This window comes from Corvus kubaryi, unplaced genomic scaffold (genome assembly GCF_017639235.1).
Source record: "Corvus kubaryi isolate FWS band 111438036 unplaced genomic scaffold, C.kubaryi_AGA036_p1.0 37397, whole genome shotgun sequence".
NCBI lineage: Eukaryota > Metazoa > Chordata > Aves > Passeriformes > Corvidae > Corvus > Corvus kubaryi.
In genome coordinates this window covers 19,638,450-19,770,959 of record NW_024581136.1, presented here as the reverse complement: position 1 = coordinate 19,770,959, position 132,510 = coordinate 19,638,450, and the positions used below count along the sequence as shown (strand labels likewise).

The following is a 132,510-nucleotide window of genomic DNA, read 5'->3' as shown; positions in this document are numbered from 1 at the left end:
CGGGCGGGAGCGGGGCCCGGAGCGGGGCGCGGAGCGGGGCGGTTCGCAGCGGGCCGGGGCCGGTGCCGGCGGCCCGAACGCGCCGGTGCCGCCGAGCGGGGGAAGGGACGGGGCGAGCGAGAGAGGGAGGGGGAAACAGGGGCAGCCTCGCTCTGGGCGCCGCCGCCTATTGGCTGCGCCGCGCGCGCCCGGCGGCCAATGGCAGCGGGGAAGGAGAGGGAGGGAGCGGTGACGCAGCGCGGGAAGGGGGAGGGAAGGAGGGGCCGCCTCAGCCCCGCCGCCATCTTGGGTGGCGGGGGCTGAGGGGAGGGGCGGCGGGACGGGCGCTCCCCGCGCCTGCGCCGCCGCCGTCCCGGCCGGGAGGGAGCGGTTTAATCCCGTCTGTACTCGGCTTTGGAGGCGAAAGTTACCATTTTAATCCCTCCCCCCACTACACTTTCCCTTGGCTCCCCGACGGAGCCGACAGTTAACAGTATAATCCTTCCGCTTGCTACACTTGGCATTCACTCCCGTCATGGAGCCGAAAGTTAGCACTTCAATCACTCTCCCCACTACACTGTCCATCCAGATCCTTCATACCGCCCAAAGTTAACAGTTTAACGCTTCTCCTCGTTGCACTTTGTATTCACTCCCTTCATGGAGCTGAATAACATTTTAATCTTTCCTCTCATTAAAGTTTGCATTTACCCCCATCATGGAGTCAAAAATTAAGTTTAATCCTTCCCCTCACTACACTTCGCATTAATTCCCATCATGGAGCCGAAAATTAACACTTTAATCTTTCCCCTCACTACACTTTGCATTTACTCAGAATAATCCCTGCTCCTCCCAGTCTTCCAGAGTTTTAGGGAAAAAAAAGAAAAGCTGCTATAGAAACTTTTTCATTTTTATTGAAATAAGATAAAGAGTATTGAAAGCAATAGGGAGATACACTTGCAGAGCAGAGGGGATGGTAAATTTGTTCCTACTTCTGAAATTTTACCCAGAAAAGAATACCTCTGTGCATAACTGGAAGCACACTCTGGAATGCATGTATATATATATATATCTATACAAACACAGTGCCCTGATCCTGCATGTAGTCTCTACTCATTTTTAATGATTGGAAATTAACTCTGTTAATTCTTGCACGTTGACAGAGCTCTTGTTATAATTTTCCATGATACTTGTTGAGAAAATTCAAAGCTCTGACAGGAGATGCAGCTTCCCAAGTGTGAAAATGAAGTCACCAAGTCCCTCAGAGACTGAGGGACATCAGGAAAGAGAACTTGGTTTAGCTTCTTGGGAAAGCACAAAGACAATGATTTTTCAGACTATGAGGAACTGTGTGTTTTATCTCTGGACACTTTGCAGAGGATGAGGCTTGGCTCTAGATAGTTCTCAAAAAAACCTCCAAAAGTGACAGGAGCTGAGTCACCACAACCCCATCTGTTACATAAATGTAGCAGTGATGTCACAGCAATATGAGGTGGGTAATTTAGTCAGGGCTAATTAGTGCTGGTGATATTCCATATAGGCATGGCTGCTTGTCTAACAGTATGTAAAGCATTTTGTCCCAACCCAGTGTAGGGACAGCAGCCCTTTCACATCCCAGTCTGGATGGACAAAAAGGACATTTTCTTGATACAGCTATTGACAATTTTAAAAGTAAAAAGACTACATAGAGATAAAATTAAAAGGTAATCCCTTTAGATAGTGCTCTGTTTCATTTACAGTCTGAGATTTAGGATTGTTCGGCCTAGAAGAGAAGGCTCTGTAGAAACCTTAGAGCCCCTTCCAGTGCCTAAAGGGGCTCCAGGAAAGCTGGAGAGGGACTTTGGACAAGGGCCTGGAATGACAGGACAAGGGGGAATGGCTTTAAACTGAAAGGGTGTAGGTTTAGATTAGATATTAGGCAGAAATTCTATGATGAATAATGAAATTGGACTCTGGTACTACGTTTCCATTCCTGCCCAGTCTTCAGAACTAGTCAGAATACGATGGTAAAAAATACACGGTGTGTAAGACCCAGCCTGGAATTTTATGAAAGGAAAGAAAACCCTTTTCTTTCATCACTGCCCTTTTCATCACCAGCTTTTCCACACCTTTGTTACCCCAGCCATGCTCATCCCACCTCTACCACCCCCAGTGTCACCTCCCTTAGCGCTGACCGACCACTTGGTGTGGTCTGGAAAGGATGGAATTGGAAAGCCAGCACATCCTGGGCTGACTCAGTGCCCTAACCAGTGACAGTGACCTTGCAGGGAAATCATCCCTCTGCTGACCTTCCCTCTGTGCTCTTGGAAAAAGACTGCCCGAGTCAAGGGGCTGAGCAACGACCGTGTTCTTTTATGAGTAACCATTTGAAAATAACCGAGAATCACCCTGGGGAATCTCCCTTCAAATCCAGAGCTGTGTGAAAATCGCACTGCTGCACCAGCAGCTCTAACACCCCGTTTCTTCCGTGTAACTCCATATGATGCACAGAACACGCTCTGCCCTTGCGAAATTATGTGTGTTCTGAGGAAGACAATCCTTCGGTGGTCTTTGAGCTGTATTTTTGATCTGATATCATCCAAAGAATAATTTATATCGTGACTTCATTGAAGACATAATCAGAGATGAATCAAGTGCATTTTTTGCGTGACTGTAATCTAATTAAGCTGCTTGGCTCTCAGAGGAACAATTACCATGTTATTTTTGTTTGGTTTTACCTCAGGTCCACAGTGCAAAAACACTCAGAAGACCAATTTTGATGGATAGACCAGCTCCCCTCTGAATCCTTGATCCAGTGTCACTGGGCTGTCTTTAAAAAAACCCCAAACAATTGGATATTTTGATTCTAAATGAGGGGTTTTTTTTAAATGTATGCCTACAACATTATAAATTATGCATATAACACAAATCCTCTTGCTATGATGCTGTTCAAACTTCATGTGATGCTATAGAACAAAGCTCTGCTTCTTTGATATTTTTTGCATCTTTTTTAGCTTGGAAAACAATAATGCAAATGTAAAGGTGGGAATTAGGCTCTGCTCACCTTCCTACCCTTCAAGCAACAGATAGATTTGTTTTACAAAGAGTTTACATTTTGTTTGCAATTCATAATTTGTGAATTTTGCACCTCATTATGCAATTAGAAAATGTCTAATTCTCAGCTTATCTTAAACACCTCTTTCGAGTAATAATGTGAATTGATCTGAATGCTTTTTCTAATATATTAGTAAAAAATATATAAATATATACTATATATTTACTAAATGTACACTTAGGTGAAAGGAGCTCCTGCGAATGGCTTTTCATAGCCCTATCTCCCTCGTATAAGAAACACAATGTTATGTAAAGCTGCAAAGATTTGTGTTGCACACAGAAAAATGCCCATTAATCCTGGGGTTTATACAAATGGCATAGCTGGCATTAACAAAAAAGCAGCCCAGTGCTGGGAGGATAGTTTATGATAATCTTGCAGCTGGTGTACAAACACACTCTTCTGCAGAAGACAGGTTTGAAGGGGATTTTTGAGGAGAGTTGGCTGAAGCGCTTTGGCTGAGAGTAGGAATCAAAGATCTGGCCCACGGACATCTGAACAGCTCTGCTGTCTTGTGGCTGTGCTCACACTCACTCATGGCTTGTTCCCTTGTGTAGGGAACATTTTTATTCAAAAGCTGTAGTGCTCCTGTGCATGTTTCCCCTTGGGTTTGTTCATACAGAACCACTGGTTACGCTGTATTTTGCATTTTTTTCCTACTTAGAAAAAAAGAAGTAGTTATACTTCGAGAAAAGTGCTCTGCAGTTGGGGTGGTACTTAAAACCTCACTTTTTAAAATCTTAAAGTGATGAACTGCACAGGCTGGAGAAAGACAAAAGCTTCAAATGTTCCCCATATGACAGGATTCAAAGCCTTTCCATTTATAACCCTTTAATCACGTTGTGTGGGGCACTAAAACTCCTGGAGCTGCTCTGGCTCCTGGTGCTGGCCCCTATCAGATGTTAACGCAGCCAAGGGCCTGCTGATGTCACTGATTTCGTTTGGGATCTCTCCCTCATTCCCACTGTCCCTGGGCTCTGCTGTGTCCCTTACGGCCTGAACATTCCAGCTGCCTCGGGCAGGGATCTCCTCCCACAAGGCCTCTCTGAATGTGAAACAGCCCATAATGAGCACTTTTTTTTTTAGTTAAAGACCTCTAGATATTTTTATTCTCATCTTTTTGGAAGCTACGGTGTGATTAGTTCTGAGATAACACCCAATATTCTGTGTCTTCCAAAGGAGAGGCTGCAGCACAGCTCCCAGAGCGAGCAAATTGGAGGGAGTTCTTCTGGCTCCAGTGGCCCTTTGCTGGTTCACATCAGCTCAACATCTGCTCCTGTGATCAGAAAATCAGCCCAGGGCTCCCACATGACACCAAGCAGGAGGCAGGCAGCTTCAAATGTATGAGCAGAGCTCCAGAGCTGCCTCTCTGAGCTCTGATCTCAGCCACTCTGCTTGCTATCACTTTTTATTTCATACAACATTCGTTTAGGCATCCTGGCCTGCATTAGGAACTGTGTGGCCGGCAGGAGCAGGGAGGTCATTCTTCCCCCGTACTTGGTGCTGGTGAGGCCACACCTCGAGTGCTGTGTCCAGTTCTGGGCCCCTCAGCTCAGGAAGGACATTGAGATGCTTGAGCGTGTCCAGAGGAGGGCAACAAGGTTGGTGAGGGGCTTGGAACACAAGCCCTGTGAGGAACAACTGAGGGAGCTGGGGTTGTTTAGCCTGGAGAAAAGGACACTTAGAGGTGACCTTATCGCTGTCTACAACTTCCTGAAAGGAGGCTGCAGACAGGGTTGGTCTCTTCCACCAGGCAGCAACTGACAGAACAAGAGGACACTGTCTCAGCTGCGTCAAGGAAGGCATAGGCTGGATATTAGGAAAAAGTTTTTCGTGGAAAGAATAATGAAGTACTGGAATGGTCTGCCCAGAGAGGTGGTAGAATCACCATCTCTGGATGTGTTTAAAAAAGGACATGGCACTTGGTGTGCCAGTTGAGGTGTTAGGACATGGGTTGGACTCAATGATCTTGGAGGTCACTTCCAACCTTGTTATTCTGTGATTCTGTAATTCTGATTTGGGGATTGCTTTTAATTTACATTGGTACATTTGCTACAATCCAGCCCGTAAATGTTCCCTTTTTAATGCACTAAATCAGAGCTTTTGCAGACAAATTTACAGGTCATGACACAACCATTGGCAAAAATGTTCCTTGGTACTAGAGCTGGAGCAGATCCCAAAAATCCATCAGCTGCAAATAGCCCAAGAAGAAGAGGAATCAATCCTCAGTCAGCAGACTGTGGAGTTGCACTTCCCTGCTGGTGTCCCAGCTGCTTTGCCTTTGCAACACAACAATCTCCTAGTAAAGGAAAAGGAAAAAAAATCATTTGATATAAAAAGTGAAGAATTGGTTAGTGAAATGAGCCATTTCAGTGTGCCCTGCAAGATGCAGGGATATGATTTTTCCATATTAAAACAAATCCTTGTAGCACCACTGATGGTGGGACAGTGACAAAAACCACTTCTGTCTCAGCTGCTGTTTTGGGGTGAGCTCAACAATATTCCTAAAAGGAAAGGAAAACTTATTATCTGCTGGCAGGTCTGGGAACTCCAATATCCTGGATCCTGCTCCACTTGACTGCAGGAAGGGAAATTGCTTTTACATCCTTAATTCCTCTGGTTTCCAAAGGGAAGGCTGATCATTGGAGCTGTATTTGAAAAATTAAACTACACAATACGCTCAGATAATTAAATGGTGTGAGGCGTTAGGTGATGTGTTTCATGTTGTACACAGAAACACTGATGGGATCATGAAACCAGAGACATTTTTGGGAGCGTCTCAAATTTAAACTCTTGTTTCTGCCTGTTAACACTTACAGGGAGCAGAGTTTAGCACATAAAACAGCATCAAACCCAATATGCAACAAAAATGTAAATGTCCAGATGCAGATTGCTATTGTCAGTGCTGTGTCTGAGGCTCATTTTGAAAGGAAACTCGAATACATGACTGAATAAGGAATTTTGAAAGGCTCAGGGCTTGATATTGAGCAGAGAAATGAAAATAGTCGAAGTTTGCATCTCTCTTTGTTCTGCTGTAATGGAGAAAATGAGTGCTCTGAGCAGCAGCACTAACGAGGCCCATTCTCACAAGGCTCAGGACTGAGCTTTCCTTGATTTTCTGATGTCTGATAAATGGTAATATTTCTGTTCAGCTTTTCTTTTGAGGGGGAATAAAGGGCACATAATTTTCCTGAAATACGCAGCATTTCAGCAGCTTCAGGAATCCACGCCTCTGTCAGATCACCGAGATCAAGCCTTTCTTTAATGCTCATTACTCCTCTTTATATTCAAATCTCACTTTACTTATGAACTGGTATCCAGGGCTCTTCTAAATCACAGCCAGCTGAACGTGGAAAAAAACATAGCAGCAATGGGAATTCCAGTTTAGGAATCTGCTTGTTTGGGCAGTTTGGACACCACTCATTGTTACGAATTTTCAGTGCCACAAAGTGAAACTTCATCTTAATGCACGACGAAAACAAATGTGGACTTTACCTAAAGAGCAGACATTTATATTTATATTTAACAAATTGAAGATAAACTCTGAAAAGAAGCGCATCACTGCTGTAACGAGGCAGTTTTTGTTTGAAAAAGCGATTTTTCGCTGTGTGGTTTAAGCCTCCCCAGAGCGTTCTCGAGCTCCTCTTGTCTCTCCGTTTGAGTTTGCAACCCGATAGTTTCGTTTTGACGAGCTGCAGGAAGCCTCACACACCACAAGATGTCTCAGCGACGAAACACCACATTTTATACACGTATTTTAAAATAACGTAACTCAATTTTTTGGTGTCTGCCTTGGGTTTTCCTTAGTGCCTGACAGGGGCTTTTCAGCAGCACATGGGGAAGCAAAGCCTGTACAAATTTACCCGTTAGCGTGGGCAATAAATGGGTATTTTAAATAATCGATGATCCAAATGACTCAGTGGAAAACCTTAAGCTTCAAAAAGGGAAGGCTCAGTGTAGGTGACAGCTAAGAAATACGAAAGCTTTCCTGTGTAGGTTAAAGGGAAGAGTTATTTGAAACTATAATTAATTTCCACAACGTTTGATTTTAATAAGATGTTAAGTATTTTTAACTATTCATACTCAGGATTAATATTGTTTAGAGTTACTTCGAGGAGACAGTTCTTTGCAGAATATTTTCTCCACGGTTACATTTTCTTTGGGGCCTGACGTTATTTTATCTATGAAACCGTTGCCTTCAGCGTGTAAGGTTAAGAGAGAGCACAGGGAAGTTCCCCCTGTGAGCACCAGGAGGGTTTGCACACATGAAATGTTGACTTTAGAAAAAGAGAAGTTTCAGCTTTTGAACCAGAGTGTAAAGTTTTTTTGCTTTCTGTTGCTTTGTGTGTCTACAACACTCAGCACTTTTGCCTGAGAATTTTCTCATTTTTCTTTTTGCTTCCCTTTTCCATTGTATTGCTGTAGTTTACCTTCCCCCACTGCCCCTCCAGATGAACTCCTTTAATTCTTTTTCTGTAATTCTTTCTTGTTTCACCTTTTCAGAGTAATTCAAGCTGTGTAAATAACTGATGGACACACAATAATTGTGTGATGACCTATAGACATTTTAGGTAGATCAAATCTTTAAGTCTTCAACAAAGGAAAATCCATGTGAATTCAGTCCAAAATTATTCCCTTGTGCTGGGAAGAGCTGATGGCACCAGCTGTGAGCATGAGACCCACTCCATGAAGAGACACATTAATTTATCATCTATTAATTAAGCTGTTTGCAGAATGCCTTTATGTTTTGTGAATACCCAAATGATACGAGGGATTTTCACAGGGATCTGGGATGGCCCTATAAGAAATAGAACTTCTCTGACTTTTTAAGGGAAGCTTGAGAGACTCACATTGTTCAGTGATTAATGTGTGTGCTTTAGATAAAGTAACAGAAAACTATTGATTAAGGCACAGTTACCCTTTAACAGCCAAGCAGAATTTCAAAGGAGATTGGCCTTTGTCTGGATCAATAAAATTGTTGCTGCAGTTCCCAACTGTAGTTGCTAAAACCAAACAATACACATGGCTCAGGTTTCAGAGCCAGGTGGTTTATTAAACTCACAAAATTACTTATTTTAGCAGAGATTTCTCCAAAATCAGGGTACTTATAGCAGTAATATAAGGCCTAGAAACTTCTCATTGGTCAGGCAAATCAAAAGGGTAAAAACAAAGTAAAAACAAGTCAACAAAAGGTTAAAAAAAGAGTAAAAACACAGAACAAAAAGGTGATCTTTGCACCAAAGAAAGCACCTTGTAAGACTAAGAGGGGGCAGATGAATAAACATGGGCAGAACAAGGAAATAATAAAAAATACTCGTCAAAAGCTATGGCTCATAAAGCATTGTCAGGAGGTTTGCACACATCATGGGAAAGCAGTGCTTTGAGGAAGGACCTGACAGAAAACAATGAAATGGGGCTGTAAATGTCTGTAGGTCATTCCAAGCACGAGGAGTGGCATGAGAGCAAACCCAAAAACCCAAGGGAAATCTGGTAACAAGACCACGAGAGCTGGCACTGCCAGTGGGACTCCTGGGGAAGGACAAGGACAGGGAGAAAGCCCTGCTGTGTAAATGTGGGGAGGGGACACAGAGGTGACAGAGCTGAGGGGAGGTGTCTCTTGGTACAGGTACCACAAACACATTGTGGATGAGCAGGAGCGGCACAGCAGCACCGAGCACAGCTATGGAACACAACACTGGAGCAACTGAAACACAAGGAATGCTCAATTTGCTAAAATCCCCCGTCTTCAGAATGTGTCTGGATTTGTTACTGTCCATGAATTTACATTTGCAAATGGTCCCTGCAGTGTGGTGTGTGCTCAGCAGGGCCTCCACCCTGAGAGTTTACATCCCAAATTACAGAGAGTTGGCTGATCCAGGCTGTGAGATCTAAGGAGATGGATGTCCAGAATCCAAACAGGATATCTGAGCTAATTAAACTGGAAGAAGCCTAATTGTAGCAGCACAGAACCCAGCATGGCCCATTTACTTTGGGGAAAAAAGCTGTTTGAGGTGCACACAGCACTTCAAAGTGGTGTTGCCTCCCTTCACAGCAGACTTGGAACTTGTTTGACACAGCAAAGTCTTTCCTTTGGTTCAGTTACCTGTCAGAAATGAGATGGCACCGAGGCATTTTGAGTGACACCAGTTACCCGATACTGGAAAAGCCTTGGCCTGCATTCCTTAGACACTACACTTCCCCTGGATTCTCAGTTATTGGGACAGTTGTCTCCCAGGCAAAGCAGGAGGGAGTGCTACTATCCAAATTTGCAATGGTTTCTTCTGCTGCTCCACACCTTCCCTTAAAATGGCATTTCACCCCACTGGACCCACGTTCAATGAGCTCCATGAGTAATTGCTAAACTCAGAAAGCCCTTTGTGACTTTAAACCACAAGGATCTTATCAAGGAATGGCCAGCAGGACAGCTCCCCATCCTCTGGGTCTGTCAGCTTTTAAACGGTCTCATCCAAACACATCTTGAGAGGGCACGGGGTCCTGCAGGCCTTGGGGTTCACAGATCCTTCTTCCCTTTGTGATTCCCGATCTCAGGTGTGTTCCGCTCATTTTATCATGTGTGACTCTTCTGGCAGCACAAAGGAACAGGTGCAGCAAACTGTGTAAGGAATATGAGCAGACACTGAAGGATTTGAGCCCTTTAACTACAAAACACCTGCAAGGCTTCTGCACGAGACTGCCAGAATGCAGCAATTAAAAAATGCAAAACAGCAGGGTGAGCTGATGAAAAAAGTCCCAAACCTGAAACAAAATAAACAGCTGACCCCAACTCTTCAAGGCCTTTCATCCCATGAAAAGCTTTCAGCTCCACTGCCTTGGGGCTCTTCAGATTCCCATTTCTCACCATCTCAAAGCATCCCAAATCCTTCAAAAATCCTAAAAGTTTTTCAGTGAGTAATCTGTAAAAATTCTAACTAATAAACCAATACTTATCCAGGAACAAATTATCATGGTGCTGTGGGTTGGATTTTAGCACCAGTAGGATTCCTGAAACACCACGATGATTCTGCTCACTGTGTTCAGCCAAGCAGTCCAAGCTCTCCCCAGCAGGATGGAGCTGGAAAACACCTTTGGAACTCCCTGGCTATTGATTTCACCATGGAACACGTGATGGGATCGGATATCCAACAGTTCCCAGTCTTCCACTGGGAGTCACACAGCGCCTGTGCTCTGCTCCGTGCAGAGCTGGGCCACAATTCAATTCCGCTTCCTCGGCACCTTCCTGCCCAGGCAACTTCCCAAACACCCTTCTCAAAAGCTGATGAGGGTCAGGGAGGCTCTTTGCTCCAGGTCGTTTGGAGCAGTGCATTCCATCTCTGTCTCCTCATCCTGAGGAAACCCCCGAGTGCTCTGCTGATCCAAGCAGGATGGAAAAGCCCAAGCAGCTCCTGGAGCAGAGGAACTCATTAAACCCTGGCACTGGATTGATGTCCTTTGTCGGCTCCAATGGAACATTTATCTCCGTGGGGATCAGTCCTTTGTACCTTATCAGCCTTGCCTTCAAGGGGGCACTGGTGTGGCCACTTTTCTGTGTCTCAGTGATTTTTTAAATTAAACTTTCAGGCATCTAATTCCTCTGAGAAGCTGTGCCTCCAGCCAGCTTGACTGATATTTATTTTAAAGCTTTAAAATTATTCCAAAAGGTTGGGGTCTCCTTGGGCAGATATAACGGGCCTGGAAAACCAAGCTCTTAGAAAATTCAATTTTTAAATACTTGATATTCTATAAAGTGAATGGAATTGAGTTTATTCCTTTCTTTTGAAGCATAATGTAAAATATTTCTTCAAGTTGATGTGTCATTTAGCCTAATTTGATAACCTGCAGCAGGGCCTGTGTGCCTGAGAGCTCATTCTCATTTTTAGCTGTATGAGCTGGTCTATTTTACAACTTCATTTCTCCCTTCAGAACTTGCTTCTTGGCTAATTAGAGACCCTGGTGCACCCTCGTTAAATCTCTCAGGAGTGTTTCTCCCTGAGGAAGTCCTGAGGCCACAGAACGGAATTCTGCTTTATAACAGACACATGATTTGATTAAGAGAATTCACTCTATACCAGCCACATGCAAACGTTTGTAAATGTATTGATATGAATATCACATTTTTAAACATTGACGTGCTGGGTTTAGAAAGCCAGCATTAATGACTTTTAAAGATCTTTTTAGATGGTATTTTCTATTGAGTCTAAATCATCAGACCAGGCAATGAGAAATCCAGACACCTGCTCTGCTTTTAGCAATGGAGTCTCAGCATGAGTCAGGATTTAGCCCCTGGTAATTAATTAGTCTCAGTATTAATAACAGCTGCTATTGAGAAACTTCCCTTTGTTTACTATTTCAGCAAATCCACCTGATGATTTTTTTGGTCTTTGAATAATCTGTGCATGAGACAACAGGTTATGTCTGGGTGATTTTGTTGCTGCTTCACCCTTTTATAACTTGACATTCCTGTCTGTTTATTAGTAAGCATGAAACGTAAAGTTCCTAATTCCCACCTACTTCCTTGGTGTAATCCTGCCACAAAAAACCAGGAGCACAAGAGGACCCCTGCCACAACTCTTCCAGAGCCCACCACTGGGAAGTCACTACAAAACCAATGGGATTCAGCTCTTCCCTGACCGATCCTGTGCTGGCCTCCCTCTCCTTCCTCTAAGGAAGGCAATCCAGCAGTGCAGGAACAAGGGAAGCAGCACGTGGATATCTGGGACAACGGGACGTCAGAGCTGCACCTTGGAGACAGCGCTGCAGCCAGGCTCTGTCTGGGGCTGGGCGAGGAGCACGTCCTGCTCGTCACAACCTCTCTGCAGTAATTGTTTCTAGAATGCAGAAACAGCCAACAAGTTCTCCGAGAGCTGAAGCTCTAACCCCACTCTATTTTCAAATGAGAAACACATCCATGGAGCATTTATTACAAAACAGCATTTGATCATTGCTGACCAAATGACTCGGCTGGTTTACATCTTGAGAAAAATTCATTTGAATCTTCATTGGAATTAAGCAACTTAAACACTGCTCACCTATTTCCATGTGCTCAACTGCCCCTTTCTCATCATTCAACTTGAACTGAACAACCCCAAGTAAATAAAAAAATAATAATAAAATGCTACAGAGTCCTATCTCAGGTATGAGATATCCTACCAGGTATATCAAGTATCTGCAGGTATAACAGTAGAATTTAATATGGTCAAAGTTCTTCATAAATATTTACAAAGTCCTTCATAAATATTTATGTATAAAAGTTCTTCAGAATCCAGTATTTCCAGACTTATTCTGTCCAATAAAATATGTTACCAGTCACCAGAACTGGATGATGGAAGTTCTTAGAGGGTATTGAATTCCTTCAGGGTGGTGAAAGTCTCCTTTGACTTGCAGTACTGCTTGGCAAACGTGGCCACTCTCTGGAGAGCTTCTGCCAGCCCTTCTCCTGTGATGGCACAGCAGGGCTGCACATACCAGTTCCTGTCACTGCAGTACTTTTTCATCTTCAACCTCCTGGTGATCTCCTCAGCGTTCAGAGCTCCAGGCAAATCCTGCTTGTTTGCCAGCACGACCACCGGGATGTTTTTTATGGATTCATTCTTTAAAATGAGTTCAAATTCTCTCCTGGATTCCTCCAGCCGGCGCTTGTCAGAGCTGTCCACCACGTACAGCAGCCCGTCGGTGTCTTCCAGGAAATTGCTCCAGAGCTCTCTCATTTTCTTCTGTCCTCCAACATCCCAAAATGTCAGTGTAAAATCCTTCCCTGCTTCAATCATATCCACATTAAAGCCAATTGTTGGCATTGTTAGAAAAGCATCTTTATACCTGAACTTGTAGAGCAGCGTGGATTTCCCCGCAGAATCCAGCCCTAGCATCAGGATACTGGCCCGCTTCACTCGGGAGGGTTTGGCGTTCAGGAGGCCCATTTATCCCGGGGAGTTCTCTATTCCAGCCTCAGGCTGGGATATTCCCCCTCTTCCGTGGGGCCGATTTGGGTCACTGCCTTTCCCCCTCCTGAGGTGAAGCACAAGAGAGGGAGAAGAGGCAGCTCTGAAGCAGTCAAACCTCTGTCCAAACACGCTGCTTTTATCGACTTGATAAGGAGCCAGGAGGCTTCGGAAGGTGCAGAGCTCCGTGCCAAGCCTGTGGGTGGGACGGGCATGAGTAACACCGGCCCCAGTGGCACAGGCACAAAGGTTACAGGCTGCCAGCATGTTTGAACAGCCACGGTCCCAGCGCCCGCAGCCTGATCCATGCACTCCCTGATCCGGCCAGGGAAACAGCTGCCCTGTCTCAGGGAGAATCTCCCTGTGCCTCCACAGCCCTCTGGGAAAACAATGGGATAGGAACATGAGTGGTGAGGAGGGGAGATTTAAGGTTTGTCCATGCTTAGCAAGCCACACAGTGACCAGGTAGCTGATTTATCGGTGCATCTCATCTCCCAGCAAACTGGTCTCAAGGGGTCTCTAATGTGAGTTCCAGGCTCATGGACTCGATCAAAGCCTGAGAGATCCACTAAAACTGGGCTTTGCTCTAAGCAGCTGCCTCAGTGACTCCTCCTGCCAGAGCTGTCAACTGGGGAGTTTGTTTGTGTTGTTTGTGAACGAGTTTAACTGCACCTTGTAAGGTGGAGACTAAATGCAGAGCTTATGGGCTGGTCATCACTGAGGTTCCGCTGCCTCCAATTAAAAATTCCTGTTACCTTCCTTTTGCTCTACTCTGTGCTCGCCCAATGAAGATTTCCTTCAGGAAAGGGACAAGAACCAAGGAAATAACTGAGTCTTGATAATTTTTTTTGCCACCATTCCAAGTAGCAGAATAAAACAAGAGGAGATAGAAAATTTAGTCAGCTATTAATGAATTTCTATTGACTTTCTATTGTTCTGGTAGTGGGTGCACATTGGGCTGCTCTGACACATCTTGAGTACTGCAGGAGTTGCACTTACACCCCGGAAACCATTTCTCTTTGCTTCAGAAAGTCCAGAATCAGCAAAAAGATGTAAAGGTCTTGTGGTCAAAAAAAGCTGCTGACTGATAGGACAATCATTTCGATAATTACGACACTGGTTGCGTAAAATCCACCTCAGCCCTGACAAACGAGTTATAATCTGGTTTCTCTTGAAGCTAAAAGGGTTAGACCAGGACTAATTGGGGGCAACAAGAGATGACAGTGACGTACTCACTGCTGTACATTTTTCATAGTTAATAACACCGATGGATTATGTGTAGGGTTTTTTCAGAAGCCGGTCTTGATGTATTAAACCAGGGAAGAAAGCATTTGCATTTCTTTATAAATAAATGGACATGAATGAATGGAAAGATGGGGAGGCAGCAAACTGTAAAACCAGTGTTAAAACATCAAATGGATCACAATTCCCTGATGCAATTCCAATAAAATATGGGTATCTTGAGCAAGGCAGGGATGGCTGGTCTGTCCTCAGCTGATTTGAAGATCACTCAGAGTTCTTTGCTCTGTGTTTGCTCCACCTGTACTGGGTGTTTATGGTCACAAGTGCTTTTTCCTCCATCAGCCGTCACTTCAAACAGGGATCAAGCAGAGCCTGACTTTTTACGAGGTAAATCATGCGCTGGCCCGGCCAGGCCATCTGGGCCTCTGCAGGTGCTGGGGTTTGGCAGCTTCTGCCTGTGCCGGAATCCAGAGCGAGATCTTGTGATCCAGAGCTGCTTCCAGTAAGGCTTCCCCTGAGTTGCTCCGGAGATCAAACCACAGGAAAGAGCACAGGATGGCCCCTTCTGCCGTCTGGTTCTGACCCCACACTGCACCTGAGCACTGGGAAGGAACCTCCACCTTTGCTTTGTCCAAAGGTGTGTTTGCTCTGCCAGGCTGCGACTGTCTCGTCTGTGTTGAGTTTGCCTTTTAGTTCACCTGCAAACCCCAGAGTAATAAACCGGGACAGTTGATTTAGCACCCACTAATCTAAGCTCCAGCTCTGCACAGTAACCCCTTTGTAAACTGGGCAGCTTCACGTAAACCGTGCGCATTCCCAAGTTGTCCAGGCGGGACATTCCAGCGCGTGCTTGATTGATTACCGGGCGTGATGGATGTTACTACTCAAGGCAGTGAATCCTCACCGGAGGCACTTCCAGCGGCCGGGACAGGAAGGACAAGGAGCTCCGCTCTCTCTTCGCGGCCTTTGCCCTCGATCGCTGCCGGAGGGAAGCCGGAGGAGCGGGGGCCGCTCGCTGCGGGGGCTCGGGGAGACGGCAGAGGAGGAGGCTCCTTCCCTCGGCCCGGCCCGGAGCGCCCCGACAGGTAACGGGGATGGGGATGGAGATGGAGATGATGGAGATGGGGATGAGAAAAGGGAGCGGGGAGGCGGCCCTCGGGCACCTCAGGGTGGGGTGAGATGGATGCGGGGGGTACCGCGGGTGTGAGCGAGCCCCGAGCGCTGCTCCGGGGCTTGATTTGACAGAAAGCAGAGAAATGGCTTGAAGTGGGTCCCTGGACTGGGCAGAGGGCGGCACATCCCCTCGCAGCCATCTCTTCCTGCTCGGCCGGGACCTCGCGGGTGATCCCCGCGCTGGGAAAAGTGCCTGGGACAGAGAACAGGGATGGCTTGGGCAGGCGGGAGTGAGAGCAAGGCGTTGGTAAAGGTCCTTTAAATGAAAAGCTTAAAGTTTTGTTACATTAGAGCATCGTATCCCGGGATCTTGCAAAATTGCCTCTAGTTTCGATTGGTTTTAAGTTTGAAAACGTTGAATCACTGGCTGGTTTGGGCTGGAAGGACGTTAAATAGTATCTCGTTCCCTTCCTGCCATGTGCAGGGACACCTTCCATAGACCAGGCTGCTCCAGGCCCCGTCCAACCCAGCCTTAAAGCCAAGTTTAAATAACATTTTTCCAAATTATTTCTGGTGGTAGCTTTAAAAGGGATTCATTTTTCTATACATCTATCATTATGGCATTTTAAAGTCTTTATATTGGAGATTATAGTTAGCAATCTTTAATGAATATGAGAATTTCCCACCGTTTTCCTGCCAATCACGTCCCCATGCCATAATTCCCTACCTGTGTGGGAGATGGATCTAAAATCCCTGTGGAGCATTCTGAGCCTGTGTTGCCTCATATTTGCTTCAAAGTTCACCAGTTTCAGCTGTTGGCACAACCTCAGCTTGGAGGAAAATGAAAGGAATGCCCTGGAAGGAGCAGTTCCTGCTGCAGTTGCCGTCCACAACTGGAAGGGAAAAGCTGCCAGCAAAAAGTCTGGAAGTGCTGGAGGAGCTGGAAGGGCTGCGCCTGCACCATGACTGAGCAGAAGCGCTCAGACCTCGCTGCTTCAGCCCCCTCACTTTGGCTTAAGCATAGGAGAAGGTGGGGATTTATTTCCCTGTGTGGTTGCTGTTTCCCCCGGATGTGCTGTTTTCTCGCTGTGTTTGAAGGGGTTAATCCTGGCTCTGCCCTGCCTGCCGATGTGCAGCACTTCCATAAGGATCCAGCACCCTTAAGGCTGTGTTTTGCATAGTGGGGGTAAAGAACCTGAACTGATGTTTATTTTCCCAGATTTTTCATTATGTAGCAGATGAGGAATTGTCTCAAATTTTATTGCTCGGAATGTCGTGAAATTGGGCTTTTCTGCCTGCAAAGAATCTAAACATTTATAATATTTTTTCCCATTAGGCAGCCAAGAACTGATCAAACTGAACAGTTTTCAGCGATATGCTTTTAAGTTGATCATCAAAATAAATGTTATTGATCTGAACTCAATTAATAAGCATTGATATATAACACATTTTCTTCCTGTGTGTATTTTCCTACTGTCCACTGAAAGTCAGGTTGATGCATAAAAAGAGAAAATTCCTATTAGTTAATCACTGATTTTGAGAGGAATCAGTCCAAAATTCTTCAATTTAAATACTTATTTATATAAAATTGCTTTAATCCATTTTAAAGCCATCATTAGTGAAATGTTCTCCAAATTCTTCCTTTAAAGGATGATTAATTTCAAATCAGATCCTACACAGAAACACGAGGCAGGTGGGCAAATCAAATTCCCTTGGATTCCTGAGTGCTGTGCTGGGGGTTGGATTTATTTCTCAAATATAAAACATTTATGAGTCCTGTGGTGATATTTTTGAAGATAAAGAGTAACTAATTGTGCTGTGAAATTGAACCTTCCATCATCCCAACTGTGTCTTTGTGTGTACTTGTGCAGGATAAATATTATTACTGCAAACATCAGAAACCATTTGGAATTCCCACAGTTAAGCACTGGAATTATTTTGGCTTAAAGATGTCTAAAATATACAATAGAGCATATGCAGTTTTAGGGAAATACAGTGAAGGCAAACACTGGAGGGGACAGGACTGGGGGTCTGGTTTTAACTGGGTTTTGTGAAGATTTATCCATTGGAATCTCTACTCCTAACCCTGCAGCAGCAGCTTCAGCACGGATTCCACAGGAGCTTGGAAGGACCTGCTCTGGAGCTTGAGCTGCAGGCCGAGCTGTGTGCCTCAAATCCAAAAATGTCCTGGCTAAAGGTAAAAATGGTCATGATTTTGGTCAAAAACGGCTTTATTACATCACTTGATTTAAGGAAGTTGATTTTTACCTTCCCTCCCCTCCCCAAGCAGCTGCTCAAGCCTTGAATGAGGATAAAATCCTTGCTTGTACTTCTACTTTCTTGTCCCATTTGCTCCAGCTCATGCAAATCAGTCGGACTTCCTGTCCTTCACAGAAGTAACAAATTTTTGAGGCCTCTGAGCATCCATTTGCCAAGCATTTGTTGGATTTGGTGCACGGTGTTCTGTCCTCGGGGTGGAATTGAGTCAGAGGCGTTGTGCTGAGATCCCTGGGATCACAGCCCTTGGAGTGGGATCCTGGGTGGAGATCAGCTCCCTGCAGGGGAGATTGCCAAGGTGAAAGCCACGAGGTTTCAATGCAAACCCTGCTCGGCAGTGGCTCCATGTCCTGCCGTGATGTGTGGGATGAGGGGTGTGACAGGATCAGGAGTGCTTGGATTGGCTGATAACACAGGTAATTCCAGCTGGCACTTCAGACAACACAAGGAAAAGGTAATATTTGAACAACAGCACTCTGAATGCCACTTTCCCCTTTCTTTTTCAGCAAGGAAAATGCTCCAGGACTCTGAGGGGCACCAATAGATCCCAACCATGACACTGGTTCCAGTCAAAGCCTTGTACATGAGACCCTTGAAGTGGATTTTTCTGTTCCTGATGGTGTTTTCCCTGATAACCATGTGGTACACAACCTTCTCCTTCAACACTGGCCCGGAGAACATGGACCTGCTGCACTTCTACGAGTACGAGCCCGTGTACCGGCCACAGCGCCTCTTCACGCTGCGCGAGCACCTCAACTGCGCCGACATCAACCCCTTCCTGGTCATCCTGCTGGCTTCCAGCCCCAGGGACGTGAAGGCCAGGCAGGCCATCAGGATCATGTGGGGCTCCCGGGATTCCTGGTGGGGCCAGCGCGTCCTGACCCTGTTCCTGCTGGGGCAGGACACGCACAGGGAGGACAAGGCGGCGGCGCTGTCGGTGGAGGACGAGAGCATCCTCTACGGGGACATCATCCGCCAGGATTTCATGGACACCTACGAAAACCTCACCCTGAAGACCATCATGGCATTCCAGTGGTTCTCCGAGTTCTGCTCCAGCGCCAGGTTCTTCATGCAGACCGATGCCGATGTCTTCATCAACACTCCCAACCTGGTGAAATTCCTGCTGCAGCTGAATTCCTCGGAGAACGTTTTCACTGGGTATCCCTTCATCGATAACTTCGCCATCCGAGGCTTTGACAAAAAAAGATACATCTCCTATGAGGAATATCCCTTCAAGCTGTATCCTCCCTACTGCAGCGGGTTGGGATACATACTGGATGGGAAACTGGCTCTGAGGGCTTATGAGCTGATGAGCCACATCAAACCTCTGAAATTTGAGGATGTTTATGTGGGAATTTGCTTAAACATACTCAAAGTCAACGTCACTATTCCAGAAGATACAGAACAATTCTTTCTCTATAAAATCCAATTTGATACCTGTAAGTACAGACATTTAACTGCAGCTCATGACCTTACACCAAGTGAACTGATCCAGGTTTGGCAGGATTTGTCAGCCAACACTTCAGAAACTTGCCTTTGATTCTGGGTTCATTTAGAAACTTAAATTTGGTGTAAGAGTGGGTTCTAGAGATGACATTGACTGCTAGGGCAGCGTTTCTCCAGGGCATCCCAATGCTGTTAAATAAAAATAGCAGGGATTCACAGAGCACTTTTCCATGTGTGTATCCCACACCCAGAGGGTACTTTGGAATGCTCTGTCCCGTCTGCCTCTGCTGCCTTTCCCTGTGCACGGAACAACCCTGGGATTTCTCCCTGAATCTTCTGGAATGTACGGAGTGTCACTGAGGAAAGATGTTTCTGCCAAGAAACCAGCTTTGAGGATGCTTCCCAAATTCCTGCCTGGATTGTTTTTATTGTTTTATTGCCACTCTCCATTATTTGTTCTCTGCCCAGTACAAAATTAACCCAACCTCTTTTTTTCTACGTAACCCTCCCGAGAGTGTCACACCTTGGTGTTTGAATGTGTCACCTCCACAGCGCTTCCAGGAGTGTTCCCAGCCCGGGGATCCTGGGGGATCTGCAGGAGCTGATGAGAAATGCCGGGAATGTGGTGCACTGTGTCTCTGTCCATATGAAATGGAAGGGCTTTGGTGTCTCTGCTGTGTTCCCAGACCAGGGAGATGCAGTGGAGCTCATGAGCAGTTTGGACATCCCAAAAACATTGGGATAATCAACCCCCCCACACCTGTGTGGGTGATGCATCCCAGGAGTTTTGGAACCCTGCAGGGCAGATGAAAAACCATTTCTGTTGTGATTTATATCTGCCTCCAAATGAGTTTTTTTGTTCCAATTTTAAAATGCAAAAAAGGAAGAAATTCCCCCTTTAATACTTTCAAGAAGACCAACTCTGCCCTGTGTGTAAAGACCGGTTTTTAATCACTTTATTCATATCAGCAAGGCCCAGTTTTCAGTAGTTTACACTTCTAATGGACAACGATACAGAATTTGCAATTGCATGAACATAATTAACCTGGACACATCCACTACACGGGGGAGAGACTACGGAGACATCCTGGCCACGCTCCCAGGGATTCCTGCTTGGCTGGCACGATCCCACAGCCCCATTGTCTCTTAGAGACAAAGCACGAGGGCTGCCCAGACCTCCAGGAGCACGGCTGAGGTGTCCCCAGTGCCTCCAGCACGCTGGGCTTCATGGGCAGTGCTGGGTGTTGCTCTGCTCAACAACTGCACGCAGGGTTTGGGTGGAATTCGGGGATGGGGTTGTGTTTTTTAGGGATAAAAGGTCTTGGGGACAACACTCTCCAGACAAGGATTTTCAGATGTCAGTGTTCTAAGGATGGATGGTAAGGAGGTCAAAGCTTTTAAAAAATAAAGGCTTTTTTTTTTTTTTTTTTGGAAAATACAGTATTGCATAACTGAGGGAACAATGCTCTTGTATTCCTAGATCCAGGTAAAATTCCAGCTGTGCCGTGGGTTTAGGAGCTGGGATTTGATTGTTCTCTGAGCAGATCCTGGGAGAACTGCCTTGTTCTGTGATTGTTTACACATCTTAAACCCCAAACCCCTCAGTCTTTCTCTGAGCCTGCCATGTGAAATGCTTAGAAATAAATTATTTGCCACAAGAACACTGATCCTACAGCACAGTTTGTATTGCTTTTTCCAAAAAAAGAATGGAATTATGACTCTGCTGCCTTCAGAAAACGGATAAAGCAGAGAGTGCTCGGGGTGAGGGAGGAATGAGAGTCATGGGGAGGTGAGGATGGCCAGAAATTCTCCTGTCACCTGCAGGAATTTGGGGGTTTGTGCCCCAAATACTGACACTCTCACAGGTTACAAGGCTTGGGTTTACACACAGTGATCTCTTTGTGCCACCTGAAATTAACTGTCACCTACAGTGACAGCAACATTGGAAAAAGATCCATCCTGCTCCTGGTTTTCCTAAAAACCCCTCATTTCCAAATCTGGTTTGTATTTGATTCTGTCGTTATTATTGCTTAAAAGGCTGTAAAATTCCTAACGGAGCTCCTGTTTCTGCTCAAAGCCACTCTCAGGGAAGTTTTTAGTGTGAGCAGCCAGGCAAAAGGTGAAAAACCTTAAAAGCATGAAATAATCTGGGCATTGAAATTGGGAGGGGGGGGGGGAATTTTATTGCACCTGCCTAGAATATTGTACTAAAAACAAAGTGTGTAAAACATAGGGTAAAAGTTTCCCAAATCAGAAGTTTTCTTTCTCATGCAGCTGTATTAAATCAGAATTCCAAATATTTGTGATTTTGATAGGAAAACTGTGGGGTTTTCTGACCTGAAAAGCCTAATAATAATAATAATAATAATAATAATAATAATTCATTGGGCAAAGGTGTTTGGAAATTGCTGTTGGGTGGGGAGCAAAAGTGGGTTCCAGTGTGAAATTCCCAGTCTGGATGTTATTTCAGAGGAGTCAAAATGCTGCAATGCTTTGTGTGCACTCTGGAACAAACAAATTCCAATAAACCATGCAGGATACGTAGGGGCAGCATTCCCTGTGGTCAGTATAACCGGGATGTTTGGGATATATCCTGAAATTTTGCCTCACATTTATGGATGGTTGGTGACAGAGCAGGCTGGAAAAGGGAGAGGCTGCCTGTGTCCATGGAAGTACTGATCCAAGTCCACAGGCTTCAAAAAAATGCAGGATTGGCCATTAAATATTCAGGGAAAAAAGTGCTGGAGTTCCCTGTTGCTCAGATAATTCCCAGAATCCCAGACTCGTTTGGGTTGGAAGGGACCTTCAAAACCACCTCATTCCAACTTAGGACTGAGCACAGCAGACACAGGAGCTGCCCTAATCCATGAAATCCATGAAGTCTTCCCTCAAGAATTGCCCTCAAACCTCTGTTTGAGGCTTCAGCTGCATCCACCAGGTTTTGCTTACTGGGGCACCCAGATTATCCTCCAGCACTGGACACAGCTGATCCCTGGAATTTTAAGTTACCTAAGGAAAAACCATTTTTATAAAACACCTGCTCCCCTAAAGCCTCGTCCAGTCAGCGTGAAAAATAAAAGCAATGGAACTCCAGCTCATCATTAACTGTACAGATCGCTTTATGCTGGGAGTCCTCAGCTTTAGAAAGGCTGTTTATGAATATCTTGGGCACACCAAGGGCCAGCAGCAGCTCTGGGCTCTGCAGGGGCCAAATTCCAGCAGAACATTTTCAGCTGTAAACCTGGAATTTTGTACAGGGGCCTAAAATCCTACTTTGGGTGATGAAAGGCTGGTGAGGTGTTTTTTTCTGTGGTATAATCACTTATTAAATGCTTTTCTGTGTAAAACAAGTATCAGCTACATTAGCAATAATCCATATTATTTAAAGCAGGGCTGTCATATATCCTGAGACACAAAATTCCCTTTTTTTTTTGTTTTTTAGGCTGTGGTGTTGGTGTTTCTGCAGCCAACACTGCTCAAGCTGATGCAGCACTTTAATTCTGACTTCTGGAGTCTAAAATCGTCCCGATATTTTAATTTCACCTCTGTGAATGGTTTAACCCTGCGACAACAGCAGCAGCCGGCTGAGTCCTGGGAGCTGAAATCATTTATCCCCGGAGCTGCTGTGGGATTTGGGGGAATGCTGCTGGATCCGTGCTCGGGGCAGGCTCAGGCCACTAGAAGGAGCCACGGTGCCACCAACCCGGCTGTCCCCAGCTCCAAGGGACAGGCTGGGAAAGGCACAGCCCTGCCAGGAATTCTAGGAACGATCAGAGTGCAGAGGAATGAACTCCACGGCAATCCGTGCTCCAGGCTGAGAGAATCATTAAAATCCCCCACGTGAGTGACCTGGGAGCTCGGATATCCCTGGGAACAGCCCGAATTCCCGGAGCGCTGGCTCGGCTGAGAGATTCAAGGTACATTTTGTCATGTTGGACCATACGGAAGATGCTCTTTGGCAGCGACTGCACACATCAGTTCCGTGCCCCGAGGCTCCCGCCGGGGGAACAGATGTCCCCGAGGGGATCCAGGCACAAAACTTCCCTGGATGAGCAGGCAGGAGGAGCTCCCAGCTGTGCCAGCCGCTCCCACCCAAAGGCAGCTCCCTGTTTCTGGAGAGGAGCCCGGGCAGGAGAGCAGCAGGAAGGCCGGAGTGCCGGAGCCCTTCTGCCACAGCCAGCGGGGGATTCCCGGCTCCGGCACCTGGCAACCCTTTCCAGATAGAGGATGGAGCGTTAAGGCAGCGGGAGAACCCTGGATTGGTCAGGTTGCATAAGCAATATGGACATGGATTCATCTTGTCAGCCCCCAGCTGTGTCACGACAGAGTTTGGCACAAATCAGCACGACTGGAAAGTTGTAAATGCCTTGATTGGGATGAAAAAACTTCCAACCTTCCAGCAGGGAGCACAGGTAGGCACTGCACATGGGTGTGGGAGACCACACGGAGCCTCTCACCTCCATCAGTCCTTCCTCTTTAAACCCGAAGCAGCTGAAACTCCTTTTTTTAAAGCAATCAAAGCAAAAATCCCCAGGTTAAGCAGAGATCGTTGGCGTGGATAGCTTTGGCCAGGACAGCGCTGCCGGGGAGAGGCAGCTGAAGGTGCTAAACCAGCTCCTGCTGCAGCTGTAGCCACTTGGAGGTTGAACAGGGCTGACTGGGAGCTGCCTGGAGGGGCTGGGAGTGACAGGGAATGGTCCTGGAATGCTCCAGGCCAGGCTGCAAACCACTTCTGCCCTGCCCTGCCCTGCCGTGTTTGCCTCAATCCTGTGAGCGTGGCTCCCTTCCAGCGTGAGCTGCTCTCCCTCTGCTTTCTCCCGGCTGGGAATTCCTGCCAGCTCATTCTCCTGGCTATCCCAGTGCTGGAGGGACAGCCAGCGAGCCGTGCTCCAGAGGTCATGGATCCCTCAGGAATGCTCAGTGACCTTGGGATGCTCCGTGCAGCCAGGAGCTCTCATCCCAGTGCTGTCGATCTATACTGGGAATTCCCATTTTTCTGGGAATGACCATCATTCCAGCTTCTCCAGAGCCTGTGATGGATGAGTGGGGATGCCCCTGCTACACAGAGCTGTGGGTGGAATTCCCCTTTTCCCAGGGCAGCTGTACCCGGGCTGTGCCCCCCAAAGGAAAGGCACAACGGGAACATCTCCAGCGAAGGAGACAGGGAAGGCAAACTCTACGCACCGAGCTGGAGCACAGCTCCACCACAGCTGCTGTGCCATTCCCAGCCCAGCATCCAGCACTCGCGTGGAATTCACGCCCCAGGGCTGCACTTGGCAGCGCCCTGCCCTCAGGTGCCTTTTCACACAGGACAGAAGCGCTCTGCAATTATTGCCGTTTCCCGGTAGCTGCTCCATGGAGCTGCCGGGCTGCGCTGCACATCCACTGAGTGCAAAGGACTAAGAACGGCAGGAACCTCCCATCCTCGGGGAGAGGAGCACTGCAGGCCGGCTGCCTGCTGCTCCAGAGCATGCTGGACACTTCTCAGGGGCTCTCTCCGGAGCTCAGGATGAGCAGAGGCTGCCACGGGATGCAGGCACATTTTGCACAGCACCGGGAATTCCAATTAAGGGCTGTGATTATCCCCAAACAAATTAAAGGAGGGAAGTTTGTTGAGGGAGAGGTGACCTAGGGACAAAACTGAACAGACAAAGATGGGGATTCCTTCTCGAGCAGGAATTTGTGCTCTTTGATTTTTGCCTTGAGAGACCCTGACCCCCTCAGCACCTCCCCAGCACAGCTCAGCCTCACCCAAAGCCCTGCAGGAGAGTGCTGGTAAATGAGGAATACTGTACTTTCCCAAGGAACAGGCAATGCCAGGGAATCCATCACATCCCTGACCCACCTCCAGACTCAGACACGGGCAGCCTCCATCACCCTGAAGGCTTAAGCAGATTGCCCAGGACCACATTTTGGGGGAGATCCCCAGGATTTTTGTAAGGCAGGATGAGGATAAACGAGCCATCCAAAATCCTGCCTGTCCTGTCCCTCTGCCATGACACAGCTGCTACCAGAGGTGCAGCACGCTCAGCCTGTCCTTATTCCAACTTACAGCATTCACAGATTCCAAAATACAATTAAATACTGAAGGTTAGACCTAAACATACTTTTAAAACCTAGATTTAACACAACCTTTCGTCTCTACAGTGCACTGATGCTGCCTGGCATTTGCATGTCATCCCCAAACCCGGCTCCAGAGGGGTCTGCCCCGGGATTAACACCACAAATCCATCTGCAGTGGTACAAGGAAGTCTTTCACAGGCTTGACTTCCAGCTCTGAGGAACGCCCTGCTTGGATGAGCTTCCCAACAGTCACTCATGGAATTCTTTTTCTCTTGCATCACTTTCCAAGTCCGTGCCACAGAAATAAGGTCAGGGTGATTCTCGGTGAATGACAGACATTCTGCTACCACAACTGAGCTCTCTTCTGATCCAGGATGTTCAGAACTCCCGGGATTTTGCTGAAGTTCACCATTAGTTGGTTTGGATACAATATGGCCTAGAAGAACTGTTTTAGAGTAATGCACAGCCTGAATAAACGTGGTAATTCAGGAGCTCTACCTACTCACATGCTTGGCAGGGTTTATTTCGGGGGGAGGTTAAACAAAGCGAGAGCCAGCAGTGGCAGCAGGCTGAAAGTTGGCTCCTCTTCCTCCTTCAGACCACAAACCCTTCTCCTATCCACCCTGATCACTGCAGGTCACAGAGATGAGGAACATGAGAGCAGCTTCTGAGCAGTGACACCCACGAGGGGAAAGCAGCAGCACCGCCCTGACCCTGCCGTGCCCCCGCGCCCGCCTTGGGCTGGCACACGGGAAGGGAGGAATCAAACCAAAATCTACACAGGGTTCATAAAGAAAAGTGAGAAACGGGAGGTTCCAGTCGGTTCCTAAGGAGCAGCAAGGGCACAGGAGGCAGGGACACGGGGACAAACTGGATTCTTGTTGTCGCTCAGCATGGATTTGTTGTATTGCTCCTTTGTCAAGCCAAGAGCAGAGCCCCGAGGGCTCCGCTCCTCCCGGAGAACCCGAACGGCGTTGTAGAGCTTCCTACTGTGGTTAAAATGTGCGAGTCTGTTCCGAGTCCCGAGCGAGCCCGGGGCTCCCTCACAGCTGTTCCTCTGCTTTGCTGCTATTCCTGAACTTCACCACCATGACTGTGATGTTGTCGGGGCAGCCCCTGTAGAAGGACTGCAGCACGATGCTCTTGGCCCCGAAGTGCGGCTCGTCCAGGCGCTCCTTGATGAACCGCACGGCCTCCTCGTTGCTGAAGGCATCCCACAGCCCATCCGAGGCCAGGATCATGAACTCTGGCTGCAGTTTGTCCAGGTCAAAGCTCAGGATGTCAGGGTCAGGGATCACAACGTTCAGGTTCTTCAGGGGGTAATCGCCCAGCGAGCGCGACATGGCCAGGATGCCCTGCACGCGCCACGAGCCGTTGAAGCTGATGAATCCACCTGGGGAGAAACAGCAACGCTCAAAGCAGCTCTCTGGAACATCAAAGCAGCTCTCTGCTTCCTGCCAGACCCCCCCCAAATTCATCCTGAGGGGTTACAGAGCTCAAAATGCAGGAGGTGCCTTTGGCAGATCTCGGAGTGCTGCGGGGAAGAGCTGGATTGCAACAACTCAATCAGGAGTGGCTCTGCCTTCCCCAGGAGTGGCTCTGCCATCCCCAGAGTGGCTCTGCTTTCCCCAGGAGTGGCTCTGCCTTCCCCAGGAGTGGCTCTGCCTTCCCCAGGAGTGGCTCTGGTTTTCCCTAGGAGTGGCTCTGCTTTCCCCAGGAGTGGCTCTGCTTTCCCCAGGAGTGGCTCTGCCTTCCCCAGGAGTGGCTCTGCTTTTCCCCAGGAGTGGCTCTGCTTTTCCCCAGGAGTGGCTCTGGTTTTCCCTAGGAGTGGCTCTGCCTTCCCCCAGAGAAACCCCCAGCTTCTGGAACAGCACAGGAATTCCTGCTCCACACAATTCCTCAGGGAACCTCTGGCAATGAGCAGAAGAAAACAGTGAGGGCAGATCTTGCCATCCCTGAGTTTGTGAGGACAGGTATTTATGAGATGTAGGGACAGGTATTTATGCTGGTGGGAGCACACTGATAACCTGAGGGCTTAAAAAATGTTTTATATTCATGGAAAAAGTTGTTATTCCCATTTTGGAGGGGAGAGAGGCCCGGCACTGCTGGGGCAACACTCAGTGCAGGGTTAACATAAACCACAGGAACTTCTTTCCTCCATCAAAGAATTTGCTGCTGCTGTGGGAGCCAAACCAGGAATGGATTCCAAAAAGACTTGGACAAATCCAAGGAGAATTGGCTGTTAAACCTGATGATCCCAATGTAAATTCCAGCCCAGGAGGTGGCAAAGGTGACAAGTGATGAAAGCAAGGAAGATTTACTGCGGGAAGGTTTCTTTCCCTCTACTCCTGCCACGATTTCCATGTTTGTGCTCGTTATATGGGAATAAAAACCAGCTTGGATGAAGTAGATTCATGCTCTGCTGATTTCAGCACCAAACCTCCCTCAGGCTCAGACCAGGCCTCTCAAAACCAGGCTTTGGGCAGGGCTGGGGCTGAAGCTCCTGGGATGCTCCTGGTTGTCCATTTGCTCCCTGGGGAGATCCCAAGGAGTGCTCACTGGGCTGTTGAAGGCTGCTCTCCTACCCCAACCAGCTCATTTAGGGGTGGACCATCTGCTGCCACCTCTGCCCTGTGACATCCCCCGGAATTCTGTCTGGAAAACGGGAGACTTGTTCTGCTGAGGCCTCCGTCGGGCACTCCCCACCCTCTCCCGGGGGAAATGTCAATTTTAGTGCCACATAAAAGATGAACCTCCCGACAACTCACCGGCTCTCTTAATCCTCTTCCTCTCCTTCAGCTGGTAGGGCTTGTGGTCGTGGGACAGGGGGATGGCGTTGCCGTCCTTGTCACACAGGACGCCCCGGGAGTCGCCCACGTTGGCCACGGTCAGCTCCTTGTCGGACAGCAGCGCGATCAGACACGTGGTGCCTGCAGGAACACGAGGGAGGGAGGCCCACACACACAGGGGGTGTAAATACAGGAATGATCAGCAGGAAAACGTTCTTCCTCTTACAGAGCCCCAGGATCGTTGAGTTGGGAAGGACTTCCAGGATGGTGGAGTCCAGCCTGTGGCTGATCCCCTCCAAGCCCACGTTAACGGTGGCAGAGAGGCTGAAAGGGGAGGGATTGTTGCCATCTCCATTCCAGTTCCCATCTTCCCGTTGCAGTTCCATCAGAACTGGCTTTTCCCAGTGGCCAAGGGAAGCAATGAAAGCCCAAAGGAGCCCTGGAGCCCCCAGGAACTGAACCTGCAGCACTGGATGGGGATGGGGTACCCCGGAGCTCTCTCCCCTCAGCCCTGCCAGAACTGAGGTCACTTCTTGATGTTTTTATTGAAAAAAGGTAAAGATTGGACATTTCAATTACTTTCACCTTTAAATGCACAGAAAATGAGATTAGGCATCGACCATTGCATCAAAAGGTGACAAGTGAGGTTTTGCAGACACACTGACACAGATTAAAAGGGAATTTCAGCACTGATTGTTCCCAAAGGCACTCTGGTATCCCTCAGTAAAATTAAAGCCACACCCTTCTCCTTTTAGGCAGAGAAGCCTCATAGGCTGAGTTTTCACTTTTGTTGTTAATTTACATCTGATTATTCATTAATAAAAGGATTTACCCCCAGCTGGGGCGCTCTGGGAGAAGCACTTGGGCCATGAAGGTCTTGGGGATGAAACTCAGCCCCCAGAAGAGGTCCAGAGCAGGGCTCCAGTCTGAGCTCCGTGGCCCTAAACCCAAACTCTGGGTGGTGCCATCCCTGTCCAGACCAGAGGGACCAACTCTGGCTGTTCCCATGGCAAACATCCCGTGAGAGGTATAAATAAACCAGCCAGGCATAAACAAATTGGGTCCCAAAGGTTCATTTTTGCCTTCCTGGATGCCTGATCCCACGGGAGAGGAGAGGCCTGAGGTACCCTCTGGACAAGGATCCATCTGGAGTGACCCCAGAGCAAGAAACCCCAAAATTCCTGGCCTGGATTGATTAAACCCCAAACAAACCCAACTCATCAACCCCATCCCTATGTCCTCCCAACAGAGCTCAAGCTTCAGTTCACACAATAATTAAGCAAGAATTATTATTTTTGAGCTTCAGTAACGCCCAGAAGGGATCAGAGTTATTCAGAACAGGGCAGAAAGCAGGATAACCCAAAATACAGGTTTATATTTGGGTTTATTCTCCACCAACCTGCAACTTGCACCACATGGAGCTTTCATCTACAGACCGCACATTCCCACTTGCCTTCCAGGGACTTTAAATCCCAAACAATAGGACTGCTGGAGTTTCCAGGGCAGCAATGTGATGTTTTTATGGTTCACCTCGTTGTCCTCTGGGCCCATCTGCCTCAGCCCCTCCTGTGTCTCCTGCATTTCTCTTTGACATGCTCAGAAATCCAAATAAAACTGGGATTATTGCCCACAGAATAGGCAGGAGTGAGAAAAATCTGGATAAAAAGTGGTGGGAGACCATCAAGATCACGGAGCTCCACCTCCACGTGCCCTCCAAGTGAGCCAGCAACTCTAATCCAAGAAAAATAATCTAATCCAGAGAAATAAATCTGATTCTCCAGGGGTAAAAATATAAAATAATATAAAAATATAAAATCAGGAATGATACAAGCAGGAGCAGACATTCACTTTTTGTTTATGCTCCAGCAGGGAGGGAACCTGCAGGAATTGTGGGGACAAAGCAGGGACTTCATTCCTTCCCTCCTTTCTAGGTTCCTGGAATATTTAAATAATAATAATTTCTTGCAGCAGAAGCTACAGAGATTGGAGAGAATGTTGTTAAAATCTCCAAAATACACAGTTTTGCCAAATGCCTGGGCTTACTGCCTGTGAATGAAATAAATTGCAAACAAACTTTCAAAAACGTGGACTTTTAAAGCACCCGCCTCCCTTTCCTCAAGGTGTGTGGGACCAGAGAGCCAGCACATCATCCAGGCACTGATCCCAAACCCCTCAGTGCTGCTCTTTCCTACAATGCCCTGCACCTCCTGCTTCTCTCAGCAAAACTCTCCCGAATAATCCATTCTGTAAAGCCTGAACCTAAAAACAACCATTCTGAAAGCTCAAGGTCTCAGCATTCCATCATATCTCAACATAATGTGCTTTTCCCCCTGAAATTAGAAGAACTCTCTTCTTTCACAAGAGATTAAAAGAAGCAGCAGGTTCATAGAAATACAGAGAATGACTTCAGATCTCTGAGACTGGAGCTTAAATTCCACCACAGAAGAATTCCCACGTGGCTGTACCCAGTGGGTTTGTATTTGAAACAGAGAATCATTTTATTTCCAATTAGATCTGGGACTCATGGAATGATTTGGGATGAGAGGGACCTTAAATCCCATCCACTCCCACCCCCACAGACACCTCCCACTGTCCCAGGCTGCTCCAACCTGGCCTCGGGCACTGCCAGGGATCCAGGGGCAGCCACAGCTGCTCTGGGACTTCCATCCCAGCCCCTCCCCACCCTCACAGGGAGGAATTCCTTCCCAAAATCCCATCCAAACTCACACAATTAATCCTCCTCACCATCAATCATCTGATATTCACCAGATTTGGGGGGCACTCCCAGACTGATGGATTCTGGAGGTGTTTCAACACCCTAGAAGTGTTTTCCAGGTGGGAAAACAAGAGAGCTGGAAGGGAATTTTGTGCATCAGGAAGCAAAATTTAATTACTGGGAAATGGAAACCCTTTTGGGCAGCCTCTCCATCTTCCAGGCTGCTCTGACAGGGACCATCAGTAGCTCCAAGCTCCACGTGATTCCTCCCTTGTCCAGATGAAAAATCATCCCAGTACAGAGGGAATTCCATTTCAGCTCCCAGGCTGATTTCCTGGCATCATTCCCGTGTTTAATTTCACCTGAGCATCCCCCTCAGCAGCAACACGTTGGAAATGGTTTAAATAAGTTGAAAATCACTGGGGTTTTTTTTTCCCTGGTGAGGGGTTTGTGTGTGTCACCAGGACAGCTCAACAGCAGGAGGCCACAAGTGCAATTTCCTCTGGAATTGCTCCCGAATTCTGGGATCTCTGAGGAACACCTCAGGATCCATTAGAAATCTCCACAGCTTTGCAGCTCCCATTATGGAATATTCAAATCCACGTAAAACACCATCTGCAGAACTGATTTGGCAAAAATAAAAAGGGGGGAAAAAAAAAAAGGGATTTCAACATCTTGGCAATTCCAGGCAAATCCACCCCTCCACAATCACGGTGCCAAAGATATTAAAGATTTTATGTTTATGGGATTAGCTGGCCTTGAGGGAGTCCAATCCCTCAGGATCCATCCTGCATTTTAAGCCAGGCAGAAGTTTGCTGGGACAGCTGAGGCTCAGTGATTTTATGGGTGACATCCATAAACAAGGTGACATCCTGTAACAAGGATGGTGATCCCACGGGAAAAGAAGGAGCAAAATGAAAATCCCACGTGGGGAAAATAAAACCCAAACCACCAAAATAATTTTCCCCTCTTTCCTCTGGCTCTTCTCCTCCTCCTTTCCAGCTCTCCTGATTTTGTTCCTGCACATTCTGTGCAGCCCCATTGCCTTTGGAAGAGTTGTTTTTATCACCTTTAATGGATGATTTTATCTCCTGCTCTTTAAATCCCTCCTAAAATACTTCCAGAAAGCTTCCCAGCCACTTTGCAGCCTCAGGCCATTGCACTCCCAGCAGCATTCCCACGTTCCTGCAGGATCATGATCCCTGGGTAATTGTGGGATTCCAGGTGCCTGCTCTCCCCAGTGCTCCCAGCACTCACTGCTCATGGCTCCAGCCAAGGCTGGAAGAGAAATATTCCCAAAATTCCTTGTCAGGACAAGGATTTCAACTCCTGGCAAGTCACCCCTGGTGGAAGTGTGTTCCCATTTTTCCAAGCCCTCTGTGAACAGGACGAAGCACAGCCCCAAAGCACAGCCCAAGGAGGAAGGTGCATTACAAGACAGGACTTCTCTTAAAGAAAATCAATCCAACAGATCTTCCTGCATTTTTAGTGGATTACCTTGGGATAAACATCCCAGCAAGGACAACTGATTCTATTGTGATCGTTTTATTTATCATTTTATTTATAATGATATCACTTATTTATCATTTTATTGTGATGGAGCACAATGATGACTTCACCTTGGCAGGCTCTTTGCAGAAGGAAAAAACCCCATTTTTCCCCCAACAAAGCATTTATTATGCCCATTATTTATGATTCCTATTGCAATTTCCGGCTTTAATTTTCTCATTTTCTCCTGGTAATCACCTTCCCTGGGGGAAAACACCTGCCTGCAGTTCCAGGAAGGGAGCAGAGTACCTGGAAAAGGGGCGTCCTTGGCCTGTTGGTCGTTAAAATCAACTTCTCCCAGCTCCAGCCAGGACATTTGTGGGAAGCAGATGGATCTGCCACCTCTTGGCTGAAGTTTCATCTTGGATATTTTGGCTTTTTGCACTTCCAGCAATGGGAAACACTCACAGGACTGGACTGGGGGCTGCAGTCCTGGAGTTGGGATGAAGGGCAGAGCCTTGGATTTATGCTCAGAGCAGCTTTCCACAGCTGGAACCAGAGCCAGGATTCCAGGGAGCACAGAAACCCTGGATATGAGGAATTTCAGCAATTCAGTATCTATTAAATCCTGCTGGGAGGGAGGAGTGGAGGATGAGGGATCCCTGGCTCTGGGATTCCCTGGACATGGCGAGGGAAGGCCGAGCCCAACCCATCCCCCCCTCACCCCAAACCAGCTGGACCCCAGCAAATACCAGCTAAGAAAAGCCATTTTGGGGCTGACACCTGGCTCTGGATGCAATTCCTAAATACCAGTATCTTCCAGGACTGCTTGACAGCAGGGAAAAATGAATTCCATCTCTTTTTGTTGTGTAATAATGGAACTCAATTTCGCCAGGACTCCTGGGGAAGAGGGGCCATCCATTAAGGAAAAAACCACATGGTCTGCAGGATGAAACCACCTCCAGAACCTCCCAGCAGGCTGGAATTCCCTGGAACACCAGAGTTAAATGCCTAAGTGCCTTTAAATAACCTAAATTTGCCACAGATCAGGCACTGACCACCTCGGATGTTTAGGGATGCTGTAAATGAAAGGAATGGGATTAAGAACCAACAAAGCTTTGTTGGGAGAAAATATTCTTGCACAAAATTACCCCAGCCTCAGCTAGTCAAGAATGCCACTTTTTAAACTAAAGGATTTAGGGATTAGGAGAGGATTTGGACCCATCTGTCACTTTTGGCCTCCTTTCATTTTTTAAAGCTTCCTTACTCAAACCTCACGAAAAATCTTGCCAACATTTGACTATTTCCAGACAAACTCATTCGATTTGTAGCTCTGATGTGTTGATTTCCTAAAGGGAAAGATGCACAAAAAGAGGGAAAGATTCACACTGGGATGTCGAGTCCATCAAGGCTGCACTTTATGAACACTGGATGTTGCCAGAAAGGCCAAATTAACACCCCAAATTGTGCCAAACCCAGAGCATTTGGGCTTCATTCCCGCAAAGGGATGCAGCTGAACTCGACCCACTTTTGGGAAGCATCCCTGGGGAGAAAGGAGTTCCTGGGGGTGCAAAATGCTCCTTCCAAGAGGGATGGGAAAGGTTTCCTGGCTGGAAAAGGTGTGGAAGTGCTTCCCTGTCCAGCACACCCTGCTACAATCAGTGACTGAGCCCTTGGAGCCCCTCAAACCTTTCCCTGTCCAGCTTCCCTGGCTGGCACCTGCTGGAATCCCACCTGCAGGAACCAAACCCTTGGCAGTGCTCCAGGATGGGTTTGGGTGATCCCTCACACAATTGCCTGCCACACAAAATTCTGTTTTCTCCCCTTTCAGCACCATCACTTTTATTTTGCCAATTTTCAAAGATTCTTTCCCTCATTTTTTACGCCCCACCAGCAGCTCGAGTTCCTCGTTGAGTTGATTTTGGGGTGGAAAAAAGCCAAAAAAAAAAAAAAAAGGAAAATGCCACCACCAAGGGCTGGAGTGGTTGGAGCACCCAGGCTCACCAGCAGCTGCTGTAATTATATTTAACTGCCCATTTTCTGTGCTTTGCTCCCAATCAGCTCTCACTTCAAGAGCAGGTAGAGCCATTTCTGCCTTTATCATAAATAAGGGACACAATCAGGAGGATGAGGTGGCTCCACTGCTGTGTTTTCATCTCTGGAGGTGCCTCCACCTGCTCAGGGAGCTGGAATTTTGGGGGTTCATTTGCAGCTGTGCTGTCTCTCTGCTCTGAATGTGTGCTGGGAGTTTTCTCAAGCAGTTATTATGGAGCTTCTCATTTCCACATGATTGTTGCTGGACGAGATAAATCCCCAAATATGTGCTTCAAGCAGTTTTAATCTTTATTTTTGCTGTACAAACACAGAGATTTCCATAAAGGAAAAAGCTTTTCTTTGCCTTCTGACAGGAATCAGTCATTTCCCTGCATTTTCTCCTCCCTAATAAACTCCTATAAATCAAAATATAAAGGAGCTGGAGTGACCAAACGGAGGGGAAAAAATTCACAGGATTCATTGGAGTGGGAAATTCTGTGTGAGAAAAGATCACCAGAGGTGAGAGAAAACAACAACTTCTGAAGCTTATCTTTGATGCATCATTAAAAGCAGGCCAGATGTGATGAAGGAAATATTCTGCACCCTCATTTTACCTCTGCTGGCCTTTGAGAACCCACAATCCAAGCTCCTTGCGTGAGGTGTATTCTGCAAAATGCAGCTCAGGAGGCTCCAGAGTGCTCCAGATCCCAGCAGCTCAGAGAACCAGGTAATTTATTGGGTTAATGAGTGGCTTTAATTGATAAAGCAACAGAGCTTTGTCATTGTTTGCCATTCCCAGAGCACTGAGAGCAGCCAGAGTGTGCAGTCTGTAAATGGCATTTACATCTGAGATCAAAGCAGCTGCAAGAGAATCTCTGCTCAGGAGTGGGAGCGTGAGGAAGAGTCTGAGCAAAGTGGGTAAGAAGCTGGAGCATTTAAAGTTGGAATATTTGTAGCTGGACCATTTCAAGTACTTCAGGACATGTGAGGAAATGCCAGAAGAAAATCCCAGCCCTCTGGCAGAGCTGGAAGTGCTGAGGAGCTCCAGTGGTGGCACTTTTATCATGGTGACAGTAACCAAAGCAAGGAGTGACCTGTGGGGCTGCTGCCTGGCAAATCCACCAGAACAGGAGGAAAAACCTAATGACAGCAGGAAAAACCCAATGACAGCAGGAAAAACCCAATTACAAGTTCCAGGCTTCTGCCTAAAGCAGCTGGAGGAAGACTCAGAGCTGAGCTCAGCACCCAAGGGCACCGCGGTGCCAAAGACCAGGGAAGCTCCAGAGGAAAAGCCACCAGGGATTAAGGGAAACAGCAAAATGAGGATCTAGGGAGTGTAAACCCTCTTTTTGTACTCCAAGGAAGAGCTGGATGGCAGGGATGAGGCTGGAAGCTGCTGGGAAGGATGGTGGGCTCCAGCTCAGCCACGAGTGTTTGAAGAGGAGAACAAAGAGCAGCACCCAGAGCTCAGCTCGCAGCTCCATCCATGCCCTGCTGGGAATAAGTCAGCTCTAAATAATGAACTGTCCTCTCTGTTTGAGCCTTTCTTTACCAGATGGCCAGGTGATTTTAATCTAAACACCAAGAAACTTTGGTAAGACTCAGGGCAAATAGAACACACCGGGGGTTATTTTGGACAATCACTGAAAAACATCAAGAGTGTGTCTTCGTTGCTGTGTAACTGGAAATTTCCTGCATCAGGAGAACCCTGTGAAGGATCTAAAAGCTGGAAGGCATTTCTAACTGCCAGAAAACCAAATGCTAGAAAATGTAAATACCAAACCTGGAAACTGGAACTTCACTGTTAAAATGCCTCCAAAATTGCCTGGGTTTGGCTGCCCATGGCCTCACGTCATGTTTAAAATCAGGTTCTGTGCCTGCCCCAGCCACTCTCAGCTGGGAAAGCCCAAAAATCAGTTATTTGTGAAGGAGAAAAGAGCAGAAAGCAGGTGGTACCAGGGACAGTGCAGAGACACAGGGAGATCAATCAACATCGGTGCTCAGAGCACAAAGTGCTGGGAGAAACAGAAGCGTCCTCTCAGCTCCCTGGCATCCCATCACTCATGAGGAACATCTTCCACCCCAGCCTGACTTCAGGAGGCAAAAAAATGTCACAAAAATGAGGACAAAAGTTCAACCCGCACAAGGTGTTTGGGGAAACATCGAAAGTGAGCCCTTTTTTTGGCAGTAAAATGGAAATTATAAAGAACCACAGCCATACCTGCTTCATCATAGGTCACAGTCAGCTTCTCCAGCATTTCCCTGTCGATGGATAGGATCTGCTGCTCCAGGATGGTCTGGTAGGACAGGACACTGTTCTCCTTGTCCTTCTCATAGTCTTGGAGATGCTGTTTGAGCACTTCGGGCAGCCGGGACTTCACGTACTCTGCTGCTGACTGTGGAGCAAAGAGGAGTGTAATTAATCCATTTGTGTTAATTGGAGTTGGGGTATCATGGAGCAAACCCCCCCTGAGCTGAGGCACCACCCGGCCTCCCCCAGGGAATTCCTACACACGCCCAGTACAACAGCACAGCTTCATCAGAGCTAATGCCTCTTGAAAACACAACAACCAAATCTCATGTCTTTATTCCAAATTCTAAAGCACAGAGTGGAATCAGATTTCATGTGTTTATTCTACATTTTAAAGCACAAAGTGGCAGAGTGGAATCAAATTTAATGTGTTTTCCCTACATTTTAAAGCACAGAGTGGAATCGCTTCACCCGCTCTCGATACACGGCCAGGGCCATTAATATTCCTATACACACGAACACAGAGAAAATTCCTTTAATTCCTTCCTCCCGCCGCTCAGGGGCCCAAAGGAGAGGGAATTAACACAAGGGGGCATGGTTGGACTGATGTTGGGAGCCGCGTGTAAAAATGTAGTAACGGGGGAGTAACCACTGAGAGCAGCTGGCCGGGATCCCTGGCACCCTCCACACCTGGAGAGACCCAAACCCAGCCTGGATTCCCGATTTGCAGCACCACCATCCCTCCCCTGGGACTATCATGCTCCCACTCTGACAGGGAATAGAAATTCCCTTTTTCTGGCACAGCTTTGGGTTGGGTTTTTTCAGCTGCCCATCTCTGACAGAGCAGCAAGGGCTCCGTGCTCCTTTTCCTGCCCATCTCAAGGCAAAAAAAAGGAAAATAAATGACAACAAAGTTGTTTTATTCCAGGCCTGGGAGTGACCAGGAGTCACCCCTGTTCTGTTCCAGGCTCTTCCTGGGGTTATATTTAGTTTTCCAAAGTCAACCAGTGATTAAATTGCAATCTTAAAATACCCCTGAAGTTGTGCTCCGTGTTCCTGCACTCTGAGCCGTGTGACACCAAGGGAATTACTCGGGAAAACCAAAGGAACTGCCCACATGAGCACAGAATAATGAATATTTTAACAGTTGCTTTTCCACAGGAAGGCCAAAAGGCACATTGTACACGGATTATTTCAGCCCAAGTTCAGGAATTTGTGTTCAATGTTTCCTTTGGGAACAGATTTGTTCTCTTTGATCCCTGGGGGGGATTTTTGTGCTCCTGGGAAACACCTGAGCTCAGGGATTCGATCTGCTGGTCAGTCTTCCTCCTCCTCATCCCTGTGGGAAAGCAATTCCATGGCCACTCTTCTAAAACTGAAACTCCAGCATCCCCTGGGAATCTGCTTCCAGTCCGAAGCAAATTAAATAAAGGATTGACTTTAATACCTTAATTGACTTTAGGGTATTTCGTCCTACCATGGAAAATTAATATTTCATATGGAGAGAACACATTTTAAAAGATCTACGATGAAATCTACTCGCAGAGCTCATTCACCACAAAAATCCCATTTTTCTAAACCTCCCCCCTCTTTGGACATAAAAATCCCATCAGGAATTGCTGAAATCCCTCATTCTGCAGCAACCTGAACCCAAACGCAGCCAGTGGCCTCCTGTCACTACCAAACCTGCCCACATTTTTTAATTGATGGCAAAGACACATCCAAAGCAAATTTTCCTTCTATAAATGATGCTGAAATTTGCTCCCTGAAGTGGCTCCTTCTGGGACCTGCTTTGTACGTGGGGGAGGAAAGGTCTAAAATGCTCATTAAGGGCTTCATTATGAAGCTACTTCAAAAATCAAGTGGTGCCTGGACGAAGCAGCTCCTCAGTCAGTGATTTGGGGAATTTTGGGAAAGTTTGGAACACACAGGAGGGTTTTGGTGGGTGGAAGCCCAGCAGGGCCAGCTGCATCCTTCCTCATCCTCAGCACATTCCACAGGCTCACCACATCCCACAGCCTGACTCCCCCAACCCACCCAACCTTTAAAATCCATGTTTTCCCCCCAAATTGCATGTTTCTGGCCTTGAAACACTCCAGCAAGCTTTAATTAATTGTGTTATAAACGCTGCTCAGTGGGAATCCCTCTCCAAGAGGCAAAGCCCTGGGAATGCTGCTCATCCTGTGGTGGGGAGGAGGAGGAGCGAGGCAGAGCACCCCGAATTCCCTGGTTTTCCACCCAAATGGAGGAGCTCCCCCTGTGTGGGCACACATGAGGACAAGGAGTGACCCGAGCGCGCCGTGACCAAACTCAGTTAATTTAATTAAGACACTGAGTGTTAAACGGCTCCACGGCCCCGTGAAAAGCCAGGGTGGAAAACAAGAGCCATGGGAAGGTCAGGACATGGCCTGGGAAGCTCTGAGGGATCCAATTAGCTGGAGCAGCCATTATTTATCAACACTTCCAATTAACACACCGACCGCAGAGACTTCACTGCCTCAGCCCCACCCACGGCACCGAGCCCCTGATTTACAGGGACAGGAGGGACACCACAAATTTCTGATATTCATGTCCTTGGGAGAATTCATTCTGCCTTCCCAGCTGCTGCAGGCGTTCAGGGAGCAGGGGAAATGCAGGATCCAGGGCAGAGTGTGGCATTCCTGGCGTAGGCCCTAAACCAGTGATGGATTTCAAGACACACCAAGACCCCGCTGCCCCTCCTTTCCACAGGTTTCCTGTGGATCACCACAAGTTCCCTCCTTCAGAGATGATGCCCCATCCCTGGAAATGTTCAGATCCAGGCTGGATGGGGCTTGGAGCAAGCTGGGATAGTGGAAGGTGTCCCTGCCCATGGCAGGGGGTGGAATCAGATGATCTTTAAAGTCAAAGGAAGGACACAAAGATTTCTGAGGCCTGACGGTGCAAAAGGTCCAAAGCTGCAAGTCAAAGAAGGTTTTGGGAGGAAACTTTAGGGAAGTGTGAGTGAAAACTGTCCTGGCGCAGAAAAAGCCCAGGATTTACCTGGTAAAGCCCTGAGCTGCTCCTTGATCTCAGACTCAAGGGCACATCTACACAGTCACAACATACTCAAGAATGAATGAACGCAGAAACAAAGGGAAACTGAAGGAAAAAATTACTTGGAGAAAAGGCAGTGAGAAAAGGTTCCACAAACCCATGTGGAACAAGGAAAACCCAGGGAAAACATTGCTGCACTGCTGAGCAGAGGAGCTATTGACAGGTGATGGCCTAAATGCTCCAGGATTTAATGTCTCTCTGTACTAAACTGCTCATTTCCCTTCCCTTGAGTACCACCTGTCCCCTGCTGCCTTCACTGGCAGCTAAATCCCAGGCAAAGAACCAAAATCTCCAGGCAGAACAGGGCAGGAGCAGGTTGGGAAGCGCTTGTAAAGATGAGCTATTTTCCAGCTGGCTGGGGCAGCTGAAATCCACCCAGGAACGCAGGTAACGGGCTGAAAAAAATCTCCTTAAGGACCTCTGTGTTTGGGAATTCCCAGGGGATGGGGAGATGCTGCTTGGGAAGGGCACTTTTAACACGATCTGAAGGGAGAGGGAGAGAGGTGGAGCTACAGAGCAGTCGGTGTAACTGCGGTGCCTGGAAACCGGGATGTGGGATCGGATGATTCCTACGCCCAGGAAAAACCCGAGGTTTGGAAGGCACAGGGAGCAAAGTGGTTCCTCAGGGTGTTGGCGGAGCTGCTGATCCCATTCCTGCCCTCTGCAGCCTCAGGAGCAAATTCTGTGCTCATCCCAATAAAAACCCTGCGCTGGAACCCCTCAGTTCCACAAATCCTTCCCCGTGGTTCTCCTGAGCCTCAGGATCCCCGGGAAAGCCTTCCATGGAAATCAGGGTGCTGAATCCCAGCAGATGTCAGAGAATCTTCAGGGATTAAGACCCATCTCCAAGGCCCCCTGGACCCAAAGGTGTTCCCAGGGTGGGGGTGACTGTCACTGTCACCATCCCACCCACACCCACCCAATCCTTCATCAAAAAGATGGAAAATCGTGGGAAAGATTCCAGCCTGAGGTGCTGTTTGAAATCCATGATGATCCCATTTGGAATTTCACAGCCCACATCCCAGACCAGCACTCCTTAGCAGAAATACTTTCAAATACAGGTTTTTGGACTTGCATCTTTTTATTAAAAAAAAAAAAAGCCCAAATCCACCCACACAATTCATTATTCTAAGAAAAGTGCACTTAACTTATTAAACGTCTCTCTCTGGGAAAGTAAAAACCATGGAATAATGAGGCTGTGGACAAGAAATGTATTCCAGGAAGCCCATCAGTGAATTTTCGTAGAAATTCCCTAAGGCTTTCCTGTTCACTTCCAAAAAGGACAGTGCAGGAATATCCCTACATTGCCATAAACACATAAATTGAGATTCCGAGGTTAAAAAAATCCCATCCCAGATTAAATAAAAGACCTGGAAGTGCACCTTTCCCTGATCCAGTCATCCTGGCAGAGATGTTCCAGCTGAACCAGGACAACCTGATGAGCACATCCCCCTGCTCAAACACAGCGAGGATTTGTTCCCATTTTACTGCCATTCCAAGAGTTGTTCCCTGACGCTCTGGAAGTGGCTAAAGAATATTCCTTGGATTCCTTTCTCTCTGGGAGCCAAACTTATGGCAGACAGATCACCTCCTCAAGCTTTTCACACAGGAAGGGCTGGAGGGGGATGGAATCAGATCCCAAAATTGTGCTGATTCCAGGGAAATTCACGCTCCTCTCCTATCCCACCCTTGGTATTTGGGATCAGCTGCCTGTCCTTCACCAGCAGGAACAGCTCCCCTGAAGCCAGTGGGATTTTGCTGAGGCAAACCTCTTGGAATAAGGACATGGAGCTATGAATAGTCATTCCAAGGGAAAACATATGAGAGCAAAACATAATCTGCTCTTCAGGGGATAATGCAAGACCCACAAATGGCACCAGGACAAACAGTTTGCCCTCTAAAGCAAGGAACTATTTAAGGACAAACATGCCAACAGAATTTTTGTCCTTTAATCCCAAATTTTCATGCATTTAGCCTATTATTTTTATTTAAAAGTATCTTTTTCCCTCTATGATAAACATTAATTGATCAATACGTATCCCAGGAAAGCCCAGCTCCCAATTTAAAATGAAGTTACGAGCTGAAAATGTTTGAGGAGCTCAGAAATTCTCTGCTGGGACTTTCAGCAACACTGGACACCAAAACCACCACTATTATTTTGCAGTCCACGCACTGTTATTTCCATAGCAGGCCAAGCATCAGCTCACAAACATCTTCACTTCATCAGACGCTCTGTAATAACGAGGAAATTAACCTGATTCCAAGGAGATGGCTAAAGTTCAAATTAGTATTCACGCTGGATTGTCAGAGATATATTAAATCCATAATTACAGTAATCCACAGCTGCTTCAGCTGTGGAAAATAATGAATTGCCCAGTGAGGACTGGGCTCCCTGAAATGGGAAGGAAAAGCCATCTGGAATTTGGGCTTTGCTCGGAGCACACGGAGCTCGATCTCCGTTGGCACAGCCTGTGTGTGGATTCCTGGCTCCCAGCAAGGCTGAGAACCACGTCCCCACATGGGTAAAAATAAAAATAGGATGATTTATGGCTCCAAAGTACACGTTTTAGTCCAGCCCTTTAAACAGCCCCTGTCACTCGCTGCTTGAAGAGAATTATTGAAGTGTCCTGGAACGAGGAGCATGGAAATCAGCGGGATTTGGGCTGGAAAATGGCACGTCCCGTTCTGCCTGTGCCCAGCAGTCTCAGGGTGACACCGCAGGGACACACGTGTGACCCTCCTGCAGCCGGGCACGGAGCAGCACAGGTGACAATCAGTGAAAACCCAATTAATTGCCATTTTCCAGTGAGGGACTGGTTCACGAAACACTCGTACGAGCCGTGTTTTTAATGGCTGCTTTTAATTAACGAATGGAAACGAACCAAGCCGTGCTCTGTGTGGTGGAGCCAAGCTGCAGGTGAGGGAGGACAAGGCACGGACACGGATCTGTCCCCACTGCTTTGGCTGAGCCACGAGGAACGTTCTGGAACATTCTGGGGGTCCAATTAAAAGGTTAATTGCATCAAGGCAAGGGGCATCGTTCTAATGAGCTCGTCTGGCATCTCCACTCGGGACCACAGCACCTCCCTGCCTCACTCTCTGAATGAGGAAGTCGTTTTGAAAAATGGGAGAATATTCCCAGACAGAATCTTCCCCAGCCCTTGGAAGTTCATTATCCGTGCTGCGAGAGGATGGATTCCCGTCCCACAGGGAACATTCCCCTCATCCCCAGCCCGAACCCGCTGTTATCTGCGACTTCCAGCGCAATCTCTCTCACCTCCATTTCCCTTTCTCATGTAAATCCATGGATCCAACCACCCCATTATCCCGTCGCTGAGGAGCAGAGCAGCTGGAATTCCCTCCATCAGTCCCTGACACATCTCCCTGCTCCCTCTGGAATCCCGCCAGCCGCTCACGGGCTTCTCCTTGGAACACTCCCGTTTGCCAGCCTGGATCTTTAGGGGGAAGCATCGCAGCAAGGAGGTGGAGGAAGATTTATTAACACGCAAACTATTTATTAACACCCGAACTAGTAATTAACACCAGAACCAGTAATTAACACCAAAACCACCTCCTTACTTCTATTAATTCTGTCCATTTTGGGCTCACCACTGCCCTGGGAGCTCATGGACAGCTCATGGAGCCCCTAAATCGTCTTTTAGGACCACACTGTGCAGTATCAGATACCCAGATTTGTGCTTGGGTTTATTAATTGCAACTTATTTACATGTGCTCCCACAGCAAATGAGTGCAATTCCTCGGGATTTATCAATTATTTACCGATAATCCCATCAAAGATTGGGAGGAGTCACAGGACAATTTTCCACGTGAACACACCAAGTCAACAATTTCTGTTTCTCGTTATCCTCAATGGGCACAGACTGAAATGCAGGAAATGCCATTGAAACTTAAATTAAAGCTTTTTTCCTGGTCAAACACAGGGTGCCCCAAGAGGCTGGGGAGTCACCATCCGTGGAAACATCAAATCCCAACTGGGCTGGCTTACTCCACCCTGAATATTTGGTCTGACAACCACATATATACCCCCAAAATTAAGAATATTAGGAACAATGAGAGTAAAGGAACTATTCCTGGAGCTAAAAGAAAAGCATCAGCACTAAAATTGCACACGCACAGACACAAACTCTGAATCTTAATTAGAAAGTCAATTATTATCCATGCCTCTTTTAGGAGAAAAATTAAGATTAGTGGGGGAATTAAAGTGAAAATGAGGCACGAAGCAGTCATTTGATAAAATTCCTGTTAGCTCTGGCAAACAGGGAGCTGGAGCTGGTTTAAAGGTGATGGATTCCATAAATCCTGGAAGATGCATGAGCACAGACACACAAGAGCAGCAATAATTCTGACAAACACCCACATGGCCATAGGGAAAGGACATTAATGTTTGACTAATATTTGAGTTTACCAAAGGGCACGATTTAGTCAATGACACAATGCAAAATATGTGTGATTGAAGTGCTGAAAAAAAATAGGGATGTCAAGATTTCACCTGATTTTGATGCTAATTGGGTGGAACTATTAACAGAGATGAGCTGAATATGAAATGAAGGCCTGTAAAAAAAGGGTTTTAAAATGCCTGAAAAGACTTGCCCATTACCAGGTAACAATGCAGAAAAATCCGGGTCCCAAATTACCATTTATTTACTAAATACCAAGGTGTACAGAGCAGGGATTGCATTTGGAGACCTGCCAGGAACATTTCACCCAACCAGGAGGAACTGAAATGTTCCCTTACGTCCCTGTAATCAAATCTAAGCAAAGGGGATCCTTTTTCATATTGGCATAAACAAGCAGGAGTGAGAGAAAGAGCAAGAACCCTAAAAATAATGGGCAGAGTGTCATAAACCCGCTGAACTCACACAGGTGCTGATTTTGGGAGCCTGTTTTGATACAGCAAAATACTGCATTTTGGATTTTACTGAGCTCACCAAGTTCAACATGGAAGGTAAAAAAATAAAAGAGGTTTGCAAAATGACTCGACTTTAAATGACATTTCCACCTCCGTGCCTGTAACCCTGCATCAGTGCAGCCCCTGAACTGAAAGCTTTCATTAGGAATTAAAATGCCTTAAAACTACTCCAGGGGATTGCCACAGGTGTCTCTGTGCAGAAGCTTTCCCAAAGAGCAGGGCTTCTTTTAGTGAAAAACCAGTTTTACCAGAAGCCTTTCATTCTGCTCCTGGAATTGAGGGAAAAAATGTATTTATAGCCTATTAGACTCAATTAAATAGCAAGAAGCATTCATCTTTCTTTGCCATTGTTCTCTCCCTCCAAGCACTGAGGGAGAGGAGTGGAATTATTTTAGTCTAAATGGTCTCTCCTGATTCAGAGACATTGCTTTGTGCCAAGCAGGAATCAAGAACTGGAAAGATCCAGTCTGGGTGAGTTACACAGGAGACCAAAAAAAAAAATCTCTATTTTCACCTGCTTAGAATTTCACCAATGTTCAACCATCTGGTCACAAACCTGTCTCCCGCTCTTCCTAGCACTCCTAAATGGAATATTTCTGTGATTCCATCCAGTGCAAGTCCAAAGCTCAGCAAGTAGGAAACACATAGGGATTTTCAAGTAACAGCAGAGTGCCAATGTATAAAATATTATCACTTTGCCTTTGTCAGCCATAAATCCCCTGAGGGAACCAGGCAAGCTCCTGGAGCAGGAGCTGTGGCCAGATGTTGTCCCCTGGAGCCAAGTCCTGTCCTGATAAGGCTTTTCCTAAATGGGATACCTCTAATGCTGGAAACAATCCTTAAGCTGCCGTTTAAGTCTGACCTTAAAAAATTCTCTATTAAGAAATCCCGTTAATAATTACCCTTGTGTTACATCCAAAGCTGTGAGGAGAAGGAGGTGAGATGGAGATAAAACCTTCCAGGGTGACAAAGAGGAGCTGTGGAGCCTCAGGGTTCATCCCAGCAGCTCTTCCAGAGGGATCCAGGAATGGAGACACAACTGAGACTTGTCCCAGCTGGATTCTCCTCCGTCCATCCCAGAGCTGGGACAAATCCTGCACACAAAGAGTTAACAGGGAAAAGGGGCCCGCTGACATTTTCCTTCAGAAACTACAGTTTCTGAGGGGAACAACTTGAACGTTCAGTGAGCTCTGGTTCAATGTAATAATGGTTATTTCCTTAGATCCTCTCCTCCTTTTGGGTTTGAAAAATCCACTGTATTGACCCAAATAATGAGCTGGAGCCAGCCAGGAAAGCGCCGCATTCCCGGTCCCTGGAAAACTAATCCGGAATAAATCGAACTTTTGTCTCCTCTCCGTGTGCTCCTGGAACACCATGCTGCCAGGAAAAGAGATTTTTGTGATCATGTGGGTGATAAGCAGCTGAAACCTGAGATTGTGGCACAACTTAGTGCTTAAAAAGGCTCCTGGAATCCTGGGATGTATAAATAGTGGGGTAATAATGACTGGTTGTGGTGAGGTTATTAGGGAATTGTTAATGGAAAACCCTGTCTGGTTGTTATACATGGAATCTGAGAATCAAGAGAATATCTGAGGGCTAAAGAAAACAGTAACGAAAAGGGAGAATTATTTTTAAAGGGTTTTTTTCCAGAGAAGGAAACTTGCCCTCAGAGGAGTTACCGGGTCAGAGAGGTGAGGATGTGAAGGCTCTGAGAGAAGAGATGCTGTGCTTGTAGTGACACAGCCTGGATCACAGCTCTTCTTCCTAAACACAGCAGGAATCCGAGAACATTTAGGGACATCAGTGACTGAGGGAAAAAAGGATGGCCAGAGCAGGATCTCAGCCACTGAGCTCAGCCCACCCTGCTACAGAGCGACTGCCTTGGAATTCATCTGCAGTTTCTTCTCCCGAGCTGAAGGACCCAGAGACTCCCATCAAATAAAACACCTCCTTCAGGAAGAAGAGACAAACCTTCCAGAGTGGACAGAATTGATGTCAGAGAGTAATTATATAAACCACTTAATTAAATGGCACAGGCTCAGAGACAGGGACTTCATTAAATAGAAAAGCAGCCAATTCGAATCCATAAATAGTTCCCAAAGCCTGTTCATTTTCTAGAGCCATTTCACTACATAAACACGGAGAGCTGTACCCTTGAGAGAAGGAGAGGCATAAATCAGGCCCCACTTAGGACAAACACCAATGCCTGGATGTTATTCCTTCTTCCCTCTAAAAATGTCCATGTGACAGAATGAAAAAAGGATTTCTCCTGCCTGTGTGATCAGCACATCTCTGGTTATTGAGCCCAAAGGCACGTGGGGAGCAGGCTTGGAGGTGTTTTTGTTCACGAATTGAAAAAGACGGGAAAACAAGGAGGAAGGAGGCAGATGTAGGAAAAAAGAAAGGAGAGACTCAGGAAAGGGAGAAGAGTGAGTGAAGTGGAGTAGCCAGAAAAAGGAAAGATGAAACCAATTGCATTCAAAGAACACCTGGAAGTGGCACTCAGTGCTCTGGGCTGGTGACAAGGTGGGGATGGGGATCGGGAACAGGTTGGACTTGATGGTCTTGGAAGTCTCTTCCAGCCTCAGTGATTCAATTCCAGGGAAATGTAGGTGGCTATTTAAAGGCCATTTTCCTGAAACACAGTTTAATGAAATAAGATGGTACATAGTCACTTTGTTTCTCTAGCTCGTTAGGACATGGGTTGCTAATTGCACTTAGTAACAAGCCAGAAGGTCAAGGAGGTTTCCAGCTATTTTCATGGAGAATGGGGGCCTGAGCAGGGAATTTTCCAGCTGAGGGGGGAAAAGTAACTTCAGGACAGGCTGATTTACAGAGGGGAATAAGCAGAGACTGCCTCAAGCTGAGACCTGACCACAGACACTCTGGGTGACATTAGAGAGTGTTGTAGTTATCATTTAGCAGATTTTACATCTTTATACCTTCATTTCATGTCTTTAAACATCACCAGGCTGTGCTGCACCCAAACAGGGCCATCCCAGCAGCACCACACTCCAAGTGACAGCCGTGACCAGGTTTCCTCTCACTGGGACAGCACCAGCCTCTCTATCAAGTGAGGCTGATTAAATGTTCAAGCAGTTTCTTTCCCTTTACTGCTTCACTCTGCAATTTCCTCCTATTTTTAAGAGCAGCCCCAGCACGGATTAAAGGTCTATGATAGCACACTATAAAAACTTCAAAGCAGCAACTGGGAAGTGATTCTGCTTCTGCATTAGAAGCTCCTTGAAAAAGCTCCTGCTCCGAAGAGATAACAGCACAGCTTTGATTTTAAGGCTTTTGTATTGCTTGGAGTGTTTGTATATTAAAGTGACACAGCCTGGAGTTTTCAGATTTCATGGCAAGCCTTGAGACAACAAAAAGCAAATACCTTTTATTGGGAGCGTGGAGAGAAGCAACTTACGCAGCGGAGCTTAATATTTTGGCAATGTTCCCAAAAATATTCAACCTTTCACTTCCAGGAGCTTAAACAGAAATTTAAGCAAACCTGAGCCAACGTTTCTGAAGAAAAACAGATTTGAAATTCAGAGAAACCCAAGATATCCCAGGGGCTGGCTGGGCTTTCATCCCATGGTGGTGAACTAATGCTGGCAGTGCCCTGGGAGCTGGAATGCTGCTCCAACCCCCTGATCCCAGGCACTTGGACCCTTTTCCCTGTGAACCACATTAACAGGGCTAACAAACTGCTCCCCTCACAGCCTTCGCTTCCCAAATCCCACTGAAACACCTTCCCTCTTGGGAATGAATTCCTCAGGTTTTTCTAAGCCAGTTCTCTGTCAGCCTGTGAAGTGTAGAGCTGGAAGCTGGGGAGATCAAGTGATCAAGTTTATTTCTCAGCAAAACAGGGCTGGCACCAAATCAATGTTTTGCTGTCACTCAGGTATTGATTTATTATTTCCCAAAATCATTAATATTTTCCCCCAAAGTCTCTGGCACCCGGGCCCTTTGGTGCCGTGCTCTGTCCCTCACCCTGGTGCTGTTCCCTCACTCTGGTGTTACCCCTCAGGATGGATGAACTCTGAGGGGATTTTTCCCCCTGCTGCTCATAATTCCACTCGGATCGTTCTCACAGACCTATTCCCACTCCACCTGTTATTTTCCAGAGTGTTTCCTAACAGCTGTCCAAGGCAAGGATCAGGGCTGAGTCCCACTCCCAGGAATCAGCTGATGACTTCCCAATCTTGACTCTCCAGAGCTTTCTGGACTCCAACCCAAGGCAGGCAGCTCTGGGGACATCCCCACAGTGCTGCAGGATGAAGCAGTGGGAGCATCGCTCTTAATCCTCTCATCCCAGAGAGCTCCAGGATTACTCTCAGAACGATGATTCCAAGGTGTTATCTCCGCCTGAGCTCTGTGTACTACCCCTGATCACTAAACCATGTCTAAACCTCCCTGTCTAAACATCATCTCCAGGTGCAGCTGCTTTTAAATCCACCTACACAACCCATTCCCTCCAGGCACTGCATGATCCCAGCTGCTGCTCACCCTTCCCGCTGTCATCCACATTTATTCCCAGCTTCTCTGGCAACACTTTGAGCAGTAAACTCTAAAGGGATGACCTGTGGTGAAACCAAAGGAGCAGAGCAGAATGGAAAAATCTCAACAGCTTGAAGTGTCTCGAAAGATTGGGACAAAAACATGTGAGAAAATCATTTCGGGCAGGAAACTGTGGAATCACAGCTTTCCACCCCAAAAAAGTGGGTTTGTTTCCTGACGACCGACGGCGGAACACAAACAGGGAACGAGAAAACAACATCTGAGAGAATCGTAAGGTTCAAAGAAATGCTGCCAACACCGAGCAAAAAAAGGGGTAAAAACAGGATTTGGGAATGTTGTGGGTGTGACAGAAACTCAGCTAAATAGAGACAAATAAAATACCAGCAGGAAACGTTGAGGGGGAAAAAACCTGGTGTGCAGAAGAGTGAGAAACTTATTTTGGAGCCAACGTGGTGGTACAGCCAAATAATGGCATTTCTCAGGGAGAAAGTCTGTGGAAGAAGGAAAAGGGACAAAAGGGAAGGCTGGCCACCAAGGAGCTGGTTAAAGCAAAGGCAATTTTGGGAGAGACCTTTAAGAGCTTTGCAAAGAGGCCAAAAGAAGGGAGAGGTGCTCGAGGGGCTAAGCATGGCCAGCCTCCCTTCAGAGCGTCATCCACGGCGGTGCCTTTTGGAGTGTCCAAATCCATGCACCGGCCTCCAGCTCCGTAAAAAAACATTCCCATTTTCCCAAGGAGAAGGAAAATCATGGCTGAGAAGTTCCTACAGCAGCTCCAGCATCAGCAGCAGCTCCTGGGAGGATTCTGCTGGCAGATCCCAGGCCCTGGCACCGCTCGATGCCCTGACAGGAATTAAATCCCTGCACGGAGCCTGTCATTCCCTGTTTTTGGAGAGAGGCCTCTGGGGTTGGGATGAGTGCTGGTAAGAGCACTAAGCTGGACTCAGGAAGGAACTTGGAGTTCCAGGTGGCTTTTCCAGCTGCAAAGCCCCAGGAATAGCCCGGAGCCCATCCCTGCCCGGGAGCTGGTGCCAGCTCAGCAGCTCAGAACCAGATTACATTGCCTTGCTTGGCCTTGGGGTTGAATCCTGGCTATTTTTATTCCATCCCGTTCTAGGAAGGAGAAAATCCCCTGCAAAATAAACACTGAGAGCGAGCCTCACCTTAAGGAGCTACTGATACTCCTGTATCAACCCAAAAGTATCCCGGGAGAGAAATCTGGGAGCAAATGAATGGGATGAGCTAAACCAAATGCATGGGCTGCTCTGGGAGGTGGAAACGCTGCTTTAAAGAAACATTTCCTTTCATTTCCCACCTAAGAGGCTCCACCAGAACAAAACACGTGAGCGAAAAGCCCAGGAAAATTGAATCAGGGCTATTTCTGAACTCCTTATCTCAATTTTGGAGCCCATAAACTCCCTTTCCCCCTCACGTGGATGCAGTATTTCCATAAAGTGGATTTTAGCGAGGTGGGAAATCAAATTTGCAAGAGCAATGACTGCAGGAAATCACGATGAAATGCTTGATGTTCCCTGACACTTAAAATTATATTCTAATCTGGTTTTCTAAAGCTTTGCAATAAACTCTGCTGCCTGGAAATCAGGTGGAAATCAGGGGCTGAATGAATCCAAACACAAAATTACGCAATGAATGTTTTCACTGGACACAATTAGGGGATATTCTATTTTTAAAGAACCGCAGCTTAAACTACCTGAAAAAATGAAATATTTAACACCAGCAATCCCAGTGAGAAATAAAAGGGAGTTTATCTTGGTTTTATGGGTAAAAAGCTGTTTACCACAAGATGCTTCCTCACTGCCATCCGTACACGGTGTTCTGGAGAGCTGCTGGGGAAACATCCTGGATTTCTTTTCCATGGAGGTTATTTTGGTCACTAGTCGAGTTTCACATGCACACGAGGAGCTACAGGCTATTTTTTGGTACCAGAATGATCTTTATCGTGCTATTTTTACTTCTCATTGCTGTGCTTTTGCCCTTGGCCTCTCTGCACAGCTTTCCCACTCCCATTTCTCCCCCAATCCCAGCTCTTTGGCATCCTTTCCTTGAGCATCCCCTTTTATTCTCCTTAAAAACTCTGAATTTAAGGCCTCAACTTTCCAGCAGGGCCCACACACTGTTACCCAACCTCGTGTTCTCACTGTGGTTTTTTTCTGCATAACGAGACACTTAGAACATTAATTTTATTTTATAAAATTTTATAGGATTTTAGATGCATTATAAATATTTCTATAGAAATAGATATATTTATAAATGTAGAAATAGATAAAAATAATATACAAATATATATAGAAGGATGAAACAGAAAATATATATAATATATAATATATAATATATAATATATAATATAAAAGATATAATACAATACATTATATATTATAAAAGATATAATACAATACATTATATATTATATATTATATTAGATAATATATTATATTATATATTATATATTTTATGTTATATATTATATATTATATACAAATGTATATAGGTATATATATTTTTTTAGATAAATATTTATATATTTATGGGTAAGTATTTTATAGATTTTGGGGCTTTATGATCTGCTAAATACGGTTGGTCTTGATGATCTTTGAGGTCTTTTCCCACCGAAATGATTCTGTGGTTCTTTAATATATTAAATAAGCAGAGAAGAAATAAAACAGTGAAGCTCACTGCGCCTAAAACCCAAACTCTGAGCACCCCACGAGTTCCACTTTTAGGGAATATGAGTGAGGTGGAATAAAACTCCTTAGAATCTTTTAAAATTGTACTTTATATGCATCAGGAGGATGTGCTTGAGGGAAAATGCTTTTTCCTGCTGATTCCTGTGGTTTTTCTCTTTGGCCCTTCTCAGTGCTCACAGGAATTATGTAAAATAAAATCTCTAACTACAGGGTCAAGTGAAAGAGCTGTTAAAATGTTTTCATAGGTAAGTGGCCAAGAAATAATCTGATTTTCTCTCAGAAACCGAGCTAGAAACCCACTCAAACAACCTCTCTTAGTGATTTAGCATCGTGGTTTTTTAGAGTGAAATCAATTACGAGAAAAATCTGGTTTTCTCTTACCAAATATCACCAAAATAACCTGCAGCTTGCCCCTTTCTCCAAGGACTGACACGTATTTAGCTTTGAAAGGCATCTAATAAAATCATTTCCGTGCAATTTGTCTGAGTATTCATCCAGAAAACGCCAGGAGCTGGAAATCCCACGGGGAATTGGGGATAAATCCCACCTCCCGTGTTTGACTGCGCCCCTTCCAATTCCAGGTGCTTTGCATAAAACAAGATGCCAGATTTTGAGTTTTTAATCAAACACCAAATGTTGCAAGCAGAAAGAAGGGAAGCAAAAGCTTTCCCTCAATATTTCCATCACTTTTGTTTTGGAACCTTCTTATATATTTTGGTTGTGAACAACTGCAGCAATCCCAGGGGGAAAACCAGGGCATGCAAACTCTGAAGTTTCTGCTTTGTGGGGCACTGGGAGAGGGAAGGAGAGAGGTTTTTTCCCCCCCCCCCAGTTTCCACCACTGGAATATATAAAATATATACATATAAATATCTATCTATAACTACAGATATATAAAAGAGATACAAAAATATAACAGATTTTAATATAAAATATATTATATAATATACAATATATAATACATACTCTACAATAAATATAATAATATATAATAACATATCTTTATATATATATAAAATACATATTAAAAAATATATATATAGCTCATAAATAAGTATAAATCTAGCAGATGTGCTGACAGCTGGAAATCTGACCAGTTGAAATCTGCATTAATACCCTGAATAACTCACCCCAGTGGGGGCTTTGTGGCACCAATTATTCCTTTGCACCAAACCAACGAAGAAACTAAAAACTCCTTTAGCCTAGGAATGGTTAAGCAGGAAAAAAATCAAAGCATTCCCATTTCCAGACCTAAATCTCTGCAAGGCACAATCTCTGAGCAAAAGCCTCCATTTTGTACCTCTGGCATAAATAAAATAGAGTTTGTGCTGATCCCAGTGCCTTTTCTGGCTGGAATAAGTACTTCAAAGCATTATCTTGGGTCTAAAAACAGAATATTTTGGCCTGCCTGAGGGCTGTGTGGCACTGCTCGATGTGGCAGGGCAAAACCTGAAGCTTTGCTGTTGCTTTGCCTCGTTCTGCAGAGTTAAAGAGCTCAATCAGGTCACAGAGAGACAAAACCAAGGACACCAAGCATTTAAATCAGAGGCACCGTTTGCACGGAGGTTTCCAGGGAAAGAATGGAGTGGCTGTGATTAAAAAATTCCTTGGAAGTGAGGGAAAATTGAAGGAAGCTACAGAGCAATGGCCTGAGCAGAGCAGGATATCTGACATGTTCCTAAACCTCAATAAACAGAGGGGAAAAAAATCTCATTTTCTTGTATAGAACATGATCAATTATGGGCATAGTTTATATATAATTTCGAAATTATAAATATTATAATTTTATATGTAATTATAAATGTTATTGTTATTATATTAAATTATCGAATATTATAATCTCAGTTATAAATATGATCATTATTATATTTCTAAATCCCATTCCTGGTGGTACCCCATTCCAGGGAATAGTGTCATCACTATGGGCAGCATAATTTAATTAATTTTTCACCACTGCATGTGTGTAGATATAGAAGGGAAGGAAAAGCCAGCCCACCTTAACTATAACTCATAAATCAAATTAAACCCCACAGTACTGAAACCACTGAGAGGGAAAATGCTTTATAAATACATAACAAACCTTGAAGTTCACAGCTCCTTCTTCAAGGAAGCAACACAAAATATTATTATTAACTCCAACATCCTATCCAGGGCTTTGTCTGCTGGTTTATTTTAGGGTGGGAGAAATTTTGACAAGGTCCCTCTTTGATGTGTCCCTTTCAGGATTATTTCCCGAGGCGTTTTTGGAAGCGGTGTTGCCCCGCAAGCGGACAGGATGTCTGTGAGCTCTGCCCTTGAGAAGGGGATTATTGTGTCCTGATGTGCAAAACGCACGCTTTGCGTGGAAGCTGCCAGGATAAAAGTTGGAATCACGTTCAAGCCATGAAGATTCCTGCTCTGGAATCCAGCCTGGGGTAGGTTTTTGCATCCCACTCACATCAGCATCCTAAAAACACCCGGAGACAGGGATGGGACCTGGGGAAACAGACCCTGAACACATCAAATAAAGGAATGTTGATGTAAGATTGAAAGAATGAGTGACAAATGATTAAAAAACCAAGACTTCTTAAAATCCAGGTGGTTTTGGAGAAGAAGGGACATGGGAAAACAGGAATGGGACCTGTTAAATCTGATAAAACACCAAGGAAAGCCCCTTGGCCACACTTTTATTCCAAAAACGCTCCTTGGCCACGCTGGTTTCCCCCACAGATGCAAGACAAACTGATTTAACACCAATTACCCTCAACAGGGACAGTCCTGCTCCTTCCCACCATGTTCCTGTGGCGCTGACATTACACCCCAAAAACGTGGCCAAGGATTGCCCTTGGAAGGGCCAAATCCCTTGTTAATAATCCCACAGCGTTGCTCCTCACACAACATCCCTCTGAGCAGTCAGTGAAGGATTTTGTTCCAGCTTTGTTTCTTTTGCCACTAAATCCAAATATCCCCTTGTTCTCTAGGAAGAGACTTGGCAGCTCTTAGGAAGAGCCCTCCTAATTCTGTATTTAGCAAATTTGTACCATTAAAGCTTCCCATCATCCCTGCTGGTGTGGTTCTGTCCAAGAACATTTCCAGAGGATGTTGTTGGCTGGGCTGAAACACGGGATTGCTCCTTGGGCCTGGTTCAAGATGCCCATTTGAGTCAATCCCAAAATCCAGAGCTTTTTGGTGGATTTTTACGAACTGTATTCTTTCTTAATTGCATTGCACGTTCCACATTTCCACTGTCCAATATACAGCATGAGATGAATGGGATATAAAAAAACCCCAAATTCAGTGAATGGTATTTACAAAATTCCTTTGTTTTCCTTTTGGTGCAACCACAAGGATTTGGAAGGGAATGGGAAGAAACACAGGAAAGTGAATTTGCCCAAAGCACCTGACTGAGGAGTGCAGCTCAGTCCTGTGAGACTGAGGGAATATTCTTTATAGAGAGAAAAGAAGAAATCACATAATTCTTTCATGAATTTCAGTGGGAAAAGAGGAGAGTTGGAGAGAGAGAGTTCCCCAGCTCTGATCTGCTCCAAGTGCAGATTCCTGCATGGAACATCCCTCTGGATAAACGCTTTTCTATCCTATTTCACCACCCTGGTCTCTCCTTCATGAAGAACAAGAACTGCAAAATCCAAATAGAAAACAAAACTTCTGTAGGCCACAGTAATACAAGAATTGTTGAGTTTCTCCTAAGTACAGAAGCTGAGATGAGAGATCTTAAATAGTGGAGATAAATCTGTGTAGAGAGATACTTCCATGAAGAGATCAGCAGGTGATAAGGAAGTTCTGTCCCCACCTGGCAGCATTTCAGGAGGAGTGACATTGGTACGCTTCAGATAAGTGCTGACAGCTGGAAAATAAAGCCCTGCACTCAGCAAAAAGGAGAAGAAAAAAACCCTGATAAAAGAATAGGAAGTGATTTATAAGGGAAGAAAAGGCATCTGAGGCAGCTATGAAGGTCAGTACCTGGGAGAGCAGAGAAAGGCACTGCCAGGAGCTCGCAGCAAAACGAGCAGGAGCTGTGAGAACAACCTGGCTCAGCAGCAGGGCAGGGAGAGCTCAGAACAGCAGGATAAGGACAGCAACAAGGTAAGGCTGGGCTGGGCTCAGAGCTCCTGGCAGAACTTCCAGCCAGGGGAAAAAGGAGGATGAAACCAAATGGTTTGCCCAAAAACTTGGGCCTCTGCAGCTGCTGCAGGTCTGGGCATCTGGTGGAGGACAAGGGGTAGCAGAATAATGGAATCACAAAGTGCTTTGGGGTGCAAGGACCTTAAATGCCATCCCATTCCATGGGCTGGGACACCTTCCACTAGCTAAGCCCCAATGTCCAACCTGGCTTTGGGCACTGCCAGGGATCCAGGGGCAGCCCCAGCTGCTCTGGGCACCCTGTGCCAGGGCCTGCCCACCCTCACAGGGAGGAATTTTTTCCTGATCCAAACCTCCCCTCTTTCAGTTTAAAACCATCTCCCCTCATCCTGCCAGACCAGCCCTGATGCTGGAGACAGATCTGGAGCCCCCTTCACACCAGGGGTTGTGGGACCCCTCCCAGAGTTTAAAAGGCTGTGCAGGAATGGCAAGAGGAGCAGGAAATGATCCAATAACACACCAGGAAATGACCAGGATGGGTCAAATTAATCAAAGAATGGTTAAGTTTGGGAAAGACCTTTAAGACCATCGAGTCGAACTCACCACCACCATGGTCACCACTAAACCACATCCTCAAGTGCCACATCCACACCTTTTTTGAACACTTCCAGGGATGGGGACTCCACCATTAAAGCACTTTATTACCAGGCTCTCCATTCTGCCATTCCAGCTCCCTGGAAAGCTTGGTTTGTTCCTCATGTCAGCTCCACTGCTCAGGTGAGCAGCTCCCATTCCTGCCTGGTTATTTGACACCATTTCAGCCAATTCCGGTTAACAGAAAGAAATTGCCTCCCATTAACAGCTGTCTGCACAACTCACACCCCCCCGGAGTGTTTGGGGACATTGTTAATAATAAAGGCTGAAAACAAAGAGGATAAAGAAACTCCCATTTAAAAATAAACGAATGAGTGTAAGTAACTACCTCCACACTTCTAAATTGCTATTCCCCTCATGAGCAGCATTTCACAGCTTATTCAAATTCACATATTGTCCCTGCAGTAGATGCAGCATTAGAAAAATAATTACAGAAGATGACAAACGAAGTAAATTGTACCCAAGCTGTGCCTATAAAACAAAAAAAGCTGTCTGCTCTGTGTCGGGTGTTTTGAGCTATTCTCAAGCAAGTTCAGAGGTTAATTCAATAAATATAATGGTGTTTGCCAGCTTTAGAACCTGTGCAACATCACCCTTCAATACACCACAGCCCCAGCATCTCCAGAGAGGGGTCATTTATCCCAGCAGAGGGAAAATCCTGCTCCGAGCCCTCTTGGAGAAGACTGCAGAAGTTAAAATTTAATGAGCAGGCTGCAGGAAAGGGATACATTTATGCTTAAACCAAATAGCTGCTTAATTCTGAGTTCTTGGGATGAAAACCTTGAGGAGGAGGTGGAGTTCGGGGCTAAGGAGGCTCCTCATGGAGGATGATGATGATGATTCTGGTCAGGTCACTGAGACCCCAGCTCCTGGCCAATCCCAGGAATGCTGCACTACAAAGCCATTCCACCTTCTTGCAGCAGGCAGCTCCACAAGCAGTTGGTATTTATGACTTCTTCTCCACTCCATTAACGATGGGTTATTACAGAGGGGACACAGCAGCAGTGGAACTGTTGTTTACAAGGAACACAGTTTGGTTTTACGGAGCAGAGGGAACAGGAGTTAAATCACTGGAATTAGGGAAAGCCAAACACCAACTGCTTGGCAGGAGATATTCCTGACCACAGGCAAAGCCTGGTGCTGCTGTTCACTCTCCTGGCACATCTGAAGGTTGAATCCCAAGGAAAAGAGGGAAATAAATTGTGATTTGGGAATGTCTAATTAGAGATTCCCTCTCAGGGGCACAGCTCTGTCCCATCCCTGTCCTCAGCCACCCTCCCAGCTCAGGAACTTCATCCCGAGGACGGAGTGAAGATGAAATCACGACCATGCATTTTAATTTAATCAGCTGAAATGATTTTTTTTTTCTTCTGTTAATGCAAAATTAGCATCAGATTGTACTTTAAAAATAAAAAAAACCCCTACAAATTAAATCTCAGAGTGTGAATAGCACAGAATGAGTGTGGGGGAAGTGTGGGACACAGTGCAAGGAGCAGAAACTTAACTCCATTTTTACATTTAGGGGATTGCAGCCTTAAGGATGTTGACTCTGCTTTTCCAAACATCCTTCAAACATTTAAAGCAAAATAGTAAATTAAGGGGCATTTTCCTACTCTCACTATAATTGCGAGTGCCTTCACCTCTGCAGCTGCAGAGTTTATTGAGCACATAACATGCAATGCTTAAAATTCATTAATCAGGGGAGGTTTTATTCTTGACAAAAGTGGACAAATTGCTGCTGACACAGGACTCACATGTCAGGTTTTTCTCCCTAAATTTATAATGGCACAAACATTTCAGAAATAGATTCCAGAACCCAAATGAAAACCTGAGCACAGAACTAAGGACGCTGTGATAGAGCTAAGATTTGAACTTCAGATGTGAATGCAAAGCCATGTATCAATCCAGAACTGAGCATTTTGGAAGACATGAGCAACATTCCTAAATGGGAATAAACTACAAAGCCCTGGATCTCCTGGATTTTGGAAGGCCTCACATTTGTGCATTTCAGGAAGACAAGAACAACCTGCACCTTTTGCTACAGGAACCTGCTGCTTCTCCAGTGCTGCCTTTGCAGTGCAACGTTTAAAAATCAGAGACGAAATGTTTCCCTCTTTATAGAGAAAAGCAGGAGGAAAAGTCTGGGTGTGGTTCCAGACATGGATTCCCGGAGTAACCCCTCTCATAGCCCACTCCTGTTCATGGATGGCACTTCCCTCTGCGCCCTGAGATTGTTGCTGCTCCAGGAATGGCAAGAACAGCACAGGTGAAGCTGTTGGTTTGGGATTTTCCTGCCAAAAATGTGGGATTTTGCCATCTCTCCAAGCACAAGCACCCCCAGCAGCATTTGGGGACCCAGTGGGCTCAGAAGTGACCAGTCCAAGATGCTTCTGACAGGAAGGTGGTGATGCTCCCAGGATCCATGACCACATTAATTCAATCAAAAATTTCATTAAAGCTGCTTGTACCACTTCACTGAGGGCAGCAATACTTGGAATATTGCAGGAATTACCTCAGTATGAACAACATAAACTCTAATAAATACACACCCTGTCTATCTGTGTTTTAACACGTATATAAATAATAAATTCAGCCTCTCTAGTGCCAGGCAAGTACTACACAAACATCCTCTCCCTTCACACACACTGCAACGAAATTCCACTCCCCAAAGCTGTCGCCTCTTTGAACTCAAAAGTCAACTCAGAGCAAAGCAAAACTGTTTAAAGATAAATGATGTGCAGCCCTTGCCAGAAAAGCTGGGAGGGAAATACAGGAAAATGCTCTCCTTTCTTTTGGCTTCTGGCAGCCCCAACCTGCTTTGTTGTTTCTGACACAGCGGTGTAGTAAAAAAGGAGATGATTTATTGGGTGAGCTGGGAGTGGGAGTTGTGGAGTATTTTGGGGACTTGATGTTCTGTAGCCCTTGATGCCAATCTGAAGCCTGGAAGTGGCACAGAGAAGCCAGGGTTTGTTAACAACAATAACATTTCTTCCTCATGCTGCCAGAATCGCTTGGAGAAGAGCAATTTGCAGCATTTTGCCCATTTTTTTGGTGGGGATGTAGGAACTGGCAGGATTTATGTCTGTGATGGGACCCAGGGAAACTGTGAGCACTGATGGGCTTTAATCTACACAAGGACATTCATATTTTTATTTATATATCCAAAAATAAAATAATGGACTTAAACACACTTGCTGGAGGTGGGACACGATCTAAAAATGACAAACCTTGTGTACACAAAATCTGCTCCTGGTAAATCTGCAATAATATGATCTGTTTTCATAAATTCTTTATCAGGGCAAGCCTGGCACTGGGGTTGAGGATGTTGCTGTTCAAAATGTGCATACAAATTAAATCAGCTTCAGGATCTTGGTGCTTGACTTTACACTAAGTGCTGATATGGGTCCCCCACAGAAAACATGTCCAGTTACTCTGGGAAAATGCAACAATAAACTGCAATAAAAGGCAAACTGTTCACAGATAGGCTCTGCATCATCCCTGAGCAGCTTTTACCACCCAAATCCTCCCCAAACTGAAGGCTCCTGCAAAACTCATCCCCCAAGGTGAGCTGCTTTCACCTACACCCTCTCACAGGAGACACTTTGGAGCCCATTCAGCCACCCAAAGCAAACAATTCCTGCACAAACGAGTTCTCACCTGGAGAAACCACGCACAGAGAAATGATGTTATGTACCTAAAACAATCCACACTTCAGGCAGGGCAGGAACTTGAGAGGCAGGAAAAATGTGTGCACACAACTTGGGGGCCGCTCCCTGAACAGCCCAAATACCAAGGGCTGCCGGGGCCGAGGTGAATTGCAGAAAATGCAGCTGGAATGAGCCTTTTCCTAAAGCAGAGGCACAGTCCGAACTCCAGGCTTTACCCTGCAGGCTCCCAGCTGGCTGTGCCTTCTGCAAAGCAGCAGAGCTCTGTTCTACCCCGATCCCACCCTGTCACTGCTGTGGAAAAGCAGGATGCTCTCCCAGGGACAGCTCCCCCCGAGACTGCTGCCAGCACCGAGCTGATGGCTCGCCGAGAGCAAGGGGAGAAAAGAGCCACTTGAAAACCACTTTCCTAAACTTTAAACCCTCCCTAATTTCCTCCCGCTCTCGGATCTGAGGCGCGTTGAGCAGCAGCTCCCGTTCCAGGGGGAAGCTGTCCTTCCAGGCTGGTTAATAGGAATATGAAATTACGCTGTTAATGCTACCCAAGGGCAGATTCCTGCTGAATAGGAAGGGTCGGAGCTGCTCCGCTGAATTCCGGGCTGCAAACTGCCAGCAACTCCATCAATAAAGGGATGTTCCCCTCCCATTGTCAGGGAGAATTGCTGAGGCAGGCAGGGGATGAGGGAAGAGGAAGGGAGAGCACCAGGAGAAAGAAAAGCTCCCATTCTGGGAAAACAGGGAAGGAGAGTTGCCCTCACTCACAGGGACACCACAGGAAGGGGTGTAAGAAGGGAAGATGTGATGGCATGGTTCAAGGGAAAGGTGAATTTTGCCAACATTAAATTCATGTATTGCATCCAAATTCCACATATCCAGGCAGCCCATGGTCCAAACCTTGGTATTTTTACCACAGAAGGTCAAACCTCAACTTTTTAATTTATATATATATGTATATTTATATTTATGTATATCTATCTATCTACATGTGTACTACAGCAGTCTCTGCAGCCACTCATAAAGAATGAACAAGGACATTAAAATAATTAAAAGGCCAAAATAACAGTCCATGATAATTTTAGTGAACTCTGGAGAGTTTAAAACACTTCTGGGATTTTTAATTCTTGGTAATACTCTGCTGCCTGTGGTTTTGCAGCTGCTCTCAAGGAACACAACTGCAAGGATTCTTATATATCAATATATTCAGTTTAGTGCAATAAATCTCATCCATCACAGCCAAGCTGACAAGACAGATTTTCCTGCAAAACATGAAAGATAAGGGACAGCAATTCCTAACTCTGTTTTTGGGTGCACGCCCTCAAAGCCCCTTTAATAAATGACTGTATTTTGGGCTTCACCACGGAGTTACAACTCAGTTATGAATGCAAGGTGTGTTTTGTATTTATGACCTGGGACAGAATTCCAGTGAAAATAAGAACTGGAAATAGTGATCCCAAAAAACCCCCAAAAACCATAGAGCAGGGCACCCTCTTTATTTCAAGGTCTTCACTGGGCACTATTTGATGATTTTGTCAGGATGTTGAAGCCAGGGAACAGGAAATTCTGCTTCATTTTAGGAGTCAGTTCTGGTCAGTGCAGAGGAGAAAAGTTTGCTCTTTATAGATCCACACAAATGCTCTTCAAAGAAGCAGCTCCAGCTGCAAATTGACCGTGAAGAACAGTCTAGAAACCAACTCTGAGCTATCTCAAGAGCCAAATTCTTCTACAAGCTCAACTCGAGGTTGAATTTGTGACCCTGCAGCAGGGCTGGGTCTCAGACACGGCTCTGGTTGTGCATTTGGGGCCGGGAAGAAGCTCCCAGCTCCTTTTTTCCAGCCTTGCCCTCCCAAGGCCTGGCTGGGAAGGGTCATTAGGCTGAGCAGGTCACGGCTTTAACCCAGAGAAAGCCATTACCATAAACCCTTCCCTCAAGAGCTCCAAAAATAGAAATATATTTCTGTTATTGAAAGAGATACATCTTGCAGGGTCAGTGAACACCTTCATGTGCTCTCCTATCTCCCCTCCAGCCTAATGGACCGACACCAAAGAATTTCCCTTTCTGCCTTCTCAGCTCCTCCAAGATAAATATTAATGGCAAAGCACAGAGGGAACACTCCAGTGACTCCTCTGCAGCTATTTCAGACTAAATAAGTGCTTTAAAGTGTTTTTTTTTCCCCCCACCAGATCTTCTCCTCTGAATATTTTCTAAGCTTTGCTTGGGTTTCTCCTCGGTGCCATTTAAAGGCTTGGACAGAACTGGGTTTGAGGTTGGTACAAAGCTGCCACGCGTGGGGAGAGCAGCTCTGTGGCAGCAAAATGCAATTTTCCTGAAACCTCTTTGTTGGGAAGAAAAACCCCCTCGGAGGGGTGATTTTGCAAGGTGGATTTAATCTGTGTGTGTTCACCCTCCCACACAACACCACCAGCAACCCCATGCTCTGAGTAAAGGACACTCATAGCCCAGAAAAGATTTTACAGTAGCCATTTATCCTGTGTGATAACGCAGGGGAAACACAAATAATCCATCCAAGGCCCGATTCTGTTAAATATCTGCTTGCAAATGTTACATTTCTGCTTTTACCACGGGACAAAGGCAGTGTGGATGTGTCTATACCTGACTTGAACATCCCCTGGCAATCCCTCCTGTGGAGCTGGTGTTTCATTTAAGGTTTTCTTTCCTATAATGAGCAGAAAATTAATTAAGGAGACCAAGGCAGCATCTCTGCCCTTCCAGAATGCACAAAACACCCCTCGAGGCCCAGGGTTTTCTCCCTCCCTCTGAGAGCACAGGGTATTTTAAGAGAGAGCTCACTCCGTGCTCCCCAGGATGAAACAGAGTCTAAATCCCCAAGTAAATATAAAATGAACAATCTCGAGTCTGCACATTCTAAAAATAGCTCTCGTGTACATTCTGCTATGAATAATTCCTCAGTTTAGGAAAACTGAAGTGCCTTTTAAAGCTGTGACCACAGAGTCTGCACTTCAGGCAGAGAGAGAGCTGGGGGCACTTCTGCCCAAAAAAGCTGGGCCTGGATCATTTTCCCTGGATTGTTTTGGTGCCAGAGCTCATTTTTCAGGATAATTTTCTTCCATTGATGCAACACTTTACACATCCATATTCCTGGAGATCCCAAGGGGGTGTTTTCCATTCATAACTCACAGAGATCTTTACACCAGATCTTTACACGCCCTAAATCAACAGAGACTGGGATAATCCTGGATCCAGGAGGGATGGGGGCATTGAGCTGCCCAGGGCAGCTGAGACCTGAGTAGTGCAGGAGGAGCTGCCACCAGCACATCCCAAACGGGTTTGTATCCCAGCCTGCCCAAAACCCAGCAGGGATAAACACTTTATTTCAAGAAATTTCAATAAAGCGAGCCAGGAAAATACAAATTCCAGATGTAGACTTATCCCTTTGCAGATGTATAAACACTGAACAATCGGTTTGGGTCAAGATAGACAAAATATCCTTGAAAAACTGATTTTAAATGGGATAGAAATGACCCTGGGTGCCTGTTTGATTCAGCAAGTTAATTAGGAACTTGTTTTCCTTGCATATGCCCATAGCAATTTCTGAGGGTGAAGCTGGAGTGATGGTTTAAAAATGTGCCAGGCAGTGCCACCACCACTGATTTCATCTTCCTTCGGAAACAAAAGCCTTTTTAAACTGAAATTCTGCTGAATTTCTCATCTGATAAACTTAACTCACAGACGAGTCAGGGTTTAAATCACAGTGAATTGCCCAAAGGCTCCTTCCTTCCTTCCTTCCTTCCTTCCTTCCTTGTGAAGTCAAGCAGGGAAAAAGAAAAACCACGAAATTGTATCTTTTAAACCAGAACTTTCTGCCTCAAAGAACACTCTACAAATGGTGCAAATTTTCGTGCAGGGCTGTGTCACCCAACAGGCTCCAGGCAAAGCCACCTGACTTGGGGACATTGCTCCAGGCCACACTTAAACAGCCAAAAAATCCAACCCAGGACTTCCCAGGGAATGTTTGTCTTGAGGGATGGCAAGAGACCCCCCAAATTCCCTGAGGATTTTATTTTAGGGAGCAATATCCAAGTCACAAGCAGTGCCATCTCTTCAGCACTGCTGAACCTTCAAGCAGTCGGTGAGCATTAATAAATCAGATTATTCAACTTGCCACAAACTCAAGAAAAGTGAAGGTTTATGTAACAGATGCACCAAAAAGGACTCTTAACACTGATGCTGCTTCCCACAGCCTTTCCATAGGAACAGGCTCAAAAAGCCATTCTCTCTTCATTTCCTCCTTTTCTGCTGAAAGTCACAATTATTCCAACAACTCCACAGGCTCTGCCCTGGCAATTTGTAAATGAAAAGCTGAGATGCCGTTCATTAAGGACGGCTAATTAAAAGTGACTGTATTTATCAGGCTGGCTGTGCAAAGGGAAGGAAAACTGCATGTTTTCCTCCCTGAACATCACTGAAACAGGCTCAGAGCTGTAAGTTTGGCTGCTTCTGGAAGTTATTCACAGCAGCTCCTGTCAAACAACTTTGTAGCCTTTTCAAAAAATCTGAAATTCCTCAACTGCCATTAAAAAAATCCACCAGAAAAATCCCCCAAACAGCCAGAAAACCCAAACCAAACCAAACAAAACCCACTCAAAACAAAACAAACCCCCTAAACTTAAAACTGCCTACCAAAAATCGCACTTCAATTTTACATTAAGTTACAAGCGTGGCCTGAAATGAGTAAATAAATTGCTCTCCATTTCAGGCCCCACAATAAAAGCAGTGTACAGCTAATTGGGATAGATCTGAACAAATCAAAGGAGAGAGGGAAGCCATGATGCCAAACAGGATTTGGGGTTCTTCAGGGAAACAGCCTGAAAACAGGAGCTGCCTCTCCTCAAACCGCTCTGATAATTAATTCCTGGTGGTGGTGGTGGTGGAGGAGCAGTAACTTCATTCTCTTTTCTCTCATCCTATAATCACCCACTTCAATATCACTTTTGAGCAGCTCATAAAAACACACAAATTCAAAGCTGTGGATTACAGACAGATCAAACACTAACTCAGAACCACTTTCCTCGCTGCACATCCAGGATCACAAGAATTTATCTTGCACATTTTGCTGTGGGTTTGTTTTACAGCAAGTGTCCAGAGAAAGGGTTGTTTGCTGTGAAACAGGAGGGTTTGCAGGGCATTCAGCTACTCAGGGCCGTAGTAAATAAGGAGCTATTTAGTGGCTGAAGTAAACAGCTGAAAACCTCACGCAAGAGGAGTAATTAGCCCCAAAAATAAATGTATTTTCACAGAGCTGAGGATGAACTGGAGTAGGTTTTCACGCTGAGATTGAGGGATGTCTACTACCACTTCTAGCATTTACTTTCCACCTGTCCCAATACCAGGACACCACCAGGACGGGCACGGATTTTGGGAGCAGACAGTGGGACACGAGGGAGGCTGGTAAATGTGGAATTAATGGCTTTGTGCTGGCCCAGCCGTGTGGCCACACTCGGAGCTGCTCCCCAGTGCCAGGACTAATTCATTCTCCTCAGGCTGCCCCTGCTCCTCACAGGACACACACGACTTCTTCCTAAGAAAATTCACACCTTTCCCTCACCCCATCCTGGATATTTTTGTCTTAGCATTCGAAAAATGGCTTTGTAATACTTAAATCTGTTGGTTGAGTTTTTGCTGATCTGAATCTATTCAGGACTCAACCATAATCAAAATCTGAAGCAATAACAGGCCTTGTCCCTTCCCGTCCAAACCTACACGAGAAGTTAAACTGGATTTGAGGTGGGTTTAAATCCTTTAGGTGACACAATAGGTTTAAAATTAAAGCACCTCTTAAAAACCTGAAACTGCATTATTTTTTCACTTTGGTCAAACTCTTTGGAAGAAAAGCAGCAATTACCAACTCCCCCTCCCTGCAAACCCTGGGAAGCCAATTCTGCTCTGCTGAGAGGTGAGGTTGTTACAAACACCTCTTGCATGCAAACCTGCCCGATAAATCTGATTTTTCTTCTCACTATTGTACATGAAGATCACCCATGAGCAAACAGTAAAGCAGCAATAAACGAAGTATGTCCCAAAATGTGTTGATTAAATAATCTTTAATCACAGAATCCTTAAATTTGGAGGAGACCTTCCAAGATCATCCAGCCTCAAAAAAACTGGTGCAAGACAAGGTCCCGATCCTATAGGATCCCAATTCTGAGCCTGCAGAGGTTACCCTGACACCTCCCAGTCTCCCCACTCCAGGGATTTGCAGCCCAGCCTATTTTCCTCTTTTGAAATGGCAGAGAACTGGGCTGGGCCACTCCCCAAGTGCCCAGTGCCGTAAACCAGACAATTCCCAGCTCCCAGAACAGACAGGATGGAGCAGGAGGATGCCAGCAGAGGCACGACTGACATGGGCTTTGCTCCAGGGCTGCAGGGGCAAAGCAGGTGCCCAAAATTAGGCCTTCACCTGCAAATAAATCCTGTGTATGGTCAGTGTAAAACTCTGTATGGTCACTGTCCAACCAGGCCCTTTGCACCTGGATCCCTGTTCCCTGATTCCCATCAAAAACCCCAGGAAATGCAAATCAACACACAGTTTTTCCCTTTCTCTGTATTCCCTCATGAGAACAATGAAACCCACACAGGTCTTCAGTTGTGAAAAGCCCCGGGTTCCATGGTGATTTTCCTGATAAATTCATTAGGATTGTTCTTAAACTATTTGGGAGAAAGTGCAGCCGCAAAGGGGATGACAAGGGACAGTCCCTGCTCCCACCCTGGGGAAAAGGAGCTGCTCCCACCTCCCCTCTGCCCTTCCCTGAGTTCCAAAAGGATTTTTAAAGGGTGAGACTTCATTAGAGTCAATAGTTTGGGGTAAGAATTTCCTCACTTAACCCGTAATTTACTGTTAATGATGGAGTGGGATCCTACAGGAACTTCCACAGGAGCTTTAATTCTGTGACACAAAACTTCTTTAAATCACAAATTGTTGCTTTGTGCTTAGAAAGTGTAAATTGAAAAAGAGAATTTCCATTGATTAAGTAGTGGCTTATTCCCAAAATCTCCATTTCTACATGGAGGACAACATTGTAAAAGTTACGAGGGAAGGGATTTTGAATTCTGGATCCTGCAATGCTCTGCATGAGGAACTAAATACGGGAATCAGGCAGGAATGGATATATTGAAATTTTGGGGTTCTAAAAGATACAGATTGGTGCCTGCCTCGATCCAGTTTAATGGAAACTAAATTTGGCATAGCGTCACTTTGTGAAAATATCAGAAAAATAACCACCAGCAGGCTGTACAAACACCCCAAATATTTAATCATCAATTGATCTGTTCCACAGTTGAGCTTTACGTTCCCCAAAGCTACCATGGAATATATCTGCTTTGCATTAATTAATGAACACAGCTGCCAATTAAAAAAATGCCATGGCAAATGGATTGTGGGGCTCACCCATCACTGGATTTGGCTGCAGTTAATGACATTAATTCACCTTTCTAAAGCACAGGTGCTAAGCCAAGGAGCCAGATTTGGAGTCAGGGCTCCCTGCAGCCACTCCACACCTGACATGCATCAAGGAGAGTATTTCCAGCTGCTCTTGTGGAAAAACTAACACAGTTTCAGCTCAGCCTAAAGCCAACGTCCCCACAGGAAAACAAACCTCATGTTGATACAGAAATGAGCTTCTTTAGGTCTGATGAGACCAACTGTACAGCCAGCTCCATAAAAACAGCCTGATTTGGGATTATTCCCTGAAAAAACTGTTTGTTTAAAGGTAGATATTTGTGTGATCCACGTGCCCCTGTTTGAAGCTGGGCTGAGGCACCTGCAGAGCTGCCCTTGGTTGGGTGTTTGTGTTCAGGCACTGCAACACCAGGGAGGGTTTTCCTCCTGGATTGACAGAGGGGGAAATGGAATCACTGCCCAGGGTGGCACAGGAATTCTGCAGTGGGGAAAGGCCAGAGGCTGATCCAGTTACTGAGCCGGGATCCAGGAGAGGCACGAGGCCCAGGACTGTGAAGTTCATGTAAGAATTCACAGAATCCCGGAATGGTTTGAGTTGGAAGGGACCTTAAACCCATCCCATCCCACCCCTGCCATGGCAGGGACACCTCCCACGGTCCCAGGCTGCTCCAAGCCCCAATGTCCAGCCTGGCCTTGGGCACTGCCAGGGATCCAGGGGCAGCCCCAGCTGCTCTGGGCACCCTGTGCCAGGGCCTGCCCACCCTCACAGCCAGGAATTCCTTCCCAATCTCTAATCTAAACCTCCCCCCCCTTCAGCCTAAAGCCATTCCCTCTTGTCCTATCCATGCCCTTGAGTTCCTTCTCCACTTCCTTGTAATCCCCAGTAGGTGCCTATTTGGGGGAAAACACCCCAAATAGCACGATCTTAAATTAGAGGAGTTTTTAAAAATAATCTAATTCTTCATTCTGAAAAAGATATAAAAATATATCTTAAATGCATCACAGTCCTGACCAAATACAAACATTGCTGGGTAATGATCGTAGAACTGTTTTAAATCAAGGCAAAAGTAGAACAGAACTGCAAAAGCTGAGAGATGCTGCAGGCTCTGCCTGCTCACCCAGCAGCTCCCAAGGAAGGCCCTGGAAGCTTCCCTGCCTTCCCAGAGCAGCTAGGGAACCACTTGAGGTGGTTTCAGGTTCCTGCTAAGAGGAGCGGGCACTCCCAGGAACGTTTTTAAACTTTAAACAGATCCAAGAGGTTGAAATAGTAAACCTTCAAAATCAGTGGCAGGGCAGGTAATGACAAGCGGCAGCTCTTCAGGCAGAGCTTTTGGAGACCGATTTAAGATTTGCTCCTCACATGCAAATTGCCTGCTTAATACAGGGTTTTATACATTTATATGACACAATTTGTTTTTTAACTTGTTACCAACTGAAAGTTATCCTCCTGGGACAGCAGAGCTGAGAGCTTTTAAGACAAGGATTTTTCCAGAATGCCCTTTTTTTGTAAATTATCTCCACATTCTCCTGCAGAGTAAAGCAAAGCAATAGAGGGAGAAGGGTTGATGTCATTCATTTGTAACATTACAAAAAGGACAAACACACTTTTGATAATACGTAAAATGGGATTAATCTCATCATTATATTTATTTAATATTTATGCTAGCTGGGAGTATTTATTCCCAGCCAGTTAATTCCTTCAGTTTTGGAGCATGAGAGGGAATGAGTTGATGTGCAAATACAAACCCAACATAACAATTCAGCAAGAACGGGGATGGCAGGAGGAAATGTGGATTTTCCTCAATCAACAGGACACAGCAGAGCCTGATCCCACCTCCCTAATCCACATGGATACCCTCCGGAAGCATCCAGCTGTGACTCCATGAGTTATCCACAAAGCATTGGTGCTCACAGGACAAAGAAAGGAAAGGAAAGCTGGGATTGAAACAACTGAGGAGAACAACAAGGTCCTGTGATCGTTTATTCCCAATTCCTAGAGGATCCCAGGGAGCTCCTATCACAGGCAGAGGATTTTACTGCTAAGCAAAAAGGACCCACATCCACGTGGAAAGCCATGAAAGGATCCATTCCCAGGCTGGGGATAAAGTCCTGCACTTGTGCTGGAGTTTCATTTTCCCCCAGAAGCCCAGGAGTGTTTGCTCTCCACATCTCGAAACCACTCATGCTCCAGTTAAATGGCACTGGGCAGGTTTTTATTCCTCGTGTTTCCCGCCCTATGGGAGAGCTCGTTTTTAGGATTTTGTGTCATTAAACATTTAGCTCGATACTTACACAGCCCTCAGCCCTGTGATAGCTAATTTGTGCCCATCTGTCTTGAAATGATTAGGGCCTAATCTAGCGAATTCATTGGGCTTCTCTTAAACTCTTCCTGAATTATAATGCTCCAACAGCAGAAAGTCCTGGAAGATGCTGGATGTTATTGTGGAGATGCTGATCTCCATAACAATGGAGCTCTGCAAGAGGGAGACTGATGGAAGAAGGAGCAGCAGGGCTGGCTCAGGTGGGGAGGGGTTCACTGCAGATATCTGGCCCTGGCTGAATCTTTAAATATTGATTTTTCTCCTCATTCAGCTCTGCCACTGGAAGTCACCTCCCCTTCAAGCTCATTAGACTCCACAGGGTGTAATTGAAACATCGCTGGGCCGAGTCACTCTGCAAACAACAAGTGACACCAGGATGAATTCACTCCTGTCCCCTCAAACACATGGGTGAAAAGCAGTTTTTAAGGAAGGTATGTAACGACCACAGCACACTGCTGAATGCTCATATCCAAATCAAAAGCTCTTTTGTCAGCACAAGCCTCCGAGGGGGATGGCTGGGATGACATTCCAGCAGCAGAGCACGGAGGCAAAGAGGGAAAGCTTTCCAAGAACAATTCCCTTCTATGAGGCAGCACGCCAGGCAGGCAGATTTGGGGTTTTTTTCAGTATTCTGTTGTTCTGTACACACGGTGCATTGTTCTTTCCTTTTCCTCCCCTCACAAGTGCTGGGGAAGTGCCTCTGGACTGTGCACAGCTGTGGATTTGTCCAGAATTCCAACAAAGGAGCAGAGTGCTCCTCACAGCTGAGGGCTCCACCCAGGGAATCTGAAGAGATCCACCAAGTGTCACAGCACTGCAAGACAATCCCTCCCTCTCCTCCCCTGTGGGAGCTGCTGAACCGGACAAAGCTGGGTGCAAGGAGATCACAGATGTGCAGGAAATTCTACAAATAGCAAAATACAAACACAGTAAGGGATTTTTTCATTTAGCAATACATATAAAAAATTTAACTACACTTTGTACCCCGCTCCCTCAACTCTGTGTCACATTTGTAGGACTAAGTGCTGAAATAGTAAATCTGTCCAGGCAAAGAAAAACAGCTTTTCCAGCAAAGGAATAAATCGGGACTCAATAAGCACAAGAGGGAATGGCTTCCCACTGCCAGAGGGCAGGGTTAGATGGGATATCGGGAAGGAATTCCTCCCTGTGAGGGTGGGCAGGCCCTGGCACAGGGTGCCCAGAACAGCTGGGGCTGCCCCTGGATCCCTGGCAGTGCCCAAGGCCAGGCTGGACATTGGGGCTTGGAGCAGCCTGGGACAGTGGAAGGTGTCCCTGCCCATGGCAGCAGTGGCCCTGGATGGGATTCCAGGATTCTGTGACAAGCACAGCCAGATGTTGCTACAACATTGAGCAGTTAACGTGGAAAACTGACAAAACCCCCAAAATTATTGGGATATGTTTGCAGAGAATGATAAAAACGCCATATTATATTATTGTTAGTACCTATTTCTGTATCAGACTCATCCTTTGAGCGCTGCACTCTCACCCTATAAAATCACAGAGCACAATTCACTTGAATCAAACCAGAAAAGCTCCTCCCAAACCCACAGAATCTGTGTAGAAAAAACCGCACAGAGATAAGAATGAGGCAATCCAGGAGTCCTTCCCAGCAGGAAAAGACAGGCAGGCCAGTACAGCACCCAAGACATGAGCTGGATCTGAGCCCAGATCCAAGACTGGCAGCCTTAGGAGCTCAGCCAGAGTGGGAGAAGTCAGTATTAACAACATGTCTGGAAAAACAGAGGAGAAGAGGGAATTAATGACCAGAGAAAGCCCCTCAGTGCTTATTTTGATGCAGTTGTCCTCATGAACCAGCTGGGAAACACCACAAAAAAAGACAAACCACACCCAGTTGCAGGAAATTAATGAGTGTTTGTCAAGGTGTTGCACAATTTAGCCCTCAGATATAGAAACTGTCACGCGGGGAAATTGGAATTTAACAGTGACGGACGATCAGGACGTGGGCGCGAGCTCCGACAGCTCAGGGAGCAGAGGGGGAATTCTGCACATTTCACCTTGAGCTGGAGGAGAAGAAAGAGAAGGACCAAGGGGCAGCTGCCAGGGACTCTGCCAGAACGTGGGGAGAGGGAGATAAAAGGAAAACAAAAGTGCTGGAGAAGTCTGGAAGTGAGGAGGGAGATAACCCAGGGAAAGATGAGACAGGAAAGCACCGGGAGGTTTGAAATCAAAATCAATTGAGGTCAGAGGATCAAACCACAAAGACCAGAGGGTGAGGCTTTTGGAAGAAAGATGCTGGCAAGGATGTGATAATTGCTAATTTTACATAACAACATGCAGATCAAAAACGAATACAGGATTTTTCTATAAAAACCACACTGCTGAAACCAGGGCACTGCAAGGCCACAGCGATGAAGAAAAGCGAAATAAAACTGGATTTGTTTTTCCTCTCAGTGTCCCTCTGTTTAAGGTACAGAGCTTGTGGGGACAACCCCACAAGACAGAACACCATAAATATCAACTTTGGAGTGACTGCTGGGCAGGAATTGGATCCCTGGAAGTTGATTTGAAACCTTAGGAGTAGCTGAATGTCTTTGAGACACAGAGGTCAACTGGTCCTCTAAAAACATCCCTTACTCTCCAAATGCCTGATAAAATTATACACCTAAAACATATTATAGTCCTTATTGACAAGCAACCTGTTAATATAATCCCAGAAGGTTTATTTGGGGCTAAAAAAGTAAAAGTTTCTTTAGGTTTTGGAAGGAAAATTTCTAAACCGACACTGATAAACCCATACCATTATTTCTACGATGGTGAACTATAACTGATTTTGCAGGGAATTATATCTCTAATTATAAAATTAGAGATTTGTTATCTTAACCTCTCCAATATGATGGGGTTGTATCAGATTGAATAAACTCTTAGGAAACAGCAATTCTAATTTAAAATCTCTCTTTGAGTCTTTATAGCTGTAAAATATTTGTAATTTTCACCCCTCGAATTTGCCATCTGAAGCCATTTCGGGGCGTGCAAGGACTCTTATCAAGTTGTTTATCTATTTCTCCCTCACTAACAGCTTGACTGCGTCATGCCACACACGAATTTAACACAAAACCACCACTTTTGTGATTCGTCCTCACCAGAGTTAAGCATAAAAGTCACTTTTATTGTATTCACTGCTATTTCCACCAAATCCTACAAATTAAAGGGCACCAAAATGATGCTCCTGTGGTGCTTTGTCACAGGCAGGTCTGGCTCTAGGGTTTTCTAAATGAGAAGAGACCGTCACCTTTATTTTTACAAAGGTAATAAACAACTTTTTTTCCCCTCTTTTCAAAGTTATAGCAACACTTATTTGTCGGCTGGCAGTGATTTGTGCTGGGCCCAGCACCCTCACCGAGATCAATATTCACAGTATAGACAAAACAGCACGATCTGTTGTGGAGAAAAAACTTTCCCTTCCAAAATTTGATGTATTAGCATCATCCCTGGTTTAAAATCAAGTGTCAGCACTGCCCTGAAGAGATTTTCTGGGGGGCAGATGAGGCAGAGAAACGAATTCTCCTCCCTTTTTTGCCACGTCTGGCAGGAAGAGCAACACATTTCTGTTAAATATGTGGAGGAAAGAGCTCAAATGATGTTATTTGTGTCACTTACTCTGATTTTGCAAGTGAATTTGTGGGATGTGAAGCTTTTCTTTTCCCTGGGTGACTCTTGGCACAGCAGCCAAGCACTTTCACAGAGCCACAAATCGGGAGCCCAACCCAAACACGGTTGCCCTGGGAGCCTGAGTGTTTCCAACAACACAGATCCAGGAATTCCCTCCTGTGGGATGACCTCTGGATGCAGGCAGGGAATGAACATCCCACACCACAGCAAAGAGCAGCTTAAAAGCACTTGGCAACCACGGTTCCTCTTCAGGACCTGAAATTCTTTTTAACTTCTATTTATGCACATGAATAAAGCACAAATTACCCTTTTCTCCGTGGAAGTGGCACATAATTTACAGACAGGATAATCCTAACTGCATTGTCTTTTCAAAAAATAATTGATACTTCAAAAAAATTTAATTATTTCCCTTGCGTTGCATTCTGCCTGATTTTAGTCATAGTTTTAATCAAAGCCATCAGGAGACTTTAGTATCATTAAGTAAATATCATTGCCCAGACTGATTCCACTGCATACAGACATATTTAAACAGACAAAAATTCACCTTAAAACACCCAGCCTAGACAGTTACTGTAAAAATAAACAGACCCCAATCTGACCATTGATTAGGTTTGGCCCCTTGGGTCCCAAACTCATCAGATCAGAGCTGATTTCCACCTATACCCAGTTCCCTTCACCAGAGAGAGCAAAACTAATTAACACATCTTTATTGCTACAAGAAAATGTGCTGGTTAGGGCCTTATTTAGCAAACTCACAGCTATTATTAGATAATCTCTGACTTTTCACAGAGCAAACATCAAATGGGATGGCTGCTTTCACATGAAAGGAATTAAAAATTAATAAATCTGGCTGAGAGGATGCCAAACCAGTCCGGAAGCACAAAAAGCCCGTTTGGAATTGCAGAGATTTTCCACTGCAAAATAAAAATAAATGGGATACTGAGAATGTGGGAAATGCAGCCCATGAGGCCAAGAGAGCCCAAGTTTGCTAAAGAAATGTAATAATGTGGCATTTCAGAAAGATGGAAACGTATCGATATATTCAGTATTGGCTCCATGAAGGCAGCAGCTGAGCTCCAGCTTCCCCCAACTAAATTTATAGTAATATCACTGTCAAATAAACAAAAAAAGAGGAGTATCTTGCAACTGGATCATGTAAAAATGATGGAATAACACAGCACAGGTTTGATTTATTGCTTATTTGGAAGTTTATCATCATCACCTCACTTCAGAGCCCAGCCAGGTGTAGTGACCTGGAATAGAAACACCATTCCAGCTCCCTCACGGAGCTCCCTTATCCCCAGGAACCCCCATGCCAGCTCTTCTCTTCCACTGGCAGTTCTTCTAGGAACAAAGAGCTCTGTTTCAGCCACCCTGTCTCCAAGAGGTGCCTCTCACTTCACGAGTCACCACGAATAAAATAAAGAATAAACCACTTTACTGCTACAAACACCGCCCAAATTCAAAGCTGCATAAACAGAGCTGCCTTTTACGCTGAGCAGAGGTTTCAGTATAGATTTATTTTAACCCAGCAGCCACACACACACACTGAGGGAGGTGTTTCATCAGGGAGATGCTCTCCAAGTGGCTTTTAAGAGAGCCAGAAGTGCCAGGTTGTGGCACATCCCTGGAGCTCACCCCGGCTGAGTGACAGAGCCTGGAGCCCGTGCCAGGGGACCCATTCCTCTCTTCCCAGTGAATTTATGGAGCTGCAAATAGAAAGCCTTTGCAATGCTATATTTTACTTGCCTCGTCATGGCTGGAAGGAGAGGAGTGCTGCTTCTCCTGTTGCCAAAATTCCTTTGGCTTCCAAATTGCAGCCACTACTTTTAGATCAGAGAGGCCGCAGCTTCAACCCCCCGCCCCCCCCCCCCCCCCCAAGTTCCCTCTCCCTGTTCTGTTTGGGAGCCTTGGAATGCTTTAACTCTGGGATGAATATTAATACAGCCTTTGGGGAGATCTGCTGGGGCTCTGCTAAGCCCTGCCTATTACAGGGCACTTTTAAACCTGCAATCACAGTTTATCATATCAGAGACAAGTAATTCATTGTGACCCTGCACAAAGGAGGCACAGACAGCCCCCTGTGTTCAAACACCACCTCCATTCCCTCTCCTGCCTCCTTCCCACCAAACAGAGCCTTTCCCAGGACATTATGGATGCATTCTGCTGTTTAAAAACCTCTCCACACCTCTGGAGCTGCTGAAGAATCCATTGGTTCTCCCAGAACTCAAACCCACCACAAGCACTTTGATGTCCAAACCCCATCCAAAGCAAACAGAATAAATACAGAAAAAGGTCAGCAGGGAATACCTGGAACACCAAGGCTAAAGGAGCTCAGCTAATCCTTGGAGGCAGTGAAAGGGTTTGGAAAGGAAAAGGAAAAATATTTCTAATGAGAGACAGATGTAAAAACCATGTGGAAACAACAGCTGAAAGTCACAGAAATACCTGAAGATTACCCCAAGGAGCTTCACCTGAGGATTTGTGAGGAAAATCAGGTTTTTTAAGTCATGTTTATTCTAAAAAACAAGTGCCTGAAACAGCCGTGTCTGTGCAGGTGATCCCTGCCTTAGTCCCTCTCCTCCCTGGCTCCAGGGCTGGCTCCTGCCTGTGGGTACCAGGAGTTAAAAAACTGGAAAAAACCCCACTTTCTGCCAACTCAGCTTCCCAGAGCTGCTCTTGATGGGCAGAGCAGTGTCGGGGCAGGAGGAAAACAAGGCTGGAGTAGCAGCAAGAGGAAATCGTGGTGTTTAGATCAGCTTCACACCCCAAACCCACATCCTGGGTACTTCTTGAGCAGATGAGCTGTGATACGGCCACCCCGGGCAGAAGGAAAAAACCCATTTTAGAGGTTCAGTCATCTCGCTAGAATAAATTAATGAATGTGTTTCCATTTGAAAGTCAAGCAGGAACACAGCTGGGTGTTGTGGCCCGGGAAAGAAGCTGGAACTGGGTGAGCCCCAGTAAGGTGCTTCCTTGCAGGACTGGGTTTTACTGCGACAGAGCTCAACGAGCACCACTGGGAGCTCTGAACTAATCCCTGGACTTAGCTAATTTCAGTGGATATACTTTATTTTTTCCCCTTTTTCCCCCTTTACTTTTTTATACTTTTTTTTTTACCCTCTACTTCAGCAAATTTCAGTGGAACACACAACTGCTGTGGAGGAGCTCCAGGGGGGTTTTATCTGGCTTCTTTCCCCTGACAAAGCAGCCTATAAACAAGAGCAAACCCCACAAACCACGTAATTTTTGGAGAGGCAGTGCCAACCCACCTGCATAAACCAACCTCATTTCAAGTCTGCCCTGCTGGGTTTTTATTAGGACAGCACCCAGGGGAACTGTGGAATTAGGAATGCCATCCCCCCCCCCCCCCCCCCCCCCCTTTTTTTTTTCTTTTAGCACAGTGAAGCAGTGGAGGAAGCAAAATCCATGGAGAATGAACCTAACAGAAAACTTCCAGCTGCAGTGTTCTGAGTGGCCAGAAAAAAATAAGAGAAGGAGCAGGGCAGGCAGGAAGAGGGTAGGAATGGGCTGAAACAGGGCACCCTACACAAGAGGATTTTGAAGAGCTGTGTGTTGATGCAAAGTAATCTAGTGCAAGCAAATGAAATGTCAGTCTGGTGGAACCTCTGCAATCCAGGCTACGGAAAACACAGAGTGGTTGGAGCTATTTTTGATGAGCTTGGAAAGAAATTACTCCCTGACTGTAAATCCAAAGCAAGAGGCTGTAAATGTGGCAAATTTCCTGGTGATACCTGGAATAACCTGAGCTGGTGTCGCTCAGTGCACTCAGGGATTTTGACACTTGTCCTCTACTGAAATGCTTTTCCATCGTTGGTTTTTTCTTTTTAAAGAAGGTACAACACACTCCTTTAAAAGAGCCACCAAAATCCACGTATTTACCATACTGAAGGTTTCCCAAAGATTTCAAATGTTATAACTCCAAAATGAAAAAATACTAACTTTTTTTTTTTTCCCCCAAGCGTTCCTGGTGCAGGTTTTCTCCATGGCAGAAAAAGCAAGGACCATTTCTTGGAAAGCATTTATTTCTCTGTATAAAAACCCTGCCTTGGGAGAAATATATATTTAATTTCATGCATATTTAAGAATACCAAGTGGATTTCATGCACTACAAAGACTATTTTCTCCCTTGCAAGGCAGCCCAAGGGAGGGGTTATTTGGGACCATCACTGGAATGTGTTGTCACACACCCAGGACATGGGAGTCAGGTGTTCCCAGAATATGGAAATTTATTTTCTCCCTCTTACCATCAGAGGATGAGGGCTGCACACATCCATGCAGGTTTTTTACACAGAACAAAGCAAAAAGCAGATGGGGAATTACATCCCGTTAATTCTGCCAGGCAAGAGGAGAGCAAGAGCTCATCCCAAAGAGATCCTGCTGCAGACACCTCCTGGAACAGCAATGCTGGTCTTTTATTTATATTGGACTACTGAGGGCTGAAGGGAACTTCTTGTCCAGTCAAAATATTATCAAATTACAGAGCAGTTTTGTTTCAACTTGTTTTCACTTCTATTAAAAAAAATAAGATTAATTCACAGACAGACTTGCTCTGATAGAAAGTTCCTCCAGTTTGCATCACAGCTGTGATGGTCATTCCCAAAAAGTGCGTTTCCATGTGTCTTGGAACAAGATGTTTCCTTACAACACAGCTGCTCAGTTGATTAAAGAAAAATTAAATTAAAAATTCAAAATTAAAGGAAAAGTCTCGTTTGCATGATTTCTGCAGAGTGGTTCAGAAACTTAAAATAATAATAATAACATGGTTTTGGTACAGTAAATAAGAATCAAATTGAGACTGAAAACCTGCACTTATTAGAGATTAACAGGCTTTATACTTCAGCAGAAATTTTCTTTTCTACCTTCCTTCAATAAGGAAATAATTGCAAGTTTTTCAAACATAACTTTTCGGAAAGGACATGTGCACTGAGCTCTGCAAATCAATATTTGCCACAGGCTGGTCATTACCTCAAAACAACACCGAAGCATTACAAGAAAACCCCGTTATTTATTGGGATTGAGAAAGATCAAATAATCAGAGTACGACAATAAAACGAGTATGACACGAGTATGATTACATCCAAGTTTCAAAAACTAAAACTGCATTTTTTCTCTGAAGAGAATTCCTATCTTAAGATGAGATCGATTCCAGATGGGGCTAATAAATCCAACAATACAAAAATGATTTCAAAGGCTCATGTTTACAAGAGCTACTCAAAACATTTTGAAAGCAAGCTGTGGTCTCCACCAAGAAAGGATCAGCGAGGGGAGGTTTTGTGGATCACCACCCCGTTCCAGTGGCAGGTGCAACACATGGCAAAAGCTCAGCCTCTCATGTGCCAATCCACCTTTTTCACTTGGAACAATTTAAAATAACAAATCTTCCCGACCCTCTTGACTAATTGACCTAAACACCAATAATGCTCACAGATCATCTCCTACGTGGTCTTGACTCCAACTCCTGTCCCTTGGCTCTGATAAATTCTGTGGATGAGCAGCTTCAAATGGCAAATTTTCAGTGGGACCCCTTGTTCTTTGTCAGCTGGGAAATACCAGAGTGTTTCCTTTGAATGTTCTTAATTTTTGCTACAGGAATCGCCACCTTTTCTGCAATAAGGCAGCGACCTTTGTTACGTGGTTTTGCCCTCGTATTTTCCCCGTGTTTTTGTTTTGCTGGATTGACACACACGAGTTCAACAGCCTCTGAACAGGTTCCAAGGCGTTCCCTGACATCAGAAATTGCTGTCATTCCACTCATCTTCTGTCAGCCAAGCAAGGGCTCAAAACACCAGCTGGGAGAACCAGGAGAGGACAGGCAGCAGTCCTGGACATCCTAAAAAAAGCAGGAATGAACTGGATCCAGTTGCAGCTTCAGCCTCTTTTTGCCCTTTCTCATCTCTCCTCACATTCTGGCAAAATCTTGTCTTTTTTTGGTCTCCAAGCTCTGTTTCCATTTCATCCAGATCAATGCCCTGCAACTCAAGCAGCCTGGAGAACTCAAACCTGCAGTGGGAAAAGCTGCAGTGCATCAGGATTACATCCAGGGAACCATGAATTATTCAGCCAAGATAAATCTACGCTTTTTTCCTCTGTCTGGGCAATTTAAAAAATTGACGAATTTCACTTTTGGGGCAAGTTCGAAGCAACCTTTACAAAACGGGAGCAAGAAGTTACTCCAACAAGCTCTCCCACCTCCAGCTGCCTTGGCTACAGACAATCTGGACACCTCTAAACAATAAATAAAAAATCACTGATCCTACAACAGTTTGGGTTAGGAAGGATCTTAAAGATCACCTCATTCCCACCTTCCACCAGCCCAGGTTGCTCAGGTTGTATCTTAAACAATCCAGGAGATGTAAGAACTGTTTTTATTTTAAAGATGACCCCTCTCTGCTGTTAATAAACCTCTATTAAATATATTTTCAGGGTAAAAAAACAAGCTGCTTTTATAATAGAACAGGAGCATTTTGGAGCTCCTGCTGTTCATGTCCACACCGTGACCCAGCACAAAAATGCTTCTCCCCACGCTCGATTCCTTACATGAATGTGTATGCAAATTTCTTGTCCAGAACAAATGCATTACTAACTCTGATGAAATCCAGAGATAGGGCTTTGCAAACTTTCCTGTTCATGCTTCAAAACCATGTAAATCCAGACTGTTAAATTCTGTTCGGAATTCAGTTTTTGAGACAAGACATAAGGATTTAAAGAGCTGTATATAAAATAAGAAAACCTAATACCCACAGAATGAGTAATTAGTACTAAAATCTCTCACACAGAGCAGAATTTAGCCCAGATATTCTTATCTTTACCAAAATGATTCAATTAACAAATGAATTGATTTTGGTTTTCTGTATAAAGGAAAGAACTTTACTTGTTTCACTGCTATTTTTTAAACTCTCCCTCAAACCTCCCTTTGGGCTGCCGAGATCTTCAGTTTATTTTTTTAAAAATTAAGAAGCCAAGCTCTTTTCGTGCTGTCCCATAATGCCATAAATTCTGCAAATAAAAGAGGAAGGCAGGGGTAAGAAAGCCCCACTTCCAGTGCCTTGGATACCTGACAGGTATCCAAGGAATACACCTGGCAGTTCAACCCAGCTGGACTTTGGTCCCTTTGGAATCCAGCTGCAATTGGAAACAGCTCTGCTCTTATCACGTTGATGCCAATAAAGTATAACTAAAATGCCTACTGACTCCAAAGGGTTCAAATGGCCTCAGATATTGAACATTATCACACCTGAAAGAGCAAGGTCACCGCTGGCCTTGTACCTCCTGCTGAAGTGCAGGGAACGCTGCTAATTCTGGATTATCACATGCAAACTGCTGCTCCCACAGATCCCCAAGGAACAGGCATGGGAGCTGTTCTCCCGGGACATGGACACCTGCAGATACACGAGAGCAAAAAAAGCTTTGCTGGAGTGTTCTGATGCATTTCCCTCCTCCAAACACACTTTCCTGGCAGGCTCTTGAACCCTGACATTTCCATAATGCCATCCCTGGGTAGAACAGCTTAATGAGTGTGGTAGAAAAGGCACCACTGATGTGTTTTCAAGCTGTTTATTGGGGATTCAAGATCCTCTGGCAGCTCAGGGCTGGCTGTGAGCTCATTCCTACCACTAATTACTTCTCCCTACGAAATATTTACATATTTGCTGCTTTTGACCAGTCATTATCTCTCTTTTTTCCCTAACATGTCACCCATTCTTGCTGCACAAAAATAATGCCTGTAGGTTCTTTCCTGTGGTGTGGAGTTGTGTAAGCTTTAGGCAATAACAAAATCCTGTTCAGCTTTCTTCATTTGATTTCCTCTCGTCCTGTGGCCATACAGAGGCAGGATAAAACACAGGCAACCTCGCTCACAATGTAATTAATTTAATTTCTTTTTATTGGTCCCAACTCATCCTGTGTCACCTTGAAACACCCCTCACTCCTAGGAGCAGTTTTCTTGCAATACACAACTCTAATCCAAGACAGATCAGGAGGCCTTAAATGTTTTATTAAGGTAACTTTGGAAGTGAAAACCAAAACCGCTTCACTCGATATTCTGGGGCGTTTTCATGAGAGGAATAAACCTTGCTAAACTCCCTAATTTAACTTTTTTTCCCTTATTTAAATCTGAGCACACTGCCCGTGCTCACTCCCAGCCTCCACATCCCCATCCTCTGAGGAGTTGGGCTCCTGGATCAAAAGCTTCCAGGAGTTTTTCAGTTTTTCCAGGGCATGTATTTAAGTCTCAACAGCACAAAATGAGAGAGAAGAAGGAACGCAGCCCCAGGAAGCCACCCTGCAGCACCTGCAGCCCTTCAGCTGAAGGCAACACTTCCATTTCTTGCAGAGACCCTCCTTTGTGCTGCTCCAGAGAGGGCAAATTATGCCAAGATTTCAAACCTTGCCTGCATGGAAAGGCTCCTGCTGACAAGGAAGGGAACACCGAGTCCTTCTCCAGAGGAACAGGTGAGCACAGGGATTATGTTCTCAGAGGGAAGGGCTGGAAGTTCTGGGGGTTGATTCACTCACGGGTGTCCTGACACCACCACACCTCCTCTGGCACTCCTCCCTTGCTCTTTAGATCACTTTTTGAACCAAAAATTCTGTTTCACACCAAAATGCACTTAGAACATGACCAGCAGCACCGGGTTTGACCCAGGTTCAAATCAGGGTTCTCAGGGCACCTCAGAAACTCATTTTGGTGTGAAAAACCCACTCAGATCAATGATCTGGAATAAGAATGGTGTTGTTGGGCCTTAGGTGCCATTAATTTCTTAATAATCGCATTAAACAAAGAACCTGAGGCCTGCAAAGCCCAGCAGGAAGGTGCTGGTGTCACATTAAATAACAGAAGGCACATGGGGGGTGTCTGGCAAAAATAAAAAGAGCAGGTGCACCTGGGAGAAAACAAGAGGGGGGCTACAAACTTCTATTTTCAGCTGTGTCCCTGACTTGTATGAGAGCAGCCAGGAGACGTAAGCAGAAATTCGAGCCTGTAAAATGATCTGGAAACACCTGTTCACAGAGGTAGAATATGTTTTTGTGACCCACTTTTGAGATACTTTGAATCAGAGGCCCAGTGAGGTCAATTAAAGCCACTATGACAGAAAAAACGCAAAGTTTTCCAGTTGTGTATTAAAAAAAAAAAAATCTCGGATGGTATTTGCCACTGGAATTGTGTTTAGCTTTCCTGTCAATTGGAGGTGCTGGGAAACTCAGCAACAAAACATTCCAGTAAATATATCTCTTTTCTATAATAGGTTTGAGGTTACAGCCTCTCCTATTATTCATCCACACCATCTTCCCTCCCTGTCAGGTTTTTCCTTAATAAGATGGACACCACCATGCCAAAAAAGCTTTTAAAACCTACATTGGAGACAACTAATTCCAATATGCAGCTGGAAACACTTTTGATGGCTCTTCTGCTGTGGCATCTGGGCTGTTTGGAGTTCAGCTCTCTCAACTGAACGTTTACATGGACACTTTGGAATACACAAACTCCAACTGAGGCAGCTTAAAAGCCTGGAGTGCTCCAATATATCCCAAGAGATGCCCTAAATTTACTTGGAGTATTTTTCTAGTCATCACATGCAGAGCTACAGCCTGACCCAGAGTGCAGCTACTGCCTGCAGCTGTGATACAACACAAAAAGGCAAATAGGTTGCCTTTTTTTTTTAAAAAAAGGCTTAAGAATAAAACTATTTAACAAATTTTATTTCTCAAAGCCTGAGAATACACTCTTATTACCCTAATATGATAATTAATTAAAATAATAGATGTAAACAGCACATACTTGCCTCTGATGGCTGAAGAAAAATAGAGTTATTGTAGTGGTAACCAGTGGAACCAGGAGGTTCTCCTAAAAGCAGGGAAAAAAGTGTGTTTTTAAAAAATAATTTACTATTTTGCCATCATTCTCTTTGAAGATGTGGTTACCTTGGTCAGGCAGAATTACCTCCAATTCTTGTCTGTCTCTAGTTCCAGTTATAACTGGAATCTGAGGAGAAGGTTCCTGACCTCATCACATTATTTGGCTTCTTATTTAGTTTTTCATTCTGCTTTTATTTACAGCAATGATATCCACAAAAAGGAAAAAAAAAACAGGTAAAAAAAACCCAACCTCACACAACTAAAAATTAGTAGTAAGTAGCATTCTGCTTCAATGCAAAATAAAAATAATGTGAAGCAATATATCAGGGTACATAAGAGCTAAAAAAGAATTCAGGTTGATGATTTAAATGTTTGTTAATTTAAACCATCACAGAAAGTGCTCATTTAAAGCACTGATTGAAATAATTCTGTCCCGGAGGCAGGAGATTGCTCCTGCCCTCAAAGTTAAAAATAATATCCCCATTAACCTCAGCAACAATTTCCTAATTGCCAAGGATTACAAATCTTTCACGCAACATTCATCCTCTGAGAATTCCATCATTACTTCACTTTCCCAAACCACTCCTGTGATGGCAGTCCTAAGGCTTTTAAAAAAGTCAAACTTCAGGGATGTTTTTCATATGACAGCATCAAACACTTGCAAAACTGAGCGAGCATCACACCAAATTCTCTGTACAATAAGGCAGCACCTGACATTAATATTTATGGGTGGGGCTGCCTGGGGCTCTCTGCTGTGGTGATGCCAACTGGCACCATGGAGCAGGCAGCTGGTCCCACACTTTGTTCCCTCTGTCCTGAGCAACAGGGGCTGGAATTTGTGCCAGCAAACCAGAGCCGTGGGCAGAAACAAAGAGGGCAAAGTTTAGTGCCCGCAGCACCCGGAGTTACAACACTGGAAGTGCTTTTTCAGGAGCCATAAAGGAGCACTGCCAAAACCACCCTGGGGCTCGCTGTTCCCCTCAGCCTGCACCGAGGGAAAACCAGGATCCATCCCGACCACAGGAATCACCTCACACACAAATCCAGTACCCTGGGGCTCGCTGTTCCCCTCAGCTGGCACCGAGGGAAAACCAGGATCCATCCTGACCACTGGAATCACCTCACACACAAATCCAGTACCCTGGGGCTCGCTGTTCCCCTCAGCCTGCACCGAGGGAAAACCAGGATCCATCCCGACCACAGGAATCACCTCACACAACACAGATCTATAGGGTTGGGCCCCTCTGGCCTTGGATGGATTCCACCAGTTTGGCATCTCCCACCAAGGTGCTCATCCCTGAGTTACCACCACTTTGGGGAAATGGGATTGTCTCCTCCCCAGGGTTGCTGCTTCTCTTCCCCTTGGGAGCTAGAGACTGGTTTTTTCCTACTTTTCCCTGTGTGATTCCCCTTTTCTTCCACACCAATAAAGAGCCAAACTTCAGCTGGGATTTCCCTTTCCTCCCACACCAGTAAAGGGCCAAACTTCAGATAATTAGGAATAAATATCCAATGAAACACTAGTTTTGTTTGGTGAGATTATCAAGACTCTTGCCCAACTTCCCTGCTTCCCAGCAGAAATAAAAACCACAGGAACCACATCACATATATGCCACATTAAAAAAACCTCAACATGCAAAGCACCTTCTACATCCTACATAATGTCCTAAACATCTCCAAAACCACCTGAGTAATAAAAAAATAAAGCTAGAAAAATCAGAGAAACCCCATTCACACTGCAAAGCAGATGAAAGCTCAGGGATATAAACATCAAGAACACTAAGGAGACAAGCATGTTTCCTTCTCCCCTTCCTCCTACTCCCACACTTCATTGCTGAAGCGCACAGCCTTGGACAGAGATTTTATTTCATGCCAACCACAATCAGATATTTCAATACCTCAGTGTTTGTTTGGAGGGAGCATACATTGCAGGGAAAATGCAATCCATGCACAGACTACCTGGAAATAAATCACATTCCCATTTAAAATGAAGTTTAAAGAAGTGGCACAGCACAGAGCTGTATTATGGGCCACGCACTTTCACTCAGAAGAAATGTTTCACACCCTCCAGCAATTTTCTGTCGGGAAGAGAATGAAAAAGTAAAGAGATTTATTACATTAAAAAGCATATTGATTGAAAGCAGTGCTGTATGACAGCTTCAGCTATTATAACAGAACTTAATAAAATCAAATGTTTACCCCTGAAGGGGATTTGGAGGGAAAAAAAATAAAAAAGGCTTTATCAACACTTATGACAATGAGCAAATTTGCAAGGGATAACATTTTTTCTGCTGAAAGTAAATGCAAATAAGCGCTCATTTCTCTGGGGGAGCTTTGAGGTTTGCCCACATGAGGAGCTGTGGCTAATTGCGATGAGCCGTGGCTCAGCAGTGAAAACACGTCCTTTGATTGTGTGGCTGGAGATGTCAGCTGCTCCCACAGCTGGGGAGCAGACAAGGTCGGAGATGATGAGAGCAGGCGATGTTTCAGCATCACAATCAATTTGTAGCAGCAGCAGGATGGTCCTTTGTGCTGCCACGCTGCTCTCGGGGCTTGGTTACAGGCCCAACCCAGGCAATGATGCTCCTTCCTTCCCTTTGTCCACTCTGCTCATCCCTCCTTCCCTTTGTCCACTCTTCTCATCCCTCCTTCCTTCCCTTTGTCCACTCTGTTCCTCACAACACCCAGACCCCATCCCCAGCTCAGTGTATCCACCACCAGCTGCTTTTCTGGGATGGCTTTTCCACATGAGTAGAAAGAAAGGTGGATTTCTCCTCCACCCACGTTATTTGATGGCAAACCACTCCAGACCTGAAAGCCTGCTCTTCATGACTTTCTGTTCTGTTTGGCTTTTAGTGTGACCAAAATATTTCCCTTGACCCTTCTTGAATCAGGCCTGATCTGGTCCAAGCTGTATTTGCCACATGAACATCAAACTTCATGGCATAAATGAGCAGTTATTTAAACTCAAATTCACACCTTCTCACCAGTCCTACTTACCCTGAGTATTTGTCAGTATTCTGGCACCTGCAAACCTTTTTTCTCTCCTAAACTGTAATGAAATTTGCATTTTTTCAAAGCTATGCTGCTTTCAAATGAAACCTACTTTTGGCACGAGCTTTAAACTGCTTTAATAAAACCACCAGCTGAAGTGTTGAACACCAGCTAAAAAACAGGAGTAAAAGCACATAAAACAGCCCAAAAGGAAAAAAAAATCTGCAGCTTGTTACAACTCCTGATTTTACACACAACTTAAAACAGCCTGGAGATCCAGTATGGACATTTTTGTGAGGATGAAAACTTCCTTTTGGGATTGCCTTATCTGTAGCCTTTGTTGTTTTATGACCTTCTGGGTGAAGTGAAACTCTACAGGCTCATAAAGAGGAAAGGTCATTAAATGTTGATGACCTTGTCTTAGTGGGAGAACTCCTGGGCTGGAACTGAGCCAGAGGAACTGGTTTGTCCAGCTGGGCTGGGATCTGGTGATGGAGCTACTGATGGTGAACCCGAGCAGGAAGAGGAGCAGCCAAAGGGAACGTGGAGTTCCAAACTCTGTTTTAAAGCACACAGTCCATGCCAGGAGGGCTGGAACGGGCACAGCTCCTTGGGACACAGCATTTCCAGAGGGTTTATGGGATGAGGGACAAAAGCATGGCCACAGGACCAGCAGGGATGAGGAATGTGGGTGAGGAGTCTCTGTGGGGCATAGAGCAGGGGGTGCAGTAGGGCCCAAAGGCTTAAACTTTGAGAATTTACCGAATATTGCAGTGAAAAATTGGAGCAAGAGGCATGTGACTTTCTGTGCATAATTAGAGCAGCTGCTGCCCTTAAATTAGGTTTGGGAAGTCTCCTTCCAAGGGCAGAGATTCAAAGCAGGAGGAGCACATGAGCATTTTGTTCCATTTCCCAGATCTGTCAGTGTTTCTGTGCTGTGCTCTGAGGGAAGAGCAAGCCCTGAACCTTGAGACCCAAGAAAAATTAGTGCCAGGTACCTCTGGATTGCCTTTCCTAGAATGGTTTGGGTCGGAAGGAACCTTAAAGCCCATCTCATCCCACCTTCCACTAGACCAGGATGTTCCAAACCCTGTCCAACCTGGCTTTGGACACTTGCAGGGATGGATCCCCAAACCTGCCTGATCTCACACCACAACCCCGCTCATTTCTGAGCAGATCAACGTGTCCAAAGGCTCCTGGGGCTGGGGAAAGGTGGAGTTTCACTTCAGTGCAGGCAATACCTGTGTGCTGAGGGAGACAGAAACCCCACATGAAGAGGGGCAGGGCTAAAGATCCCTGAGAAGAAGAAAAAATTGAGAAGTGCCAGATCCAGTGCACGGGGAATGCTGCCTTGAGCATGGGACATCCCCACAGTGCCAGAACTGCTGCAGCAAACTGCAGCCACCAGCAAACACCAGCCAGCAGCAAAACACAGCAACCACATGCCAAGAGATTGTTTCAAAAGTGAAACTGCCAGAAGCCATATCGCAGTTTTAAGGCACAATTTAAACCGTAAATATTTGGGTTTCTAGCAAAAAAGGGAGGGAGGAGAAATCCTACCCAAAAGAGCTGCTGGAAGCACGACATTGGAGGCAGAGCAATCTGCTGGTTTAATTAACCCACGAGACAGAGGATATGCATTTTCCTTCTCTCACACTATTAAACACAAAAATATCCAAACTCCTGAGCTATGGAACAGAAACTGTTAAAACCCCACTGCTCCAAGACTGTTTGTTCCCCACCCACGGCAATTCCCAACATGAACACGTCCTGTGGAGGAGTCTTGAGTTCCTCAAGTTCACAGGGAAAACTTCAATGACTTTCATAATCTGAAAGCATCTCACAATCAAAATTGATTTCATTAAACCAGTGGCAGCCTGTGAGCCCAGACACGGAAACACCAATTAAAACAAAGCTGGCAAAACACATTAAAAATTAATTGACTTCTTGATTTTTATCAACATTGAAAAAAGGCTCAATCCTACACCAAATGATACAGCCCTGAATGGCAGCAATTAAAGTTCCTCCTTCCAATTACAGCTTTTTACAGCATTTTAATCAATTTTTGTACAGCAAATGAGCATAGAGTTTAACCCTAAATCAAATCAGCATGGTGGTGTAGGGTGAAAATCATAATCCTGGAGCATGATATGCAAGAATAAAACTTAGATAAACTAAACAAAATGACAGGAATGTTCCTATAGACCATCTTTGACTTGTATTTTAGGCCACTGGAGAGGAATTCATAAGCAGGCTTGGGACTTGCCTATCAACATGACCTCACCTATGTAAATATTTATTCAAACATTTGGGCACTTTGCAGGGGATTCCAGATTAGAAACCAAAGAAAATTACTATAAAAGGAAAACCGTGCCAGCAGTTTCTGTTTGAAAACTGCACAGCCTCAAAGACTTCACCTTACAACTGGGCTGTAACATCCAGAGAAGCTCAAAAGCTGTTGTTTGATTTGTTCCTACCTTTTATAAAATCCCAAGACTTCACCTTACAACTGGGCTGTAACACCCAGAGAAGCTCAAAAGCTGTTGTTTGATTTATTCCTACCTTTTATAAAATCCCAAACCTGGGATTAATCCCAGGTTAATCCTGAGTGGCCTTTACTCAAAAACCTGATAGATAAATTTTCATAGCTGAGATTGCTTAAGTAGTTCAGTATCAGAGGGATGGGGTTGGAATTAGCATTAGCAGATTTCAAAAAACCCAAAAAAATGAACTACAATTGTCAGCTTTCTCTTCTTTCAGCACAGCACAAACACCTTCTGCTATTAGGATCAGAGAGCTGGATTTTAATGCACAGCAGGTTTATTTCAACCTCTCCTCCAGGCCTCACCTAAGCATTCCCGTTTCCATAGCCTCACCCAAGGCACCTCAGGACTCTCCACCATTGTCTTCTGACCTTTCACTTTCTTTTTGTGTCTTTCTAAGTTAATCAGTAACCAGAGACTTCTGCCAGCACTCGGTGCTGCTGATTTCAAGGTCCTGAGTCCCAAGGAGCATCAGCCACTTCCACACCACTCCCCCCTTCCCCATTCCAGCTCCCCAGCCTTTCCTACACTGGGAATAAAAATAAAAATAAAAATAAAAATAAAAATAAAAAGGTGTATTTGACATCCTAAAACACTGCCTCAGCAGCTCCAAAACCCAATTATTCCATGCAAAAAAGCTCTTACCCACAACTACACATCATAAGGGACAAGTCTTGCCACGTCCCTGTTCAGGAGGTGGAGGGAAATAAAAAGAGACATTTTTTATGAGACAGTTACTGAGCTTTAATTTCCCACATCCGTTTATGACTGCAAACAAGCACAGGCAGGGGAAAGTCCAATCTATTACCATAATTATTTTTAAAACCTTCACCCCACAGGGTTAGGAAAAAACCAGTGATTTACAGCAGAGCCATAACTATAAAACTGCAGATGGAGCTGAGCTACTTCGCTCTTGTCTGATGCTGAGATCTCATTAAACTGCGTGCTTAAACCTTAAATATTTGAGAGTAAATGGTAGTTAAAACAAGGAATCATTCTCATTAAGCAGCCAGCCTTTCCTCTGCTCAGCTTCCCAGCTCATCATTTGTTATTTCGGCATTTGTGGAGTTTCCAGCCTGTTCAGCCCCAAAACTCTTAAGTAAAGGGAAAAGGGCAAGAAAAAAGCACTCAAACTATCTTTAAACCTTATAAAAAAGCTGATGAGAGAACAGATACTTTCTTACTTTATAAGTTAGATCACTTTGAAGGGTGATCCTTTCGCCAAAGTCATTCAGTGAGACAACAGGCAGCAACTTTTCTTTATTCTAAGTCTACTTCTTTGACCTTTACCTGCTCTGATTATTATTACCATTATCATTACTATTAGATCTCCAAGAAACTAACTTTTCATAAAAGATTGCACTACACACCATGTATCCAATTTTCTCTCTGAAACATTCTTGCCTTTAACAAGTCACTGCAGCAAACCAGAGCATTAATAATTATTTTTGCTTACTCCTTTCTTCTCAAGCCACCCACAAAATCCAAGGCAATGGCTGCCAACCTATCCAGGCTAAAATTGGAAGCTGGAAGAGGAAATGACATAAGAGAAAAGTAGAATTTATGCAAAATGTTGGCGAAATGAACTCAAAAATCTTCATAAATTAGCAGTGCACAGTAATTGAAGCTGCTTGAATCATGCTCCTCCATCCTTCCACTTCAACAGGATATGGCAGGAAGTAATTAATGGAGACAGGCTCCTTTGCATATAGCTGGAAATAATTAATCTGGCATCTCATTTCTGGTACTGGCTGCTTGCAAAAACAAATTTTTCCCCATACAGAACAGTTTTTTTCACATGAAACCTCAGGGATCAGCAGTTCTTTATTCTTTAAACACACATAAAGAAATTTAATGGGAGCCCATATGGAAAATTTAACCTTCACAAAGGCTTTGACGTGTGTAGACGAAGTGTTTCACGGAGTCACTTATCTTTAAAAAAAATAAAAATAAAATAAGACATACAAAATCCCAATTCAAATAGAGACTTAAAATTTAGTATTATGTACTAGGGATTAAATAAGGGCGTAAATTTTTATTTCTGCTCCCTCGTTTTCTACTCAAAATTACAACACCTGCTTAGAATAAAACCTGTTCTTCATTATTTCTTTTTTTCTTTTTTCTTGCTGTATGCATAGCACACATTTCATGTTCTTCTGATCAGTGTTATGTAAAATTTAAAGCTTGAAACTAATTAGGTCCTCAACTTGTTTTTGTAGGAGTAAAGGCCATGAAGAACACTTAGGATTCCATAATGAATAGCAGATGCGAGATGCATACATTTATAAAGCACTAAATTTAGAAAGATTTGAGGAGAGATCTGCTGAACCTTTCAAAATTAAAAACCTCCTTATACTTTGCCACTGAACCCATCAGAACAAGTTCGGAGGAAGCAGAATACAAGAGGCCAATGAGTTTTCCACAGATCCCACATTAATGCATCCTGTGGATGGAATTTCAAGATCCACAACAAAGCAGGCAATATCTGCAGGGCACATTAGCTAAATGACAACATTCTCTGTGTTTGTTGGGGGTTATTTAATACCCTCAGCTTGCAATCTCGTGTGGGGTGAGATACAAAATTAATGAAAGCAATCAGATCCCCCTACTTCCATCCGTAACCACCTCGGAATACTCTGTTTCAAAACACCACTCAGATACTTCCCCAATTGTTTGGGCTGCTCGGTTCCCACAAGGAAACTCGGTTTACACAAAGGCAGAGCCCCGGCACCTTCCCTCCCAGACACAAAAGAGCCAGATGTCCCCAGTAAACTGCTCAGGGCTCGTATTCCTCCGGGAAAAGCTGGGAACCACTTTGGGACACATCAGCATTTCCACCTGCGTTCCTCGACTGCCCGGGGACAGCGAACTGGCCGGAGAATGCCAGGAGGAGTTGGCACAGCTGTGACCCAACTGAAATCGGGCAGAAAAACCCAAGACAGGGTTCAGGCACCACCAGCATTTTTTTATGAAGCCGATAATTCTCAACATCCAAAGAGTTTGCATTAATTTAAAGGGGGCAAAACGTTTGATGCTGTGTGGAGAGCCTGAGTCCCTTCCCAACGCTGGCAGTGGTTTCCTGATCCCGAGCTGATGGCCTGGCTTTTCCAGGCGGCCCTTCCAGGTTTAGCAGGGCAGCAGCTGCCACCCCTGTGCCCTGTGAATGTCTGTCACTGCCAGGGCTTTTCTAGGAGGGACTTTGACTCTTTGATCTGGGGGAGCAGCTGGAGGAACAGCCAGGCTCTCCTGCTGCCTCCCCTCTCACACAAAAAATTCCCAACATTTCTCTCCATCATCCCGTCAGGTTCTCTCATGCCCAGCAAAAAGCCTGCTGGAGCTAATTTGCCACACAAGGACAAATTCCTTGTCCTTTCCCACAGTTACGAAACGTGTGCCTTGTGCCACACAAAAAGCTGTGTGGCAGCACCACATCCTAAAGGCAGAGGAAGCTGCAGCTTTCACATTTGTCATCTGCAATCCACGAAACACCCCAGCGAGCTGGAATCGCCACACAGCACAACCTGAAGGAGATCACCCTGCCTGGGAAAGCGGAGAGGTTAAACACCACCAAGTGTCACAATGACAGTTTTGCTGGATTTCCACTAGGGAAGGGACAAGCACGACAGCGCAGTTGTAATGACATAAACTCCACACAATTCCCAAACACGATGCTCATGCTCAGCTCGCTCACTGGAGAGGGAATTACTGCGAGGCACATTTTACACACACACACTTTAAGAGCCTTCAGGACCGCTCCTGTTTAACCTCTGTCGATGAGCCCAGCTCTGTCACGGGGGAAAAGCCAGCCCGGTGCCAAAATCACATCACACCACACTTGGCTGTAACAAAAGATGACTCCGGGGAGTTTGTGCCCATCATCGTTATTCCACGCACGTCAGAGCCACCTCCAACAGCTTTTCCTGCAATTAAACCTTTACTACTGCAAAGGGCAAAGGGGGTATAAACACATTTACGCCGTGGTGAGCGTGGAAGGGGTAACGAGGGATAAAGGGAAGGCAGGATTACACAGCCCTTTTTTAGAGACATCCAAAAAGCAAGGAAATCCCTCTCCCCACAATGTACAAGACAACCACACAAACCTGGTGGGTGAGAACACATCCATGCCTTGCCCTGGACCATCCTCCCTCCCGCACCCCCCTTTTTTTGTTGTTGTTGTATTATTATTTTTTTTTTTTCCAGCTGAGCACTTGCCTCTCCTCCGTGCCCATCAAATATCCCGAAGATGGAGGGGTGAGTCTTGTTCACCAGGTCAGTGATTACTTCGAACCTGTCCTCCATGTGATCCCTCCGGCCTTGGATGGAGTAGACAGCCACGTTGTGGCTCTTGAACTCCCAGGTCTTGGAGAACTCAGCGTCCAGCACGTCTAAACCCCCGAGCCTGTCATTCTGCATGATCTCGGCCACCTTGCCCTTCACCATCTTCACCGCATCCCTGCTGGACTTAACAATGGTTTTCACCTCATCCGTGTGGAAGAAATAACTCCACAGGGCCAGGCTGATGCACAGCAAGAACAGGGTCTCCGGTCTAAGCAAGAAGTAACGCATGATCCGACCCAGCAGAGACAGCAAAGTCATTGTATCCTCTATCATTTATTATCGCGACCGTGTCTCCCCACACCATGCAGCGGGGCGGCTCCGAGCCCGGGGCCGCTCAGTGCATGCTCGGCCGGCCGGGCAGCGCCGAGCCCCGCGCTCCGCTCCCTCCGGCTCCGCTCCCGCCGCTCCCGCGGGCTCCGCGCTCCGGGCGGCCCCTCCGCCGCGCCCCGTCCCTCCCGCGGGGGCGCGGGCCCGCCGATGGATGCGCGGAGCCCTCCGCCGCCGGATGCCTCCTGAACGCCGCTCGGCGCCGCAGCTCGGGCCGGGAGGTGGCTGGCAGGGCCGCCCGCGGTACCTGCTTCCCGTGTCCCCCGCGCCCGGCGCCGGCCCGCCCTCCTTCCCCCGGGCGGAGCGTCCCGGCCACCGCCCCCGCCCCGCCCGGCCCCGCCGCCAGACTACAAATCCCGGCAGCCCCCGCGGGACTGCGCGGCACGCTGGGAGTTGTAGTTCCGGGAGCGGCCGGGAAAGGATGCTGGGAGGAGGAGGAGGAGAAGGAGAAGGAGAAACGGCAAGAAAAGGGAAAAAATTATTTAATCAAAGTGTGCTCCATCCCTGAAAGTGTCCAAAGCCGAGTTGGAGCAACCTGGGATAGTGGAAAGTGTCCCTGCCCATAGGACGAGATGCTCCTTAAGGTCCCTTCCAACACAAACCGTTCTGGGATTCTTCTAAAGGATGAACTTGACTCACATATTCCCCAATTCCCTTCACAAGCTCGTTGTGACAACGGAAACAAAGCAGGAATTTGTCAGTTATTAAACCGAGAGTAGAGTTTTGTTGAAGAAAAGAAAAAGAAAGCATCTATCATCTTTCTCTGACCCATTTCTGTAAATTGTCATTTTCCTGCAACTGATAAGCACTGAAAATCACGAGCTATGAGTGTGTGAGCAGAAGTTTGCTGGAATACAAACAATTTAATGTCGTGCCCGAGCTGTTTGCTGCCAGCTGCGCGGCAGAAAACTCACAGAATCAACCTCAGAGAGTGACAGAGCTAACAGAAGAGTCAAACACCTCAGAGTGGGGTTGAAAATGAGTTAGCAGACCACAAAACCTGGCTGAAATTCTGAGTGAAAAACAATAAACTTCAGGTATGAGCATTCCAAGTTTTCCAGCAGCTCCCGCTCCCTCTGGGCTTTTGTTACTGTAGAAGTCACACATAAACTCTTTATTTTGCCACTTCTTTCAAAGATCAGCTGAAATAAATTACACAACCCCAAGCCTGGTTAACCCAGAGTGGGTAAGTTCAGCCTTTCTGTGTTCCCTTCTTACACCCAGCCCGAGAAATAGGAAAGTTCATGACAAATATTAAATATAACAATGGAACTGCTTTAAATCTTAGAAGTACGTGACACTCTGTTAGTATTTTATCCAAAGTTTTACATTTCAGGCCTAGAAAAACTCTCACCTTTACCTTCCCCTCTGTCACGATGTGCTTGAGTTGAGCCATGGATTTTTTACCCAAAAGACCAAAATCTGCACCTGTGAGTTGGGGAATGAGGTACCAGCACAGGCATTGCAGCACCTGTAGCTAATGAGGCTGATTAATTAACTTAATTAAACATACTTAATCAATACTCCAGGAAAACTAAGGCTGAATGTCATAAAAAGAGCCTGAAATAGGAAGCACCAATTAAATAATACCTTTGATACTGCAGAAATGTGTTGCTAATAATTCTAATATTATTGTTATTAACGCTATCTCTATGATGGCTTTTGAAATTCTGTTAATCTTACACTTAATGAACGATAAAATAAAGGTAAAACATGGAGAATGCTGCTCACTCCCACCAACCAATTCGTTATTTATTTGTCATTTTACTGCAACATAAATGGGTCCCTGTCAGGGAGCCGGGACTCCTGTGGAAGTTGTGTCTCACTGTTGGCAATTTGGGTTCAGATTATGGAATTATGAAGGGAAATGAAGTGGTTCCAGGCCGCAGAGCACACAAATCACTTCCAGCCCCTCCTTCAGCTGCTGAGGGCTGGTATCCCACAGTTCTCCCCAAAATCCAGCCCCCTACGTGGGCTGAATGCCCCAGAAGCAGAGGATGCTCCATATGGAGCAATCCATGAGCACAGGGATGAGTTTTCCATTAAATTCCACGTATTTGATCCTGCAGGAGAGACTGAGCTGGTTCCAGGAGCACCTGGGCTCTGAGAGCAGGGTCTGCAAAGCTCTGGAACTGCAGACAACCTGAAATTTCCCTTTGGAAGGGGTTGGAACAGCAGGAAAGCCTCGTCCTGCTGGAGAACTGGGATAGGGAAGCCACTGGCATCGGGATAGGGCCACCCTGGGAACACTCAGCCCTTGGACTGGAGCTGCCACTGTAAAATGTGAGTTAGGCAGGGGTTAAGAACAAGTTCTGCACCAGTTAAGTGCAAAATTCAAAGGTTATTGAGCCAGCCCAGTGGCTCGAGCCAACAAATGCAAATCCAGGGCTCATCCTGCACTCCATGGCTGAGCCCTGGCACTCCAACAGCTCTTCCCAGGGGAGAAGCAGAACTTCGGGATCTTTTAAACACTGGAAATCAGCAGTAAAAACGTCATCAATATTCGGGCTATCGGCTGCTATTTAATTTTGGTTTTGCTGGGGGGCGACCCCAGGCTTTTGTTCACTTGTGAAAGGAATGAAAAGCGGTTTCTGAGGCAGGTTTGTGAATAAACCGGATAATTATCCACTTGGAAAACTGGGAAGAAGCATTCCTTGCTCAACAGCTCCTCCTCCTGCTCGCACGTAGCATGAAGCCATCGGGGCATCATTTGTTTCCACGTTTTGGCTGCTGCAAACGTGAATGCATTTGTTTAGTGCTTAACACACAGGAATTGTGGATTATAAGCACAATAAACTTGAAAATTATTTTGGGTCCAGGAGAAAAAAAAAGCAGCATTCAGCTTTTCTAGGCAATTTTTTTGTGGCAGCCAGAATTAAAACAGAGAGTGAGATATTGGGAAAGCTCTCACTGTTTGCCAGTCTGAACAATAGCAACATTTTTATCGTTGTCGTTTCCTGCTTGTATTGAACGAACCCCAGTGGTTTTGATTGGAAGAAGCCTCATTTTGTGAATGTACTTACAAGGATAACTTAAATACAAATAACAACAGTGAAAAACTTTAATTTCCTGTGGTTGCAAAGTGAATTTACCATTCTCGCACCCTGGGGATGAACAATGAGGACACAACACCGATGGGCCACGAGCTTTACTGGGCAAATTCATTACAAGAAACATTTAATTTGATGGAAATTTCTTCGTAAAAATACTACCAAAATCTCTGGGATACCTGTTCTGTGATAGGGTCTGGGATGCTAAAACTTGGAGGATGTTTCTGTTGTTGTTTGCTGAATTCTGCTGCCCAGTTAAAAAGTTTTCCCAGGATTTTCAGGTTCAAGCACTTTTATTGGCATAAATCGGATGTGCACAGTAATGTGGCTCATTGCTGGTTAGTCCTGTGAAGCAAATTATTAAAATTAAAGAAAACTCTTAAAATCAAAGCAAAATATTGCCCAAAACCTGCAGGGCCACCTCCCTTTCCTTCTGCTGAGATGTAAATTCAGAATAGAAAAATCACTGCTAATAATAACAACTATAAAAGTGGAGTTTTTCATGTCAGGGCTGCAATGCAGTAAAATAATCTTGTGCTTCTCTTTCCAGAAAGAAACAGATTTTAGGATATTCGGGGTGGCACAGGCACAGCTCTCCAGAGGAATAACTTGGTGGCAGTATCAGAAACTGGTTGGTATTTGAATAAGAGCTAAATAAGGTTGAGTTGTCCTGACAGTGGTTTCCATCTCAGTTGATATAAACAACATTCCCAATGTTGTTCCCAGGATTTTACCTTGCAGCAGATGCCAAGAATTGCAGGTAAATTTTGCCTCCTCGCTGCTGAACTCCTGAGAAACCTCATCCCAGCAATTCTGCTCGTTTTGCATCTCCCCTGAAGAGGAACGTTTGCAGATGTGGAATGCAAACAGCAATTTTCCACACAGGTTGCTCCTTTCTCTTCTCCAGGGTTCTCAATCCTGGGACATCTTCATGTGTAAAATCTGATTTTCATTGATTTCCTGGCGCCTGACCTCGGTGTCAATGGGAATGAGAGGCCCAGGGAGATTTCTGACTCTTGTTTTAACAACATCTTTTATTTAAACCCAAAGTTCTGCTGTGGGATGGCGTGCACCAAACCACAGCAGTGAAATTAGTATATATAAATTATATATCAATTATGAATAAATTATATATATAGGAACACATCCTGGATATACTGGGAAGGTGAAATACCTGCAGGTGCCTGGGGTGGAAATCCCACACCCGCCTTTCTCTTGGTAGGGAATATAATTCCTGATTATAAGTATGGAATTTGGTGTCAGTTATACCTGAAATGAACGTTATTTTAAGAAAACAAGAATCTATCTCATTGCCCAAGTAACCTAAGGGGTGTTGTTTTTTACCTTTTATGTGTTCTTACTTTTAATATCAGAGCCAAACTACCAGGTGAGACAATCAAGGAAAGATGCCAATGTTAATTTCATGGAAAAATTTAACCAGGGATGTATTTCAGAAGGAAATTCTGGTGTTTATCAATTTACAGAGCCTCAAATTGCCACGATTCTGGAATTACAAGAAAAATTTGGCCACTGAAATCACTGGGAGTCTTTGCTTGGTGGGAGCACGAGCCCCAAAATATTGATTTGGAGTCCACCTCTCCAGGGCATGACACACTTTGGGAGAGAGAGATTATTCCAAACAGATATTCCCTGTCATTTTCCAGAGATGAACTCACTGGGAATTGGGAAATGACTGAGATGGCACCAGAAGCACCCAGCAGATAAAGCTGAAGATGCTCCTGAGGGCCAGAGCTGCTCTCTGAAATGATCTTTGATTTAAGCAGCAGCATCACCACAGGGTGCAGATGCTTGGGAATGTTTGTAAAGCACTCACTGGTGAATTAATGCCTCACAAACTTCCCACTTTTCCAGAGAACTCCAGGACATGCAAGGAAAATATAAATAGAAGCTCAGCAATCCGGAATCACTTTGCAAACTGGCAGAGTTCTTATGAAACCTTCCTCAGATCTGGGCATAAATTGATAAAAAGCAGCAACAAAGCAATCTTAATTTTCTTCTTCATTAATTTTTACTCTGTTTAGCAGCTGTTTCGTGTCTGTGGTGCAGACTATTTCATTTGCATTAAGCAAGAGGCTGCAAAATTGATTTCCACATTTGGATGCCTCACATTTTCACTCCGAGGCACTTTTGGATGCAGAACATGACGGGCTGCATTCGGGATTAAATCCTCAGGCCAGGCTTGTCCCAAAGCTGAGGTGAGAGGGGAGCTGAGGTTACAGGTGCCTTTGTTGGTGACTTCTCTAAAACTAAAATTAGCTGTGCCCTCAGCTGACTGTGCTGTGTAAAATCCACGCTCCACTCAGTGCCTTGACTGTTCCAGAGGTTCATTCCAACCCTGACGCCTTCCCTTGACCAAAATCTGAATAAAACCTAAAAAATTCAAGCCTTCCAAGAGGCAAGATCGAGATAAGTCAGCTCTGGGCTGATTTAGATTTCCTCGGGCAAGGCAGATGAATGGGTTTTGTGACTCCCTGAGTGGCACAGAGCTGGCAGCCCGTGCTCCCTTTGTCTCTGGGAATATGAGATGGATTCTCCCACTGCTTCATTTCCATAGGCAGCCTCAGGACACGCTCCCGTTCCTCAGTTCCAAAGGCTCAGGTCTTTATCACCGGATTTTGGTGATGGAGATAAAGAAATATTCAAATAATGGCAGTGAAAGGATTTTTTAATGGAGGGTTTTTTACGACTCGCCCCGTTTTTAAAATGGTGGTGTTTGTATTCAGGCCCAGTGCTTGAAATTTGCTCCAATAGGGGCTGTCAGTAAGTAAGAAATAAATAAAGATGATGAAGCATTCCCACCTCTAGGGCTGAAATGGGAGATGTTTTTTGGAAGTGATGGGGAAAGGAGGAGATTTCCTCTAATGAGCTGGCACAGAAAACCGAAGGGGCATTGCTGATGTCCACTGGATGCAGCCAGAACCTCCCTCCCACAGCCATAACCTTCTTCAAAAAGCAAAGAATACAAAAGCACAGAAAGAAATACAAAAGGAATTAAAAAAAAATGTCAGGAATCAACAGTTTGGGACACTCAGAGAAGACTGAAACCCGTCCAGTGTCAGGGGACAGGGATGAGCTGCTCAGAGATGTTTGTGCTCCGCTGAATCCTGCCCAAGGCTTGGGTTCATCAGAAGGGAATGCAGGAAGGAGAGGGATAATTCCCATTTACAGCTCCCACTGCAGGGTGTTTGAAGTGCTGTCTGTGCTTCTCAAGTGTCTGCAGTCACAAACACATTTCTTTTTGTTTGCTCTCTGGCTTCTCCCGGGCAATATGTTGGGTGTGATGGGAATGGCGTGGTTTGGCCCAGAATAGCTGCCTGGGCTGGAGCCTTCAGCTGTCAGAACTGTCTCTCCTCCTCCCCACTCGGTGAAATCTCCATCCACAGCACCATCTGCTTCCCCAGGATGCAGATTTGCCGCATTGGAGCCGTGTTTTAATGGGGGAAATTGTCTGACTGCGATTTAATTTAATGACTCTGATTGAATTCCACCCCCTCCCCCTTCCAATTCCCACATCACTCCTGGGTCTCCTGAGGCACCAGAAGCTGACACCAGATGTGGGAATGAGTTTCAGACATCTGTGGGCTTCCCTACTGCTGCTTCCAGCTCCTTCCTGCACGTGCCTGTGGAAAAAGCTGGTGGGAGCAAGATGATCCTAAATCCACTTTTCCTCCCTGCAAGCCCCGGTGTTTTCAGCATCCCCAGCTCCCCAAATGCGCCACGTTCCCAGGGTCTGGTTGGGAAGGGGGCAATGACTGGCAGCTGCCTTTGGCTGGTGGAAAAGGAGCAAAACAAAGGAGGAGCAGGCGCGTGGAAGGGCTGGGATGTAATTCCATGGATCCCTCTGTGGGAGGCTGTTTATCTGATGGATGAAGGGCTTTATTTATAGCTCATGACTCCTCCAAAAACATTGTCCTCTGCTGACCTTTCTGCTCAAATTGGAAGTCAGGAGAGCAGCGCTGCCAAGTAAATGAAACAACTTTAAAATACTTTTAAAAAAGCTTCTTGTTGTGTTCTAGTCCCCTGTTAACTGCTGGGTCTCCTGATTTTTTGCCTTATCAATCCTGGTCACTGTGGAGAGCTGGGATTCTCCAGAGCAACCAAGAAACCTGGGATACAGAGAGAAAATCACCACAAGTTCACTTCATAAGGGAGTTGAGGACACATAACCAGCAACTTGATCAGCTGCTTACAGCACCAGCTCCTCATCCAGGGCTCTGGCTCCCAGCAGCACATTCCCAATCCGTTAGTAATGCTCCACAAGTAAGGAGCAGGGATTTGCACTTTCCCTGGCTCACATAATTAGTCATTGCTTCCTAAAAAGCCACGGAAAGCAGGAACCAGGCTCTTTCTCCCCTCCGGATCCTGCTCCTGCTGAGTGTCAAACCCAGTCCCAAGTCTGGGCTCGGCTCAGAGCACTGAGGGGTTTACACCAGAGGGGATCCTGCCCTGGCTCAGATCCCATCCCTGCTCTCCCAAATACCTCCCAACAGCTGGGATAAGCAGGTTTGGCAGTGGGGAAAGGCTGGAGCTGCCCCAGGACGTGGTTAATTCCCCTCAATCTCTGGGGCTGCAGCTGTGCTGTACAATGGGCTCAGCACCTGGCAGTGCCTCAGGAATCCAAGTGTGTCCCATCCCATTCCCTGTCCCCAAGCTGAGGACACTCTGCAAGATGGAGACGCTGGAGATGCTCAGGAGTCTTGTGTGCTGTTGCCACAGGAGTCAGGAAGGAAAGCTCTGCAGTGAATGGGATGTGCTGCTGTTTGCTGCAGGGACGATCCAGGATTTCCCGGTGTCCCGAGGAGGGGAAGGCTCTGCTCCCATCCCATTCTCTGGATTCCCCTTGTGCCCCTGGTTCCTCCCATCCCTGGCTGGTGCTGGGGTGGTTTGGGGAGTCCAGGAGCTGACCTGCTACAAAAAATGGCACTGACCGCTCTCTCCTGTGTCACCAGGAGTGGCAGCACAAAGCAGCACAGCCCTTCCTCGATGGACTCTCATAAAACCCCAGAATGGTTTGGGTTGGAAGAAGCTTAAAATCCATCCAGTGCCACCCCTGCCATGGCAGGGACACCTCCCACGGTCCCAGGCTGCTCCAAGCCCCAATGTCCAGCCTGGCCTTGGGCACTGCCAGGGATCCAGGGGCAGCCAGGGGCAGCTGCTCTGGGAAATTTGAGCCAGGCCCTCCCCAGCCTCCCAGGGAAGGATTTTTCCTACTTTAACTTTTGAGCCTAAGAAATGTGCCTCAGGACAGACAGCTCAACTGAGCAGAAACACCTTAATGAGAGAATTAATCCTGGGCTTTGGAAGCAAAACCAGAGAACGGCATGCACATAAAGCAGCTTCTCCTTTCTGCTCCTTGCTGTAATGGGAAAAGTAAAGTATTCAAGAAATAATTTCCCAGCTTGGCTGAGCGTTAAGGAACAGCACTTTCTGTGTAACAAATACGCGGTGCTGTGGATTTGTAACGGAACAGGAGGTGGCTGAGGCACTTAGATGAGAGGAGCTGGGCCAGCAGCCAAAATTTGGGTTCTGCTGGTTGTGTTCCCAACCAGGAGCAACAGGAATTAATTTCTGACTTGGTGTATATGAGGACAGAAAAGCAAAACACAGCAGCATGTGCAGGATCTGGGGGCTGGCTGCAGTCACCCATCTTTCTTCGATTGTTTTTCTTTATCTGGTCTGTCTAGAGCTGAAAATTTGTAGGAATCTTGAGTCACAGAAGTCTTTGGAAGTGGAGGGAGATGGATTTGCAGCCTGAGAAGAAAGACCCCACTCCTTCAGTGCCTTTTCAAGTGTTCCCTTCAGCAGGAGCTGCTTCAATCACACACTGAACAGCAGAACCACAGGGAAAAACCTGAATGCCCAAAAATTCTGTGCCTCTAATGGTTATTCCATATTATTGGTAAGACTTTAAGGTATTTTCCTTAATCTCCCCAAGTTTCTGTCCAAAACTAGCAGTGACAAGCACTCTCAAGAGCATCTGCAGGGCTGAGGTGGAGGGAGAAGGTGAAATGCAAGGGATGGAGCTGCAGCAGTGGCAGTGAATGTTGCCTTGTGTGACCTACAGCTCTGAGCCACCACAAAAACTTCCCTCACAGCCAGTTCTAAGTCAAAAGTTGGGAAGATGCGAGGAAGTTCAAGCCTCTTTGTCCAGGGAATTTGATGGTAGCTCATAAAGGCCTCTGACCTCAATAAAATGGGTCCTTAAATGTCTGAGAAGTCTCACAGTGACAAATATCAAGGCAGGAGGGGCATTAAAAAAAAGCCAGTCAGACAGAAGAACCTCTCTGAAGGAGCAAGAAACCCTCATTTTAAGTGAGAATAGATTTTAAACTCTGACTAAGTTATATTGGGGTGAAACAATGCATATTTGAAAGTTGCCATTTCTCAGCCTGCTCCATTACTTCCTTAAGGTTCACTTATTCCTTATTCCTCTCTGGTACCAAGAGACATTTAATGAAGTCCTGGAGCTTCAAATGCCTTTCTGCAAATAGCCAAGTTCTGCTGAACAATCTAAAATGGAAGGGTTTTTAACTGGGACCCTGCTCTGGAAATATTTCAGCCCAGAAATTGTCCCGCTGCCCTTCAGCCTCCTACACAATTCTCCTGGATTTACCTTGGGAATGTGGGGAATCAGTGGGCCTGGTTGGAAAGGATGTGGAATTTTTATAGCCCAGTGCATAAATAAGAAAATGGGAAAATCCCATTTAATAACTCTTTCCACACTCCTGCATCACTGTTCAAGGCTAGTTCTCACAGGATGTATTTTGACAGTACTTTGCTCAATTATTTAATCACATTAATAGCTGTGTGTTTAAAGCATAAATAGTGTCATTTCCCCCTTGAACTGTCTTTTGGTGTATTTAACTCTTCAAAAGCTCTGAAAGAACACGGTGTAAAGGTGTGACTCGCTTGGATTTTTCCTCAGTGCCAGAATTTCAGAGGCTGCAATTCTCTGCTTTCTCACTGTTCCCACATAACTCCTTAACCCCACTCTGTCTCCTGACAGCCTCAAGATTTAGTTTTAAAATAGGCCTGGGATTGTTCTTTAATTTAAATCTTTAGAACTATTTGAAGAGGGTGTTGAAGATTCAAAGTTGCTATAAATACTTGCTTCAGGAATCACTTACATTGGTTTTAGGGTTTTCATAAAAACCAAAAATTTCACTGAAACATTTGAAAATGATAACACTTTTTTGGTTTTTTTTTTTTGGTGGAAAACTCTTTCTTGGCCATCCTTTAAATAAAAATCATTTGCAAGGACACCAAGACCATTTAATCTCATCTAAATCTTGGCCTGATACATGAATCTGTGGCAGAATCTTGGCTAAAAGGACTCTTTGGTGTACTCAGAGCTCTCCTTTTCTCCAGCAAACTAAGATTATTTTGATAAATATCCTTCCCTGTGAGGTTGGACTCTGAATATGAAGACAGGCAGAGGAGGATTTCCACATCTAAGTAGAAATGAGACAAATTATGGATACTTTTGCCCTTTTTTTGTCAAAATGGGCTTTGTTTCCTCTCCCCATCAAACAATATTTCATAGACGTCCTCCAGGGTTACACCTGGCATAAGGAAAACGTGGCTGAGAGGATTTAATTTATCTTGAAAATAAGATCCAGTAGGTCACTCTGACAGGAGAGCCAGCCAGGGAGGAATGTTTGATATAAAAATTTATGGAACACGAAATGGGCTTTAATAGCAACTTTGTAAAGTGTTGGAAAAATCAGTCTCTGTGGAGTGGTACAACCCTGTTTTTACAGGGCTTTGATAGGTGGCAAGGCCATAAAAGTGTTGTGTGTGAGGGAAGAATTAAAAATGGAATTGAACGTGGTTCATAAATCCCTGAGGATCCAAAAGCTCCGCTCTGGGTACGAATTCCTGCTGGGAAAGGATTCCCTGGGAGGGTTCCACTGGAAAGGCTGGCAGTAAATAAACTCTGGCACCTGCAAATCTCTGCTGTGTTTTTGGCCTGAGGTGGGGTTTACCCCTGACCTGAAGTTATCCAGCACTTGATCATTAGGGCTGTGTTTCCCAGGAATTCTCCACCTCTTGTTTGTGGTTCAATGAGTCTGTGAGCTCACATTTAGATTTAGGTGGAGTGGCAATACCTCATTTTTTTTTTCCAGGAGTGAAAATGTCCTCGTTTCAGATCAGATGGGGATGGAGATGGGATGAAAGCCTTTTTAAAATTCTGAAAGGAATCACTCTTTTTAGGCCAGTCTGATATTAATCATAAAGATGGATATGTACAAAAGAAGATATTTTTACATCTACAACTAAAATTCTGAAAATTCCACAGTGACAAATAGCTCTTAATAAGAGGAGGATATAAAGGGGGAGAAAGCAAAGAGAAATGTTAAAAATGAGGCCTCGTGGCAGCTCTGAGGGGGCCGAGGCAGAACAAAGATTGAAACTCCAGAATTCCAGCTCTTATTAATTAATTTACCAAATAACTGCATCATATTTAACAAGAAATCCACTTTTTAGGTGTGTGGAGAGAAACAACTCCCCTCTGGGAGTGCTCGATTCCACTGAAAATAAATCTACACAACAGAAACCTCTGTTTTGCAAAGTGTGAAATAGTTTCCAGAAGACAGCAATAAAACCTGGGAAACTTCACACAAAGCAGTATTTTATGGGAATACTGCTAAAGCTGACGAGGGAAAATGTCACCTCAGAAGAAATACCCATTATTTCACTGAAAAGAAATTCCTGTTTCTTACAGGAGAGAGAAATTCCCATTCCTTTCTCTGGACCACAGTCCCAGAAAAACTAGGACATGTGTAAAGGAAATATCTAAATAAAGAGGATTCATATCCAGGGACAGGTCTGAGCCTCTGTCAAAATAATGTGAGTAAAGCAGCAGCAGCACTGATTATGTTGGCAGGGCGGAAATGCAGAAGATTTGCTTTCTACGAGAGAACACATCAAGGTTAAGAAAAATCTGCCTCAAATTCTCCTTCTCAATGAATCAATTTTGCCACTCAGAAATAAAATAAAGGTGGATCCATTTTTCTGAGAGGCGTTGCTGCCAAGTATGGCCGGAGCTGACTGAAAAAAGCTGAAGGTTCCAAATTTGTGGGGCCTGGAGATCGATAAATGTAAAATAGTTCAGCAAAAGATGTATTTCTATGTGTTTTAGGCTCCCCCATGGGCTGATTCCTCAGTGGAAGAGAAACTTCTGGCATCCTTTCCATTGTTTTATATCACCCACACCCCATTTTCCCTCCCGAGCTCCGTGGAATTTTCTTCTTCCTCAGAGTTATAAAGCACCAGGGATCGAAACGGAATTTTAAAAGCGTGGGGATACAGGAAAATTTAGTTTAAATAGGATTAGGAATCGTTTCACTTTGATGACAGTGACAAAGACTTTTTGGAAGTAAGTTTTAGACATGATGTGGCCACTTTGGCCCTCAGCAGGAAGGCTGAGGGGCCTTAAAAATCACTGAGCTCATTGTCTCATCCTGAATACTTTCCTAAAAAGCCCAAATTTTCATTCCCTGCCTTTCCTCCTAAAACCCAGCTCCCTGGACCTCACCCCACGCTGATTTATCTTCCAGAGGCATCTCCTGCACAGCCCAGGTGGATCCTCAGCTCCTGCCCCGTGTTTGTTGACACTCTGGGAGAGGGAACCAAGCACACCCCAATTATCCTTTTGATGCTCCCATCCCTGCTGGAATGTTCTTTTGCATATTCCAGGCCCGGTGCACCATTCCCTGTGGTTTCAGCAGGAGCTGGAGGAAGGTTTCCTGCTGCAATGATTTAGAGTTACCTGCTGCTCTCTGAAGAGCCCTTTCAGTCTTTGTTGCAGCTGGGCTGAATTTTGTGGAGGCTTTGGGATTCCCTCAGTGCTGGGGCTGGAATGAGCTGAATCTTCCTGGAGAAGGGATGAAGCATTTCTGGGGAGTGTTTATTCCCACTCTTCACAACTTCCAAGCTGAATGAGGAGAGGAGAGGAGAGGGAACAAGCGGCAATGGCAGCATGAGGGAATGCGATATCCCTGCGCAATGGAAAATCCCTGACTCCCGTGCTGTGCCCCTTCGCTGTGCCACCGCTTCTAGCAGGGTATTCTGAAGGAATTTTCCACAGATTAATGACAGGAGGAACAGTCTCTGGTAGTTCCTTGAATGAGTAATCTGGTTGAGAATCACAAAATACAATCCCAGACTGGTTTGGGTTGAAGGGACCTTACAGCTCATCCCCTGCCAGGGGCAGGGACAACTTCCATAGCCCAGGTTGCTCCAACCTGGCCTTGAACACTTCCAAATGTACTTTGTTTATCTTTGGAAGCCCTGTTAATAAATTCTTCCACAGCATTTGACAGAGCTGTGCTTGTTATGACTATCACAAGTTGCTGTACAGGTGTAAAACTGTCATAAAAATGCAGCTATTTATTTACTAGAAGCAGACAAAATGTCTTTCTTACTGCTTCAGTCAGTTCTTGTACAATGTGTGCTGAAGGCCTGTGAGATGGCAAGGGTGGTATCAGCCCTGATTGAAAGTAAAAATACAGAATGATCCTGGAAATTAGAGAACAGCAGAACCTTGGTCTTAAGAATTCCGAGTCTAATCAGCTCCTAGTCCGGGCTCTGCCGGTCACTCATGGCTTTGTATCTGCAGCGTTCTAGGTTTTAACCTGTTTTAGGCAGCTTTTCCTTCCCAGGGAATTTGTTTTGCCCCTGAAACAGCAGCAGTTCTAAGGTGAGTGATGGGTGGCACGGGGGAAGAAGTGATGGGGATAAACACTGGTGCCAGCTTAGAGAAACCAGAGGGAGAAAGCAGAGCCCAGCTGCGCAGGAACACACGGCATCCCTGAGCTCTTCTGTTCCCAAAGGGCTCATCCTCAGCTCAGGAATTCTGCCAGGTGCTGGAAGCAGGCGCAGGGGAGCTCTGGGTTTCACAGCTGCCATAATTCCCTGGGCAGCTTTTATGGGACACTGAGTTTGTGATACGCTCAGTGACACGACCTCACCTCGCCTCGAGCTGGAATAGGCTGTGCCTGATCCTCTGCGCCAGTTCCTTGCACATTCCACGCACATTCCTTGTGCAGATCACAGCTCCGTACTCTTCACTTCGTTAATTACCTGTCTTGATGCAGAACTAAGGAAGCTCCTGGACTGGTCTGGCCGGGTGTGGGAAGCTGTGGGAAAGGGGGTGACTCTTGCAGGCAACAATGTCCTAATTAAAGACCGGGATTTGCATTACAAACAGCAGCGCCTCAGCCCCATCGGCGGAGCCCAGATAAATAAACCCCTTATCGAGTCCCATTCCTTATCCAGTTTCTGTGGGGTGTCCTGCAGCCCTGTTCCAGGCGGCAATCCCTCCAGACAAGCCTGCTCTCTGGAGCCGAGTGTTTCACTTCCCTGGGACATTCTTTCCAAGAATTGGGCAGTTTTTCCCCTTCCCAAGGACAGGGGTGGATGTTCTGTGGGTTCCTTGTCCTCCCACTCCTCAGCAGGACCAGGAATAGGGAAGGACTTAATTTCAATTTTGACTTCTTGCAGTCTCTAGGTGTGAGGCAGAGACATTCCAGGCATTCTCAGCTTGGTTTTCTATGGAAACAAAGCTGATTTTCTTTCAATACCTCTCTCTCTCTCTCTGTACATCCCACACTTTTCATCCCCTTGACCAATTTCAGGGAAGCTGGGAAAAGAAATACTGATCTCAAGGGTGTAAGTTTTGTCAGAAGATATGACCAGGAGGAGAAAAGCAGCTTTGTTACATAATCCTTGCTGGACAGCAGAGAAGCCCCACGAAACACAACCACTCTGCCTCTTATTAGACATCAGAGAATCCCATTATAAAGCATGAAATAATAGAGGGGGAAAAAAAATCACCATTTCTACACATATGAAGCTCATCTGTTAAATTCTGTATAAACCCGGAGTCGCTACTTTTCCATATAAAAATCTTCACACTGAAAAGGGGAGGTTGGTGGTTTCCTTTGTAATTTGAATATTTCTGCTTTGTTTTGTTAATTTTCCCTTGCTAAGAACAATTGCTGTGCCGCGGTGTCACTTTTATATGGTTGGGTTTGAATTTGCTTGGCAGGAAAGCCCAGGGAGAAGCAGTAAAAGGAGATTTTGAAATCTAATTGTGTGGGGAACACGATCAAGAGACCTGAAACAAGGGACAAAGTGCTACTGGGAGAGTCTCATTCCTGCTCTTCAGGGTAAGATCTTTGCAAAAAAATTGCTTTTTTAATGTATTTCCAGTCACCCATCAAAGGTAGAACCTGGTTTTGTCTGCTTTTTTTTTGGTCCTTGTTGCTTTTTAAAATTTTTGAATATTTTTTAGATTATTTTTTTGCTGTGTGTGAAAAAAAAGTATCGTAGAGCACATAAGATAAATTTGCTTTAAAAGGTAGGGATTTCAGGCAAATCCTGTATTCTGAGTGAAGCTGTGAAAGTTATTAATGATTCCTTATCTCCCCCTGGGAAAAGCAGCAGGAGCAGCTCAGGAAGCAGGAGCAGAGGATGCCTGGGGGTTTTCCACTCCACCATCCAAGCCCTGCTTGGGAATGGATCCTGCTCATCCCACCCGCAGCACAGCTCTTTCCCAATGGATCTCAGCTGTCAGGTAAAACTTTGGGAACGCTGCTGGAGCTAAACGAACCCACACAAGGCTCACTGCTTGGTTTCAGCTGAGGGAATTTGTTGTTAAAAGTGGAGAATTACTGAAAAGACTGAAAATTTCTGTGTGGTTTTGTACTTGGGAGCGATGGAAGAATCACCTGAGTTGTCCTGGCTTTTCTGCAGATGGTTTTGGAGAGGATCAGGCAGCGTGGAGGTGCCAGCCCTGCCTTCAGCTGCCCTGGGGTTCGGTGCTGAAGGATTCAGAAGAGACTGCTCCACCTGGCAGGGAAGCTGAGGAGCCTGGAGTAGGGATATTGTCCTGCCAGGAGTGTGGGCACTGTGGGGATCAAATACTGAATACACTGATTTTCACCTAAAACCACCTTGTGCCACCCCTGCCTTCCAGACTCCACTGAAATCCATGGCTGAGAAAGGCTGGTTGGAAGCAGGAACTCCTGAGGATCCTCTCTCTGAAGGACAAAGTTTGCACATGGAGCATTTTGACTGCTGCTGCCTGGGGCAGTCCTTCACCATTTCTGGATTTTCTAGGGAGTGGGGACAGTTTTTAAAGAGAAAACTTGGTTTTGTTGAAAAGCACGAAGGGGAAAACTAAAAGGGTGAGGGAGTAGGGCAGGGTTTACTCCCAGGTGAGCTCAGGCTGTGTTTGGCAAGGAAGGGAGGAAAGGTGAGGCTCAGACATTGCCTGTGGCACATCATCCCCAAACGAAGCTGATTCGTATTTGGAAATGATTTGGCTGCAGGGAGATAGTTTAGAACACCATCTATTATGCAGATTCCTTCCTAATTTTCTTGCCCAATTAGATCATTAAAATGCCTCGAGCAGTTGTGGCCTGCTCTTATTTTGCAGCTTTTCTGAGGAAAAATCACCCTCTTTTCCTTACACAAACCTTGTCCCCACATTCCCTCCACCCTGGGGTTTCTGGATGAGATCTGGGAGATGCAGAGATTGGGAGCTGTTTGAAAATGATTCTAATCAGAGGTTGCAAAAGGAGGTGGTGGCTTCACTGCAGACTTTCCTGTGCCACATTTTTGTGGCTGCTTAACTCTTGACACCGTAATTCTGCAGAGACATTAAACTGCCCCTAGTAGGAACCAAAAGCCCCACAGGGGCCGAGGTGTTTTGGGAGGTTTGAAATTAGGGAAGGCACTAATTGTAAATATTTTTTGCCTGGTGTGTTCCTCCCTGCCACAGTCCTTGAGCTTGGGCTCAGCTCCAAGAACCAGGTGCCCGTGTCCTGCGCGTGGGGCCAGACAGAGCTGGCCCTGTTGCATAAATCAGAGTCCTGTGGCCAGAGGAGATTTCAGCAATCGAGGAGGAGGGCGGGGAGCAGAGGACACGCTCTGTAATTGAGGATCAAAGCTCCTGGTTTCTGCCTCTCCATCCACACAGGGAGCTGCTCCCCGAGCAGGGCAGCAGAGCTCTGCAGCATCCGCTTCCCGGCCGTGTTGGGGCACGTGGACAGGTGAGTTCTGCTTTGTACAAGCCCAGTTTTTCATAGGAAAAGTCTTTCCTCAAAGTCACCTGGTGCGGCATTTGATGGGAAGAGCCTCAGGTGTAACCTGATTTAATAAAAACAGCATGTCATGGGCAGAAATGGGGTATTAATAAGGATATTGCTGAAAGTAATTAGTAATATTTCTAACGACAGAAGCATTTGTTTAGCTCACCTGTCAGGAAGAAAAGAGGTGGGGAAGCTATGGAAGCAAAATGTGTCTAAAAACTTTGGGAAGTGGCTTTTTAGGATAAAATCTCACTCTGGAGCTATGGAGTTAAATGTATGTAATTTCTGAGGGATAAATTTCTTTCCACAGGTCTTGACACCACTGGGAGTTCTTTATTTCCCAATTAAAAAGTGGGGAAATCGGAGTTTTTGGTTTGTTTCCTCTTATTTACCAAAGGACAGGAAGTGCCAATAAGTGAAATCATCCTGTTTTCCCTTTTCCTCTGCAGTTCTGTGTCCTGCTGCTGACATAATGTAACACTCAGTAGCTATTAGCATTGATTTATTCTTTAAAATAAATCTGTTTATTACTGATAATTTTACATTTATACAGTATATATTATATACTATATAATATATAGTATATAGTATAGATGTATTATTATTATAATAGTTCATTCTGGCAACAGATCAGTTCAATCCCTGCTGCAGAAAAAGCTGGATAATCTGGATATGGTTTCCTTTTATTGGAATTCTGTATGTGTGGTGTTCTCCACGCTCTCAGTTTGCACCTGGGACTTCCAGCAGCGACTGGAGCACGAGACATAAAATCCAGTGTGCAGTGGTAGAAATCATCCTTGTAGCAAATTCTGTATCAAAATCCACAGGTGGGGAAGGAGAGAGGTTTTAAAGTGATTTTTAATTAAGCTGCTCCAACAGAGTCTTGGGTAACCCAGTGCAAGGTGAAATTCTGGCAGAGTTTGGCCCAGGGAATGGAATTGCCACAACTCTTGGATGAGAAAAGATCTCATGAAGCCTCCTTGGTGAGGCTGGCGCAATGTAAGGTTCCCACTTCCATGCCTGCCCATCCTTTATCCCACAGGACGCTTTGGGAAGCGGGGATGGATGTGAAGAGGAGCACCCCGAGCTACCTGTACTGGCTCTTCTGCCAGTTCGAGCTGATCACCTGCAGTTACCTGATGGAGCCCTGGGAGAAGCTGCTCTTCTACTCCTTCAACCTGGCCATGGCCGGGCTGCTGCTCTACACTGCCTATGTCTGCGTGGCTTTCCACCTCAGCTCGGCCTTCCAGCTCCTCTGGAGCTTCCTGGGAAACCCACGGGAAAATGCTCTGTCTGTGGTGAAGTAAAACCATCATCAACCTGCCTTTGGGGTGAAAGAAGTGTTTTCCTGAACGTCCCATTTTTGTCCAGGAGCAGGTACAAACTCTGCTTTCTTCTCTCTTTGTGTTCTGCTCCAACAGTGAATTATTTTGCCTAAACAGCTCCAATCAATCCCTGTTTTTACTGTTTGCTTCTTCAAGAGCTTTCAATTTTCATGACCCACTGGAATTACAGAGCTGGGATTGGGACAGGAACAACCTCCCTGAAGATTTTGTTATTCTAGGGAAAGCTGCTTGGACATGGAGAGTTTTCATCTGGAGAAATGATACGGTGTGGATTTGTTCCTGTCTGCCAGAAGAGATGTGCACACAAAAATCCTGGAGGAGTGGGAGCTGCTTCCCTGAGCTTGCTGTGTGTTTATGGAATGATTTCAGTATTTATTCAGTCTCCTTGATTGTTTTATACAATGAATTACTTGACTGGTTTGTTATAATGATGCAAATAATGCAGTTGATTCATTAAGAATGTGAGGATGTGCTGCTGTGAATCATGATGAAATTCTCAGATTCTTGGGCTTTATAAAAACAGAGCATTTTTGGTTTGCTTTTAGAAGACATGTATCCCATAGGGAACATGAAACCACAGATTCCCTTGTGGTAGGGTTTCAGCTGAAAATAAAACCCCTAAAAACTGTAAAAGTACAATGTCTCCTTTTTTTTCCTAACCCTTTATTCCCTACTTTCCACCTTTTACACTCTCCCTGTTGAGCAGTGTCTGAAACATGAACCCCTGGGACTGTAAATAACGTGCTGAGTTTGACTGGAATTTGTTCCAAATTCCGTGTCTTTTTAGCCTTAAAACCACAAGATTCCTGTGCTGCCAGCTTCCTACAGTGGGCAGGAGCTGCACTGGGATGAGCTTGGGAATGAGAATTGGGGTTTGGAATCCTCAGGAGATGAAGGGAGTAGAGCAGGGTGACACAAATCCACATTTCCACACCCACACTGAGTTTTGGGACTTTTTCCCAGCTCCTGGAATGCCCTCTCCTTCCAGAGAATGGGATGTTGTAGGTGGCAATCCAGCGACTTAGGGAGTGGGGCTTGGTCACAGGAGGCAACAAACAAGGTGAAGACATTCATGATGTCATTTGTCACCTCAACACAGCTGTTTTCCCAGTTTATAATTAGGGGGAAATCAGGTAGGAGATGGAAATAATTTCTCTGGGAAAATGAGGGCAGCTGTGCTCAAACTCACAAGCCTTTTAACAGTGCCCAAGTATCTCTAAGTTTGTAAAAAACATCAATTTAATACTTTCAAACTTTAATCCAGTTGGATGTTTTATTAATGTAATAGTTGAAGTAGCAATGAGTGTAGATTTGCTTTCATGCTTAGACTGTATATTATATTTACTGATATTTATCAATATAATTTGTATTTACTGATATTTAGGAACAGAAGGGGGAGCACCCAATATTTTAATTATGTCACTCATTAGACTATTTATGGAGACAGTGATTTTCTTCCAGCCTGTCAGTCTCTAATGCAGAGAAATACAGGCAGTACTTTGCATTACAGGTGCAAAATATCTCTTTCTCAATATGTAAATATCTATTTCTCAAGATGTGCCTGGGAGTGAGCCCAGGGCAGGAGCAGGTCACACTCAGTTCCAGCAGAGGACTCCACACGGACATCCCAAGCATTTATGGATATTCAGGAATCCCACATCAGGCTGGAGGAGCAGGAACTTTACCCTGGGCCTGTTTGTGTTCCTCGCTGCCTTTCCCACCTGGTATTTGTGGTTGCCTCCAGTGCCTGGTGCCTCTTTTGCAGCAGCTGGGGTGGGATTGTGCTGGTGGAGCTGCTCTGCTCCCATCCCCAGATCCCAGCTGGGCTGGGGGAATGGGAGAGAGCCAAGAAAGCACCAAAAACAAGGGGCCAGGTGGCAGCTGGATCTCCCCACAGTTCCTGGTTCATTTTCCTCCTCACACCCTTTTCCCTGCCTGTCCCAAGACTCCAGGATTTAAAGGATTACATCCAAATTCCAGCTGCCATTCGAGCTTCCAACACTGTCTGCCTGGGCAGGTTCCTGCTGGAAGCACCAGGACCCCAAGGAGCTCCGGATTTGTCAGGTCAGGCCTGTGCAGGCTCAGCTGGGAATGGGATCAGGATCAAGCACGGCTGGAGCTGGGCCAGGAGAGGGTTAGGCTGGGTATCAGGGAAAGGTTCTTCCCCCAGAGGGTGCTGGGCACTGCCCAGGCTCCCCAGGGAATGGTCCCGGCTCTGAGGCTGCCAGAGCTCCAGGAGCGTTGGGACAGCGCTGCCAGGGATGCCCAGGGTGGGATTGTTGGGGTGGAACAGACTGTTCCCACGTTTCTCCACACTTTTTTCCATCAGCAAAGTTTGTCCCAGCTCCACAGGCTGCACTGAGTGGCCACAACATTTAGTTTTTCTCACCTGATGCTAAATGTTCCAAGCCTAAATTAATGAATGCAAGGTTGAAGCGGGAAGCGTGTCAAGAGGAACAGGAAATGGGATATTCCCTGCACACACTTCTCTGAGGACACCAAGGTCAGCTGTGTCTGTCCAGGGGAAGTTTCTGTCCTGTGGCACTAAAAAAGGAATGCAAGGATGACACTCAGCACTGTTCAGATCCCTGACATTTGAAAAGGAAACATTTAAATTGCACAACGTAACTCACACTGGTTCAGCAAGAGCAGAAACTAAAGAACAAAATAAGAACCAGCTGCTAAAATCAAACTGCTCCTGCTGCTCCCCAGGAGCCCTGTGATGTTTCCAGCCAGAACACATCCTGGTGGATTCCCAGCATCCTCATTGGGAGGGATTATTATGGCAGGACTTTCACACCTTATCTCCCATTAAACTTCAATCTGTGTTTTATCAATGCCAAGAGTGGAATTTTACCCCCTCTGCTGCTGATCACTTTAGGGGTTTCTAGAAGTTTAACAGAAGTTCATACTCCTTGTTGTTACTGCCTTTGTTTTGCACTACAGCGTCTGCACTTTGCTTTATTTACGGCCACGTGTAATTGCAGTTCTTATCTTGGCTGTTCACTACCTGGCCTGAAAATCCTGCTTGTAAAATCAACCTGTCAGCACTTCCCGGCCTCTGCATCCCACAGGACATTCCCATCTTGCAGAGATTTGGTTAGAGCAGGGCTGAGTTTCCAGCAGATCTGTTTGCTGCTCCAGAGCTGGCCTTAAATCACCCCGTCCTGCTTGGCTGAAAGTTTCTGCTTCACTTTCCTGCTCAGCTGAAACTGCTTCACGCAACAGTTGAGTTCCAGTCTCCCTGTGACAGCAAATTCCTTCTTTGTCTCCTGCTGACATTTCCAGTATAGAGTGTAGATGTTACATAAAAAAGGATATATTTAGATTTTTTCCTAGGTATTTTTTACAGGGATAAAGAGAATTTGGAAGGTGAATGTTTCCTGAGGGGGCCAAGGCTCTGCCTCTTCTTTTCCACCTCTTCCTCCTGCCAGAGCTCCTCTCTCAGGGTATGTCAGTCTGGGGGTGCTGGAGCACTCAAGGAATGTTTGATTTCTGCCCCTGCTCCAATCCCTTTGGAATCACCACACAAAAACCCCCCCAGGAGAGGTGTGATCCACCTCAGGGAGCAGCTGGAGCATCCAGCTAAAGCAGAGCTGTGCTGGCTTCGGGTGTAAATAAAGTGCAGGCAATTGTTGCAAAATTATTTTAAAAAATTCTAAATCTACATTAAAAGAATTTAGTTTTGAGATGAAATAATCTGGGATCCTGGCAGAGTCTAGGGAATTTCCTGGAGCAAAGGAGGCTCAGGGGGGACCTTGTGGCTCTGCACAAGTCCCTGACAGGAGGGGGCAGCCGGGGGGGTCGGGCTCTGCTCGCAGGGAACAGGGACAGGAGGAGAGGGAACGGCCTCAGGCTGGGCCAGGGCAGGCTCAGGGTGGACATCAGCAGGAATTTCCCCATGGAAAGGGTTGGAAGAGGCTGCCCAGGGGGATTTGGAGTTCCCATCCCTGGAACTGTCCAAGGAAGGGCTCTGGGCTGGGGACAAGATGGGGATCAGGCACCGCTTGGATTGGATGATCCTGGAGGGCTTTTCCAACCTCAGGGATTCTGGAATTACACATCGTGGAGGTTTCTTACTGCATCCCACCTGTCAGGGACACCTCTGGAAGCTTTATGTCCATACTATGGGAAGTGCTTTGGAAAAGTCAAATCCAGCTTGGAAAAACCCTAGAGCAGCTGTGAATCCCCACATTTCACAAAGCATTTCAAATCAGGCTGACCTTGTTAGAGTGGGAAAGGCATGATTCCAGCCTCCTAAAACTCTGGATTATTGTCACTGAGATCATTCACCTTCTAAGGAAAAGTCTAAGCCAAGCCCAGGACTCCAAAGGACTCCAAGGGTTTTCTCTTCCCCTGCATTCCTGCTGGATTAACTCTGCCAAGCTCTCATCCCTTTGCAGGAATTCATTGCAGCAGTTATGGGCTCAGAATTGCAGCCTTTCCATCTCAGCCCTGCCCTACAAAAAGGCAGGAATTGAGGAAGAGCTCCAAGGGTTAATCACCATCCCCAGAGCACAAAGTCTCAGCAGGGTGCGCACACCCCACCAAATATTTCACAGCTTCAGGAGTTTCTCACTGAGACCAGGTGAGTTTAAAATTGGCTTTCAGTCCTTGTTGGGGATTTGTATCATCCACAATGGTTTCATTTTAGAAAGCTGAATATTCAAGTTGCACAAAATCCCTTCAGTTTCTTGCTTTACCATCAGGCTTCAGTTTTGTCATGGAACTGAAACCCTGGCAAGTTCTAAACTTCGTTTCCTCTTTCTGACTTGTCTTAACCACCTTCCCATCCTGTATTTAGGAGGAAATGCAGATTCTGACAGCAACAAGATTCTTTGTTCCATGATTATGTCCTGGAATGAGCTACAGGAAACATTCCCAAATCCTTCTGAAACCTCACTCCTTTTACCTGCTCTGGGAGGTGCAGCTGAAATAAATGGCCCTGAGTGGAGATCAATCTCCTGCAGAAGGAGCAGCTTGTTGGCATTAAATCCTTCAACACCAAGTTCAAAGCAGTTCTTGCCTTGTTTTTCTTTAGCTTGGTGTTATTTTGAATTTAAATATTAAGAACTGCATGGGCATAAAGAGTTTTTCCTGAGTTTTTAGCCACCTTTCCCTTGGAGCAGCTCTTGGGGCCATGCAGGAACAGTGACATCAGGTGGACTCTCACATTCAGCACAGGCACATCCTGATTTTTCTAGGGATGCTCCTGCAGGAGAATGGGGAAGAGATGGAATTGTATCCATCTCTATCAATCCCTGATGGGAGACAGGATGGAAATGGAGTCAGGCTCTTCCCAGTGGCATCCAGTGAAATGATGCCAAATCCCAAAAACCCAACGGAAGGAACCTGTACCCTTGTCTAACTTTTTAATGGAAAACTTCCTGACACAACATTCCTCTGGAATTCCCCATATTTAAGCTACTTCCAAGAGTGAGAGACTGAACTAACACTGATTTTGTTGGAAGTCCCCACTGGAGCAGTGCCTCAATTCCTTAGCTTGGAAGCTCCCAAAATTGGCCCAGGAGCTGGCCTGGAGTGCAGCCAAGGCCAGGCACCTGGCCTGAGGTTAGAAGTGTTTTCCTATAAATATTTCAACTCAGCAGTTCCCACCTGACCTGCACTTGGGACCCCTGTAGTTACATCAGGCCATCCACTCACAGATTCTTAAAGCAGTGAAAGGTGAAGTCATCACCTTAAGCTTTTCACCATCAACATACACGACTTTTGTCTAGAAAAGAAATGAAAAACTGAGTGTTTGCACCCCCCAATCCTCCTCCTTTTCTGGGTATTTTTCCCCTCAGGTATCCAGTGTATCCAGCTTTTGTGCTGCATGGTCTGACCTACACAGCACATTTTCTTTCACCATTTTCCCCTGAGCAAAACTCAATTCCAAAGTTCTGCACAGCTTTTCCCGTGACTTTTCCAAATCAAAATTCATCAGGATCTGGGTGGAAATGCATCATTAAGCAGCTCTGACTTAAAATCCTGAACAATTTCTGTTGTATAAAAGGATCTTTTTTTGGGTCAAGTCAGAGATTTTCAGGAAGAGCTGCAGGGCATGTAGCAGCTGTTATCCATGAGAATTAATGCCTTTTGTTAAATCCCTTATCCAGTGCCAGTGAGAATATTGGCAAATAATAAATTTGCTGGATACTCCCTAAACCTCTTTGAGCTCCCAAAGGGACACTGGGAACTTGAGCAGCTACAAAGAGACCCAGCTTTGGTTCTGGAGAGCTGCTCCAGCCAAACAAATCCCACAAAACCAAGCAACCCTTGGATTCATGGCTTGTTTGCCCAGCAGCACAAGATCTTCCCAGACAAAACTGCTGCTGAAAGATCCATGAAAGCTTTTCCAGGCTGGCAGCAGAGCATGGAAAGGGGGAAAGGAAGAGGGAGCTCTCCACAGACAAAGAGGATGAGACAACACAGCAAATATCCAACATTCCTGGGAGACTCCATGAAGGAAAACAGGGAGGAAAAGGATTGATCAAAACAGCACAGTTTAAACCCAGCCTTTATTACTGCCCCTTCACCTACCACCAACAGGGAGTTTATTATTCTGTCCTCTTTGGGCTTGCAGACTGAAATTTGATTTTAAAGTCAACTAAAAAATGATGGATCAAAATATCTGAACAGGTTTTTCATCGTTTATAGCTGATTTATTAATTAATTGCTGTGCATGGTGCTTTTAATCCACTGATACAGGCATGGGATATAGTACAATATTGATCACACTCCACAGCATTTTCCAATCTTTCTGATCAAGAGCTTTCCAGGGAAGTTTTTTTGTGTATAAGGGAACAGAAGTTACAGTGTTGAGCTTCCCCAAAATATGAATGTATGGAATAATCCACCAATATCATAAAAGGCTTCAAACCATTGTGCCAAAAAAATGGGGAAAACCTTCCCCATGTAAGAGATTAAAGCTGTAACAGTAGGTAGGGACTCTACCTAAAATCCAGCAAACTGGAATAAAATCTTTCCCTCTGGACATCCTTCCTTATTTTCTCCAGTGCAGAAATTGCATGGAAAGATCCCTCAGGGATGGGAGGAACTTGTGGAATTCCTATTGCAATGCTTCCACCAGAAACTGAACTTTAATTGCTGATTCTCTGCGCTATCATCCATAAAATATGAATTCCAGGCCATTATTTTGGGGTGCAGTGGGACTTAAGTCACTTTTCCTGGCCTTGTGGTGGTTAATGATGGTTTGGGGAGTTTGTCCTCCCCAAGGGAATATTTATTGCATTGAAGGCACTGTCCTTACTCTGTCAGCATTTCTGCTCCCTCCCCTCCAGTGGCGTCCTGGGAAATGTGGAGATCCTCCAGCATTTCAGCCAGGCTGATCCGTGGAGCTCCATCATCATCTGTGTCACTCTCCACTGGAATATCTGCATCTAAAAACACACAGAAAAACCAGCTGAGCACAGAAAACAAACCCCAAAGCACCTGAGGAACCCCAAGGGAAAATGGGGAAAAAATTCAAACCAACGATGCCAAAACATCCAACAAACCACAAAACCAACAAGCAAAAAATTCCTCCTAAAAACCCAACAGTCCCCTCATGGAAAAAAGTGAATTCTGTATCAAATCCTTCATCCAGCAGAGATTTGGGTGAAGGAGGAAAGTTCTTTTTCTCTCTCCTGTTAAAGGCAAGGAAACAAAACCCCTCAGGTGAAACACACCTGTGAAATACTTCACAGCTTTTCTCCAGGCATGGGTAGTTTGGAGAATGCAAATACAGAATTTCAGTGAAAATATCTTCCCTCACACATGATTTAAACATGATTTAATTACACCCAACAAAGGAGTTAAAAAGGCCTTACTTCTGTAAATGTTGACATTCTTCCTGATGGTCTCATCCTCTTCCAGATCTTCCAGGAAGTCCTGGTATTGTCTGTGAAAGATGTGGGATGTATTTACTCACTTTTCCTTTGGATTCATGGAAATTTATGGAACAAAGTAAAATCACAGAAACAAAGCCCATCAGACCTGAGAGCACTCCCCCACTTCCAACTCATTCTTGCTGCTGTTCTGTCCACACCTATGAATTCCCAACTCGTTTAATTTCCCTGTGCTCATTTCTCTCTAATTTTCTCCTTTTTTCCACTCAGTTGGAGGTTATTTAGAAGCTGCTGCTGCTGGAGCAGCTTTGTCATTGAACAAACCCCTGCAAAGGGCAGCAGATACTGAACCTTTCATCATCTGTGTCCGTGGCTTCCCTGTCCCTTTCCAGCTCCTTCAGCTTCCAGTTCCTGCGGCGCTGCCGCTTGCTGCGGTCGTAGCTCTTCTTGATCAGCACCTGCAGGAAAAAGCAGCCCCTTTTTCCACCTCCCAGAATCCCAAATCAGCACCCAAATCCACACTTGGGCATCTCAAATCAGCTGGACTGGCACTCAGCAGTGTTACATTGAATTTGTAGGGAATTTGTCAGTTAAAATGTTTCCAAACACTTGGAAAATGTTCCTGAAGAGACAAGCACACGCCGGGGTTATAAAACAGTTTTTAACCACACAGTGATTGGTAATTGGAACAAAACCAACAATAAATGTGTTATTTCACCATGGTAATTGGAAAACAACCCCAACAATAAATGTATTATGTAATCATCACTCAAATATTTAAGAAAATAATCCTTAAAAATCAGATGATCCTCAAATGTCACTGTTGATATCCTCTCTTCCTTCAGACACTGCTCATTATAAAATCATATTCCCTCCTAGCCCTGGGTAATGGAGAGAACTCTGTACAGAGAAAGGGATTTTCTTACCACATCAGGAATATGTTGGGGATTCATCTTGTTGGCAAATTCATCATTTAAGTTGCAGTTGGCCAAGTCAAACCTAAAATAAAAACAGGGGTTTTATTCTGCTTTATGAATAAAATTTCCTCAGTGTATCATGTTTGTATTAAAGGGCAGCACAGAGCAAGGTGCAGCTCCTAAGGAAGATAAATATTTCCAGATGAAGGCAAACAAATAAAAATCCACATGAATGTGCAGCTTTCATAAGTCTGAGCAGCTGTTGTTCCCAAATCCTATTCTGTTGGCACTTCCCACCCTCTGGAATCCAAATTGCAACATCCACTGAGGTTCTGCTGGGCTCACAGCATTCACGTTTAAGCCTTTTTAGGCATCACCTAATTTACCTAATCTTACAAAAACTTCACATTTGTTTTCACTGTGTATGATATTCATTAGCAAACAAATAATTAATTGGTATTTTAAAAATCCTTCCCATCTATTTGTCCCTAAATTGTGATTCCAAGCTGCACCCTGAAGGCAATGCCTTGGCTCTCTTATTTCTCACAATTTTCACATGAAAACTCCTGCTAGAAAAGAGATTTCCTGGATTAGGCCCAGGATGATTCCACCCCTTTTGCTGCTTTCATTTTGAAATCACAACAGTTCAACACTTTCTTGATAACACATGAATTCAGTCATTAAATAATCATTTAACAGAGTTTCAGAAAAGAAGAACAGACCCCAAGACCAGGTCCCCAGGATTCAGGATGTGCCCCAGGTGAGTACAGCAGAAGTATTGGTGATCCGTGTCCAGCTCCGAGGTTTTCCTGACCCAGGCTTCAGCCAGAGTGTGCTTTGGGAATGGAAAAGAAAACATTCCTTAACCAAACCCAGCTTAACCCCAACACCTGCACTGATTTAAACTCCACTTGTCATTACACTTCTGTTGCTGCATCAAATATCCAATGTATTCCTTGCTACTCCTCATTTCTCATCTTTACAGAAGGAAGGAAAGGAAAATGCCAACTCCCAGGAATTTCCAAAGGCTGTTTCTGTGACTAGATGCCTGTTGTAGCTTTTAACTGAGAAGATTCATTAATTCTGATTAAAAAGCAATGCTTCTGTACTTCAACAAAACCAATTCAGCAATTAGAGCTGCAAAGTTAACATCAAATATTCCAATAACCAGTAACAAGCAGAGTTTAAACTCTTCAAGAAGAATTTCTGGAAGTGGAATTCACATCCTGCCTGTGCCATTTCCAAACCAAATGGTCCACAGGGTCCCAAGAAAAGCTTTTTCCAGTGGCAAGATCCAGAACAGCCCAGTCTGACTGTGCCAGGCAGATCCAGATCATGAATTCGGCTGAGCAGAAGGCCCAAAATATGAATTAAACAGAGAAATTCTCACCTTGTTTGATCGAGCCCCTGCCCCAGCACCTTTTTTCTTCTCGTGGACCCTGTTGATATCCATGATGATGAATTCCTCCAGCTGCTTGGGGTGGAACAGGCTGTTGAAGGGGTGACGCCAGTAGGTGCTTCCATCAATTTCAGCAACTGGAAAGTGATCAGGGAGAGAATTTCTTAGGAAAAAAACCCCATTAACCAAAATAAAGGCAACTGCCAGACACATTTGGTTCATCACTGTATCACAGTTTTTTAGGACATGACCCATAAGAGCAGCAGATTTGTGACAGCCTTTACTCAAAGGAATTATTCCCTGGGTCCATCCTTTTAGAGGGATTCTGCTGGCCGAGCTCACCAGCGCACACACACCAGCACAGAACTTCTGGAAGTGGATAAAAACTTAATCCAGAAGCCATCTAATTTTAGAGGAATAAACCTGACACATGTAAATGCTTAGCAGAGACAGGAAACATCCAAGGACTCAGCACTGAGCCTGCCTGCTTTGCCCGGGATCCTATGGAAATCAAGCTTGGAGAATTATGTCTTAGTTCACCATTAAACTGTACAGTACATTAAACAACATTAAGGTCGAAAAATCCAAGATTTTGTGGAAACAAACAAACAATAATTGTGCCAGCAGAACGATCAGGTGCTGAGAAAAAGCCCAGACTTACTCTGCAGAGTTCTGGGGTCGATGAGGTGGATGGTGCTGGTCACTCTGATGCACACACAGATCTGGCTCATGTTCCCCAGACTCTGTGCCAGCTTTGGGGACAGACACACAACGTTGTCCTGCAAACCAACACAAAATAATTTACATTCCTATTTCAAGAATTTTTAACCAAGTCTTTAGAAAAGACTGAAATAAAATTTTAAACTTTGTATTTTTATTTTTGTAGCCCCAGTAACCCCTGCATTTCCCTCCCCACCCCCCAAACCCCACAATCTGGCCTCCTTCTCCACATCCCAACTCTTCCCACTTCCCACAACACCCTGAAGATGAAGCACAGGGAAGCTACCTTGCATATGGGAACAATTTCCACAGAGAAAGTGCTTTTGTAGTTGTAGACATTACTGTGAATATCATGGGAGATCAAACGTTGGGATGATTTGGATCTGTAAAACAAGAAAATAAGAGTTCTCAGGAAACAAGAGGGACATCAGTTGAAACAGGAGATCCTTGGAACAAAGTGTGTCTGTTACAAATGCAAATATTAAGGAAATTGTGGTAATAGAGGTAAATTTTACCATGGCTACAAGGAAAACATGGGATTTTTGTAGAAGGGATTTTGTCTGTTTTGACTAAAACACAGGTTCCTTACATTTTCACTTACAAAATTAGTTAAAAATGAAGGATAAAAGACATTTCCCCAAATCTTCTGAGTACTCAAGGCAATAAACAGGAGTGCTGTACCTGGATGGAACTGTACACTGAAGGAAGTCCACCATCTTCTGGGCATGCTGCTTGGAAGAGTAATAAAAATCCAGGCCGTCTGAAAAGAAAGGAAACAAATCCATTTCCAGCACTGTGGGTTTTTATCAAACATAATTCACAAGCTTTTCTCTACACAGCTAAATAAATCCAGGTTATTCTGCCTCCAGACCAACAAAGGCACCCACTCACCATGGATTTCTTTGATCCTTAGTGTGTTTTGATGGAGCCTGTGCTTTAAAATCAGCTGCTCCAAATAGTAAAAAGTCTTCTTGTGCACAGTCTAAAGCCAAACAAACACAAAAGCATCAAGGTTATTTAAGAACCATCAAGTGCAAAGCAGGATCTCTGAAGAATAACCATTTAGATGAAGAGATCATCTGGAGAAGGAGCACCCAAGTAAACAAAAAGATTTCAGAGTGCTCTACTTATACCAACTTATTTAAAGCTCCCATTTCTCATTTTTGTGTAACTGGTTGCTAGAGAGATCTATTTCCTTTAAAGAAGATTTAAATATTTGTCTCACTGTTTCCAAACTACCTTAAAATACAGGAGGGTATTTAGTTATCCACACAAGATCCTCCTGCCAGAACCATTTTAAAGAATGTTAATACTGGACAGCAGAAAGTTTTTCTAAACTGAGTAAGAAAAAAATCCCAACACTCTTGAACACAAACATATCCCTGTGGCAAAGTGTGAGTACGTTTTTGTCTGAGAAATCCAGAAAAACCACCCAATTCTTTGCCTGCTTGTTCAAATAAAAATTCAGTTTGCCTCTACCTTTTGCCTGACTTGCACCACAGCTTTCCAGAAATCCTTGGCTTCAATCCTGTGACAGTCTTCACACATCTGAGACTGAACAACGTATTCCACCACAAACACCTGCTGCAGAACTGCCCCATTTATCACCTGCAAAACAAAGTGATGAAGGTTTCAGCTAGATTTGGGTCACAAATAACAGCAGGCTCTTCCCAGCTTTACTGGAACAGACAATAATTTTCTTCATTCTGATGAACGGCACTTTCATGACACAACTGAGGCAGGATGAAATCTAATAATAATAATAATAATTTTAAAATCCTGTTGTTGTTTGCCATGAAAGATTTTTAAAAGCCACAGGGAGAATGTTGGGCTCCAGTTACCTCTTTCTGAACAGTCAATTTGAGCTTGAGCCTCTTGGAATGTGGTTCTGTCCAAATGAATCCTGCATCAATCAGCCGGACCTGCCCGTGGGAAAAGACAAGAGCTCAGCAAACCCAGCTCTAACTCCACAAACAGAAACTTATGATTCAGTCCACAAACTTATGGTTCAGTAAACAAGTGAAGAAGTGAATAATCCTAATTAAAAATATATGTAATAATATCCCAAATCCAATTAAAAATGCTTAGTTAGAACATGGAGGTTAATTGGTGCAAAATGAAGGTGATCAATCTCAGGTCTTTTCCTCTAATAACATTCTGAACCTAAGCAATGCTTTATTCAACTTAAACATGTGAATTTGATTTAGTCTGTATATAGACCTCTGCAACCCTTTTCCATATCATCATAAATCAGTGAGAACAAATACTGCATAAATAATTCCTAAAACGTGCAAAAAGAAAATTCTAAAATTAAAGCACATTAAAAACACATCAGCTTCCCTCAGTTCATTCTGCTCAGCTCCCATCTCTACAGTAACAAATGTGAGCATGCTGTGAAATCCTGACAGGATAAGCTTCTCACCTTGCTCAGGGAAGCTTTGATTTTCTTCAGACACAAAGCCAGGAGCTCTCTCGATTCCAAAGCACACTGGATCCAGGTTCCTGGAGGCTGGAGATACCTGGGATACAGGGAGCATTTTACAGCACGTGGAAGACGTGTCAGCATCTTAAATTACTCGGAAGATGAGCAGCTATTTCCCAAGATTTCAGTTTAATAACAGCAATGCAGCTACAACTTTTAGAATTATAGAAAATCATGGAAATGTGTCTAAGATGACTGAGTTCATTCCCTCAGCACTGCCAAGGCCACCACTAAACCACATCCCCAAATGCCGTATCCCCAGGACTTTTAAATCCCTCCAGGGATGGGGACTTCACCAGTGCCCTGAGCAGCTGTGCCAGGGCTGGACAACCCTTTCCATGAAGAAGTTTTCCCAATATCCAAACTAACCCTTCCCCGGCTGCCCCCTCCTGTCAGGGACTTGTGCAGAGCCACAAGGCTCCCCCCGAGCCTCCTTTTCTCCAGGCTGAGCCCCTTTCCCAGCTCTTCACCAGACTTGTGCGCTTTTGCCCCCCTAAACCCTGAGCCTGCTGCATTCCAAGAGCATTTTGCTGCCATCCCAAGCAATTTCGCGGCCCCTCACCTCTCGCACTGCTTGCAGAAGTGCACCGTGCCCTGCTTGGGGATGCCCTCAGTGATGTCCACCTGGGCCCGCAGGCAGCCCACGCACATGTTGGCCGGGTTGGGCGGGATGGGGACGCCGCACTGGCAGCACAAGCTGGGGCACAGGGACAGAGGGAAGCACAGTGAGTCACGGTCACGGCCACAGCCACCCCCAGCCCCGCCGCCCTCGGGGACCCCCGTCCCGCCGCCACCGCTCACATGTGTCCCTGCGCCGGGGCCGCCGGGGCCGGCAGGTACTCCATGGCTACGGAACACGCCGCGCTTTCCGGCCGCCAGAGGAAGGGGAGGAGACGGCGGGGCCGAGCCCCGTCCGGCCCGTGGGAGGGCGGAGCGAGGGGGACGCGGAGAGGCAGGCGCGGAGCGGGAAGGGCTTGTGGGGGGATTGTGAGCGAGCCCCGAAAGCGTCGTGAGGGGCCGTGGAGAGGCGGGGGAAGCGGTGAGGGAGCCCTGAGGGGATCGTGGGGGAACTGTGAGGGAACGTGGAAAGGGCTGTTAGGGGGCCATGGAGAGGCGGGCGGGAGCTGTGAGGGAGCCATGGGGGAACCGTGAGGGGGCCGTGGTGGAGCCGCCATGGAAAAGCGGGCGGGAACCGTGAGGGAGCCATGAGGGAGCCCTGAGGGAGCCCGGAAAGGGCCGTGAGGGAGCCGTGGAGAGGCGGGCGAAAATCGTGAGGGACCTACGCTGTTACAATTCATTAATTAAGAATTAAATGATACTTTGATTTGCAAGGAGGAGCTGGTACAACCCGTTCGGTTTATATTCCATTTGTGATGTATCACAACCGCCCTTTGGAAGAGAGGAACCGCCGTGGCAGGGGTCAGAATTAAATGACCTTTAACGTCGTTTCCAACCCAAACCATTGTGTGATTCGGTGATTCTGTGATAGCAAGGTTTGTTTGTGGATCAGCATTTGCTTCCTGCAGGTTATGCTGGAGAAAAATAAAGCTGAATTGCATCAACACGCTGTGTGGCCCTTTTTAATGTGGTAACATCCCGATGGAAAGGAAAAGTTCTTTCACTCAGGGACTTAAAATCACAGCCTGTCAAGCTGTCTGCCGTGTTTTTAATTCTTTGGCACATTTTTCTTTGGTGGGCTGCTTGTGTTCACACACTGTTCCTCACTTCTGCTCCTTTGAAATTAAGTTTCTTTGCAGACCTCTCTGGAGACTCACTGTGGACCACATTATTAAAAACAATGAAAGGAAAAAGCAAAATTTAAAAAATTGAGTTTCCCTGCACTGTAGTTTTGTTTCAGAACCTCTGCTACACAGTGGATGTTATATATTTTTTACTTCAAGCCCTGATGAATCACTCTATCTTTGATTTCTTTGATTTAGGAAATAAAACACTTCCAGGCTGGCATTTGGAGAGTCTAGCGTTGGGAGAGGGGTAGGACAAAGCCTGTCCTTTATGGAAGCCACATCTTTGAAGTCACTGGGAGGAGAATTCCTGATAATGCTTGAAAAGTTTCCATTGCAGATTTATTTTCAACTGCAGGTGTTTCCACCTAATTTTGGTGCAAATATATCAAACCCCACCTCAGCTCAAGGCACAGCCTCAGTTAATATCAGAACTGGGTTCTTTGTAGTCACCAAGGTACTCTGTATTTCCTCTGCAGGCTCTGGTTGTCCTCTGGCTTCGTGGAAAATTTGTGTGTTTTAAATTGTGCAAAGATATAAAGAAATTTATATCTTTGCACAAAATAAACAAGGTAAAAAGCAAAGCAGCCTGAATCTCACCCCTAGTGAGACAATATCAGTTTGCACTGATTTCTTATGTGTTTTTCAGTGAATATTATATGGATTTTATATAGGACTTTTCTGCCTCTACTGCCATATTCTTTCACAGCATTTAAAGGATCTGAGTGATAGGAAAGGACAGCAAGCACACCATTTAAATATAGGTTAAATTAAAAAAAGTTAACACTATTTAAAACCAGGTTTCAATATTGATTTGCTCTCAGGCTTGTTTGCAGGTGGCTGGGCCTTCAAGAAAGTACCTGTCGGTGTTTTTGGGAAAGCTCAAGTGCCAAGGCTAGAAACACCAGGAGAGTGTTTACCAGTGGTGACAGCTCCCAGTAGTTTCATTTCCAGTAGGAATGTCCATTAGAACAGTAAAATGGGAAAGATTCCTGTGATTAATTTAACAGACACCTGAGGTCACTATTCCCTCACATAAACTGGATCCAGGAAAGGAGGTGCTGCAGCTGCTCGAGGAGCTCCTGGGACTTTTCCTCCAGTTGGAGCTGCTGTGACCTTCCCAAAGAGGGTTTGTTCTGGGCTGCTGTTTTCATTACCTGTGCTCATTTCAGTATAAAACTCCCAGGAATTTAAGAACAGGACCAAACACAGTGTTCTACCGGTTTTTTTTACTATTCCCTCTCAAATAAATTTGGGATTCAGAGCAGTGTGCACAGCAGCTCCAAGGCACAAACAGTAAAAATCCCCTTGTTTAACTGTAGGATTTTAGCAACAGCATCTGGATGGAAGCAGGGGAAGGGCTGTGCAATAACAATAAAACACCTTTATGATCTTTACTGGTGCCCAGTTTATAGGAGGATCCTGGTGACACCCAGTCTGTATTTTTAGCCGCTGAGGTCCTCAGCGTTCACACATTCCTGACAATTTTGCTCCTCTTCCTATTGCACCAAGTCATGGTTTGGAGGAACGGAGCAGTTTCCATTCAGACAACAGAAGAGTCACCGGGATTCAGAGAGGGGAATTAAAAGCAGGGCTTTTAAAGGGAGCTGTTGTAGGCTCCAAGGTGGAGGCAGCAGCTCCCAGTGCCACCAGAGACATTCTTGGGCAGAACAGATTGTGCCTGGCCTGTGTGTGGGGTGGCAACTGCCAGGTTTATTCCAGGATCTAGCTCCCAGTTTGGTTGTAACCAGACATCCCCAAGAGGTCTATTCCTTTGAGAAAGCAGGACTCTCCTTTCTTTTCATGCATGGCAGCTGGGAAGTTGCAAACTGATAATTTCAGCAAGGCAGCACACACAGAGCTGTGCCTCGGCTGCTGCTTCAGCTTGTCCTCTGTGTCTGAATGGGAGGAACACATGCCCTGATTCCACTGGGACATGGTACTTCCAGGGGCTGCTCGCCATGAGTTCACCTGCACTAAATTTACTGGGATAATGTTCCAATTATTTTCCAGTTCTTGCCTATTTCTTCAGTTCTAGTGAGGAATCCAATTAGCAATCCAATTTGTAGTGTGAGCCACGAGCATTATCACTGCTGAGCTTCAGAGGCAGGAACAAGGGAAGCTGGAACAACTCCTTTAAAATAGCTTTGTGACGGGGATCAGGATATTGTGACATTCCACTTTCAGCTGATGGAGATGAAACTGTGTTGCATCAGCAGCTTTAATGAGCGTTGTCACAGCACAAATACCTGTGGGTTGGCTTCCTTTTCATGTGTGCGTGAAACTTGCACGTAAAACATGTTGGATGCAGTGCAGGGATACCTCTGGAAGTGCTGCCCTGTGGCAGCAGAGGGGGATAATTCCCAGCCCTGCTGAAGCAGCTGGGAATAGCTGGATGCTCAGTGTGCCAGGGGCAGAGCTGCTGGGTTTGTGCACTCAGGGGAACAGTGGATGCACGCGGCAGTTTGGCACTGAAGGGCATCTTCTGCTTCCTAAATCCCTGGAACCTTTTAAAAACCACTGCTGTCACGGGCTTACAAACCGCGGAATTGTTCTTAGTAGCCTTTATAAACCAAAATAACCCAAACCATATTGAGCTGCTCAAACAAGGAGACATCCCAGATTAACGACATTAGATTTAGATTAGATGTGAGGGAGAAATTGTTCCCTGTGAGGCCCTGGCACAGGGTGCCCAGAGAAGTTGTGGCTGCCCCTGGATCCCTGGAAGTGTCCAAGGCCAGGTTGGATGGGGCTTGGAGCAGCCTGGGATAGTGGGAGGTGTCCCTGCCCATGGCAGGGGTAGGATGGGATGGGACTTAATTTCCCTTCCAACTCAAACCATTCTGGGATTCTATGAAATTGGACCTTGTGGGTATTGCAAGGGAAAATCCTCCTGTGATAACTCAAACATCACAGCCTAATCTTCCTTGATAACCACGGACAGCCATGGCAAAGGTTTCACTTTAAGGAAAAGCATGGACAGGAGCCAGGAGGTTTTGTTTTAGTCCTGGTGTGTTTGTTACCAGGCTGCACTAGGCCTGAACCTCAGACTAAGAAATAATTGTTTTAAAAAGGTAAATATTTGCTCATCAGAACACGAGAAGGATCTGAGGATGATTGTACAGGAGCTGTTTGCTTTCCTCTTGCCTTTGGTAATCTTCCGTGTCCCAGATAAAACATCTCGTCCCATTAAAGGAATCCTGGTGAGAGGGTGGGGTGAGCTGGGAGCTGCTGGGAGAGGGTCCACACCAGCGTTGAGTGTGGACATCAGGAGAGGTTCAGGTGGATATTGGGAAGAATTCCTTCACTGAAGGAGTGGTTGAGCTTTGGAATGGACTGCCCAGGGTAGTGGTGGGGTCACATCCCTGGAGTGTTCAAACAACACTGGATGTGACACTTCGGGATATGGTTTAGTGGGTTGAACGTTGGACTTGATGATCTTGGAGATCTTTTCCAACCTCAGTGATTCTGTAATTCTGAGATCAGGAAAATGAGTGTATTTTTCACAGAATTTACATTTTCACTTTGAGTTCTCTGATGAGAGAGTGTGAGAAGAGCAAAATGCAGGTAAAAATATTGCACATTATGCCTGTTCAAAAGCTGTACATAGAAATTATGGGTAGAGTTGACATTTCCTAGACTTCACTTTCCTGACTTCCCTTGCCTCACTCTGGCTGGCTGGAGACAAAACCAGGGAAAATGGCAAAAATGCAGTTCAGCGAATGAAGATTGCTTAAACAGTCAGGGAAGGAAAACATGGAAAAAGGAGGAGTGGGAGGAGGATGAGGAGGACAGGGACACTCTGTCCACCCAGGGAGTCACCAGACCACTGGGACATTGCAGCATTAAGCATCTTCCCAGTGGTAACCTAGGATGTGCTGAAATAAATGGAATTTACTAAATGAAATGACAATTAACTCCTTCTTCTTAATTATTCACTGTTTTATTTTGCTTGCTCCAGTCCTCTCTGATGGCACTTGCATTTTACAATTATTCAGCGAGATAAGTTCCCAGGAGGAGATGTCACAATTGTCGTGGGATGGATCTCTCTTCCCACTGTTCCCACCTTGTTGGCACAGGCACACGGAGTGCTGACACATCCCTGGGAAAAGGTGCCTGTGCAGGTCTTGCTCAGCCAGAGCATTGCAAAACCAGGACTCACTGTATGGCCAAGGGAGTGGAAGCTTCCCAAGCTGATCCCAGTGCTGCAGCTCATTATTTATTTAGGAGTATCTGCGTTTGTAGGAAAGATGATCCCAGTGTTGCTCCTTTGGCAATGGAAGATTTCTTGGGGAAAAGAGGCCATGGAGCCAGGGCTGCTGCAAGGGGCTGTTTCAGTGCCCGAGTCCTGTATGGATGGATGGAGGGGATTGGAGAGGAATGGTTTGGGTTGGAAGGGACCTTGAAAATCACCCAGTGCCGCCCCCTGCCATGGGGACACCTTCCATTATCCCAGAGTGCTCCAAGCCTCATCCAACCTGGCCTTGGACACTTGCAGGGATGGATCAACCACCGTTTCTCTGGGCAACCTGTGCCAGGGCCTCCCACCCTCCCAGGGAAGGATTTCTCCTAATATCCAATTCCAAATTAAAAAATGATACTGCACTGGGTGTGGGGCTCTGAGGTATTTTGGTGCCACTAAACTGCATCAGTGATAAGGAAGAGCTTTTGGATACCAAAATTAGCCAAAATTTGGATTCCAGTTAGCTCAGATTATTGGATAGCATAGGGAGGCACCTGTAGCCAGCTGTGGAAGGTTTGGGCACAGGCAGCAAACTGGATTTTTTTGATGCATCTCCACAGCAAGCCTGAGGCAGCACAGACAGCTGGGTGGAGGTACCCACACCTCAGTACCAGTCTGATTCCACTTAAGTTCACCTTCAACTCTCACGTGGGGAGAAATATTGGAAAGGGAAACCAAAAGTGTGTGGAGAAAACTTCTTGGGATGTATTATTTACCTGGAGTGAAATACCAGACGTGTCCCAAACTTTCCCTGAGCAAGGCATCATCGTGTCCAGAGCTGGATGTGTTGAGTTAGTTTGCAGCATCTTTTTTTGAGCTGTTCCTTCATAAATCACTCAATCTCTGTGCGTTTGGCAGATAATTAGTGCCTCAGTGAGGCTTCGCTCTTGTGCAACTGGTGGCTGTGGAAAACGCAAGGAACTGCTGGAAGCCCTTTCCTCTGCCAGCCTGATGGGCGAGGCTGCTGCTCCCCATCTTTAATTACAGTGCTGCAATCCCATCCCAACCCTTTCCATGTCGGGCTGCTTTATCCTGAGCCTGGCCTCACTTGTTCCGTGTCACATTCTCCATGATGAACATTTTACCTGCGCTTTCTCCTCCTGTTCATTT

The 132,510-nt window shown here is 45.5% G+C and overlaps 5 protein-coding genes and 1 long non-coding RNA gene across 6 annotated transcripts; 3 read left to right on the top strand and 3 right to left on the bottom strand.

Annotated features, from left to right (window-relative positions):
• Positions 1-10,887: 10,887 nt before the first annotated feature.
• On the bottom strand, positions 10,888-15,535 carry ARL14 (ADP ribosylation factor like GTPase 14). The gene has a single exon (XM_042041947.1). It carries the CDS (start codon positions 12,979-12,981, stop codon positions 12,397-12,399), a length of 585 nt encoding a protein of 194 aa, XP_041897881.1. The 5' UTR covers positions 12,982-15,535; the 3' UTR covers positions 10,888-12,396.
• A 587-nt stretch (positions 15,536-16,122) lies between these two features.
• B3GALNT1 (beta-1,3-N-acetylgalactosaminyltransferase 1 (globoside blood group)) lies at positions 16,123-20,525 on the top strand. Its single transcript, XM_042041943.1, has 3 exons — positions 16,123-16,387; positions 17,450-17,554; positions 18,141-20,525. Exon 3 carries the CDS (start codon positions 18,188-18,190, stop codon positions 19,172-19,174), a length of 987 nt encoding a protein of 328 aa, XP_041897877.1. The 5' UTR covers positions 16,123-16,387; positions 17,450-17,554; positions 18,141-18,187; the 3' UTR covers positions 19,175-20,525.
• On the bottom strand, positions 20,009-93,818 carry PPM1L (protein phosphatase, Mg2+/Mn2+ dependent 1L). The gene is made up of 4 exons (XM_042041942.1): positions 93,079-93,818; positions 36,392-36,566; positions 27,912-28,073; positions 20,009-26,536 (listed from the first exon to the last, which is right to left on the bottom strand). The coding sequence occupies exons 1-4, from the start codon at positions 93,475-93,477 to the stop codon at positions 26,187-26,189; spliced, it is 1,086 nt and encodes a 361-aa protein (XP_041897876.1). The 5' UTR covers positions 93,478-93,818; the 3' UTR covers positions 20,009-26,186.
• A 16,584-nt stretch (positions 93,819-110,402) lies between these two features.
• LOC121670949 (serine palmitoyltransferase small subunit B-like) lies at positions 110,403-112,680 on the top strand. The gene is made up of 2 exons (XM_042041949.1): positions 110,403-110,662; positions 111,744-112,680. The coding sequence occupies exon 2, from the start codon at positions 111,763-111,765 to the stop codon at positions 112,006-112,008; it is 246 nt and encodes an 81-aa protein (XP_041897883.1). The 5' UTR covers positions 110,403-110,662; positions 111,744-111,762; the 3' UTR covers positions 112,009-112,680.
• Positions 112,681-118,550: 5,870 nt separating this feature from the next.
• Positions 118,551-126,323, bottom strand: NMD3 (NMD3 ribosome export adaptor). Its single transcript, XM_042041924.1, has 15 exons — positions 126,217-126,323; positions 125,978-126,112; positions 125,356-125,452; positions 124,775-124,855; positions 124,413-124,541; positions 123,825-123,915; positions 123,615-123,693; positions 123,220-123,316; positions 122,875-122,992; positions 122,205-122,350; positions 121,537-121,649; positions 120,824-120,896; positions 120,249-120,355; positions 119,880-119,950; positions 118,551-119,450 (listed from the first exon to the last, which is right to left on the bottom strand). The coding sequence occupies exons 1-15, from the start codon at positions 126,258-126,260 to the stop codon at positions 119,317-119,319; spliced, it is 1,515 nt and encodes a 504-aa protein (XP_041897858.1). The 5' UTR covers positions 126,261-126,323; the 3' UTR covers positions 118,551-119,316.
• An 18-nt stretch (positions 126,324-126,341) lies between these two features.
• LOC121670951 lies at positions 126,342-126,977 on the top strand. The gene is made up of 2 exons (XR_006018344.1): positions 126,342-126,454; positions 126,748-126,977. It is a non-coding gene; the product is annotated as an uncharacterized LOC121670951 (long non-coding RNA).
• Positions 126,978-132,510: the final 5,533 nt, after the last annotated feature.

Excerpts from the sequence above, each read along its gene's own strand:
- ARL14 (XM_042041947.1), bottom strand. The coding sequence starts at position 12,981 with ATGGGCCTCCTGAACGCCAAACCCTCCCGAGTGAAGCGGGCCAGTATC.
- PPM1L (XM_042041942.1), bottom strand. The coding sequence starts at position 93,477 with ATGATAGAGGATACAATGACTTTGCTGTCTCTGCTGGGTCGGATCATG. Across the intron at positions 36,567-93,078 it reads TTGATGGGCACGGAGGAGAG|TCAGCAGCAGAGTACGTGAA; the intron begins GCAAGTGCTCAG and ends TTTGCTCCACAG. Across the intron at positions 26,537-27,911 it reads GAAGAGGATTAAGAGAGCCG|GTGGATTCATCAGCTTCAAC; the intron begins GTGAGTTGTCGG and ends GTTTCTCCCCAG.
- NMD3 (XM_042041924.1), bottom strand. The coding sequence starts at position 126,260 with ATGGAGTACCTGCCGGCCCCGGCGGCCCCGGCGCAGGGACACAT. Across the intron at positions 126,113-126,216 it reads GCCCCGGCGCAGGGACACAT|CTTGTGCTGCCAGTGCGGCG; the intron begins GTGAGCGGTGGC and ends CCTGTGCCCCAG. Across the intron at positions 124,542-124,774 it reads AATTGACTGTTCAGAAAGAG|GTGATAAATGGGGCAGTTCT; the intron begins GTAACTGGAGCC and ends TTTGTTTTGCAG.
- B3GALNT1 (XM_042041943.1), top strand. The coding sequence starts at position 18,188 with ATGACACTGGTTCCAGTCAAAGCCTTGTACATGAGACCCTTGAAGTGG.
- LOC121670949 (XM_042041949.1), top strand. The coding sequence starts at position 111,763 with ATGGATGTGAAGAGGAGCACCCCGAGCTACCTGTACTGGCTCTTCTGC.